The sequence below is a fragment of the Apostichopus japonicus genome, chromosome 2 (assembly GCF_037975245.1).
Source record: "Apostichopus japonicus isolate 1M-3 chromosome 2, ASM3797524v1, whole genome shotgun sequence".
In the NCBI taxonomy this organism is placed as follows: Eukaryota; Metazoa; Echinodermata; class Holothuroidea; order Aspidochirotida; family Stichopodidae; genus Apostichopus; species Apostichopus japonicus.
This window is the reverse complement of record NC_092562.1, coordinates 24,731,332-24,851,553: the sequence shown is the minus strand read 5'-3', so window position 1 is coordinate 24,851,553 and position 120,222 is coordinate 24,731,332. Positions and strand designations below refer to the sequence as shown.

Genomic DNA, 120,222 nt, shown 5'->3' with positions numbered 1-120,222 from the left:
AGTTTGGGGGGCAGAAACTTTTGTGCCCGAAAGTTCCCGTGACACTATCTAAGCGGAGCGCCACCATCGGTTGGCGCGTAGCGTACAAGAATTGTTTTGGCAAATACTACCTCTCAGATTGCCGGAAATGGCACTTCTGAGGCCTTGCAAGTTGCATCTAAACATTCTTTATTTTACAATCTCACTTTTAGAAATTTACACTTCCCCAAAAATTTGGTAAATTAGAAGAAGAAAAATGGTAACATCACTTTGAAGGGAACACTAGGACAGTATATTTTTTTAAGCTCTATTTAGTTACCGTATTTATTATTTTAACACAGTACTCAGCTACCTCCAGAAAAACACACATTGTTCAACGACACGTAGGCGGGATAATGTCGCTGTGTCGGGTGAGACTGCAACTTGTCTCACAAAAAAAGTATAAAAATAGCAAAGAATATGATAAACCTGTACTTCTAGGCACCCCCCCCCCCACCATCAATGAACAAGAGAACGTTTCTCATATACACTCATGTCGGGGATGTCCAGGCAACAGTTGACTAGTTAGAATTTTTTTGGATAGTGCAAAAAGCGCTTACGGTGGTGTTACACGGAAATATTCGGGCAACATGATGCTAAATAAAGAAAATCATTAGGCCTATATTAATATTAATGTCACAAAACAAATAACATGAAACGCTCTCCACAGAATTGTCGGGCAAAAATTTTAAAAAGATTCGGGCAAGCTACTGCATATTTATTTATATATATATATATATTTTCTCCTCTTAGGCTGCCCGAATTTTTCAGGACTTTTGCCCGAATTTCTTGTCCTCTGGAAATTGGGGGGGGGGGCATTCTGCCCCCTGCCCCCCGCCTCGTACGCCTATGTATCTATCTATCTATGTTTATGTCTGTCAGTGTGCCTTACATACACCAGAATATGGATAAAATAATAAAACATAAAGATTGTAATACCTCTTAACTTTGGAGGACCATTCCATTTAGCCACTTTAACACGTCCAATATCTGCATCATCCCAACAAATATATAATATTCCAGAAATGGTAAGAACTGTCAACAAAACATCGATGCTGAATACTTTCCTCGGGATTTGTCGAGCCGACATGGTGTAGTAGCTGATGTGGATACTATCTTAGTTTATATTATAACATGCACAGTGTGTGTGCGTGTGTGCGTGTGCAATGCTCTACCAAACTCAATTAACCTATGAACGTACCAATGATATTGACAGAAGCGTAGAGAAGACATCACAGTCCTGACCACTATAGGCGACTTGGTAAATGTTTCACACAAAAAAACTTTTCTAGTTTTCGGCACTTATTAGTTTAGTTTAGTAGAAAAAGGGATCAGGGGGGACACTTAAGTCCCCATCAAGGACCCTTTAGAGAGAGGGAAAAAACTGAAGACACAAACACTCAGACCCGATTACAATGCTTAAAGTGCTTGTCCAATGCATTCTTAAACCCATTGACACTACTTGCAAGTACAACTTTCTCAGGCAAACCGTTCCACTCATTCACAACCCTATTATAAAAAAAGTTACGCCGAATATTAATCCTACCTATTAATCCTATTGATGGAGATTTTCCCATACATTTTATCTTCTTTTCATAATGTCGATGATCGAAATATAACAGCTTTGGTGAGATGTATTCCGGTAATTTTGAAAAATTCAACTCGTGCTTCTTCAAATGCACCGTCGAATTTCTTGGTGAATTGGGTACTTACGAAAAGCCCCTGTTGTGATTATTTCAAGCATAACAAGACGCCAAGGGATAGACAAGCCTTTGTTAAGACGTATCGGCCAATTTCTCTTTGCCAAATGGGCTGGGTCGATCCTTAGTATTCATCACGCTATGAGCGATTCGTTCCTGTGATTTCGCTCGGAATAGAAAGGGGGAGGAAAAGATATCAGCAGTAGCATTTGTTTAACATTTAGCATTTTCATGTCTAGGGAGACTCATTCGCGTCGTTGAGCAGACTCAGCAGAGTCTTGGGATAGACTAGATCGAGGTATCTGTTCCAATATCAAATTTAAACTACCCAGTCGCTATTTAAACGAAAACAACTTAAGTCTATTGTGATTATTTCAAGCATAACAAGATGTCAATGGATATAGACTAAAGATATCTGTTCAATGGCATTAGGTACCGTCTCTCCTTCTTTCTCAAATCACGTGTCCGTACAGCTAGGACACGTTTGACAAATACCCTTGAGTCATAAGTTGTTCGCTGGCGGTTGAATCTATGATCGTACTGAATCCAGACAAGTAGTATAACAGCCCCCTGATACAGTCCAGCTTTATATGTTCATTGTATTTATTTCTTTATCTAGTTCTTTCGTGCATGAGGCCGTATGGAAAGCCGTTTTAACATTTAATAAGGAATTTCAGATATCTCGATAATAATTTCAGATACCTCAAATTAAATTTCAGATATCTCCAATTTATTTCAGATATCTACAAATAATTGTAGATATTTGAAAATCAATTTCAGATTTCTCGAAATACCAGAGAATTTCAGATATCTGAAATTGAATTCGAGATATCTGCAATTCTATTTCAGATATCTGAAATAGAATTTCAGATATCTCGAATTCAATTTCAGATATCTGAATTAGAATTTCAGATATCTCAAAATCTATTTTAGATATCTCGAACTCAATTTCAGATATCTGAAATTAAATTTCAGATATCTCGAATTAAATTTAAGATATCTGGAATTTAATTTAAGATATCTGAAATAAGAAACGATTTAAGATATCTTGAATTCCCGATTAAATGTTAAAATGGCTTTCCATAAGGCCGACGTATTACGGAGATGATCGACAAGGGCGTAGGAACCGGGGGGCTGGGGTGCCAGCCCCCTCAGTGAAATATATGGGGCCCCCCCCCCCGCTTCGCAAGTCAGAAAACCCCTTTTTCATTTCCAAATGAGAATAAAATCTCATTTGGAGCACCAAATTGCATCTAAGGCCAGGTGAAAATGCAAAATTATTTACAAAATGGAGTGGGTGTTGAAGTGTGCTATATTGCACCAAATTGCATCTGAGGCCACCTGGAAATGCAAACAAAATTCCAAAGGGGAGGGGGACACCCCCTCCCCTTAGACCCCTCCCCCATGCCGGCCAGTCTTCAGCCCCCCCCTACTCAAAAGTCCCTTCCTACGCCACTGATGATCGAGGTAATCGAGATAGATGGGCAGAGTACGTGTGCTGCTCTAACTGATCAGTCGGTTTGAAAGTTTTAAGTTGCTTCGGCTTCAGTCGGGAAACTGGCCATGTATAGCATTATCCCGACTGGCACTCGGCAGTGTTCGGCGGCTCACGTATAAAACTGCCCAGTCTTGATTACATATGTAACCAATTACGAGAAAGTAAGCTTGTATAGGTAACCTAAACGAGCGTCGATCGTTAACAGGAAACAATCGTTGTGTGCGCTCGTTAGTAGTTCATGCGCCGTGTAATAGTTTCCAGACGTTGATAATGCTACGTGGTCATATAATAATATGCTAATAATATACCGGCCCATTTGAATTTTATGCAGAAGATTTTAAACCATACCCGATTGGACATATAAGTGTTAGATCAGTGGGGGGGGGGGCATTATTGTGGTGTGCGTAGGGTTCCTTTAAAGAGTATAAAGGAACTATAAGTGTACGTAGTGGTGTCACCCGTCAAGATCTTGACATAACATCAAATATATCTTTACCGGTATAAATATGAGAAAGTCTTTTATTTAAGCTTTCTCAACCTGGATCATGAGAATTTAGTGTGTTATCAACAGTAATTGTTAATTTTGACATTTTTTCAAATGGTATCAAATTTACAAACGATATTGATTTTCATATTTTTCAATAACCGCCTTTACCGTTTTAAAGGCTTTTCAGGTGATAATCCACGTTTTCATCGATAATCCAAGCTAAACGATGATAATCCAGGTTTTGCGACAGATGATCCAGGTTTATCGTTGATACACCTAGATTGTCGGTCGAGAAACTAGACTATCCCAGGTTTCTCGGTCGATAGTGACCCGCTTTTTTCGACCTGGATTATCTCATTTTGGACAATTGGCTTGCCATAGATGTCAGATATCTCGCGACTTCGACAGCGTTTCCAGGGCAATACTTACGACATCACGTAAGCAAATAAAGATGGCGACTTCAGTTCTGAGTAACTAATTCACTTCGATTCCTTTGCAGCTGATTTCATAGCAAGATTTCGTATCGAGATCGCGACTAGTTCGATTAACACAATCAAATACAATTCCTTAATTCACTATCAAGCAAGGTACGGATCCAATTTTAATAACAAAGGCCTTCGAGTCTTAAAACTAACACTACTGTAGACCTACGTTACACTTACGCTACTATAGACCTACGTTACACTACAGTAGCCTAACGTAATGCCAAAGGGTAGTATTACTGGCACAGTTATTAAACGTACTGTAACCTAGGCTAGCCTAAATTAGATCTTTGCTCATGCTGTTATAATCTAACCAACGTGAAGTTACCCAAAATCCTAGTCATGTAAAATTGATGTACTGTTACCTGCTTCAGCTACCTCATCAATGACAATTAGGGCCTAGGTCCATTAATAATATTATTATTAACTGTCTAAGAAACATTATGGTTAACTTTGATCCCTCTTCAATGTTGATTGTGGGTTTCATGTACTGTATGTCATTCACCAATTAGTGAGAAGACAGTGATATTATTAGTAATTGTCACTTACTTTAGTGGCTTTCAGAGACTGCATAACAACTATAAATACAGTAGTATCTGAAGCACAATGCTTTGTCTCACACTTTCCACTCAATCTCTTGATATTTCCTGTTAGATGACAAACACTAACACCGGCACAAACGTGGAAGGCCATTAAAGCAATATGGTGGTCGTTTCTGGAGAAGACGGAGTACCCTTGCTGCCTCTGACATCCCACAACCGCCAGTTAGAGACACTTCGTAAGGTCCAACAAGCTCGGGACATTGAGGCAGGCAGGACAGATGCAGATGTCATACTGGCAGAGAGAGGTTTTGATGATGACATTGATGGGGAGTTCCTACTGCATGCCTCACCTAAGCAGAGGAGGAAGACCATACTGGTGATAGAGGATGGCTGTCTCATGGTTTTGGATTATTTGCAAATTTATGCCCTCATTATGGCCATGGCCCTTCGATGGCCTTGGCCGACAGACTGGCTTTATTCTACCAGATTTCTCTTTCTCTTCAATTTGGACATCTGGGAATTTCTGAAAGTCAACACCGCAGGTGTATTAACTGCAGCTCGAGACGGGTTCATCGACAGTTCCTTGATCCGATTCGACTACCGCATTCTTCTCTTGTTCTGGGCAGTTTTGTCTCTTGTGAGTGTCGCAACCTACGTAGGGTTCTATCTCGGCATGAACTATCAAAAGAAGTACAATTTCATGTTGCAGGTAGCCAAACTGAAAAGAGTATTTGTGATGTTGGCCGAAATTTTTGCTGTTCCTCTCGGCGTCGCATTTGCCAAGGTCTTCCATTGCAATGCAGATGGCAACATGGATGTTCACAACGAGACAGAGTGCGGTAGCATCGAGCACATTGCATATGCCTGTGTCGGAATCGTGGTCGTTTCGGGCATCTTCATCCTCCTTCCGATCTGGATGATCTTGAAGATACGTGGGCAGATCTTCAGCTATAAATCCGAACGCCATGAAGGTTACATGCAACTCAAGGAGTCGGAATATGCACATTCCCTAGATCTCATCTGGGCCTTCAATCTCTACCATCTATTTTCCTCCTTTCGTCTGTTCTGGGTGTATTACAGGCCAGTCATGTTCTTGCTCAAGTTGGCCTTTATTTTAGCTTACGGTACTCTGCTCTGGTACCCTACCTGGCAGGTAGGTTGCTTTGCCGTCCCCATTCTACTCATGTTCGTCGTCTCTCTCGTCAAATGGCCGTTCAGAGTTACCTCGTTCAACCCCCAGCTCTCCATCACCTTGTTCTGTTTACTGCTGTTGGCTTCCCTCGGAGTCGTACAGAATGCAGAGTCTTCCGATTCTGTCTTCTTCCAGCCAACGTTTCTCGTGTCCGAACTGTTGGTCGTTAACTGCTTCTGGTTGGGCTTTACGTTCCTGTGGTTGGCGTACATACTGCTGCGCTATTCCGGACTGCTGTGTAAATCCAGACCGCTCTGGCCTCAGATGGACAACAGTCGTTGTGAGAAGATGGCAGAGAATACCAGAAAGTACTTGCGGGCATTGCTCTGCGGTAGGGTCGTATTGGAACAGGCCCTGACCACCAGTAAACTGTTCAGCCCTGCTCATGAAGTGTCTCGTCAAATTCAGATCATCAACGCATACTGCAGAGAAGCCGAACTGCTCGACGATCCGATACACGATGCACTCTGGGATCTCTTAGACGAACTGCTAGAGGCACACGCTACCATCGCACCCTTCTCTCTGTTTGCCGAATCGGTGAAGCCGTCGATTAGAGTGACCGCGAAAGAACTGATGAAGCTGCTACCTTCCTTCAAAGAGAGACTGGCTCAGAGGGAGTACGATTTCATTCTGGTGTCTCCAATGAAAAAGCGCATGCTTCTTAAGATGTATGCACTAGGTAAGTAGCCATACCTTTAAATATGTTTAGCTGTATTGTATAAAATATCTGTGTTTTGAAACTCCAAAGTAAGGAGAAACCTCTTCTTACTGTATGCACAGGCTACTGCAGTCCATTGGTACAGTGGCCCAGAAAAGGCCAGAAGGGTCATCAGAGAAACGTTGGCTAGATTTCCTACGATTCTGGCCAAAATTGTGCATTTCCCCAGGATACACTCACTACAAATTTTCAACGTTTCCTCGTTGGATTCCAAGAAGAAAACGTTGCTCATTTGAGATTAATATTTTACTATTTTGAGATGAGGTAACCAACGATAACGATAAGTTTTGAACAAAATCAAACTCAAAACCCAAGCTATTATATTCATTGATAATGATTTTTTGAAAGAATGAATGTAGTACTATGGATTTGCACTAAACTGCTGAAACAACTGTCTTCAACTTTTTTTCTGCTCCTTTGTTGCTACATACTGTATCACTCAATTATCAAAGTTAGTGACGTTTTTTTTTTTTTTGCATTGCAGATAGTCGTACTTGATCTGTCATTAGTTTGGACTGATTTTAATAACTTTTCTGTCTGTTTTTGATTCCATTAGGTGTCTTCATGAATGGCAGAGATCTTGGAAGAGAAAGGCAAACTTTCCAATCAGAAACTGTGCAAAGATTATACAATCCTAAAACATCTGTTGTCCTTCAGCATAGACAAGTTCAAGGTAAAGCTTCTCTTTGTTTGCTACAGGTTACACACATTAAGCACCTTTAGGAGTCCTTTACCTTGTTAAGCCTGAATTGGCTTTTTAGAGGACTTCCCTCCACATGTATATATTTATTATCTGTGGAAAATCAAATAAATCAAATCAAATCAAACCTTTGATAGACTGTACTCTATGGCCTTTTGGCCTTTGGAAAAAATATATAAATCTAAGTAATGTGCACAGGATTTCATGGTGCGCCCACTTCTAAGTCTTCCCCGATTGAAACACGATCCTTTGATTTATGTACTGGTAGATTGTTCAGGTTGGATGTTAAACAGGTCTCTCAAATTTCAAGCCAAGTTTAAAGTGTACAGTAAGTGTATTATATGTGAACGATGGAAATAACTGACTGGGAAGCTAAAACGCAAAAAAGGAAAGTAGCAAAGAAATTTATGGCTGGAATGGTGTATAACCAGTGACCTTTGGTTTAAAACACCTGTTCTAGCTAACAACTTCTTCCCCAGGGGGGGTGGTGCCAGTCATGCAGGAGCCACACTAACTTGCATACTGGTGTCTCCAGGGATCACGCGCCAGTTACATTGGATACAGTAAAACACAGAAAGTGGCCGATAAATTCTGTAAATTAGTCAATTAACCAAAGGAGACTGATTGGGAATGTTTATAAAACTAACTTGAAAAGAGTTAAGTTGTTTAATCAATTAGTAATAACAAAGTTCAAATTACGTAGAAAAAATTGATTTAATTCTTCTCCCTGCTTCGTTAAGGTGATGATGGGAATTATGTCAATTTCAATGTGGAGGATGACGAGATACCAAACAATTACAAGAGACAGCAACAACTCCGAGAGGCGGGACTCATCCTCACAGGAATCCAAGAAGAGGAGGAGCATGATGATGATGATGCTATAGACGATGAACCCGGAAGCATCAGATACACAGATGTGAGTTTCAAGCCAATTTTAAGTTTTGTTTTCCAACTTCAAAATTATAGTCCGCATCTCCTTCAAGCAATTGTTAAATACAACATATATGGTCATCTGCTTACTGTCTAGTTCCTCTCTAGTAACGCACCGTTTTCTTAAGGCACAAAGGCAAAATATGGATGCTGAGGGCTGGCCTGGTTGGCTTCAGCATCCTGCTGCATTGGATGTTATATATTGTGTGCTGTGCAGTTGGCACCGCTGGTCTGCCGAGGTAATCTATTCTGTTTGACGTAGATGCAGCCGTGCTGCTGGAAGATAGTGCTAGAAATTTTCAAGTAATGCTCGAAACTTCAACAAGCAATTCATGGCCAACTGCGAAAGGAAATTTTCTTGTATAAGTCTAAATGAACTCTCCTCAATTTTGTGAAGGAATAGTAGAATCTGAATGGTCCAGGAAAGTAAATTTGAAGCAATTTGAGGATGTTAAAATGTGTGACCTTTACTGATGACCTTTAACTTCCTCTTTGTTACTACATAGGTTGTGTTTTTTTTTTTTTGGAAATCATATCATATCATTTACTGTTATCCTATATCTTCACTTTAACTAAGATTTTCAATTTTATAAGTTATCAAGCCTAGCCTATTTTCTATACTCAGGGTTTTTTATTTTGTTATCCCCTGAACTCAGGTTATTTATTTAGTTTTTTTTTCTGTTTTGTGTTCCTCTGCCTCTAAAGGAAATCGATGTGCTACCATTGAAATGTCTGACGAATGATGTTTTGTTGTTGTTGTCTCTGTTCCCTTTGTTTTATAGAGTGACCTAGTGTCATCCATTAATGATCAAGACATGGAAGACTTAAGAGAGATGATGGCAGGTATACCCAGCAGACCAGGGACTGGTGTCAGCTCATCTAAAAACAGGTACCTGCAAACTATTCAGTCCCCCCCCCCCACACATGTATCCAAACAGAAATATGTATACTTTCGGGAGTTAGTTAAGGGGTGTAGGGACATCTACTGATATGATGTGCCACCATTACAGATAGACAAATGTGATTGTAGAACTTTTACAACAACTTTCATTTGGCAATGTGTAATATTAAATTCCAGATTTTCAATTGCATGTGATGAAAGGTAAGTCTCCCAAGCATTTGTATATATACTGTAGCTTGAAACACACTCATTTTTTAGAAATTTAGTAAACATTTATTTTTATAAACGAATTTGTTAACAACAAAAATCCACTTTTGCCTCTCAAAACAAGTTACAAGGTAAGATATCTCTCAATAAGTAGACCTCAAGGCAAACAACCAGAGTAAATCACCCTTCCTTTCAACAGTTGAGCTTGCCCTTTTCTATATTTCAATGTGAGGAATTTCTGTCTATACACCCAGGTCTTATTTGTTGTATTGCATGTAGAAATTTTGCAAATAAATGCCAGTTATTTTGATATCTTTTTTTTCTTTATGGTCATTATAAGCATCAGTAATAATGTATTTTGAGTGACATGTGCTCAAAAAAATTGGCAGCTTAATAATGCTGAAACATGGAAACAATTAAGCTTTAATTCAGTACAGCGTGTAGAATCTATAAATTTGATATGCCGACTGTGTTAATGACGTATCAGGATATTCAACCCGCCCTTCTGCCTAATTTTTTGGTTTATTTTCTGTTACTTTCGCTTTGTTCAGTCTGGATCCTACATCTTCGGGAACTCTATCTGCCACATCAAGAAAGTCGACAGATTTGAAAGGCGCCGACAACGGAGAATCCCAAGCCTGATGATGGTCAAGTACAGTAGAAGTCTCCTCGGGTAGTCCGGATTTGTAAAAATCTCTTTCCAGAAAATCTTTCACATTTTTGGCAATATTTTGTTGAGTTTGATTTGGACAGGGGAAACAAAAAGAGGAAGATAGAGAAAGGTTTTATTCAACCTCCCGAGGACCTTTTACAAAAATGAATTATAAAAGAAAGAGGCAACAAGTATGCCCAAACTGTCCATTCTCTTAGACCCTTGTACGAAAATCTTGATTTCATCTTTACACCCAGCGCCGTTCGCCACGCTCCTTTGAGGCAGCCTCCGCAGAGACAACAGGTCGGACTCAAGCTATATTTAAGGTTACATTTTAGCTTAATCAAGAGATATACAAGAAGCAGCCACTTATACTGGAGTGCTCAATAGAATATTGTAAGGATACGAAATTCGTTTCCTTCTTAAAACTATGTGGAATTCAAAAATTTTTATTTTTTTTATATTTGTTATCATCGTGTTAGTGAAAGTCTATGAAATTGTTTAGCTTTACTGTATATATCTTGAACATTAAACATTCAATCACCTTGAAAAAAATATTCAATATTTTACAACAAGTTTGCAAAGTTCCTAAATTATGATAGTGAATCTTTTGAGTTGAGAGAAAACAGCTTTTGGTCAATAGTTAGTTAATAATTAAAACACAAACACCTGACTTGATAGAATATGGATTGTTTATATTGATTTATGGTATGGTACCATTTTAGCTTATTGTTATAACTTTTCTCTATATCTTTTTTATTTATTTATTTCATGTTCATAGATTGACTTTACATCTAGCATCTGAATCGGCTTCCCAATATATTAGACTGTTTTTATTAAAATATATTAAACAAAATTATAGGCTGTATTAATTTTATGACTATTTATAATATTGTTCAATTAACGAGGTGTCTTTCATGATCTATTTTTAAGTACATTCCATTCATTTGAATCCATATTTAGTCACTTTAAGCACAATGATCCTCTAGGAAATGAACCACCCACCCCAATCCCCATTACCCACCCCAACCCCCTTCACCCCACCTGTCAAAATTAAATAAATAAAAAAAGAAGTTTATCATGATGACTTTGTGGTGTTCCTGTAAACCTTCATCTTAACAGAATATCTTGTAACATCCTCCAGGTGTCATGTACATTTATATACCTCCTCACCAGCCCCTACGTACAATTGATCCAAAAAAGTCCATTTTTGTAGAGTGTTATAACATTAAAGTAGTGCAAATGCAAAAGCATATTAGAGAGAATCAGACTAGGTTAACTTTATGTGTACATAGGTCATAGTTCCGTCCATCTGTAGGCTACATTATGTCTTCTTATAACTTTAAATTGTGTAAAATGAATAAGATTACCAAAAGATAGTCTTCTGTTAATTTCTGAAATTGAATTTAAATTACTATTTTGTTTTTTTCTTAACTAGTTTTTGATATGGAATATATCTTTTTTAATGATCAAAACATTCCGTCCAGTATTGCAAGAACTTTGCTAAAATGATGTAGTTTGTGATAACAACAATGAAACCAGAGAATATAACAGTTTACACTGTTTTCTTGTCATTTTTTGTCTTCATGTCTGTCTGTCTGTCTGTCTACCTTCGTAATGTCTTGAGTGATATATTATGGAGATAATTTCTTGTCAATCAGAGAGAAATTATTTAGCAGCCATAAACCAAGTCAATTTATTGTTTGGTTTTCTTTGTTTGTATTGGTTATTTTGGTAGGTGGGGGTGTGGCCCAGGGGTACATTTGTCCTCATAGTTTGTGCATCTGTATTTACCACCTTTAAAATTGACAGATCTTTCTGAGTTTTATTCATCAAAGAAGTTTTCCAAGACAAGTTTTTCTACTACATGACCAAATGATGATGGTTGGTGTTACAATATGATCTCAATAAGTGTCATATACGGCTTTCCATGTAAGACAAGACAGTTCAATAAAGATGGCGACCATGCTAGTTTAGCTTCGCGTTCTATTCATTAAGAAGATCACCTATTTCCCCCCATCATGACCGAACCTGGCGATCCTCCGCCGACAACAGTTGGTTTCTCCTGTAACAGCAAAAGAAGAGTAGGTCTCTGGCATAGAATAATCTACCAGAAATGTGGCAACAATGATTGGCAAGGGAAGAGAAATGGGAGAAAAACTTCACCGTTTATGACAGGGACAGCTTTATTTAATTGGTGTTCATGATCTTGTCAAAATGCCCGAAAAAAACATCAGCAGAAAAGGTCATTAAGGAATGATATGCTGACTGAGCAGGGTCGAGTAATCGTAATAAATGAAAATCCTTTTCGTGTGATCTGTAGACCTGGAAACCGATCAGATGTTGTGAATCCAAATACTCGACGTATTGTAACCGGTCATAACTGATCCTCCTATATTAAACTGTCTGAAAAGTGTCTTCTTATTTGGAAAAAAAAAAATTGTAAGCCTATATGAGGCGCCACAGAAAAGCTCTCAAAAATAGTTTACTGTAAAGTCTATCTGACACTTTGAGATAAACTTGTAGATATTTTTAAGAAAATTTTGATTTTCCAAATGTCCCATGTGGGCCACCATAGCATGGAAAACCCCACACACTTTACCGGTTCCCCCCCCCCCCCCATTTGTCTCTGCCACTATTTGAGAGCTAAATCTGCGTAGACATGTTGCGAAAGTTTCTTGACTAATGCTAGTCAGTATCCTTGGCATTGGAAGGGGATGGCAGACAATAGTAGCAGTGGGGTGAACAGGAGTTCAAAGGGGGGAAGGGGGTTCAATATTTTTTCAAAATAAATTTATAACTATATAGGCCTAAGTAGCTGTAAATGCAAAATTGTGATCACAAATATTAATTAGCTCCCCCAACTGATTAAGGTAGGGGTCTCAACGTTTACAGGAGTGCCAGATCGAGGCAAATGACGGATTTTATAGTGGAGGTTTTTCCCAGTAGTGGGGTTTGAAGCCGTCTTCTATGAAAGGGGATTGCGGGTCCTTCCCGCGCCTCAGAGAAAGTGACGTCAATAGCATCCTTCTGAGGCATATTCATTTCAAGTTACATGATATGTTAGGGGAGGTACACCGTCCCGTAGTAGTGTTTACTCTTCAATGGCAGATGATGCAAAACTTCCTCAACTGAACCATATTCCCCCTGAATATCCGCGGTGGGGGTTTACCCTTGCGCTACCCACTGACTGACTGGTATCTGGCACGTTTCCGGCTTCTCTGATTTCCAAAATACGATTGTAGTTGTACAGCAATTGGCTGTGCAACGGAAGCGTATAAACGACATTAAGAATAATTTTCTACATATTGAGAAGTTATTTATTTTGCGGTATCATGGCACTTATACGCTCTCTTAGTAGATAAAGCACAGACTGCTAACATGACAACATGCGGTCTTTGCCGTCCGCCATTCTCAGATTGACCAGAACATTGGAACCAAGATCTTCAACCGCGCAGAAAAGTAGGTACATTTTGGGTCGTCTCACCACAGTGAACGTTCACTTGCAGTTATGTAACTTGCAAGTGTAAATATTTTGTTTATTAAGTAAGTTCTAGGTCCTAAGTTGCAAAGATAAATGTTAGGCCTAACTTAGGTTGACCCCTGTTGGTCTGCTGCAGACCTAGAAACAGTACTGTAACACACGACTCTTAGTTGGCTACGTAGGCCTTTCTGATACATGTTGGGCATATTACTATACTAATACTACTAGGCCTAGTATTACTAGTCTATTGTTCTAGTGCTGACAGTAGGGTTGGCAGGCCTAGGCTAGTTTTAATAGCCTCAGAAGTCAGAGTAACACACAACATCTTGTGTCAAATTGACTGTCAAGATTTGCTTGAAGTTGCTCGAATAGTTCTTAGATTAGAAGATGAACATTTCATCTTTAATTTATGAAAATGTAAATCACAGATTGTGTAATTTGGGTTGTGTATCTGGTACATTTGGTAGAAAACTTCTGAGAGAAAAATTGCCAAATGATGCATTTCTTGTGGTTGTAGAGTGAAGGACTACTTTGATACAGAAATAATGTTCCTTACATTACAGTAAATTGTATTTTCTGGTTCTTGGGGGAATTTGACAATTAGTAACACTTGACAGTTCATTAGGTGTGCCAAACTGGACCAACCATGTTGTGATCATAAGATGAAGCAAGTCAGTTTTATGATTTACTCATTTTATAGTTTTGCATCCCTTAATAAAATAAAAACTTTCATATCTCTGTATTTTTGTTTTTCTTTGCCATTGCAATAAAAAAAATTAGGAAAACTGTGGCTGATTGTCCTTCATGGCAAGGTTAAGTTTATTAGCACTTTGTTATCAACAGAGATTTTGACCAACGAATAAAAATGTCTTTGGCAATCAAAGAAAATTTAGCAACAAAAATGGAAAATTGCAAATAACGTTTATGTTACCACAATTAAATTTTTGCTGTGTCACTCAAATTTCAAATGGTGTCTTATTGTAATCATGGTGTACATCTGCATTTTACACGAACACTGTTTGTTTTGTATGCAATATGTACTTATGAAAAATACTGAAATATGCCATGTCATTCGAAGATGGGAATCCTGCAATATTGATATCAGTGCACACATTGTGTATGCTCTGCAGTACAGCACAGTTCTCCCGCCCTAAAGGATTAATGTGTTATTTGCCATATAATGTCTTATCTTAAATATATACATCTTGCGTGACGAAAAAGACACAAATGAACCCAAATTTCTAGTGGTTTTGTCCATGATACTTGTCATCTTTTTTAGAACTGATACTTTTTAGTGCTAGTAGATATTATGATACAGTATGAGGCCTGATATTATTATGTTATCTAGAGCTCATCTGATCCAAATGAATCATTTATTTCGTCATGTCAAGTTTATTGTTAACGGTTGAGCAGTAGTAATGAACAGGTGGGATCTCAGAGTAAGCAGACCAGCTGTTTCCTAGGGAGCAGTTACACAGCATTTTTTTTATATTTAATATATGCTCCACTGTTGTTGAGCTTGTAGAAAACAAAGTTGGGTGCACATGGCCAAAGTCTTCTGCTAGACTGCAAACAAAGGGTATATACAGTAACTAGTACTAGCTGAAACAATTGCCATCTGTATCTACTGGAGGGGGACAATATATTTATGTGTACAGTAAAAGCTGGTCTCAGTGTACAGTTTGTACATGTGTACAGTATGTCCATCATTAAGCACTACTCGTTATTCTGCTAACTATTATCGAATAAGTCATCAGTTTTTATACCGAAATGTAGATATTTCAACAACAAAAATGGAATCTGTCAGCATGGTTTGTCATCTCATGATTATTTCAGTCTACGTTTAATAGAGAAATGAAGACAATAATTACCCGAACATCTTTAACTATATATTTATTTAATATATATTGTATAATTTCAATTATAAGGTAAAACACAGCCTGAGATTATTCGTTTGTGTTATGGAAGTCTACATATAAGAGTCGAAAATTCCTTCATTCCCCCTCAGTTTCTTGTTTTGCAAAGTAGTTAAATCTATGTATGTGCGCCCAATGAAGTGATTCTATTCTATTGTAAGAAGGGAGTGGCTGCCTATTCAGGAATGCATGGTCACTATGTATATATAGCAGTAGTTGTGCATTCAGTTATATGTGGTCACTGTCTGTACTCTGTTGTGCATGCAGGTACTGTACTCTGTTGTGCATGCAGGTACTGGTCTATAACATTAGTATAGTTGTGAAGCAGTAGTGGTCAGTTAACTGTTTTAGACATGGAAGGTTTAGGTTGTGTTTTATCTGTGGCCAGGGTAGTGTTATTTGATATAGGGTGATTTTAGTTTGTTATTTGTAGTTTTCTGTATCATACATTACACTTTGTTTGATCTTCCAGTAGCTTGTAATTATAATTTCATTTGTCAATCCCCCCCCCCCCCTCTAGCGTGAGAAGTGTTGAGGTACTGTAACTGCTGGAATATTCTCTCGGACGACCTGGCCCACAATTAACCCCGCAGCCTAAATTGTCGTTGCAATATTTATGACATAGGGATGCTTGTAAAACATTAAATATTCACTTTGTAAGGAGATAGCCTGTTTCAGAAGTCATTGTTACCCTGGGTGCTGCCATTTTGTAATGTGCTACTGTAGCACGGCATTAGTGACACAAGGTGAAGGCCTTAATTTTTCTCTTTGCTCTTGTTACATATTTCTAATAATCCAGTCCATTTTCTGTTGTTCATTTACTATATTCTAGTTACAAACATATTGTTATGAACAATTTATATTAATTTGTTACTGACATCAATAATAGGTTTACTGTACTTTGGTAATGATGAAAACTACATCACTGCAGAAACAATACTGTAGTTGCAATTGCATCCTGTTCTGCCAAAAGCTTTGAAAGTCAAAAAAGGAAGAAATTAAGGATAAAAGTATGAGTGTCAGAGTGAGTGTCTCGAAGTAATTTTCACTCTTATTCAAATCTTTCATGCAATTTATATACAAAGGACTGCAATACTGTTCTTACAGTACAGCAAAGTGGAGTGAAGGGATTACAATCTTTCCCGGTAATTCCTTGTAGTGTTTTTTCACAATTAGCATTTCTCGCATCGGCCTTCGACGATGGTTGGGTTTGCTTCCGTCCCTGTAAAGAATGCTTTTAAAAAGAAGTTTCTTTCATATACACGTACAATTATTACTGTACATGCACAATATCATATATCTGCTACAGCTTGTTATATTTCATAGAGATTATGGCTGTCACTTTACCTTGCTCAATGAGAAGCTAGAAGTTTGAGATATACAGTAGTTAAACACGATTGGAACCCGGGCAGAATATTAACTGAAGGCTTTTCCTTCTTCATATCGCAACAGTCCAGTCGTTCCGTCGAATTCCCTCTTTGTGTAACATAATCCACCAGAGAATGGCTGGCAGTGACTCCTCAGGTTTCCCTGGTTTCGGTACGGATACCATCCACGTGGGCCAGGATCCCAATCAGTGGAAGTCCGGGGCAGTCATACCTCCGATTTCGTTGTCGACGACATTCAAACAGACGGGACCAGGTGAATACCCTGGGGTAAGTATTTGAGGCAGAGGTGCTTTTACTTCATTTCTTAAAGTCACATGATCATTTACAAATCTGTTTCCGGAGTTTTAACACCATTCGTAATAGGTGGTAATCTGTCACATAAACTTTGGATATCAAAATATCGTTTAAAATAGTCATCCTGTATATTACAATACAAATGCAAATTTTGTATACATAGTTTGTACACAGAACATTATTATATCCCTAGAGGCTACAGAAAAAATGTGCAGAATTTGAAATTGTCACATTTTTGTTGTTCATATTGGAAAATATGTAATTGTTTCAGCAGGAAGGATTCCCCTATGGGGTACCGTACCCTAAAAGGTGCCATTATTATCACTGGGACAGTAATACCGCTGATCAATTGTCTTATTGTCCTCATTTGTAGATCTACTGTATGTAACATACAGTATCTGTGCAATAGACCAGGTGTTACATACACACCGTACAGTACATCTGCTCGGGAGTCAATAGAGTCAATAGAACTACTGTAGGCAAAGTAGTTAAGTGTTTTTTGTTCTCTCTAAAATAGTACATTCAGTATGGTTTCATTCAATCGCACATCATCTGTGTTTACTATTGTTATTTATGCAGGTTAACTTGTAGGGAGTTCCACAATAATTAATTTGCATGTAAGGATTACGATACCAGGTTGATGTTGTTATTTGTCACTAAGTGAGTAAGAGGTACAGGCTAAATTTACCATATTTATCTCGTGATTTGGGGAATACAGTTATGCACAGTTTACTTATGTGAGTATCAGTTGAACCACATGCTTAACTTCTTGTATTGACAGACAGTAGCAATGAAAATGAACCGAACATAATCACTAGTCAAACCACTGTCAGTTTGACAGCAGGAAACTGCTGCATGTGTCAGTCAGCTCAAAGCCATAGGCAGAAGCTCTAGTTAAAGACACTGAACGTTCCTGATTTGAAAGTGTATGATGGTGTGGTTGCTCAAGGTTACTGTAAAGCAGGGGAAGCAACCATTTGTTATATACAGTGTTACATTGTCTTTTGATCTGTGTAGGGGTACGACTACAGCCGTGGTGGGAATCCCACAAGAGACTGTTTAGAAAAATGCTTTGCAGCTGTCGAAGGGGGCAAATTTGGTAAGAACCAGTGTCACTTACTTTTAAATGGCATTTTTGAAAACGTTTTATCAAAAATTCCAAAACTTAATATATTATTATTATTATGATTATTATTATTATTATTATTATGTGCAAGTGATATTTTATTCCAAAAGAGGTTTGTAGAACACAGAACTGCCAACGTTAGAAGTAATTCATTGTTTGTTCATTCAAAGAAATTACTGTAAGTATAGAAAATACCGACATCTAGCAGGAACCAGTTTGAAACTAGGTTATGACCTTTATATACCTATCTCTAATAGAAGTTTTATTGCTCAGTATTTCTCTTGCAAGAGACATGTGGTATTCCTCCTGTACATGTACAATTTAACCATATAAAAATTTTGTTCTTAAAATTAGAAGAGTTGGCTGGATAGCACCTCTATCCCTCTCCCCCTTTTATCCTTCAAGAAAACATACTGTAAATAGTAAGCTGGAATTGCTGATCAAGGAATGGATACAGTACTAGCTGATTCTTCAATTTCTGTACCAAGTTTTAATTGATTCTTGCTTCTCCCTGTAGCTCTGGCATTCAGCTCTGGTTTGGGTGCTACGATGTCTATATGCCACCTCCTGAAATCTGGCGATCACATCGTCGCCATGGACGACCTCTACGGCGGGACCAACAGGTACTTCCGAAGGATCTTGGCTAACATGGGCGTGGAAACGACATTTGCAGATGCGACGTCTATCGAGAAATTTAGCGCGGCTATGCGGCCAAACACCAAGGTATTACAGAACTTAAAAGTGAAGATATCTTCTGTGCCTGTGTTCCTTCTCTTCCCTTCATCAAGCCATATAGTGTACATTAGGAAAGACATTGTGCAAACAGTTTTAATGTTCCAGTGAAGAGTTGTGTGAACTTTGATATTGATCAAGTTGAAATAACTTACAATGATTCACAACTAAAGCATTCCTTCTGATAACATTTACATTGCAATGCTGCACAAAATATGAGGGCAAATAAGCTGAACATTGATAACTGTCATGACTAGCAAACTCAGTCACTAATCGCGACTTATTTTCAAACGGCAGAGTCGGCTAGATTTGTTTTTGTATCCGTCTTAGTCGGAACTGAGTATGCCAATAAGTTGTCTGTCATCGTTGACAGAATTTCCTTCAAAATGAGTTTTTTTTTTTTAGTTAAAACTGTTTATTCTTTCTGTTGGTTATTTTAAAGGGTCTGTGCCAGTAGGGATGCACCGGAACCGGATTTTGCCGGATAGTACATGACATCCGGCCGGATTTTATCCGGCCGGAACCGGATTTTTTCATTACACAAAAGAAAATTATTAATAACTACTATAATATATAATTGTTGACAAGCTTGATACAGTATGTAAATTTGTTTGCTGGAAAAATAGTGCATACTACCTACCTTTTTAAGGAATAATTCAGGCCAGATTTTGAAAAAGATCCGGCCGAATTTTGAAAAATATCCGGCCGGAACCGGATAATTGCTCACTATCCGGCCGGATAGTCCGGCCGGACCGGATATCCGGTGCATCCTTAGTGCCAGTGTCAAGTCATCAGCCGACTATTGAGACTGAGAGTTTACTCGATTACTATGAAGAAAAAGAAAAACAGAATGTTATAAGTACTTCATTCGAGTACTTTTACTTTATTGAGTTTTCAAGTACTAGTCAGTTGTCACTGCGTGAATGTTACTGAATACTTTGAGATCATGAATAAAGAAAAACAGTATATTGTTCTTTGGCAAATATTTTGATAGATTTTGACATAGATTAGATAAACATGATAAATTTTTAATTGGTAGATGTCATAGACTGAGTTGGACGAAGGAGAGCAGAATAAGAATAGCTATGTTTTTCTCCTCTCCCCAACTCTTGACATTTTGCTCATAACTGTCATCGATACATGTCAGAGGACAAAATATAATATTCTAAGCCGATGAATCTGCGCAGTCAACATAATAATAATAATAATAATAATAAATAAGTTCTTAATATAGCGCCAAATACTAAAGGCCTCTAGGCGCTTTACAAAACCTAAAAAAAAATTTTAAAAATCAAAAGACAGAGAAATCAGAGGAATAAAAAGCCTAGAAAACACATAAACGAAAAAAAAAAGTATGTAAAATACGAACACAAAAATCTAAAAACGCGAGGAGACTATAAAACAGACCAAAACCTATTAAAAAAATAATAATAACCAAAAAAAAAAACATGTCTTATTTTCTGTACTCTCCTGCTACCTCATTTGCAGTTGGTCTGGATCGAAACACCGACCAATCCACTACTCCGACTGGTAGACATCCCTGCCGTGGTGGCAGTCGCCAGGAAACAAAAAGACGTGTTGGTCGTCGTTGACAACACCTTCGCTACCCCTTACTTCCAGGTACGAATTGTTTTCAGCCACTGTAATGTCGGTAACCAAGTAACACTGGCAATTTCCTTGTTACATATATGTCAGAGTGAAATGTCTTCTAAATTGATGTTTAAACAGTTTTAACAGAACTTTGGTATTACGACAGTATCATATGCATTAAAAAAAAACATGGATTAACAATTGCGATTAAAAGAGAGTGCAAACTTTCACATACATGTGTGTAAATTGTTTTGTTTTTGTGTTTTGTGTTTTGTTGTGTAGACCAGCTTGATTTTAATAGTACAGTTTGCAGTTTCTAGATTTCAGAGCAAGCTACAGTATATGAGATGATATTCTGCCAATTTCTTGTACTGTTCTAGAGGCCCCTTGATTTGGGGGCAGACATCAGTATGAGCTCTGCTACCAAGTATATCAATGGCCACGGGGACGTCGTCATGGGACTGACCGCCATGAACGACGAAGCCTTGTACAAGCGACTGCATTTCACTCTCTACGGTAGGTATGCTACTACTCACAGCACACACACATGTGACGCTGCAGTGTGTACTTTTCCTACCTTTTGTTTACCAGTAGTAAGTAAGTTAGGTGAATAATACAGTCAGTTATTTCTAACCATGATGACCGAATGTGAAATTAAGCAGTCGATAAATTTTCTTTTCCTTTTTCTTTTTTTTTCTCTCTCTCTTCGACACTTAGCTGTATATTATGCAATACTTGATATATATAAAGATGATACATAATTTTTAATCACACAGCTGGGGGTGCTTGCCCTTCGGCGTTTGACTGCTACTTGGTGAATCGCGGGATGAAAACCCTCCACGTGAGGATGAAGGAACATTTCAGGAACGCCATGGCTGTAGCCAACCATCTAAAGACCCATCCAAGGGTGGAGTCTGTGATTTATCCAGGTCAGTGCCGCCGCCTCTAATTGGATTATTTATTGGTCGTTTGATGGTTTCTTCTTTGTCAACGGTAGTATTTCTGTTCGCTTTTCCTCGATAACTTCTTATGATCTTATGTCAAGGGTGTAGGAACCGGGGGGGCTGGGGGGGCGCCAGCCCCCCGTGAAAAATATGGGGGGCGGAAGTATCATTCCGCCCCCCCGCTCAGCAAGTCAGAAAACCCCTTTTTCATTTCCAAATCAGAAAAAAATCTCATTTGGAGCACGAAATTGCATCTAAGGCCAGGTGAAAATGCAAAATTATTTACAAAATGGAGTGGGTGTTGAAGTGTGCTATATTGCACCAACTTGCATCTGAGGCCACCTGGAAATGCAAAAAAAATCCAAAGGGGAGGGGGACACCCCCTCCCCTTAGACCCCTCCCCCAGGCCGGCCATCAGTCTTCAGCCCCCCCACTCAAAAGTACCTTCGTCCTTTGATCGAAGCACTGTCTGCCTAGATGAAAAAAAAGGTATTGCTAACATTGAGGGGTCCGACACACAAGCTTGTTCTTGCTATGATCACACAAGCTTTCTAATAAAGCACCAGCTGGTTACCTCCATAAAGTCCTCAATACCAATATTTTTTGTAACAACATACACCATTTCACTCTGGACTAAATTACTCCATCTCTTATTTGTCATTCGTAGGCCTTCCAGAACATCCTCACCATGAGTTGTATAAGAGACAGATGAAGGGATTCAGTGGAATGGTCACCTTTAAATTGAAAGGTAACTTAGAAAATGCCACAAAGTTTCTCCAGACCATCAAAGTGTTCACCCTCGCCGAAAGCCTGGGAGGTTTCGAAAGCCTGGTGGATCATCCGTAAGTTACAGACTTCACCCAATCGTGTTTTTGTTTTATTTCTCTTCAAAGAGACAGGAGGGGTCATCTGTCTTGGTTTTATTCTATAAACTATAACATCGATGGTACAATTTACTGTGTTGCTCTACACTTGGTTGTGACCCAGTAGAATATGTAGTTTATTCTAAATATTTAAAAAAAATGTAAATTTATGTTAAAATAATGGAGGATGGTGATGAATCAGCAGAAACCTGTTTTACTTCCTTCCCCTCAGACATGTGTACACACTTCAATTCTCTGGTAATGTTTTCTATCCTTTCCATATCTCACCCCCACTCAACAGTACTACCCCCTCCCCCTCCCAACCCCACCATCTTAATTAAGAAAAACACCTTAAGGCTATGTTGGAAGATCGGAAATATCCAATCCATTTTAATTATTAAGATATGTCTTCCATCTAAGTATTATTCAAAGGTGAAAATAGTTATTTCGTTTGTGGCTTTTATTTTCTTCTGGAAATGTTTCCAAGGATGTGTATCATGGACGAAAGATTGCAAACTTTCCAATTTTGTCCTTCCTGCAGAGCACTCATGACTCACGCATCCGTCCCGCCAGAGCAGCGCAAGGAGCTGGGCATTGATGACACCCTACTCAGGTTATCCGTGGGCCTTGAGGATACCAAAGACATCATTGAAGACCTAGATCAAGCCTTAGCAGCCGCTGTGAGTTTATCAGTCATTTATCAACACCCTCTGATACCTACCCATCTCCCCTCCCCCCCACCCCCCTCCCTCCTTCATCAACTCTCCTAAGACTTTCACTAAAGCATAGTAATGGTAAACCACTGTTATGACATAGTAATGGTAAACCACTGTTATGGCATAGTAATGGTAAACCACTGCTATGGCATAGTAATGGTAAACCACTGTTTTGGCATAGTAATGGTAAACCACTGTTTTGGCATAGTAATGGTAAACCACTGTTTTGGCATAGTAATGGTAAACCACCGTCCTCGCATAGTAATGGTAAACCACAGTCCTCGCATAGTAATGGTAAACCACTGTTATGGCATAGTAATGGTAAACCACTGTTATGGCATAGTAATGGTAAACCACTGTTATGGCTTAGTAATGGTAAACCACTGTTTTGGCATAGTAATGGTAAACCACTGTTATGGCATAGTAATGGTAAACCACTGTTATGGCATAGTAATGGTAAACCACTGTTATGGCATAGTAATGGTAAACCACTGTTATGGCATAGTAATGGTAAACCACTGTTATGGCGTAGCAATGGTAAACCACTGTTATGGCATAGTAATGGTAAACCACTGTTTTGGCATAGTAATGGTAAACCACTGTTATGGCTTAGTAATGGTAAACCACTGTTATGGCATAGTAATGGTAAACCACTGTTATGGCGTAGCAATGGTAAACCACTGTTATGGCATAGTAATGGTAAACCACTGTTATGGCATAGTAATGGTAAACCACTGTCCTGGCATAGTAATGGTAAACCACTGTTATGGCGTAGCAATGGTAAACCACTGTTATGGCGTAGTAATGGTAAACCACTGTTATGGCATAGTAATGGTAAACCACTGTCCTGGCATAGTAATGGTAAACCACTGTCCTGGCATAGTAATGGTAAACCACTGTTATGGCATAGTAATGGTAAACCACTGTTATGGCATAGTAATGGTAAACCACTGTAATGGCATATAGTAATGGTAAACCACTGTTATGGCATGGTAACATTTGGTAAACCACTGTTACGGCATATAGTAATGGTAAACCACTGTTATAGCATAGTAACATTTGGTAAACCACTGTTATGGCATTAGAGTTGACTTTGGAACTGGTTATATCATGAGAAGCCCATAATATAGTATAAGGACAGCATTGGAATTGCTCTGAATTGCTTCTATCAACAAAATACCATCCCACATTGTATACCACAGAGTCATCACAACCCTTGATTTAAGGACAACAAGATTTTGAAGTAAGGCATTTGATATAGTGAAGCTTGAATGTGATAGTACTATATGTGTGCCCTAATAATAACTGTCTGGTTAGGATATCTGTGAAGGTGTGTCCGAAGGTCTGCATACTAAAATAAACAAAACTGGTTAATGGTGTTGTCATTTGTAGATAGTCAATGTTTGCTTTACAAATAGATAAACTATAACTGTTTGCAGTGGAGAGGGGAAGGATGAGAGCTTTATCATATGGCTTGTTTGGAGAGAGATAACTCTACAGGTAAACGCTGAGTTTGCTTTATCAGGCAGTCTATTAAACTGCAAATGAGGGCCCAGCACACTGTCAGTTTTGTTGGTAAAGAAGGCTCAGGTGTATTGCAGCTTCTCCTTGAACAAGAGAATGCTTCCCACACACAAATGTAGTATTTTCAATGCTATCTTGTGATATTATTAATCTGAAATGCTTCACTGTAGTTTAGGTTTTATCTTTGTGTGACATTCGTCTACCGTTCTAAATCTTTCTCAACAATTACAAAGTTTTCATAGTATATGTATCTAAGTTGCATATAAATTTTTTTTACAGTAATGTCTAAGTAAGACACCACCCTGCAACCCTCCTTAATGATTTCTGTTCTTGTTACTAACACACATAGTAGCCAATTGGGATTGCGTGGTATGATGGATACAAATATAATCAGTATCGTTAGCAATGTGATAAAGGTGGTAAACAACATTAGTGTACAGGTTCTTTATATCAAATGTGCCTGTCGACTGCACAGGAGGACACCCATGATTGATATGTTTTTGTGTGTGTTTGTTTTGTTGTTTTTTAAAGATTACAATAGGAATGAGCGTATCTTTTGTCAGATATGCGTGAAATGTACTCAATATATTTTACTGTATACCAAATGTGACTGTTGACTGCACAGGACACCATATGATTGATTTGTTTGATTGTGAGTGCATTTATAGTTTTTAAGGATTGCAATAGAATCAGCATTGCATTGCAGCTCAAGTTGAATGACTAACTACACATTAGCACAGCAGCAGTTTTGAAGAACCGACCTCAGCCCCCATTCCCCCCCCCCCCTTTTGCTTGCTTAATGAGTTACCCACGTAATGGTAACATTCTTGAAAGGAAGACAATACATCTAGGCATACTAGAACTCTGCAATGTGCATTTTCCAAGACTAAATACATGGCTAAAATAGTGCATTAGGCTAATCTAATTAAATAGAATATTTTCTTGGTTAATATATGTGTGCTGGTTTGTTTATTGTCTTGATAAATTAATCAGTTTCCTTGTCTCTGGGCTAAATATAAAGCATTTTCCCAATACCCTGCCCCCCCCCCCGACTCCACCCATCCACCCCTCTCCAAGCCCCTTGATTGCTGCTAGAGTGTTGTTTGGTAGTGCCTTAATGTTAGGACACTAGAGGAATTGGCCGTAGGTGTTTTGCCTTTTGTTCATTGATTTCTCTTTCAATTTCAGGTACCAGACAGCCTACTTTAACTCTTCCAATGGACTAGTGTGTTCAGTGTTGCTGATTAGGATCTGGCCAGTTCTGTTGAACATTCAGCAGTTTTCATATATTTTACCATCTATAGCTACAGGTATACCTTGTAATTATCACGGACTTTCAAATACCAAACTTCACGTGAAGACAAATATGGCTTGAATCAAGTCAGGCTTCTTATGCTGTTAATTCAAAACTAATTTAATGGGACATTAAATCTAATTATATTTAACTTCAGTGTTTGTTGCTTAAAATTCTATTCAGTAGAAGCCACATTTATTGAAAAATCTTAGATTCACATTAGACTATTAATCTTGGATATATATATATATATATATATTTAACTTCAGTGTTTGTTGCTTAAAATTCTTTTCAGTAGAAGCCACATTTATTGAAAAATCTCAGATTCACATTAGACTAATTAATCTTGGATATAAAAAAACTCACTCTGTACTTAAAGTTGCAAGATTAATTTCCTGACATTATATATGGTAATGGAAACCAAGCAAATTAAGTGAGCATACAGTTTTAGAGTTACAATCCAGTTGTTTGGTTTTTTTTACAATCCAGTTGTTTGGGGTTTTTTTGGTAGGGGGAGAGGGGGTATTTCATCAACCTGAAAGCTACAACAGAGTCTGTAATGATGAATGGATGATACTTTCAAATTGTGTTTGTTATTTTAACACTATTCAGGCATATGAAAAGTTTGTCCATACAGCTTTAGATGCTTGTAGATGGAAAGATCAATTAAGCAACGTTCTTTTAACGTCAGGTTAACCAACTAACTTAGCTCTCATGCATTAGACTGAGTATCCATCCCATGAGGTCTCGTGGCTCGGTCCTTGTGGAGTGTCCTGGATCTACAAGTTTGAGGACTGCAGGCTTAGATCATTTATAGTATTTGTTATTTGTTTGATAAACAATACATTGCATATCATTCGTCAACCTTCAACCTGATCAGGTGTGTCTATTCTCTTTTCGGAGGGACTCGTGGTACTTCATTCGATGCAACACTGTCATGATCACACGGTTGGAGTCTCAGATTAAGGGAACGGGGAGGGTCCATAGTGTGGATCAGTTCCGTTGTTTTATTTTCATATGCAGATTTTTTAATCTCCAGTGACTACAGATATTTGTATCTCAGCACATGAATCAGGCTCCAAGCTCTGTATTTAAGTATTTCTTGAAACCCAGTATTTTACCTCAAAGTATGTGTTTTTTGACAATATTCAATCAATCTTCAATCAATAGAATGGTTTTCAAGGAAGGTTGAGTTATGGACCAATTTAAAAGTCTGTTAATGTGTCCTCTCTCTTTGTCGAAGCTATGAACATTTTCTGAGTCAAGGAATGAATCTTGGACATCGAAACAGACCAGAAATGTTAAAGCATGTTGGTTATTTGCCTTGAGACCTAAACAGTAGTTTAACCCAAAAGCATTTTAATCAGTATAATCTGTCCATTCAAATTTGATGTAAAACCTTTAATATTATATATAAATTAATATGCTTCATATTTTCCGCAATTGTGCATATATTAATTCATTTTATGAGAGAGCCACTTTAACAAGAGATAATATTTAAAAACTGAAACAGAATTGCAGCAATTCTAGCAACTCCTCTCATTTTTCTGTCTTCTTTCTTCTATCTTCTTACTTCTATTTGTGACCATTGTAAATCTTGCAACCATGATGGCATGCCTGTGCAGTGGCTGAACTAGGGGTATTGGTCAGGAGGGGCGAGAATGGTCTCTAGGGGCGCTTTTGACACTATCTAAGCGGAGCGCCACCACAGGTTGGCGCGTAGCGTACAGAAATGTTTTGAGTAAAGATACTCCCTAGATCGCCGGAAATGACCATATCGGGGCCTGGCTAATTTGCAGATAAACGAAAAATAAATAGGTGTCATCGCCAAATTACACCTACAAAATGTGACAAATGTCAATAGATAGATGAGAGTGCAATAAAAAAGTCAATAATTGCGAATAAGTAAAAAGTGGTAAAGAGCTGAAAAGGGCGCCAGCAGTCCATTTGAGTCCGTCAGGGGGGGGGATCCGCCCCCCTGACTGTATGGTCGCTCCGCCACTGTGCCTGTGCATGTACGTGATGCCTTACTTTGTAAACACCATGCATCAGAGAGTTGGAAATGGGTCTCATATGTGCTAGGTGGATTTCCGAATGTCCCATGTTTAATTGTAAACCTTTGTTTATTTTGGTTTGCCGTCAAGAGCGCTATTACTATGCAATATGGCTTTCCCATCGTGTACATATTCAAGGTAATACTACTAATGAGCTTCAAATAGCAGCATTTGCTTTGCAATTCAGCTAACCAACCCCATCATCTGATAATTGAGTAAAGGGTCATAGTGGTGCTCTACAACCATGCCAATGTTCCAACACAAAATCAGCTAAATATTGGATAATGTTGCCCCTCGGGCCATCCTCTCATCTCAGCCCACCCACGATATTTCCATGTCAGGGAGCACCAGACACAGAAAACATTTTTTTTGTAGGGAGCGGCGGACACTATAAATGGAGAGACAAAATCTTTAAAAATACCACAAAATTGGGAACCCTTTTATCACCAAAGTTTTATTTGATACCAAAATATATGTTATTAGACATAAATCAGAGATATATAACTCTACAATTATTAGCTATTTGAACATTAATCATTTTAACTGAATCAGGCACATTTTGTGTAATTGTGCATATTTAATTTCTACTTTAATCATAGCATTCCATTAAGAAAAACGATTCTTTATCAACCAAATAAAACCTTCGTTGCAGCACAATTTATAATTTCATAAAGCTGACATTGATGGTAATAAAATCACTGCGTCAAGAATCAGAAGATTTGACGTAAAATACCCATTTTACTGTATCATAAAAAAAAAATTTAAAATGACAAAATCATCTTTCATTAAAAATGTTTACTTTCACGATTTGTCTTCAACCGTGATAAATATTCCTCCATGAAAAACTACTATAGCGATTTGTCATTAAGAAACAATTATTTCCACGACTTGAAGATTACATGGACCACTTGTAATTTCTCCACACGGGTTAAAAGGTATTTAATAACCAAATCTTATTATAATCCTTTGGTCGTCATGTGTACTATGAAATGAGTACATTCATACAAACTTTGCATCAAGGAAATTTTGTTTATGTAATTTAAATATATTTTGAAATGTATATATTTTTTTTCACCCATATGATCAATCAAAGGTGCTCTTGATCAAAAAATGGTATTCTTGGAAAAAAAATCTTGTAAGTTGTTCACTCTTGGAACTAACCATTGGCATCCACAATAGATCCAACAATCAGAACTTAATCACATTTGTGAGGTACTGCCCAGACAATCAAATGCTATACAAAATTTTCAAAAGGTTTTATGAAACTGGCAAGATGTATTGCATTTTTTTTTTTTACACAAGAACCATAATATTTTGTAAGAGACAAAATGCCTTCAAAGCTTCACTGACTCAAAATGTCAACACTAATTTATTCCCTTATGTCTGTAAATTTGGATAGCCATTGTAACCTCTTATAAGCAAAGTTATGGTCTGTTCACTATTAAAATAACGGCCATATGTCCAAGGTTTCTCTTTTGAATCCAATTATACACTGTGAAAGTGTAACTTGCAATTGTAAGTTGCAAACTAGGACCCACCTGTATGACATACAAAGTTTGCACACTAACTAGCCCTGATGAATAATACCCCAGGTAAATTTGGATGCCATAGCAACCAAAATTCAGCACACAAAGGGGAATAGTAACATGTAAATATTGGAAAGGACATTTGCATTTACAAAATTAGCATTCCGTAGGTCCACTTATCTTCACTGAAAAAAATCACTACTTCCTTACATTTCAAAACTAGTTTACGCATAATTTTGAAAGACAGACCTGGCGAAATCTGAAGTTCAAACTTAAAGATACTTGAGAGAAACTAAACTTTATAATCTAAACCTTCCCCTTCAGTTGTTCTATATACTTAACTCAATTTCCTCAATCTGTGAATGACCAAATTCTTACTTGACCGAATGTAGGTCCCTCACAATCTGATACTAAAAATCTTGACAAAAATGGTCAGCTTTAAAATTTATTTCGTTATTCTACTAGTGATATTATTACATCATTACTTAATTGTACATTTCAGTGACGAGAGTACACATAACTTGATAATTTAAGGTTGTTGACCCAATTTTGTTCAGTCTATAAAGAGAATCATTATTTTTAAATAAATATTAATTTTTTTTGATACATGCTAATCTCAGGCAACAAATGGAATAAATCAATCATTAAAATCAAGAGTGTAACTAAATATCAAGTTACATAAAATGCCAGATCATAAATAATGAGTTTTGCACATGACCTGCCAAGCAAAACCAATGAGATGTCCCTCTGTGTTGCTGGGAGACTTTCTATGCTATGACATGCTAAGAACCTGTATAATTACACACCCATTAGAAACAAAGACATAGTTATGTGCAAATGACCTTCAACCACAAGGTCATAGCTTGTCACTCCTTGTAAGTACCTCTCAAAGTGACAGAACACTGATTTCAAAGAGACAGCACTAACGTCAAAGTGACAGAACAGTGAACACAAAAGTTCTTGGCTATTGCATATATAGCGTAAATTTGTTCTATTATCCTTGGGGGGTGTGGGGTTTCTGCGGGGCATGGTAAAGAAACAACACCATGCTTTATATATCACATAACAAATATATTTGTTATCTTCACAAATATATTTGTTGTCTTCACATCTCTATAATTTGGATGGCTGGATTTAAAATTGGAATTTGGTTAAAATGCACTCATGTTAACACTTGCCCTGTGCTAACAAAATGTCTGCTTTCACAGTCCAAGCCGTGTTGACATATGCACTGATGCACAGTCACACGACACATGGTATTGAAATTATAAAAAAACAGTTTCAAACATTTAAAATGACACCGAAGCTCTTACATGTATAACTCTCGGCAAGATATATTTCTAATTAAACTGTTTTCTAATTAAAGTAGCCAAAGAAGAATAGAAAACAAGAATCAAAGAATTGAATATGTTGTGAAAGAATTGAAAAAGATATTCATTTTCCCTGCCACATCACCCCCACCACCACATTCCCCCACTCCCAAAGAAAGAAAGAAGACAAGTTATATCTATAACGTGCGCGTGCCAAATACTGCCAGTAACAATACGGGCCATATTAAACCTTCCTCATCGAAATGCACGAGAAATTATTGCAAGTAATTGAAATAAGGCAAATCAGGGGAAACCCATAAAGAAATAATTGTGTTTCAAAATTCAAACAGTACTGTTCGTAATGGAATACTATACCGTTCCATGCAAGAGAAAAAACAAAGAAAGATGGAGAGAGAGAGAGGGAAAGGAAAAACCTATTGTTATTGTTTTTTTCCGCTGAATCCCTTTGTATTTTTCTGATACCCAGGCGGTATCTGAAAGAGGGCGACAGAGATGTTTTCGTGGTACTGAAAATCTTCAAAGGTTACTTTAGCTGAGATGGTTGGGAAAAGTGGAATATCTGGAAAATAAAAAAAAATAGGGGGTGACTGACTTTACCATAAAATGATACATTTAGAGGACATTGTGTAATTAATGCCACTAGCAAGTGTTAGATTCATGCTCGTGAAAAAGATTCGTCATTTCAAAATGTGCCATATTTTGAGATTTGAAATAACAATAAAAAATGATGGATGTAATACTCTAAAATACTCCAGGAATACAAGCAGGGTTGCCATGGTAATAAAAACCAAATTATGGGGTAGCATACTTTTAAAATACTCCAGGAATACAAGCAGGGTTGCCATGGTAGTAAGAACCAAATTATGGGGTAGCATGGTTTTAAGCTGCTTTAATATGTTGGTCTATAAATATCATGGCTTTTGTAAGGTGTAATGCATGTCTATATATGCAATATGGCTAACGGAAGACATTGTTAATTTCCAAGCAGCTCACTGGAAAGGAGGCTGAGTAAAATGAAAATAAACATTGCTCGTCAGAGTAACAACACATGTCAACATAAACAAACAAACTTATAAATGAAGGCCCGGAAGGCAGTTATTTTAACGACACTAAGCTAAGCGAATATCAATGTAGGAGGAACTAAATGGGTTGTAACTTACCATTCATGTCGGGAGGCTTTTCCTAGTTTACACTTTCAGCTCATTGTGTAATTTTTTTAAAACAATTTGGAAGACCATTTCAGATGGGAGAAACGTGGATTTCTCTTCACTGAATAAAAAATCCACTTTACTTTTGGCTGGCCAGGGACCAACCCAACCAACCTGCACCAGATTCTTACAGAATGAAAAGGACCAACAGAGTCTACCAATATCCCGAGTGGGATAAATCGGGTCACTACACTCCTGCATCATACTGTGTACTGCTAATGGTGAGAAAAGTAATTTCACATCTTCAGGAGAATTATCAAAATCAATCTAGTTATGACCTGCTTTAAAAAATGTAAATAAATAGTTAGATAAACACAAATTCCTCACCTAATTTAACTGGGAATCCAGGAGGGAGTTTCAGTTCTATAAAGTCCCTGAGTTTGCTGATGTGACGGACTGGAGCGAAAAGTTCCAGGATGGTGAGAAGATCTTCAATCTCCATCGGAAAGTCTTCGCACTAAAAAAAATAAAAATTAAGCGATTTCAAGCCTTGGACCTAACAACATCGACATTTTGCACTATTCATCCACGAAAACTAAAAAAAGATTAACCATTTTCGTAGAAAAATACATCATTTTCACCAAATAACTGTGATACTACTAATTTAGTAATTGATTGTATAGCATTGTTGTATCACAGAATACAAAATTAGACAGTTGATGAACTAGAATTTTGATTGCTATTTGGTTGTACCTAGAACACACAGAGCCCCTTTGATCCTCGATGATCCTTGAGGTAGAGTCACATCAATTCTTAAGGGAGTGATCCACTGGCAACAACAAGGGCTTGTGGGACTGGGACAAGAAGTACCAAGGAATTATTATATCAACCAAAAATTAAATCAAAAATAGTTTTATTCATCATTTTTCTTCAGTTTAGCATCTTCCAAGGAATCGCAGAGAGAGGTTGGAAGATTTCTTCCGTGTCAATGAAATGAGTTTGTCGGAGTAAGCGTTCCACTTCTCCCTACATCCGTTCTAACATTTTGTTCCCAAATCGTACACTATTTTGACAATTTTTATCTAACTTCTTATAACACAAAAAGACTTACCATTCCAACCACTGCTTTGTAGACCTTTTTGGTTTCTTTGGAAACGATTGGTCGCCCTAGACATGGATGTCTGCAATGGGAATAAAATTTTTGTCATAATGTTGTCATAATGTTGTCATAATTTTACATAATAGCTATCAATACTGGCATCAAAACACAAAAAAATATTGAGTCAAAGAGGTTTCTAAAGTGCTGGGATATATCATCCATCCAGTATCATAACGTTGAGGTCTGGAAAAAATGTTTTTCGAAAAGGCGCAGAAACTAATAACACGTAGAAAGTATTTTGATAATGCATGAATTCGACCTGCGGAAGAAGCACATAAGTGGTATTTCAGGTTATATACTTACTTGCCAGGCTCTGCATTAATGTATTCTTCCCATGTGACCGATGTCTTCTCTGGAGGTGCTAATGATTTCTTCTGTATTGTCTGTTTGAAACGATAGTTACATATATACATGGAATTAGCAAAAATGCAATAAATGAAGGATATCACAACATATAAAGGCTCTAAATAATGAAGACAATTTGAGGCTGAGTGGAGAAAAAGAGCTTTCATGGATTCAGGATTACCAATGTTAGACATAATTTTACAAAGTTGGAAGATGGCTTGTCAAATATCAGTGGTTGTTAATGTTATATTCAGTCTGTAAAAAAAAAACCTTCATATTTGAAGTAACTGGTTTCTTGAGAAATGTTCTAGGATTAAAAACAATTACAATCTCCACAAATCATATCATAGCTGGCAAAAGCAACATTCATAATAGGTTGATAATATTCATAACATATCCTTCACCAGAAAACCAGCTGGCTTAGATACAGTACTTTCTTGCACTGTTCACAAAAGAATATTTGTAACCAAAAATTCCCAATTTGTAACCAATGTTTACTTCAAGTAATTGGTAAAGTACATGCACCAATGTGGTATTCCCTCTCCCCCAACATTCAGTTATACATTTTACAATTTACTTTTGCAGTTAACCTATTTTCAAGGTGTCTGTGCTTTGACCTCGGTTGACATCAAATGACCTTCACAGGAAACAATACTACAGTTCTTCCATCAATATCACCACAAGGTGACATTGCAAATGCCTCACCTCCTGAAAACTTCCTTCTAAACAGGTTCAACCAGTTCCGCCTAATCATCATAATCATCTCTGCACCACCATCTCCATCACCGACACCAAAATCGACACCATCAATACTGCCATCATCAACACCACTTCCAACCCGATCATGATTCCCATCAACAATATGACAATACTGTGACCTTGCCAATGCTGCACCCTATTAAAATTTCATAACAAAGTTCCAGCAGCTCCACCATCCCCATTATCATCACGTCATCACCACCACCATAACCAATACCAAAATCTTCACCACCATCATCCACACCACTTCCATCCCGATCATCATTCCCATCATCAATATGACAATACCGTGACCTTGCCAATGCCTCACCTCATTTAAACTTTCTTCTAACATGGTTCCTTTACTGATGCTCTCTAGCACTGCTTTATTTTTAGCGATGTCTTCTTCTGATAAATGTTCCCTCCTGCAACAGAATCGGACAAACATCACAAATTTAAACTGGGTTATTCGTTTGTGAATGAAAGTAATCACTTCTATGAAGAATCCTGACAACTTACAAGGTACTTAGCTGTGGTAACATATTTACCAGTCGTGATATGAGTTACTGGTGACCACTGTGGGCCCACACTGCTGAAAGTAGCTGTATGTTAGGCTATATCACACAGTTGGCCCAACTGTCATAACTTTCCACTGTTTGACTTTCATATTATCATCATTATATAACATATTTACATTATGTAACATATTCCCAATTTACCACAATGAAAGGACAAAAATCTTCATATTTAACACTCTTTGAAACTACTATGCCCCTTTATAATATTTCTTAATGAACATTTAACTTTTCCTCAATTAATATGACATTCTGTAAATATGACATTTGTACATTATGTAACATATTCCCAATTGACCACAATGAAAGGACAAAAATCTTCATATTTCACAATCAGTTAAACTACCTTGCTCCATATAATATTTCTTAATGAACATGTAACTATTCTCAATTAATATGACGATCATGCACTACATTTAACATGACATGTATTCAACTTTCTGCAGCCTACCTCAGTGCAAAGTACACTTAACTATGAAGGTGTAAGAAAAAAGCCTGCATATAATGGAATGTTTCTTAATACAGCGGTTCGCAAACATTTAGGTTCCAAGACTTAAGGATCTTCTATGAGGACTGAGCCATCACCCACCAGACCCCATCAATGCTCAGACTGCATGAAAGCTCGCTTGAAATATTGATATTACAAAAATACATTATTGTATCAACGTAGGGTGGCAAGCCCTGAAACTATAGATAAATTTTCCAACTCTGAAAGAAAAGTTTTTGTGACCAACAAACTTCTGGGGTCAGTTCCCATTGTTTACAGACCATGGTCCTTATATGTATACCCCCCCCCCCCAATTGTAAGGACAAATATTTTGAAGTTTATTCAATCGTGGAAGTAGTTGAAGATTCTCTTTTCAATTTATGACATTCTGTCATACACTATGGCAATGATCCACTGTAACTTTCTTATTAACCATGATTTGTAGTTTACGACAATGTCTCCTATTACCCGAGGACAAAAATGTCAGAATGCTCAACAATTTTTAACATTCTCAAGATATCTGTCAATTTTATGACTTACATGCAATGTAAAGAGCTCTTTTTATTTAGTTAGTTTTTAAATTTTATGGACATCTTGATTATGTTCCCATTAGCACTCCCCTTTAAGGGGAGGCTCAATATCGTGACAGACACTTTTAGTGACTTCCTGTTTAGTCTCCAAGATATTGTTCATTTGAAATATTGTTCTTTTAACAAACAGCAAGGTGAAAATTGCCGTTCAAAAAGGTTAACAAATTATAACTAGACATGAGTGGATTCATCATCATTATATGATATATTTTGTTTTCCTCTTGCTCCCTAATTAAGTGCTACGGTGTTATCAAAACTTGACAACGGCACAAAGATGTATCTTCCATCGCTTTGAGTTAAAATCATCGAAGAATATGGTAAAAAAAAAATGAGGTAAAAATGGACATTTTTGTGCAATTCAAATTGACATATTTCTCAGAGGTAATAGAATCTGTGAATGCACATCTACTTAAAGGTAAGTGTAAAAGTCTGTAACTTGCGTAGACTACTGTACAACTCACTTGCTCGTGAATCTAAGCTTCTTCGTGAGGGAAGGTTTTTAATATTCAGCCTCTAAATTGAACTTATTTCAGAAAGGAGAAATGGGAGAAAAGGTACGCCCCAGCCAAAATTCGTGCTTAAAAGACCCTTTTTCGTAACCGAGAGAATTGTTCGGTAACCAACCTTTTTCTTGATTCTATTGTCACGCCTGATACTTCGTAGAATTCGGCCTGGAAGCTCCCCACGGTCTCCCGTCGGTCTTCTCGGAAGATCCAGCCGGTCTGGGCCCGGGAGAATTCTATGCCTGTGGTGGGCAGGGTGGCCGTCATGATGTCACTGCTCATCAACAGATCCACCTCTTCTTCAATTTCTGAATCTGTCCCCTAAAAGACGATCATAAAGAAAGAAAACTGATAATGGGTGATAAAGAGGCCAACCAGATTGAATGAAATATGAATATGCATAAGTTATGTTTATCACCCTCTTCCACCCTTTCATCCCTACCCCAAAGCAAATCAAGTAACATACACAAAGGACAGATTCTGATAAGGACCAAACAAAGATCGGTTTGAAGGAGCAAACAATCTAAATCCTTCTGATACGATCAAGAAATAATGACAATAATTTACTATGACGATCGATGATGATGGTGATGACCATGATGATGACGATGGTGATGACGACGACATGAAATGGGTATCGGTCATGGTGGCACACTTACCACCTTGTTTGTCATTGGGACGTCAAAAGTACCTTTCACTGCAATACACATGAAGTATTAGAATTAACTGAGGAATCTACTCTACGACTTGTATCAAAAGAAAGGTTCTTGCACAAACTTTTCACCAATCACACCAATCATTCATTATTTGTCAAAAAAATGCAAATTATGTAAAGGTAAAGAATTAGCTGCCATCATTCCACTAAAAAGGGTAACTGGTGGCACTTTATCTGGCAAACGTTGCTACAACTTCGTTTTCTGTTAAGCTTAAGACTCTTCTATAGAAAATAACCAAATTTGCGGTGAATATGTGAGACTTGTACCTCGTATTTCATCCTCTGGTACGCCATATTTTCGTTGTCCAGCACCAGGAAGGAGTTTTCTGCGAGTAAGTCTCCATCGTAGATGATGGATATATTTCCTCTCTGCCATTTTAGGTCGCTGAATTCTATTAACGTCGTGTCCACCCTTATCGAGCTTCCCTTCTTGTAGATGTGACAGACATCAGATGGTAAGACTCTAGATAAAAGTGGCACTGTGGGTTCAAAATAAAAAAAATTATGTCAGGAAAGCTTTAACAAATCACCAGTTGAGGCAATAATGACCTGTTCATTGGCCGAATGACTTAGCAAGATCCAGCCCCTTCCCTTCCCACCCCAATCCCAACCCCCCCCCATCCCCAGCTTTAACAAATCATCACTTGAAACAAAACTGACCGGTTAATTAGGAGAATGACTTAGCAAAATCCAGCCCCTTCCCCTTTCACCCCAATCCCAACCCCCCCCTCCCCAGCTTTCACAAATCATCACTTGAAGCAAAATGACCTGTTAACTAGCAGAACGAATTAGCAAGATCCAGCCCCTTCACCTTTCACCAACCCCCCCCCCCTCCCCAGCTTTAACAAACCGTCACTTGAGGCAAAATGACCTGTTAATTAGCAGAATGACTTAGCAAGATCCAGCCCCATTCCCTTTAAGTGAGGAAGGAAGTCAAATCCACATGTATCAAACAGTACTGTTCACAATTTCAAAGTGCAAGTGAAAGAGACTAAATGCTAATAACTACGTCCTGCCACATTTATTTTGTGTAACAGTATTTCCCATTAATTGTTCTTTTTTATGACAAACAGCAGTTGATTACTTTGACTGTCGTGCATTTTGTTCAGGAATGAAGTATTCCAAGGGTAACTTTGCTTTAATAGGTGCTATATCCGCATCACATTACCGTTATAAGGTTCAATAACGCTCGTATCGTAATCTTGAATCATTACAAGACAAAATCTGAGCTGAGAAGGGGAAACTTAACAAGCTCAACTTTGTGCTCATCATTTATAAACAAGAGGAAAACCTGCCAAGTCAGTGGAGAACACTTTCATAAATTTATAGATTGATAGATCCTTTTTATCTTTTTCTTTTGACATACCCCAACTCTGAAAGTCCCATCTGATAATCATAGAGAAATCTCTCAGTTTCTTTAAAGCCTCTACCAGCATCGGCCTTCTTTCGTTCATGGATTCTCGAGACTGGATCTTCAGTTTCTTGAGGAGGTGGCTGACTGTACACAGAGAGGAACCAATAGGATTTATTGAACAACTGATAAACAACGATAAACTTGATAACAAAGGTGTGCCCTGGTAGATGAGAGTGCACCACTAGAGAGGAGATGCAAGTGAGGAGTAATGTCGACACACTGTTGAAAATATGACTTCCAATGAGAATGAAAAATGAATAAAAAATTGACAAATAATATGGAGTAATGTGTGTCTGTGGCAGGAGGGAGAAGGGAGTTAACAATTTCACACAATTGGTAATAATCAACTGTCACATTTCAGTAGCTGCAAAGATGTACAGTAATAATAATAATGATAATAACAGTAGGCAGTAGTTTTCATTATGAATAGGAAAAAACCTTCCACTAGGTCTTTACACCAATTGTTTTTGTTTTTTTCTAACGATGAACACAAAAAAGGTTTTATTTTACCAAATTAAGACTATGTAGTACATTCTGGAGGCCATCATGAAGTTCACATTCAGTTGAAAAGTATTCTAGTTAAAAAAATGATCTTACAAGTTGAAACCTAACATACGGATGTGCCATAAAATTACATGAAAAGGGACTTTTAACGTAACAAGATATCCATTCAATCAATTTCATACATTGCATGGATCGTACATGTGGTTGACTCATATTACGATTATGGGAATTAATCTCCTTTCCCCCTAAGTAAAGTCACATGCTAATTAATCCACATGGGCTCAATTTCTAAAAAAATGCCAGATGGCAATGCCATCAGCCATTGAAATAACATTTTAATATGGTAAACTACAGTATTATGACATGAATTCAATACGCATGTACTCTCTGTGAAAGGTTTCACAAGAAATGTAATTTCATGAGACACGCCTTTGACAGCCTTCGAATAACATTTCAATATGGTAACTGTTGTAACTGTCTGTGAAAGGTCTCGCAGAAAACTGAATTTTTCATGAGACATATCTTTGACTGTGACAGCTCTACAGTCATAGGAGCCTAATTTGATTTGGGGGGGCTGTAACGACTTGCCTGAAAAATATAACCAAAATTTTTCGCGCGCTCTGTGCGCATTCAACATGTTAATGTGCATATCATACAAGCATTCATCGGTTATTACATCACATGCCAATAACGTACAATCAGTTTCTCTGTTATAACTCTTCCATATCAATTGGTTAGAATTATTGGGGAAGTCGTTACAATAATGATGATGATAATAATATCAGTTTCACCATTGAAAAACACATTGCAAATTATTTTTCTTTCAGCAGGTGCCCGACAAATTCTCAGCATGTTGCCCGAATTTTCACAAAAATGTTTGGTTGGGGGGGCCTGCAGCTCCCCCCCAGACCCTCCCCCGCCTCCTACGCCTTTGTCTACAGTAGTTTCTACCACATTTTGGACCACATCGACAAATAATACCATAATGGTATATAATGACAGGAAAATGAATGCAGCGATTGTACGAGGGTACTGTACGTTAATGAGAGACAGGAATTAATACTCACTTATGAGACGATCTCCGTAACTGACAGCTTCTGCCAAGGCTGTCCACCCTTGAAGATTCCTGGCTTTGACTGGGGCACCATGGGCAAGTAATAAATGTAAACATTCTGCGAAGGAATTTACAGCAAAATAAAAACAACAAAGAAAAGAAAATGTATTATAATTTATCTCAGTCAATAGCTCACAGAAATGATATAAATGATCCATGATATTGGGAAGAAAAAAACGATTTCTGGTTTCGTTTTATAACAGAGAATAAAGTGAGATGCAAAACATTATTTAAAGATATATACTGTTTATCCTCTCTCTTCTGGCACACCACAAGCTAATAAATAGCTTCAAAGGTGATCAATCACCAGCACATCCCCCCCCCCCCCACCGAAAGAAATGGCTTCCATAGGTGATCACCACCAACTAATTGGTATTTTGATGCCATACAGTACCATACTGTTGTTATACATATCAACATACTGTAAGATTGCCGTTTAAATAACCTTATGAATATGCATTAAGCAGATTGCCATTCTTAACTTTGCTTTTGTTGATTTCTAGATGAGAAATGGTGCATTCTGAAGTGTAATTAGGATAAAAAGTAGACCTATATATAGGTCTGCACAAGGTTGTGCAGAAAAATTATTTTACTCTTTTTGCACTTGATTGAAAGGGCAATTACACCTCCCCCCCCACCCACCCCTCCCTACAATACTGTTGTACTACATATCAACCTACTGTAAGATTGCCATTTATAACCTTATGATTATGCATTAAGCAGATTGCCATTCTTAACTTTGCTACACCCCCTACAACCCCCATCCACGCCTATATACTAAACCAAAATTTGTAGATTTTTATCATATTACGATACAACCACATTGAAGGCTAGCATGCAAATCAGACCTGAGATCAATTAAAATCAATCTATCCTAATACGTCAATATTTCTATTCTAACACAGAGATTTGGCCATAACGCAAATACTATTTAAGCCAACCTAGCAAGTCTACACATGTACATGTTTCACTGATGGGATGATAATGCACACACTCAGACACACACTCATCTCAATTGTCAAATTTACATTAATAACATGCATTTTGAGGATGATGCTGAATTGAAAATATATTTATTTACTATTTAAACAGGCAATGATGTGAACATAATGACAAAACCAGCAACTAATTTGACAAACAAGATGAGCGCATGGTCGTCCCACAGACTTTTATTAATATCTAGCAAATAGGTCATCTCATTGCCATCAGTCATAACTGTTAGCATGTTAAAATTACTATCGACTTTTCCATTTAATAAGCACTTTTTGCTGTAAAAGTTGAATTTTTTTTTTCTTCAAATTATTTGTACCAGGCATTGATGAGAGTGCAAGTTTTTTTTTCCAATGATTAAAATGTCTTAAGACTGAAGGAGGAAAAATTCAACTAAGTTTGGTGGTAAATTAGTGTAAGCGAACAGTGAACTGAAGGGATGGATTGGTTAATCTTGACTCATCCAGCAGGGTGAGGAGTAATAATTCTAAGGATGATCTCAAAATATAGGCAGTTCTAATGAGAAATATTTGAAACACCCGGAATCTGATGATAACAGATATCACAGTGGCAACAAAATGGATAAAGGTAAATGGACAAAGACAACAAGGACAAAGATAAATGATATCTGATATATGAACAAAACTGTTTCGGGTATAGCAGGAGAGGGGAGGGGAGGGACCAAGGCACATTATTCATTACAATTCACTTATTCATTCCAATTAACATATATAAAGCACTGCTTAATTAACACAAATAAACATAGAACAAAATGTCTGGGGCCAAGTGTGCATGTCATTATACTTGAATTCCATGGTGGGCAGATGAATGGAGGGGGGGGGCTGAAGGACTTGAACACTGTCATGCATTTTTCGCTGTCCCCCATTCTCCCATCCCCTACTTCCCTCCCTCCCCCACTGCAGTACTAGCTGGTAGAGATCACAGGAGATGGTTGATGTTCAATTAAGCTTCGAGCAAACAATCCCAAACTACCAGCAAAAACAATGATTACAACACGCACAAATGTGATGTGAATTTGAGAAGGTCCCGAGGTCAATCAAAAGTGTCAACACAATGCATGATGGAAACCAAAGGAACCGAACAATAGGCTATCGATATTCAATAGACAATAGACTGTACTACAACTAAAGCTGTTAAGCCTGAATAATTGCAAAATAGATATCAAACATCAAGGCAGATTAAATTCACCTTTATGGCCAGTCATAACTGCTAAGTGTAAGGCTGTATTTCCTGCAGGGAAAGAAAAAAAAAACATATCAAATTGACGGAGGAAAAGTGAAACATTACAAAGTATACAAAAGACCTAAACTGACTATGTGAACTTGTAAGCGTTATTATGACATATGTTGTATTCTGTTGTTTTAAGACAGAAACATCTGGACTGTAACGATTATATCTGCATAATTATACGGACGCAAGTGTGTGATTTCACAGATAATAATAATAACAGATTGTTATTAGCAGGATGCAGAACATTGTTTGCTTTTTACTGTAACTTTCAGTCAATTATTGATTCTGATGTTGAAGGTTAACCGAGGTATCTGATGATTTCAAAAGGAACACTTGCATCTTGGCTTTCTAGTATTTATGGCGTAAAACGTTACCAGTCGACTCCATAATAGAGTAGCACAGCTCCGGTGAAATTATGAAATATAAAATGAGGATCCTGGTTTATATTTAAGTAAGAGTGTGAGGCACTGCAGATATTCAGAGGTGATGTCAACAGACAGTGTATAGTGTAGTAGGATGCTATGGTGTATATACTTCGGTTTAATACAATTGGTTCAAAATGGCAAATGATGAAAAAAGACCTCTCCAGATTGGGAAATTGAATCTGGCATGACACACACACTGTACTGTACAGCATTTAACTGCCTGTGTAAGAGAATAAATCTCAAATTGAAAGATATAATTCAAGATCAGGGGAAATATAATTTATATTCCCCAAAAATGATATGCAAAAAATGTCCTAACTGGTACATGTGTGCACACAGTGCTTAACCATAGTATTTGATGTGAGAAAAAGTTGAGATTCAAAACTGCTACACAAACTATGTTTCTAGTGTCTCTTTTATGGTCTCTGCTTACATGGTGTACACAAGAATGGTATTGGTGGTCACACCTATAGATTGAAGTACTGACCTTGACACTCAGAAGTAAACTTTCTTTAACTGTTTGTACTTCCTTGATTCTTTCCTCCTCCCCTCCCCTCCCCCAACCCACCTTTTGACTCGCTTTCTTCAAAATAAATGATTTCTACGTTTTCGACTAGCTACAGTACGTCCCCCTTATTAATCTCTTCAATACTATTTTGTATAGTGCAGAATATTTTTGTTTCTAATATTAAGAGTTCTAACTTACAGTACGTACGGTACAGGTAAGCTTCTTTCTGGAAATTTCTCAGCAATTAACACAAATACACATGTATGTAAAATGAACTAATTTTACATGCACTAGAGAACAGTGGATCTGTGACTTACAGTTATCATCCGTAAATTCATCACATTGGTACAGAAGTTATGTTTTCTTTTCATGCTGCATGGCAGATCTATATCTCATTAGATTTATTGCCACTGTAGGCAACTCATGTTTTTCTGATTTTCCATGAATTGAAAGTAATGTGCATGTACAGTACCGTCGAGTAAATCTGTGTCACACGCAAGTCGTTATGGGTGTTTCGGAATTTGTTTAATTACTACTTAAGACTTAATTAATGATTGTTTGTATGAAACTGTGCAAATGTTTTAGTTTATGTTACAAAATAAAGAGAATACCAATTTATTTACAGCTTAGCTCAGTTTACTAGTTGACAGCTTTAAAGGGTGTGGAGACTCACGCAAAATGAAACGTCTGATGCCAATATTCTGACCTAGTTTCGAATGAGGTGTAACAGAAGTGTTAGACACCACCATCAATCCCAGAAAATACACACACAGTTTGCATTTTACCGTCGGTAATTAGACACTAGTGTACAGTCAGTACATACCGTACTGCTGCGGTCAATACCCTAAGCACAGTGTACAAACGATACAGCGATGGACATCTCAGGTCCAGCTAAAGATAACAAGGTATCACGTTTCATTACTGACCTGCATTATGTAGCGACAAGCAGAAAACTTCACTTGCAAGCAACAGAAAGTTAACTTTTTCAGAGCGCGGCATGCGGTTTGGGGCCAGTCTAACATTTGCTGAATAACAATATCATCTGTAAGAATGTAATATATCACATGTGAGGCAAACTATTAACCAAATTATGCATCAAAATAAATAAACAATAATACATATATATGACATGATAACAGAATTATCTTTCACCTTTATATTTTCTATACACTGGCTGGTTATATACAGTATATATTATATATATATATAGCTTACAGCTCAGTAATCCTGATTTCCTGGAAACAGTTTTATCAATTGATGTTTACCAGTATCATGTACAGAAACAGTAGCCTGCATATGTAATTTTATTCTTTTTCTTATTTTTTCGTCATAAACATAAAAAATTTGCAATATTTATGATCTTTTATATATATTTGTTTGGTCCAAATACAATATATGCACAGTATTGCTATTTGCTGAACCTGAAGAAATTTGCCAGACAAATTTGCAATGTTTACTGTTTGGTCATTTATTATTTGTATGCTACAAATATATGAAAATTGCTATTTAACAGTTCGCATGGCCGGCACTGTAAATTATATAGTACTACAGGTACTGGGGTGAAACAGAATATAGAGCAAAATTTGCATATAGTTTGACAATACAACTGCTTAGAGAACTGCTTTCATTACAGGAGTACAAGCACTACACCAATTCTGTCTAGAGATACTAAATGAGTTTTTACTGGATGGGGGGGGGGGGGCAGTGGGAGGTGTGGGTGTTCTTAGTTTACTTTCTTTGTAATGCAATGCATACAGAGTGTCAATTGCCTTTCTTTATAAGTACTGTCCATTATATGAATGTGAATATCAAACACCAGGTACAGTATATAGATCTCAAGTTAATGTAACGAATGGCTTTACTTCACTGTATCCCCAAGACTATAGCCAGCCCCAGTGTTAACAACCCTATTTCTTCTCTCCTCCTTAGAACTGAAGGTTTACAACTATAATTCCAAGAGAGAAAACAAACTGTTGTTCCTCTCATCATTCTTGCCTATCACGTTACCTCTCCTTTGTTGAGTCTACTGTATTTACGCTCTACTAATTGCTACGAAAACATATTCTTGCAACTGATCAACAAGCTCCAGAGATACTCTATTATACCATGGAGGTCTGTTTTTACCTCTATGATTATACCGATACTTCTTATTCCAGGAATAGCTGCACTTTATACAAGGTTTACCATGGAGATACCACGGATAATCTAGGCCTGGTAGAGTGGGGAATGCAGTCTTTATGAGGAGGCCTGTAGCCTGTAGATTAAGGAGGAGTGATGTAAATTGTATACATTATTAGAAGAACAAAAAAATATATATGTTGCTAAAACCTCATGAGAAGTGCAGGAATAGTACCAAATACATCTAACTACTTAGGAAAAATTAGGCATGCATGCCACAGATAATGAGCCTAAGTTACAGTACTGTATATTATATGCAGAGCAACAACTACACATTTAGTATGTACACTGTATAAACAACTTTTTTGTAGATCAATAATCTCCAAATTAAATATCTGAACTATATAATATCCATATTCACCTGAGCTACTAGCAGATTGCATACAGAAGGCATTGACTTGCACTACTGTACGGTACTGTATAGGTTTAATCGTTCAATCACATAGTAAGAATTTATACAGAAATTGAGGTACTGTACTACTGACTACTGTCATCTACAGTACGTACTATCATGATGGTAGTCTGTTTACATACTTTCCTACCATCTGAGTTAGATGGAAGCAAGTTCTACACACAGCATGACAGCTGTTGACAACGTACACTACAGTAGGCCTACATGGATGGTATTGGCACATACAGTACGTTTATCATACAACTGTTTTCTATCTTTATCCTACATTTTAGTTTGTGGCCTACTACAGAAAAGAAAGGTTCTCAAAACCCTTCTGATGTGGCCTGTAGAAATGTACTATTCAAAACCTTATTCATGTTAATTTTGAACAGAGCCTAACAGTACAATAAATATATAAATAATAGCCAATTGATGTCTTCATCCAATCCCTACAGTCAATCAACTGAAACAATGAATTTCATTGAATTATGTGCAAAGAAAATCACAAAAAGTTATCTAGATCAGAAGTTATATGTACAGTACATACTGTAGGAACAGGCTGTAGTCCAAATGCCATATTTACACAGACAGTATGTTGGAAAAACTATGTACCACCTTTCTCAAGTAGGGCTTATTGTACTGCAAGTGAAGTACTGAACAAACTCCCAATTTCATGATGTCCTTGACTCCTTATACTTTATACTATGATATTTTAACCAACACATCGTAGGGTTGAAAACTCCATAGGCCACAGAACCTTTCTTCTATGGGTTGCACCCTGCCCATCTGTGGTCTGCACTCACCTCTTTCATTGCTGACAGGTGGTAATATTTCAATCTCATAATCTGTATCATTCATAATGTCAAACATCGAGGGCCTACTGTAATTCTTCCCCAGGCTGGATATTTACAGTACTTTCTTTTGCAAACAATGGGAAAATTATTAACAAAATCAAACAAATAACTGCCAAGCAATTTTCTGTCACCTATTCACCTATTGTACTGTATACTGATTCTAGATCTCTAGCCTTCAAGGAGGGTTTGACATACAATGACCTTAAGTTAACATACTGGAAATTGCCTAAAATCTCCTGGTAAATTGCCAAAATTTGACTTACATGGGCCATAAAATTCAAAGACTATCTGAATGTATCAGACAACAGTACCTGTACATAATCAAAGGCACCTGCACATTATAATGTGCATGTTCTCTACTTTACAGTAAACTATTCATGATTACACAACAACCACTCCAACCTATTTTTAAGCCAAAATATGTGACCAAAATTCTGTCGCTAAATTCTATGGTTAGTCTCAGCAGTTGCAGACCACATGTACAGAACTCCAGTACAAAGGCCCTCATTGGTTAGAGGCTCAAATGAAGCTACAATAGGCTATTGTGGCCTGGTAGTTTCTTTCTTTCACAGAGGTCAAGATAGCTGGATGGTTAGGAGCCTCTTTATAAAGCAAACTGCGGTTAATTTCACACCAGTTTTTTTTTTATAGTAGATGTCAAAATGCACTGAGTACAAGCATGGAGCTATAATCTGTTTATAGCTCCATGGTACAAGTACACAAATTTATCCAAAAGGGGTGAATAGCACTTGTAACAGGTCTTTATCTATTGTACAGTACAGACTCACTACAAATCTACAGTACAGTATCTAAGTTTAACAGTTTCAATGGAAGGTACTTAAATCGTTTGAGGCAACCAATAAATATGAGAGAGCTTTCGTAATGAGACACACAGAGATACTGTACATACACTGTTACATACATACATGTATAAAATACCCATAAATTTTCCACAAAAAAAAAACACACACAACCTTTTCAGAACTTCTTTCACAGTTTTAGAATTATTTTCATGGTTTGTTTTAATTTCATATTGACATAAATTAAGCAGCAAGGCAGTCTTCACTGAAGTTTGGTGCTATGCATCAAGCGATGCTTCTTACTTTTAAGTTAAAAATATTAAACGAAACAGGACAGAGTTCAATCTTGTTCTTCATGTCTTTGCGTTTTAACTGCAGATGTGTAACTACTGTACCCAGCTCGAATTTAGTTGGAAACGGAACAAGCTTTTAAAGTGCATGTATATTGACTAATGACTAGCATATAAGAATGGTGTACATTAATGAAGTGTGTGTGCAGCTTAGTACATATTCTGTCGACGGCACTCCCACGCATGAAATAAGAATAAAAACTTGCACTTTTTTATGAGCATCTGAAACCCTGATGGAAAGAGATTTTAACACGAATCATACATCATACATGTATATAGAGATCTGATAATTCAATTACATGCTTATGAAGGTCAGTTGCCAATCAGCCAACCATATTATTTAACTATGATGGTCTTTGAATCATGCATCTACTGCAACTGTATCATTCCTTTCCATTTCTTTTGTTATTATTTTTCAGAGCAATTAACCTGGTGCTCAAAGCGAAAAATCATGCATCCCATTGAGGGTGGGAGGAGGGGATTTGAAGTCTGAAAGTGGGGGACAAATGTGGGAGAGGGGTCTAAGGGGAGGGGGTGAGAAATGTTTGGATATTATAAAGCCCCGTGATGTAATATGGTGCAATATTTATAGGTTATTTTCCCACTACTCCTTTCTGCTATCTGCATAAAAGTGTTGCCAGATTTATTATGCGACATGAAAAAATAACAAATGACGGTGCCCGTTGATATTGCTCACAGGTTGCGAACCGACTAACAACTTTCTCCATGTCTATTTCAGTGTTTCTCTCAATGTTTATGCAATTTATGAACTCAACCAAAAACAACTTCTCTCAATGTGATTAATTCAAGAAACGATTGAGTGGTATTTAACTGAGCTACTGAGAATGTGAGTGAGGATATGAAAAGGTCTGTGTGATCTAATGGAACTTGGAAGTGACTAATCAACAGGTGACCAAGACTCCATCACTGAGAGAGATGTATGAGTCATCAGTATTTAGCAACAATTCTGGAGGAAGGTTCACATGTGTCATGTGTGGCATGTTGCTTAAAGGGCACTGTTGCATTGGTCTAGTACTAGTAGTACAGTAACATTTTTGCAGAGTTGTCAATATTACTGTGGCATAACCAACCAAATTACCCACCGAATCGGATAAAAAAATGCCAACTCGAGGTCTGGGAAAAAGTGAGGCGGGTAAGTTTTGCCCCCCCTCCCTTGCCCCTGTAATCCTGCCCCTGACCCGATTGCTTGGTGAAAATGATTATAAACCACAGCCTTTGGCATACAGTAGTTTGTTTCTTGTACTGTGCTGTGTTACTGTACCTTCCCATCATATACTGTACGTTGCAGTTATCTACACTTAAGTCAAAAATTGCTTTAAAAAAAAGTTAGAAATCTTGTAACTGCTGTTCCACTTACCACCACAGATACATTTAAATTTATACATTTCTATTAATTATAGTCTTTTCTGTTTGAAAATTGACCATTCATTTTTAATAACGACCTCACACAGGTTGATAAAATTAATCTAGCCAGTGGTTCCATTTTGGAGGCATGATAAATTGATAATCAGATGGGGGGGTTTTTGTGGATAATTTATGCAATATTCTTAGAGCAAGCAAGTCTAAATAAGGAATAACAAACTCCATCAGTACATGGTAAGTTCAGAATGCTTGCCAGTCATCTAACTGACCAAACCTACTATCAACTTTGTAAACCTTGTTGCAAGGTTCCAATTTGTCTGTAACGTTTAACACTGACTGGTTTGTAGTGTTGCGCCGATAATCGTTTTCAATATCGGTATCGGCCGATATTTGCAATATCGGCAGCATATCGGTATCGGTAAAATTTTGCCTAATTGCCGATAACAGCAAGCCGATATTGAACTTTTTTTTTCACAGCAGAGCTACTTATTTATACTTGCAATGATTTTTTAATCTGCCCAAGACGATCCATTTCTTTAGCGTCAGTTAAACTCTTATTCATTTTCGATTAATATCCATGGAAACCTGACCCTCCGTAACCTCTAAAACACGTCTACGGCGCGCGAATATAACCAATGACCTTCGTGAACCTTGGCCTACACACAACATTAGTGCAGCATATATACACTGTACTAACCATTCATTTTCTCGTAGGCCTCCGTGAAAACCTTGAACATGATGCAAAACTGCACAGTTCAGTACAGTTAGCTAGCTCTTCGGATCGTGTATGCATGGGGCGCGCGAAGCGGTGACTGTCAGTCACAATCTGAATATTCATTTTGAAGTTGCTTGTTACATTATCTCTGATTGGTTAGCCTTGTAAGTTGTTTGTAAATAAGCCAAGAATCTTGAATGAAGCGGATGACATATTTGAGGGAGGAGCGAGCACTGCAGCTACTGCAAGTTGTGTTATTTCAGCAGTAATAATTTTTGTCCCCCACGTAATACCAGTATCAGAGATGCGGACTGGGTAGGTCAGGGTCGACTACGGAGTTTTACTATCACAGGCGGTATACTACGGTTGCATGGCATGCGCGACATTGGGGATTGGGAAATATTTGCTTTAGAAATGGAATCACCCAGGTCCGTTCAAATCATCAATAGGCAAAAAAGAAAGAAATAACAAGAAAAGTTTTAGGAGAAGGGTGCTACAAATCGTGATTTACTTGAAAACTAGTGAAAAGATAAGAACAGTTGGAAATGGCTCAGAGGTATTTACATTTTTTCTCTAAAAAAAAAATTAAAAAAAAAAGAATGGAAAGATCGAACAATTTAAAAGCAGGTGAGACAAAACGATATTTACAACAAAACTGTTATATCTCCACATACGTGCGGGCGCGAGATATTTTTTTTTCTTTTTTTTTTTCAAATCATTTTCAAGTTCTCTGCCTAAAAGTCTTACAGGTGAAATATCTTTCTTACCAATTGAGTTGCAAATATAAACAAATGGTGAAGATAAAATATTAATCGTGAATTCTTCCAAAATGAAAAATAAAACAACAAAGCAGGAAGGAATAATTGGAATATGAACAAGGATCAGAAGAAAGTTTTCCAGTGTCAAGAAGTTTTTTAATGTCCTTCACTTGCAAACAAACTGTTTCAAATTCTCTCAAGACAAAAACAAATATCAATTTGTTACACAAATTGCTCCGGCAAATTAAGATAAAATATCGAAAATGATTAAGCTCATGCTTGAATCCAACATTATGCACAAAATAGCGGCAATTAAGTTGAAGCGTATTGTCTGCATTTGGATGGAAAAGAAGTTCGAGGGCATACTTAGTTAATATTTAAAGTCCAATCTAGGTAGATTACCTCTGATAAACAGAATCATTTCTGCCTTAGCTGGGTCAAGCCTGTTTCGCTTTTCTTCATACAAATCACCTGCTTCACTGAAAAGCCGCTCACTAGGTACACTTGAAGGAGGGACGCAAAGGTATTTCCTAGCTAACTTTGCCAGCAAGGGAAATCTATGGCAATTGAATTTCCACCATTGCAATGGATTGCCAGAACGTTCCTGCAAAGGGTCTGCAAGGAAAAGTCCAATCTCTTGCCCAATGTGTTGGCCCTGAGCAGCTTGGGGAGCCATTGCTCCTTTCTCCTGCAGAAATTGATCAAATTCATCGTCGAATGTGTCGACCGCTCTCGGGTGAGGCTGTTCTTCCTGTGTCTCTATGACATCTACTTTTGTGGTTAGCAATGACGATTCCTCACGTAGCCAATCGCTTGCTTTCGCTCGCGTGTCTGCTACTTTAAAAAAAACGCACTTGTAATGTGGATCGAGGAATGTGGCTAAAACAAGGATTTTGTTATTTTCCATGTCATCAAATCGACGATTTAGGGAAGCATACATAGCTGTTGTCAGAGTTTTTATTCCCTGATCATCTGTATGTTTAGCTAGGGAACGCTGTAGCATAGTAACTGATGGTATTACCATTGAAGACGAGGAAGCTGATTCTGACGCTTTTCTGGTTAGCTCTTCAAAGCGCCGCAATGATACAACAAGTGCTCGGGCCAGGTTCCACTGGCTTGTCGTCATCACAGGGATATCATACAAACTAGCGTACTCCGCTATAGCAGTTTTTTGTTCTAAAAGCCTTTCCAACATAAGAAATGAACTGTTCCACCTGGTTGGAACATCTTGAGTAATGTGGTGTTGTGGCAGTTCGTGTTTTACTTGCAACTCTTGCAATCTGTGATGGGCTAGTGGGGAGTGGTTAAAATGTCCAGCAATTCTCCTTCCAATGGCCAACATGTCATTTACCGATCGTTGAGTTGAAAGTCCATCGTGAACAACTAATTGTAAAGTATGGATAAAACAACCCTGGTGGTTGATCCCAGTACGAGTAAGTCCATTAATGACATTGGCTGCATTATCACGTAAAATGGCAACAACTTTTCCATGCTCCAGTTCCCATGTAGCCAACATTCGTTCAATTTCTGCACAAATTGCTTCACCGGTGTGGCGTCCGACAAACGATGAAGCGTTTAGAACACAATGCTTCCGTTCAAAGTCTTCACTTATCCAATGGCCGGTCAGGCTCATCAACGAATTTGCCCCAACAGTTGAGGACCAGATATCAGTACTTAAGCTGATGTAACTCATGTCCTTCAGTTCTTCGCTCACTTTGGCTTTCACTCTTTCAAAAATGTTTGGAATAAGTTTACTGCTTATGTGTTGTCGAGATGGCAGCTGGTACCTTGGCTCTAAAACAGAGCAAAGTCTTTGAAAGCCAACATTATTCACGATGTTAAATGGCTGTAGGTCTAGAGAAATCATCTCGGCTAAACGGGCGTTCGCTCGCAGCGTACGGGGATCTGTGACCGTCCAAAGGGTTACTTTGTCCACCATCTGTTTCAGTTGCATTTGGTGCGCCTGCTTTGCCTGCTTCGATGTTGATGGCCCGGCTCGATCCCTATCTTCCTTAGCTTGGCGTTTTTGGGCTTCTGCCGTCCTCTGTGCTTCTTCAAATTCCTTGTATATGGCACCATGGTTGCATCTCAGATGACTTTTTAAGTTGGTGGTTGTGAATTGTTTTGAGTAAGTGCCACCACGAGAAATAGATGTGCTACATAGTGTACACCTAGCTTTCCTTGTGTCCTCTGCGTTTACAACAAAATAATCCCAAATTTTGCTAACTCGAGGCATCTTAATTTTTTAAGATGATGAACACGGCAAACGATTAGAGAGAGATGTTAACTGGTTGAATTTTTGCAAGCAAATGGTGAGACCAACATTGCAGCTTGTAAAGTTATGAAGCTAGGAAGGAAAAGTATCATAAAAATGGGTTCTAAAAGTTGAAGGACACAGGACCTGGAAATTGCCCTTCCCCACCCCCGGTTAGAACCCCATTTGTCAGTCAATATCGTCATTAGGGTTCGGGGTTCCAGTCATTCGACGTTGAACATGTAAACTTCCAAGCATGTATTTTTTCCTCTTTTATTTTGTAGGTGTATGAACTTTTCAACTTTCATCCACTTTTGCTTGCACCCCGCCCATGCTTCTTATTAAATACTTCTTTCAGTTGAGCCCCTAAATTTTAAGATTTGTAAAAATAATTGCTGGTTTTGTCGCTCGCTCATCATCATTTTTATTTCATCAAGTTCATTACATTAGTGACAATCTGTGTCAATGTCAGTTCCCTTGACCTTCTTGGTAGCGTATGGCAATTGTTGGAAGAAACATTTCTCGGAAAGAAAAACGAGAAAACCCAACGTCATGTGCTGCGGCCCTGTGTTTATAGACAGTCAAACGTTGTTACCCCAGTCTAAATGAAACGTTCCAACAGATTGTACTGACCAATCGCCATTCATCTTGCGTTGAAGTAGACTACGTCACACAACAGTATTTCTATACGTTTCGGGCTCGACTTTTCCACTAACCATTGTTTACCTCTGTTTGAGGTGTGTTGAAAAATGTGAGCTGTCACGTGTCCCCGAATGGCGGGTTTTCCCAGGGGCTCGCTAATAAATTCACCTGTTGTTCCAGGAATGTGCGCAATTGGTATTCCGTTGTAGAAGCGTTAATACATTACATAAAGTGTTTAGAAGAAGGATGTTGTACTTATTCTTTGAACTTGTGTGGTAGGTAGTTTCACGGTTGAATACGATGCTTCACGTAGTCTTGCTGAATGTTCCAGTTTGATATTTGAAACGTAGCCTGCAACTGTCATTTTAAATTTATAATAAATATTACATTGTGATCGACAGTTCGTAAACTAATTAATATGCAATTTGGCAAGCATACGTTAACACTGTAGCTTCTTGTAAGTCTACGATGTTAAGGCTCACATTTACTGCGTCCATTTTATTATCGTGTGCAGCGCTGTTGTGAAAAAGATTCCGGTTGGGTTTCAATTACCATTCTCTTTTTCAAAACCAGGAAAAAAGTCATTCTTTTCAACTTAGGACAAAAGGAAAACAAAACACCATATTTTGTTGTTTACTTGAAGATTTATTTGTGAATGTATGCATGACTAAAAGTACGATTTTGCCTTTATTTTGTCTGTTAAAAAATATCGGTATCGGTATCGGGCCGATATTGGGATGATAATATCGGATATCGGCCAAAACCGATATTGGTAATATCGGCGCAACACTACTGGTTTGTATGTTTGCAGATTTATACATCCCTGGAATTAAGATTCAGAGTACAAGATATCAAGGCTATTCATGGCTCGGTTTGCTTTCTTATCCTCTTCATTATTTCCTACTAAAAGACACCATTTTGTCAAAGAAGTACAGTGTTCTTCAATTCACAATGACAAAACCCTAAGTTTGCCATCGATTGATAACAAATACAAAATAGTCATTGTGCAGCTTACCATGCTTATCTTTTGTTCCAACTTGACATCCATTTCTCAGTCTCGCTGAAAGACTCTTTATGTTCTTCTGGAAAACTGCCTCATGCAGAGGATAGTCAGGGTAGCTTGCTATAGTTGTCATGGTAACAGAGTATGGCTCTGTGATGAGATGATCATTTGGTGTAACCTGGTGTGTTGAGACCTACAGTAGTAGAGTACAGCAGAGACTAAATTAAAAGCATCCTCCGAATAGCCTAGAACAGGACTGATCTGCATCCAGGTCCTCTATTCGTCGTCTCAATAAACAAATGCTGAAAGACACAAAGTTTAAAAGGATTTTGAAAAAGTATGCTCAATTTGGCATTTAATTGTCATGAAGACCTCAGTATCATCTTGGAATGCAAATATGTATACTGTAACTGTATCCTTTACGATACAGAGTAAGAAACATACGCATTGGACACTACTGGTGTCATGCTAATCCAAGGAGTGACAGGAAATCAAATAGTTTATTTAAAATTATATTTTAGAGATTACCACACATTACACAATTGCTCTTAATTTTTATCATTGTAATCATTGCATGCCATGTACAGTGCAATCGATGTGTGAAGCAGTTTGAAAGTTTTGAACGAAAAAGTTAAACTATAATTTAACCGTTTATTGACTCTGCTTCAATCATAGACTCGCTAGATCTTAAAAAGCCTTCTTACGCATTCCAAATTATTAGCACAAACTAACCATTCCTGACCACTACAATCAGCTTTGGTATTTAAAGGTCTACGAACACCTACAGCAGGGAAAACATGAACCTCACTACTCTAACAGGCATAGAAATCATTGAAATAGCTACAAATCCCATCAAAGATTGACCATTTTACAAGTCTTTTCTTAATTCTAGTTTTATTTAAATGAATAAACATTCGCTACAGTAGTTATGCACATGCATGATATAAAGGGACTGACTGCCTACTTTTCTGTCATGTTATTCCTTTGTTTTCACAACCTTTGTTTCACCGACACTGAACACAGGTTTGTGGTCTAATGCGATTTATTTTTAAATCTTTAATTGTCTTCTATGAAGAACATCACATTATAAACCAAATTTTAATTAATTTCACTCTTGGCAAATGAGAAAACTTAACATTAATCAAGTTTCATCTCCCACTGGTCAGATTCTTCCATTATTTTTATGGCTTCTTGTTTTAGAGTGATTAAGTTGTTTTGTTATTCTCAAATTATCTTGACAACAACATTTCAAATCCCTTTAACTTACTTCATTTAATAAATCAATGTCACTAAGGGATTTTGACACAAGTTTGGTATATTTTTTTATTTCTCACATTACACTGACAACCACGTGTCAGACACCTTAGTTACAGTGAAAATAAATGGAATAATCTGACTAGAGAAAGAAGGGACTTGATCCATTAAGAGGATGAATATACAAATCTGCACTGAGCTTATATATGGAGTACAGTAACACAAATTTATTTCTATTGACAAATAAAGGCAAGATGAAAGCTGAAAATATATATTGAACTTAAATTAAGGTTTCTGTTAACATATTTCCAGGTCCCATCAAGTCATCGCTAAGTTAGGCCTAGCCTATGTCTACTTTTGCTTTGGGAGGTATTATTTTGCCTTCATGTAAACCGCCTTTATACTTTTACTGAGCAAAATCTCAACAGCCAAGGTAGGCTTTCACGGTAAACCGGTTTTAGTACCGAAACCGGTTTTTTCCGACCGAATTTCGGTACTAATTTTTATTTTAAGAAAACCGTACTACCGAAAAAAACGGAAAAACCAAAATGTGAATTGCAAATATTGGAAAAAACAAAGTTAAAGCTTCCATCCATCATTTGTTGACTTTTGTTTCTCCTATTTACTGTTCTTTTGCAATATGAAAGTAAATTGCAACAAGAGAAAGCTTTTCTGATAGACGACATTGTCAGCTATACGATCGGCACACACCAGTGCTTGAGGGTGGATAGCTAGGCCTAACATTAGGCTATGCAGCCCTTATATGCGTGAATCAGTTAGGTGACCTTGTAGTATTGAACTGACCTTGGTGGCCAACGTTAGTAGTTGTGAGAAGTACACACTCAAATGACGAGATGCAGTTCAAAATAAATTGTTATATCCATGTTTGGCTTCTTTGTGTTGTTCTTATTATTTAACTTCAATTTAACAGTAGAGGATATGGAGAAAATCTTTTCAAACACATTGAGCACAGTTCGTGTTCAAAAAATGATCGTTAAAACTTGAAAGGTACATTGCGCAATCCACAATACCATACGACATGTAGAGTCGCAGACCTTGGTGGCCAACGTTAGTAGTTGTGAGAAGTACACACTCAAATGACGAGATGCAGTTCAAAATAAATTGTTATATCCATGTTTGGCTTCTTTGTGTTGTTCTTATTATTTAACTTCAATTTAACAATAGAGGATATGGAGAAAATCTTTTCAAACACATTGAGCACAGTTCGTGTTCAAAAAATGATCGTTAAAACTTGAAAGGTACATTGCGCAATCCACAATACCATACGACATGTAGAGTCGCAGGGGGGGGGGGGCTCTGTGAGTTTAACAACTAAGATTCAACAAGTAACATTAGACCAATCACAAGGGGGGGGGGGGGCTCTGAGTTTAACAACTAAGATGCAACAAGTAACATTAGAACAATCACAGTCCATTATTAACAAGATGGCGTCAGGCTTGAGTCAAGGAATATTAAAGGAGTAAAAATGTTGCATACATGGCTGGAAATTACAGATGTTGCTGTTGGACAATTCTTCTTTGTATGCTAATAAATTTTAGTTTCCTTTCCTTTCAACATTTCTTCTTATCAGTTATCAGGCAAGGCGTCTCTCAGTTGGTTTTCGTTTACGTTGATGAACACACGTTTCCAACTTTAACGTTAACAATTTATATTCTTTGCCGACCTAATCCCCGCTTTTGCCAGCGATATTTTTCAACTTCTACTTGAAAGTGTAGACGGTAAATTCTCTTCACTCCTTGAAGAGAAATTTATTTTACCGCCAAGACACCACCCGCGAACATGGCTAGAGCCTCGTGCAATTTGGTACCTTTGAACACTCTGTCAGCCACTACTGAATATATTGGACCAATCATATTGTAAAGCAATTTGTTTTTACGATCTCCAATTGGTCATAATGGGGTTTATGCTCGGCCCTAATCTCCGAAAATATAACATATAATATAACATGACAGTGATTTTTTTTTGGAACACGAATTTGAACTTCGTGAAGTATAGTAAACACAAGACAAACAATACGTGTACGTGATGTTAAAACTTTAAGAAAACATTTCACTAACACATTTCTTTTTGACATTTTTACTTCAGTTTAGTTAACGTGGGTAATAAAATGTGAGTCATGAAGGCAGTAACATTTCTTGAATTTATTCTCCTTAATTTTTACCCTTCACTGCTAACGAACAGACTTGGACCCGCTGTTGGTAAGCTTCAAAAATATGCACCTTAGCGATCAAGATTTGGATGTTTTCAATGCAATTCGGGAGGGAAAAAAAACGGTTTTTGAGCCAGATTCGGTTTATTGCTAGAGAAAAACCGGTTGTAAGTTTTCACGAAACCGTGCAAGCTTAAGCCAAGGCCAGACCCCAAGCTCTAAGTCTACTCCAACATGGCGAAACAACTTCAGCTTGCTATGTAACTGTTAGATCACACAAATCATATGAAACAACAGCAACTTTTAAAGGCCTAAAGAGAACATGTGTCAGGCATAACTCAGTCACTGAGCTATAACAAGACAAGTCTATGGATCTCCAACTTAGTTACTGTCTAGCCTGTAGCACAGTAATTAGGATAGTAAAGGCTAACTTAGGTCTGGTGGTACTCCTAATTCCTATGCTTACCTACAGCTAGGATATTATATATGCACTATTGTTGGCTACAGTACAGGTTAGGCGAAAGGGTGCAAAAAAGCCCAAGTCGTTTGTGTCTAACTTAGGCTGTAGCCTATATCACACAAATACATGATGTACTTTCTGTGAGTGTGACATGAGTTACAGTATATGCACTGGTACTTGGTAGGAACGATCTCGCCTGGTTGGGTTTGTTTACATCGGTAGCCTAAGGTTAACATAATAGACGGGACAGTTATACCTACTACCAATAGGGTAGTCCCCAGGAAAACAGAAAGCTTCCACCTTGATACCGAAATCGGTGCTAGTTATAGGATTAAGAATCAAATCCAGGCACTGTTTTGGTTGACAACTAACGTTAAAGAAGCACTCCGGAAAGTTTACGTTATTTTCTGTTTACAGCTAACTAGCTGAGCGGTGGCTCTGTTTAAATATGGGACGCCAGCAAATCTTTGATAATTTTTGAAGTGTACAAGTTTAAAAAACAGTCTTCGTTGAGAGATTTATGAGGCTGGTGTCGGTGTAACATTGATATTGTCTGTCCCACTATTAGATAATATCCAACCGTACATTAGTCACCAGGCAAATATTTCTGACCGGATATTATTTACTCATAAATTATGTCCGGCAGGACAAAAGTGTTCGTCCAGCATTTTTGTTTATAATCGTGATATTCCTTCCGGTCATACCCAATATGAAGTACCGGTATGTGTTTGGGTTTCAGCGAGTCACGCAACGTAACTTCGGTGAAGTTTAGTATTCCTAACGGATATCACTTTGACCTTTTACTAAAATAAATATTTGAAAAGAGTAAGCTTTGTTGTAACATTTGCATTATAAATCAAATTTTGTTTTGACAATACTTCTTCCCCTTCCACGCACACCAGTGACACGTACCACCCCGTTCTGTTCGATGGTCTGAGACAAAGATGCACAAGGGAAGTAAAAATCTGCATCCGTTTAGGGGATGTCATTGATGTGGAGATGAAACCCCACGGCCACTATAAGGCTGGTTGTTATTTTCTTAACAATAGTTTAATTTGCATATACTTTGGCTTATTTTCTGGTGGCACTATGAAATCACACACATTTGGGCAAAATGGTAGCCCCTATACAATTATTTCTACTAACCTTCCAAGTTCGGATATGCAGCTGTTGTCATTTATTAATCACCGACCAAACGTGTCGCCACGTACCGTGGCTTATTTGGAACCTCTGACTGCCTGACGGTCCTACGGCATTTGTAACTTTCACTGGAAGTTCACCGATAGTCGGTTACATTAGCGGCTTTCCCACGCTACGAAATGAATGAAACCAGTTGAAAGTAGCTTTGTGTAATCATACTAACATCAAAAGATATTTCTCAGTTTATATACTTAAACCTACGTCCTATCGCAATAGGTAGTTTTCTGATAGTTACTATATATCGCCTCATTTGAAACAGTCCTATCAAAAAGTTCCCTTTCCTTGAGGTTTTCCCGCGGGGGACCATGTATCCTCTGGTTTCATGGGGACCAAGTTTTCAAGGAGTCCAGGCGGACATTATTTCCGTGGTATAGCGGCTATAGCCGCTATACCACGGGCGGACACTTTCTACATGCAGGAGACAACATACTACTGCTACACTGGCGGTTGCTGTGGTCAGTTATTGACACGTAGTTGATTGTACATGACAATATAGAGAGGAGAGGGATCAGATCACTGAATTAATTAAGCCTTGAAAAATATTTTCGATACTTTGCAGACCGTCAAACGTTACTGCGGTATTTATTTGATTTGATTTATTTTTAATTTTTTGGAGCAACAATCCATTCACCACCATAGTTTAACAATCAGAGTGGCTGAATTACTTAGTCTGGGTCACTTCCAAAAAAAGGCACTGTTAAAGTCAATTGTAAGGCCTAAAATGTTAAATTGAAAAATCGTCATTTATGGACATAGAGAAACCACCGACGTCAGCATCCTTTAAAGAAGCATTCCAAACAGTTGACATATCTCAAAGTTTCCTTCATCATCATCATCATCATCGTCATCAACATCGTCGTCGTCGTCGCCGTCGTCGTCGTCATCATCATCATCATCATTTGTTGAATGTACGTTAGAAGGCTTGTGCGCAAAAATGCCATTATACAGTCCACTACAAAACAATCTACAATCTATATACGCTTTGTCCTTTCTGACAAACACGCAAGTTCGGCTCACACGTGACCATGTGACTTGTGAGTATAATCGTAAAAGATCAAGTTCATAGTGTAATATTGTTCTGTCATGCATACACCAACTTCACCAAAGTCATGCGGCCTGCGTCTGTTTCATAATTCAGTTATTTATCACATGCACGGTATACGGTACTACTATGGCAACATATGCGTATGCACGCGAAAAGAGTTTGTCGATTGGTACGACATTTGTACATTACTAAATTATATAATATATCAGATTTTTGTTCAACAAAAAGTACTATAGTTTTGACTTTCAGAAACGTCTCACGCACCCATGGGATGGACGCACGCACCCCATGGGGGTTCATGCACCCCAGTTAGGGAACCCCTGGTCTAGTTGATGTGTGGGAATGGAGGCATGCACACACATGACTGACAAGCCTGGAGGGTTGGCATGATAGCCTGTGTGTCAAGGGCCCGACTACATCTCCGAGATCCCGTGCTTGTATGGAGGGGGCCGGGAAATCTATGAGATTAAAAATGATGTATTCTCATTTTTGTAATACACTTGAGGAGATATGAAGAATGCACCGATGACATGATACTTGCCGTTTATAGGATATACTCTTGAGTGACCCATTGGTCACGTATGCTGAACCTTTAAAGTTTCCTTTTCCTTTTGACATGATAGTCTGTTCTGAACTAAAGTTTTGTAAATGCTGAATATAAAATAGTGAAGCAGTGGCCCGGCCGCGAGAGCGGGTCCTTCGGGGGCCAACCTCTAGAGGGCCACGTGCGGAGGGCCCCCGCATATAAACCATAGTGGTTGCTGGACGGCCCGATGATGGCCAAAATTTCGCCAGCCTGGACCTCTAGTGGGCCGCCTACAGTAATCCAGCCACCATATTCTCAACGGTCCGCGGCGCCATCAGCGGTCCAAATGGTGGTCATGCCGGACGCGCGCTTATTTGAAGGTTCACGGAGTATAACAGAAAAAACATTTACTTAAGGTTTCATTGTTGAGCAGCATTGTACATACCACATGTTGAAAAATTAGCCTAAAGGTGCATGCAGTAACCGTGTTTTGCCATACACCATGAACCCTTCTTTTCGAGTTAGGGAAATTGCACGATACTACTACGATAATTACGATCGTAACTCACTAGTTAACACATATATTCTGTTATCACTAATGTTTTAGTTTAGTAGAGGCAATTAAGAAAGAGGACCCGGCGTTAGTGTCTTCATGAAGGACCCTCTCATAAACATAAGTTTCAAATCCTGCTGCAATTCTTCAAAGAAGATTTTATTTCTTTGGAAACTTTCAATCAATTAACCCATCAAATATTCTGAATTGTTGTGAAAAGAGTTGAAACTGAAATCGATTTGCAATTGTTTGCAACTATAGGCTTTCATTTTTACATGCAACACTAATGAAATTAGCAAGGGAAATGCATGTAGTATAGAAGGAAAACTTAACAGTGTACGTAAGCGGCGGGTAACAGTCATTTGAAGAATCGGTGAGACATTTGGTACATCTTCTTCTTGTCCCCGTTCTGCCAACGACTGTGTTTTTAACCACTTGCCTTTACCACTTGAAGTAAGTCAAATGTTTTTTTGTTTTTTACTTGATATGAATATTCATACCATTTTAAGGTCAATTATTTCCCGCCAAATTTCTCTTACACACGTTGTTTAGAACTGAAGGACAGCATGCACGATGTACAAAAACACAGACCAGTTCATTCGGTGTTACTGTTGGCATATACCAGTATACGTATGTGGTATAATTTTTCAACGTACTACTACTGAACTAACAACAAGGACCTGCACCATTGCACCTAGCCTGGAGTTGGATCGAGTATATAATGTCAGTGTGACTGTGAGTCTGCAGTACACTGATTGATATAGAAACGTTCTAAGTCTAAATCGAGTGCTTTTAGCAAAGGTGATGTTTGCCGTTTTCCATTGAAATAACGTGCAAGTTAGGCTAGGCCATACGATTTGTTATTGCCAGGCCTAGTAACGGGTCTACTGCCAAGTCTTGGCATTACCGACACCTAACTAAGGCTAGGCCTAAGTTCTGGCTAGGCCAAGACCTACCCTGAAGTTAAACTGACATAGGCTAGCCAGGGTAGCCTATGCCTATCAATGGACTTAATTATTTAGGCTCTGCAATACTATATCAAGATCACATAGGCCTATATCATTACTTACTAAGCTAGGTTAGCTAGCAAATCCAGGGTAGCCTATTGATTGTCCTTCCTGGTTGGGTGGTGAGTGATGTAGGCCTACTTTGAAAACGTCATGTACGCTTAAGATCCTGCCAGGAAAGTAGGATTGAAACATCAGGCCCTCTAAATTTTACAATTGCATTTGTGTGTTATACTTATATTTATACTAACATTCTACTTAGACCTTGGCCTAGGCTAAGTTATAACTAAAGCTAGGCAAAACTAAAAAGGTATTTATCTTAATTAATTATTGCGATATTGGCCTACGGACTAACCTACATTAGGCTTCTAAGTAAGGATCTGAAATAAGATCAGTGAAATTTACTCGATTGGTTCACTTACCTACTTAGTCCAAAGCATGGCGATTTTTTATCAAAAAATAAGTAACATAAATTCTGTGGGGAAATACCACAACATTCTCAAGTTCTCAACCACAGCTATCATTGCTCGATTTTGTCTGACCCATTTCTCTATCTGCTAATGCTATTTTTGCCGACTACATGATACACATTCCAGCGATTTTATGCTTGTACACGCCTACGCCTAGAGCTGCAATTGAAATTGATCAAGTTTAAACCATTGATTGAGGGTTGCTTTGCTCATTGCACATTTGATTAATTCAGCAGACTTGGCCATAATTAATTACTTTTGTAATTATGGTCATTGCTTACAATATTACCAATGATGTATTATCGTGTTAGATACCCTGAATTGTCCTACCTTTAAGTTCATAAAAGTGTAAAGTTTTGGTCAACTTTTATTCTGAATGTGACTATTGGCTAGTCAGCTACTCCTTATCCCTTGATCAGTCTTTTACTGTCAACCCCTTCAAAGTCCCTGGTGATAGGCTGAGTCATAGTTGTATCAAATAATTTTCACTGTTCCCTTTTTTCAGAACTTGTCCTAGGGATCTAGTAACATTAAGAACCATGTGGATCCAGGTCAGGACTTTTGACGGGAAGACGTCTAAACAGGTTGATGGACTATCGAAGCTGACGAAGATTGAAGAACTACAGACAAAACTTGTCGAACTCTTCGATGCCCCCCTCGAACATCAAAGGTTATATTTCAGAGGAAAACAGGTTTGTAACATTGTGGTATTCCTTTAAACCAAACCTTAGAAAGAAAACCTTAGAAAGAAAACCTTAACTCATATCATGGGACATTTTGTTATTTGGAAAACAATGGATCTTTTTTCTTAAATCATTCTTTAAAATCCACTCCAAAAATTAGCTTAGTTGTACAGTATGTGCCTTACTTTTTAACCCCAAAAATGACAATATAACCCTTAAATGTGTATTTTCAGTTTTGATCTAGTTAGTTCTTTTGATTGATGATGATAACGTAATATATTGTCATGGTCGGTGTCTCTGCAGATAAATACATCCTGATTCGGACAAACAATATTGGATGAATTTAAAAAAAGTCCTGTCATTGCAATCTGGACCTTTAAAGGCATTGAAGACTCGCCCCAAACCTGAGTGCCGCGCTCTGAAAAAGTTTACTTTCCGTTGCTTCCAAGTGAAGTTTTCTTCTTGTGGCTACAAAATGCAGACAGCAATGAAACGTGATGCCTTGTTATCTTTTATCTAGACCTGAGATGTCCATTGCTGCTATGTACACTGTGTTGTGGGAATTGACCGTAGCTGTATGTATTGACTGAACACTAGTGTCTAATTACCGATGGTAGCAAGCTGTGTGTGCATTTTCTGGGATCGATGGTGGTGTCTAACATTTCTGTTATACACCTCATTCGAAACTAGGTCAGATTACCGGCATGAGACGTTTCTTTGTGCGCGAGTCTTCACACCCTTTAACTTCTTCCCTACAGCTGGAAAAAAGCCATACACTGTTTGATTACGATGTTGGGCTGAACAATATCATTCAACTGATGGTGAGGAAGGCAGTTGTGGAACCAGAGACCCAATCCACTGCCACAGATGTTACAAATGGTGAGTTTTTTACCCACATTTTACTCGGTAAATTTCATGCACCAGTTAAGCACAGTTAAGCACTTTCTCCACAAGGAGTAGTAAGGGCTCCTCAGTACACCAATCACAGAATGCTGACAGTTGTAATTTTGAAATGTACAGTATGGATAAGGAATTTGCTGTAAAACATGGAAAGTTCTGATCAATGGATCAACTTCAGGGTCATTCGATATAAAAATCACCAGATTTTTGGAGAATGTTGTAGTTCGACCCCTTCTAATTCTTACCAACTTACCACTATGGTATGCTTGAAACACCATGAAATAAGTATATCCTGAAAATATCTGTTGCATTGCTTCAAAATTATAATAATAATATATCACATATCAAATATCACATATTCATGGTATTTTCTTGAGTTTTGTGGTCTCATTTCTCAGCAATTAAACATCCTACTACCTTCCTATTACAGAAGCCCATAGATTCTATCCCATATATATGGAAACATAACAAATACACTATAAGGCATTGTCTTGTGAAGTTAGGTCAAAATATTCAATTTTGGTATTTTTCCCTATAAAATGTGCTCTTTTTGGTGATGAATTGCTCCTAAACTATTGCTTCAGGATACTTGATTCTTGCAGAGATTATTAAATCCAGTAATACAAAATAATGATTACAATGCTTTCCTGTATTAAATATATATTGGTAAGTTCTGCAACACTTAAGTTGCTATTTCATGCTGCAATTCAGCATTAGGGAGGGTCTTTGTTGCCAAGTTTTTACACACGCAACCATGTGAGAGCTCTGAGGGTTTTTCAATTTTATTATAATGTGTAAAGTTCTTACATCTTAACAAATTTCAGGGTACTAGCTATTCTCAATATTAATTTTATGAGGTTGTATTGTAAAGTAGATCCGATGTACAAAAGAGGTCTTTGAAAGCCAATAATTCAAAATGAGTCACATTGCAAAAATCTGATTATTTTTTCTAGAAGAGATATATAGTACCACCCTGTTTGTACAAAATAAATTCAGGAGGGTATTTTGCTCTGTTTTTAAATGAAAAATCCTCAAAGCTTGGAATTTTTACAAAAAAATGGTTTTGCCTGTTTTGCTATTCCATATGTTTTTTAGCCTAGGTATTGTACTTCAAAGTCATTCAATTCAATAATGTGCAGAATTCAATGTCCTATAAACAATTCATATTTGCAATATACAATTTTAAAGCAATGCAACAGAAATTTTCAAAATACTGTATGCACATGTCATGAGGGTGGTAATTTTTGGAGAGGGTCCAGCAACAGCCATCCTTGATTTGACACCGAATGATCCTCTCTCTCTTATCTGAGTCTTCTGTGTATACACACTCCATATTAACATACCTACAACTTGGTAACATTCTTGCACTGCCCCCACCCCCCTCTCCCCCTCCCCCACCCCCTCTCCAAGATTCTAGTGTGAGCTTTTTATCCACCAGAATTCTGCTCATTTTTTCATTCTTTTTGGAAGTCTTCATTTTGTGTTTGTCCTACTACATCTACAACGAATTCTGCACATGAATTTCCTTGAAATTTTCATGTATTTTTAAGTTTTTTTTTTACTCCGAAAGGATCACCCCTGATTTTTGTATACATATGATTTTCCGGTTTTATTATTAGTATGGGGTCTTTATCATGATATGACAAAGATTTGGCTACAAAAGTTTCCTTTACTTTAGTGTAGTTTACAAGTTTGCTATTGTCCAAATAAATATATGTTTTGTAAAGTTATTAACTGCAGTAACTAAATAACTGTCCAAAACATGCTTTGGCAGTTATAATTGTAACAAAACATGCTGTTATCAGATGGGAATTTGAAAATATTGGAGTATTGTAGAAAAATGTGCACTCTTTTTGAACAGGCTTAAAATTTCACAATTTTGGTCATTATGCTGCAAAAAAATATCCTTCATAGTTGTTGAAAAAATCTACTGATTAAAATTAAGTTCCCATTGGGATATTTCCTGAATTACAACAAACTTTGGTTTATACTGTATAGGCAATTAGGGGTGCAGCCAATTAATATTTGCTGATAATTAACAGTCAATATTTCGCTCATGTTAGGGGTTCAAATATCCTGTGATTTCTTGATTAATGGCTGTTAGGTCTGAAGCAATTATGAACAGAGGAATGGGTGAAGGAGTTTTGGATCCCCATAATCCAGGAACTGTGTAAAAGAGGGCCTGGATAATTAAGGCTGTTTAGTTGTTGTTAAGTTAACTTGGAGTTTTGAACCAATATGTAGATGATTACTCTTTGTCATTCAGAGATGTATTCTTTATTGCCTTTTTTAAATGGAAAGATGAGATGATATTTAGTTAAGACAGATCAAAGTTTGAAGAAGATTATCATTTTCCCCTTGATCGCTGAGACATTCAGCTTCCCAGAATTTCATTTTTTTTTTTGTATAAATATGAATTATGAATCATTTATTTCTATTATGTAGCCGGGCGGAATGATTGCAGCTAGTGAAAATGAATTGGTCTGTATTGTTCAATGAAAAACGTGATGTGATCAGTTGGATTGCTAATGCCTGGTTTCATTCTCTTGCCAGGGCATGGAATTATAAACAGATACTTAAGGGAAAAAAATTCTTGGGGATTCCCAGATTGCTATAAGTTGAATGTTTTCTTTATAACAACATTACTCAGAAGGGTACAAGGATGTACCTTTCATTTTTTGACAAATTGCTTGGCAGGTGCCTGTGGCATTTTTCAAGAGAGAAACTTGATGTGGTTGTTATTTGGACTATTTTTCTTGCTTTCTGAATTCATGTATAGAAGTAGCCAATCTGAACAGCAATTATTTTAATGCCAAGAAAGTACTGTACATACTGTAGATACATGTTGAAAGTGTGGAGTTACTTTGTATTACATGTTTACTCAAGTTTAATGTCTTTAACAGCCTTGTACAATAACTACAACAGCAGCGTCATCAGCCGGAGTACAAATGGAAATTTGCCTCGTCAAAGCTCCCAAGTGCAAATTTGGTAGTAACCTTTTGCACACTAGTGTCTGTACTAGTACCAGAATGTCCCGAGGTGCAAGTTCAAACCCAGAGAACCCAATTACAAACATAACCCTTAAAATTTCAATCAATTATAAACTACGGTACGTCCTGCATGTAGGCTTACAGTAGGGTTCCAGGCTTGCCTGGTATACCTCTGAATGACCAAGAACTAGGTTGCTTGCATCCAAGGCAAGTTCTCTGTACAGTCGGATTATCCTATGTATCTTTCTTTTCTTTTCTAACATTTCTTTTTTAACATGAAAAAGAAATGCTGCTTTAATCCTGTTCTCAATAGAATTACATTCGATCCACAAATGTCGGGATTACACTTTTCGATTCTGTCTGAATGCAGTGTTTATTGTTGTAGGGTGAACTGATGGCTATAATCTTCTCTGGCTGAATAGAAGTGTGATAAACCACAACTTCTGTCTGTTGGCAGTATCAGGGCTTGTTTGGGGGGGGGGGATGCTGTAGCACCGTAGGAGTGTGTTCCACAATGCTACTGTAGAATGAGGAAAGTATGGTAGTCCAATTAAGTGTTTCAGGCTTTGCTTAAATTTTTTTTCTTTTTCTTTTTTCAATTGAAATTTAGAACTACTAGCATATTCCCTAAACTTAAAATGAGTGTATCCTGGTACTGTAAGAGTGACCAATCTGAATTATCCTTTTTTTTTGCCAAAGGATTTCACAAAATTAGGAAACAGTCTAGTAGGATTCAGTATAGAGTAGGATCCAGTATAGTAGCATACAGTTCAAGAGTGAGTTGAAGCAAGTTGTTTTTTGTAGCTATTACTAGGTACTCAGAAATGTTCTGAACTTGTGATTCTTCAATGTTATGAATTACCTTTTGAAGATATTCCTTATACTTAAAATATTTCGTTTCGTAGTAACATTGCAAATGATACCCCCAGATTCACATGATGATTTGTTGATTGGTAACATCCTGAAAACTTGGATGTCGAAATAGGTATGGGCAAAGAGTCGGAATTTTGAGGTTACCAAATTTAGAAGCAAGGAAGGTCAACACAAGTCACTTTTATCAAATGTGATCAAGATATTATCAAATTCTATTACAGATGACAGAATGATAAAAAACTATTTGCTAGATAGCTTAGGGATTACATAATTATTACTTAAGAAAAAGTCACACAATATTTGTTCACTACTGTACTGTGAGTACTGTCTGCAATCACGTTATGATGGCAGTCGTTTCATTTCTATGGTTGCTTAACAGTATGAAATTTGTGAAAAATTTTTCCCCTCGTTGAATACATTTGATGTTTCATTAATGGGGGAAATCAATTTTTATCCAAAAGTCACAACATCAGTTGTTGTCAATTGTTTCTTCAAGACCTGATTGAGCAACCAGGATGGTAAGTATTTATCACATGGCTCTGAGATTTCATTGTGAGGGTGGTGCAGAACATGAAATAACAAGTGTTTGAAGGGTCATTGGCATTGCCACTTGGTTGTGCTGCAAAATTGCTAAAAGTTCCAGAGAACTTATGAGATCCTACTAATTATGGCCAAATATTCGTAAGTGTTAAGTAAGACAAGATGCAATGCTCTAAGAAAGATTAAGTGCTGAGAAAGCTTTAAATTAACTGTGTTAAAGTCTCGGTACAGTACATGTTTGCCAAATTTAACCTTCAACCTTTGCAGCTTACTGCACTAAAAGCTCAGTGAAAATGACACCGTTCCATGCAATTTCCATATCAATATTCATTATATTTTTTATTGAGTTACCTGTCGTTAAACATTTTGAGCCTGAATAAAATACGCCAGATTTATTAACGGGTCCGTAGATTCTACAAACTTCAATCAAAAGTCCCGCCCAACAGATCATGGGCCAATCAAATTTCTATACTTTCACTTTCGTGGCTAGCCTGTGTTAGGTCCCTTCTCTTGAATAGTATCTTTTTTTTGGCCTTACCGATGTACAGTAGCTTGCAATACTTGTCATTTCCTTCCATCGCATGGATTAAACAGGTGTTTTCAGACGTTTCCTCTGTGAAATTGGGTAAAAAAGTGGACGATCCGAGTATATGTACAGTAGGTTACATTTGTGTAATGAACATGTTGATATGGTTGGTTGCAGTGATTTTACGGTAATCCGTGCCATAAGGGCAACAGAAAATAAGTTTCTTTCTTGCAATTGCGACAGCTTTTCTCCATTAAACCCACCTGGTCAGAGCGCATTTAGAATAAGACACATTGAATCTGCTTTGGAATTTTGTTTTCCAAAATTCCGAAGCAAACGCGCAAATTGAGACTTTAAGTGTTTACGATATCATGGGGTGCTCCGGCTCAATAAGGTTAGCTCAGTCAGTAGAGCATAAGACTCGTAATCTGAGGGTCATGGGTTCAAGCCCCTCGTTGGGCGCTGTGTTACTGTGTATTGGGGTGTTCTGATTCAATAAGTTCAGGGCTCCATTATTAAATGAGTAGAATTAACAGCAGTTAAAGAGAACTCCAGACGTAGATATCATTGTAGAACCTAAACTTTATATTCTTCTGAGATAAGATTGTTGCTGGAGTGCAGATCCAGAATAGTGTATCTGAACTGCACTCTCTGTAGTCTGGAATGCTACTGTACAGTAGTTCTTCTTCATACTAAAAAAAACTACAGTATTTAAGTCAATAAAACTTCCTGAAAATGGGCAATAACCTCTGTGAAATTTAGACTCTTTGTCTTAACTATTTAATTAAATATATGCTAAGGCACATAGGAGAGGACTATGACTAACCACATTTTAATAAACATGAGATGCAACAGGTTGTCATCTGTGGTAAAGCATGAGGATTTCATGGAAATTAAGACAAAGGGGGCTTGTACGACTATGATGTGGGTGAGAGGTGAATAAACTCGGAAACAGGAAGTATAGTAGTTACTCTTTACACAAAGAGGCATTAAAGCACAAGCTTAAAGTGATATGATGGGGATATACTGTAAAGTACTACATTACATAAGTTTGAGCATTGGTGGCCATTATTTGACTTTCTAGCAGATTTGAGGCCCTTGAAATATGACAGTTGAGACCTTTTTGTTGCTAGTTTGCTGTTTATCTAGCAAATATATATTTACCATCTGGTTACTCCATATGTTTTTCAATTAACATCATTAGAGTCATGTGAATTGGACATAACCTTGCCATTATGAAAGATTACAATATTTGTTATGAAAGTGAGAAGAAACTGTAAAGCAAACTGCTTATATCTACTGCAACAAGCCTGGTGTAGGTAAATATGTAAAAGTCAGATGGTCTGACGATTCTTCATCCAGAGAGCAGGATCTTCAGGGCAAAAGTTGGAGTGAATGTTCATTTGTTTCCTTCCGTTGTTCAAGTACAGGCACTGTTTATTTTTCAAGTTTTCTTTATAAATTATTTTTTTATCATATATACAGTAATCTAATCAGAATGAGTTTGTCTTGATTTAGAAATCAATTGTTTGGTGATATCAAGTGGAGAGTCAGTCATTCATTGTATCCTACTATAAGGCTACCTAACATAAATTCATTGCGATCTGTTTCTCGTTACCAGGCAAAGCAGACAGCGGCTTCGCATCAGATGGCAGCGACACGGAACAAACGTTACCTGCAACGGTTGCTAAGGAGGAGGAAGAGGAAACAGAGAGAAAGGATGCGCCATCAACAAGTGGTCCACAAGGAGCATATAAGGTATGTCAGCCTGAGGTTATGGAAAGAAAATTTATGGTCACATGTACTAGAAACCTAAATTAACAATGGTCCAAAAATTGTACGAACGATATTGCAGGAGAGTAAATGACAGACATTGGTTCCACTTGTTTTGAAAGATGCTTGTTAGCCTTTTTTGCTTTCTTGGGAAAAAATGGCAGTCTGAAGAACTTGAATAATTTACAATAATGGGGATAAATTCACAGCATTGTTGGCAAACACATCTAGTTAGTCTTTTTGGTATCAGGGTTACCCTGATATCACAAACATGTGCCAGACGCTGCTGAGCTACTTTCTCGTTCAAAATGGCCAGACTTTCTTCCAGCCCTGATGGTAAAGCTCACACTACATATGTTTGTATGCGGGCTTAATACAGCACTGGAGGGTATAGACTCAATGCCATATTTATGTTTCAAGCCTGAACGAAAAACGTTTAGCATATAAGAGTAAGTTTTCATATTTGTGATAGATCTCACAAGATCAATGGAAAAATGTCTGAAGCTTAACAGTGCCGTAAGATTTGTTCATCGCAAGTTAATCTGTTCAAGTCCCTAATGTTTGTTTGTTTTGATGACCGTGTTAATGTTAATTTCCAATTAATTGTAATTGAAAAAAAATTGATTTCAATTTAGATTGGAGATGTGATAGATGCAATGGATCTCAGCGTCGGTGCTTGGTTTGAGGCTGAAATTGTGAAAGTTACGGATAAAGAGGAAATAAACAATAACCAGGAGGATGGAGAGACCGCAAGTGGTCTAAATGGCACAGAGGGCGGTATTTCAACATCTAATACTGTAGATGGCAAAGAGGAACCAATGGAAGTAACAGAAACTAAAACCAAAGAAACTGACTGCGTTATATACCACGTGAGGTTTGAAGAGTGAGTATAGCAACCCTCCTCAGTATTTCTATACCATTTGTAATTGTTGGCGAGTGACACAGTTTTCAACATCTGTGGCACAGCAGTTAAAAAGTGGCTGGACTGCTAAGTCTAACACACAAAGCATTTTTAAGGTCTGTTCCTCGGAACTCAAAATATGATAGGCAAACAAGACCTATACTGTATGACTGTTAATAACATTTTATAACATAAGTATTTCAAATGGGTCAACAAACAAGTGCAAGTTGAATGTCCTCATAGTGTGCTTTGATGTTTTATGAAGTTAAATGAGCACATTTTGGAGGAGTTATTTAAAAAAAAATTGTGAAATGCTGGAAAAAAACATTGACATCTATGTGTCTACAGTACATTTCACATTAGGAATTGGCATAAAAGTTCTATTCTGTAAAATCCTTACCAGTGAATTAAATGGTTGGATGCTTTGTCAACATGATAACTGATTCCTTATACCTTTCTTGATATGGCCACCACATTAGTCAATAGATAATCTTCTTCATTTTGGTGTGCACAAAGTGTGCATATGAACATGTATGGCTTACTACCACACCGTGAATATGGTTAGGCATCGTAACCACCTTACGTTTTCCTTTTCTGGTCTGTCGTAGTTATGATGAACAGGGTATCGTGCAACTCACTAGCAACTACCTCAGACCAAGGGCTAGGACACTCATTGCGTTCGAAGATGTCTCGATTGGCGATGTGGTGATGGCGAATTATAACTGCGATGAACCAACGGAGAGGGGGTTCTGGTACGATGTTGAAGTAACAGATCTTGTAAGTACCCTTGGAAAAGCACAGTGTGGAACTGTAGAAGTAAGGAATCTTGTAAGTACCCTTGTAACCTGCTGGGAGAGCGCACAGTGGCACTGTAGAAGTAAGGAATCTTGTAAGTACCCTTGTAACCTGCTGGGAGAGTACAGTGTGGAACTGTAGAAGTAAGGAATCTTGTAAGTACTCTTGTAACCTGCTGGGAGGGTACAGTGTGGCACTGTAGAATAAGGAATCTTGAAAGTACTCTTGTAACCTGCTGGGAGGGTACAGTGTGGCACTGTGGAAGTAAGGAATCTTGTAAGTACCCTTGTAACCTGCTGGGAGAGCGCAGTGTGGAATTGTAGAAGTAAAGAATCTTGTAAGTACCCATGCAACCTGCTGGGAGAGCGCACAGTGGCACTGTAGAACTAAGGAATCTTGAAAGTACTCTTGTAACCTGCTGGGAGGGTAAAGTGTGGCACTGTGGAAGTAAGGAATCTTGTAAGTACCCTTGTAACCTGCTGGAAGAGCGAATGGTGGCACTGTAACTAAAGGATATGAGAATTGGATGGGGATTCAGGCACTGCTGTGACCAGTCTTAAAAAGATGGAAGTTAAACTGCAAATGAAGGATGCATGGTGTCTGAAAGGACAGCTGTTTTTTCAGTCTCCAAGTCTCTGCATAGTTTGACATATTCCAATTAACATAAAGTTTACTCACAACTAGCTTATTTTAACAACCAAATGTTGCCACCGTTCGTTTGGCTACCTTATACATGTCTGGCCATCAACCAGTCAGAGAGCTTCTTTTGAGGTATTTTCAGTCACGTCCGCTAAACTGAGTTGAAGCTTCGAGCATCAGTAAAGTTTAATCCAGGTCCCCGAAATGGAATTTTCTGGATTTACCCCTGCGATTCTTCTTGTGCTTACTGAAGACAAGATATTTAAATCGTATTTTCACAACGCATATAAATTGAGATATGTTATGGCACTTTACAAAGTCGTTGTAGTTCTGTGAACATGATAGATTATGTGCATAAATTAGAACCCAGAGCAGTATCTATGGCACCATTAAGACCAAAATGACAACATGCTCTACAGGAGTGCTGAAGATCCCAATTGTAATGTGTTTGGTGATGTCCTCTTAGTGTTCTATACTTAGCTTAATGAGACAGCAGGGAGAAATTCAAAATTCTTATATGTCAATATTTTTTCCGCACAATTCCATCAAATTTGGTACATAAAATGGTTTACTGTGAAAACTCACATTCATGGTACATATCTGTTATTTATGTGTGGTTGGTCGCTTTCGTCGTATCATTATTGATTCATAAGAGAAGATATGTGGGCTATCATTGCTTTCCTGTCCTTGATGATACTGAAATACAAACCTTTCTGAAAGTAAAAGTGTCCTTCTATCACACTTTCTACAAGCAACGTTTAAAAAACAAATTGTTCACATTCCTCAACATTGTAGGCAGTATATGAGATATTTTTTTCTATTTTATTCATTTGTTTCTTCTTTTTTTTATTGCAGAAAAATGGCAGAACCGTGAAAGAGGTGATAGGTAATATAAGACTAGGACCGGCAGTGGAGCCGCTACGAGATTGTAGAGTTAGATTTACAGATGAAATATTTAAAATAGAGAGAGCAGGAGACGTTACTTGTGACCCAAAGGAACTGAGTGCCTCTGGATCACCCATTAAGAGTAAGTATATCATATGTGTGATGTTGGTTGAGAGGAGTGATCCATAGGAATTGACTGGATCACCCATTAAGAGTAAGTATGTGATATGTGTGATGTTGGTTGAGAGGAGTGATCCACAGGAGCTGAGTGCGACTGGATCACCCATTAAGAGTAAGTATGTGATATGTGTGACGTTGGTTGAGAGGAGTGATCCACAGGAACTGACTGCCTCTGGATCACCCATTAAGAGTAAGTATGTGATATGTGTGATGTTGGTTGAGAGGAGTGATCCACAGGAACTGACTGCCTCTGGATCACCCATTAAGAGTAAGTATGAGATATGTGTGACGTTGGTTGAGAGGAGTGATCCACGGGAACTGACTGCCTCTGGATCACCCATTAAGAGTAAGTATGCGATATGTGTGACATTGGTTGAGAGGAGGGATCCACAGGTATCAATCTCGGCTCTTAGTGCTCAAAGCAATATCATTATAACTCGGTGATATCAATGAGCAGGATCGGGCTGGTGATGGTAGCTGGAAATGGTATGACGGGCGAAGGTTACCTATTGTAGAGGGGCTAGACACGCTAAACATCATCATAAAAGAACGCTGATTGTTTTAAAAAATACCTTGTCCAAGATGCCAGATTTATACCAACACTAAACCTATTTGGAATCTTTTGTACAATTTTTGACTGTCAATAGGAACTACCCAGCCAGAGTGTGACCACTGTAAAGACAAGCCGTCCAGAAAGTGTAAATATTGCTCTTGTCATCAATGCGGTGGTAAAGAAGAACCGGAGAAACAGATCATGTGTGACGAATGCGACATGGCCTACCACATCTACTGCTTGGACCCTCCGTTAGCAGACATACCCGACGTCGATGAATGGTAGGTCTTTGTTTTCATTGACAGAATCATCAATATCGCTGACTACTAGCTGTGGATATGTCAGCCCGACCGTTTGTGTCTGGGTAACTGCAATTTCACTCGATCTGTTAGCTTGTAACATAGGTGATGCTGTGGTGTTATGATTTATTGGTGCCTAAGTGGGCAGAACATTAATGGTAAAGCCAAAGTTCATTTTTGTCATTTTCAAAAAGGACATTTTCCTGAGTGAGTTGAATCGCTCAAAACCCGAATCATGAATTGTCATTTCACATTTTGTAGCAGACAGTGAAACTTCATAATATGTGTTCTAATGGGGGTATTCTTTTAAAGGTAAGGGTAAATATTTGATGTGAAAGTTAAAATCTGGTTACAGTATGGAATTACCATGTCAACCTACATCATCACTTTCAGTGCACATGCATGTCAAGATGTTTGATCCTTACTTTCCCAATGTAACAAAATGATTACAGCAGACCAACCCAGTCACTGGCCAATCTTTGTTAACATTCATATCTGTTGCTAAGGGAAAATGTCATGATGTGGCGTAGAACCTGTGACACAAACTGGCCCATAAATATATATATATCTATATCTATTTATATATATATATATATATATGTATATATAAATAGATATAGATATATATATATATATATATATATATAAAAACACAGCTGGTTTCAGCACTTATCTTTCCAATAGCCATTTATGGATGTGAAATCTGACCAAAGGAGGATCAATTCATTTGAAATGTGGTGTTGGCGTAGGATGCTCCGCATATCCTGGATCATGAAGAGAACTAATGATAGTGTTCTGCAGGAGGTCCAGCCAAAAAACCCTCTTTTGTGCATCATCCAGAGCCAAATGTTAAGCTACTTTGGTCACATTGCAAGAAGAGAAGGAGACTGTATTGAGAAAGTCATCATGCAAGGTCGAGTTGGAGGGAGCAGAAAACCTGGTAGACCCAGAACCAGATGGTTTGACCAATTAAAATCTTTGGTCGGATCAAGTTCTCTTCAAGATCTTTATTCTCTTGCCAAGGATCGTCAGAAATGGCGTGCCATTGTTGACGTCACGAGCTGTCAGTCATGACGGGATCGAACCAACCAACCAACCAATATATATATATATATATTGAGCAGTTTGGAAACAAGAAGACCAGTGAACAACATCATTATTACCTCAAATTCATTAAGTGATTGTACATTTGAATCAAACTTTCTAGTGAATAGTTTGCTGTTATGACCTTTCACCATTTAGGTACTGCCCAATATGCAAGAATGACACATCCAAAGTCGTCCACGCTGGAGAGAAACTGAAAGGCAGTAAAAAGAAAGCAAAGATGGCCTCAGCGAAATCAACGTCTAACCGAGATTGGGGAAAGGTAACAAAGTCGAGGGTTTGCCTATTTTTGTTTTTTAAATGAACAAAGATTTAGATCTAATTTTATTTCCAGAAAAACCTTTAAATCAATTGATTGAATTTGCACCGTTCATAGAAAGTATCAGCACTTCATTGGGTCTTAAAACACCAGATATGTAGGCCTAGCCTTCTTTAGATGGTGGAACTTGGCCAGGTAATGCCAAGTAACTACTAATAATACTTTCATCTATGGCGGGAAACGAATTGCCATAGTGTATCAACTTGGGGGAAGGGGAATGTTGTAAATATAGTTTTAGAAATGTAATGTACGAAGCCGTCTGACATTTCCGCAATTTTTTCCCCCTGAAATATGACAGTGCTAACTGCAGTGTATGCAAGACACCATTGTTATCATTTGTACGATATGTGGGCATTCCGTTAAGACTGTCTCAAGAAGTGACATGTATAGTAGGGTGGGGGGGGGAGATGTAGTCAACTAATTATTCTGACTTAAGTTTTCCTTAAGCTGTATTAATTAGGAATTGTTTCTTTTATTCTTTATGTCTGTTTCTTATTGTATGAGTGACATTGCACCAAAGCTTAGCATCGGTCAGTTTTCTTAAGTAATGATAGTATCTCAAAAGCGGTTGAGTAAAACGATTTATGTTTTTCGTTTATATTGGGTCTTTTTCTTCTGCAGGGAATGGCATGCCAGGGTAGGACGAAAGTCTGCACGATTGTGCCGCCGAACCATTTTGGAACCATTCCAGGCATTCATGTTGGCCAAATGTGGAAATTCAGGGTCCAAGTAAGTTCATGTTTCTTAATATTGATTCTATCTTCCTGTTAAGATATATGCAGCATATTATATGAAGTCTTATATGTAATTGTTACCAGTTAAAGCTTGTTTCTAAAAGATGAATTTCAACAAGTACAGTGAAGGTAAATTCAGTTCATCACAGCATTTAACGTCTTCATGAAGTATTGCTTTGCTACACATGAAACATGCATGTGATCAGTATGTGTTGATCCAGCAGATTTCAAGTGGAAGTCTCATCGGTTATTGGTTTAGAATATATACCGCAAAGACTTTTTTATAGATAGTTTGGCAATAAGGAGTTTTATTTTTAACTTGTGTTGTATAGCACATGTACAACGTGCTCATAGTGGCATAACTCTCATTTTGTAGTTGAACTGAACTTGCCTTCAGTATCATAACATGGCAAGCCACGATTGTATAGCCGTGGTAACCATGCTAAACTTTTTAATTGTCCAAACAGTAAAATTTGGTTGTCTGAAAGAAGGTAGCAATATAAGAAAGATTGACCAATATGTACACACTCTAGGAGAGATGTGTAGGTTTGTTAAACAGAACATCAATATGTACACACTGTAGGAGAGATGTGTAGGCTTATTAAATAGAACATCAGCTTTGGGCCAGTAAAACTCCCTCTTGGGTGGATTATAAAGTAGGCATTACACTAAATTATTGCTTCATTTAAGTATCTCCAAAGTGATATCAATTTATCATGTTACCTATTTTGGGGGTATTTAGATGCAATGCAATCTGAATTTGATGTGAACATCTTGTTGCTAATGGATGACCCTCCCTTAAGCTGATTTTGGTCGTCCAAATAGAAATGTGAACATCTCGGACCACCATTAAAAATTTGACCTGAATGGATTATAGAATTATGGCGCCCTTTGAAAGGGTAGCTTTTACTCCTCATCAAATGAAAATCAGATTATTACCAACTTTTGAAACGTGTTAAGCTAAGTAATACATCTATATTTTACATATTTTAGATGAAACTTTGTTGAATCGCTGGGAAATTTCTGTAGAAGTACCATGGTCAGTATCGACTTCGTTGTGTTACCCATCACGACGCAGTTTGCCTTAAAATAATGAGTAATCTGCAGTTCACACGAGGAAAGTTGCAAATAGTCTCCCGTGTCGATGAACAATTATGACCGACACGTAGGAACGTTTAGAGAGAATAATAAGATATGTTCATTCTTCATTATTGGCCAATAAAACAAAATAACCATTGAGCTGATCAATCTAAAATTGCAAGTTACAAGTCTTCTTAAGCTGCCTTAGTATGGACACCCCCCTTGAAAGTTTTTACCTTTACTCGGGTTGGAGAGTGGCTAGGGAGATGATAATTACCCAATAGTTTTTCTAACAAATGTCTTGTTTGTTCAAATGTTAAGTGTGATCCATATGCTAAACTTCGTGCCAGTAATGTGTTTTGATGAAAACATTCTATGCCCCGAAAACATGGTATCTACTAAACCCTAATTTTGTTGTGACTTTGTTGTCTTCAAGTCTTAGAGCTGCTGAAAAGTATACCCCTGTGTTACATACAGGTATGTTCTTTTCCCCCTGTCTCCTGTGTGATCTATGTGCTAACATCATGCCATTAGTGTGTATTGATGAAAACATTCAACGCCCCACAAAAATGGTATTTACTAAAACCATAATTTTGTTGTGACTTTGTTGTTTTTTCGTAGCTGCTCAAAAGTATACCCCTCCCTGTGTTACATACAGGTATGTTCTTTTACTGTAACTTGACTGGCCTCTTTGTCAGCTCAGTAGCGATAAATAAAGTCGTCTCTTCTCTGATAATAGGTGAGTGAAGCAGGTGTACACAGGCCTCATGTAGCTGGCATCCATGGTCGGGAGACAGAGGGCGCCTATTCCATTGTTTTGGCCGGAGGGTACGAGGACGACGAGGTTAGATCCAGTATCACTGGCGCTTTTTTTTAATTTTTCTTCCCTAAAAAAATTTTTTGTTTCACATTTTCTACCCTGACTCTGTAGGTAAGTGAGGTCGGCGTGCATAGGCCGCAAGTCGGCGGGATTCACGGCCGAGAAAACGAAGGAGCCTTTTCAATAGTCCTGTCGGGCGCCTTTGCTGACGAGCAGGTCAGAGGTGACTCGTAACTAAGTTGCATGCCCTCACAAACCTGCTAACCCCTCGCTTGTAGTCCTCTTTTCATCTTTTACACGTAACACTCGACAATAAGCCGTTTCATGAACGAAAGAGAGGGTTCCGAAAGTTGGGCACTGTGGGGATTACTCAAAGCTCTTTTACCCTCTGGTGAGTAGAGAGTCACAAGAGGGTGAACAATTAAAATCTCTTCCAAAATCACAACATTCTTGTCAACTGAGTCATTCGTGGTGTAATCTGTCATAACTGAGTTGGAACTGAGTTTTTGTAGATATCGAAAAAGGCTTTGGTTTACATCAGCATCAGTGCCAGTCATTTGCTTTCAAATGACCTTTGACTTTGTGTCCTTGTTTATCTTTATTTACCCGAGTTCATGAAAGGGTTTATTACTTCCTCATGCTCTTTTATACACAGATGGGATTCAGCTTTTCTGCTCTTTGTAAGGATTTAATTAAATTCATTCTCATCTCTTTGCCAGATGGGATCCCAAAGTTTGGACTTTCTGAGGAATTTGATAATTCAGTTCTTCACTTTTGGTTGCTAAGGAGATTTTTTTTGTTCTTTTTTTAGCAAAGTAATGTGCCTCCCTAGTGCTAACCTTTGGCAGGCTATGCAAAATTATCCTAATGCATTCATATTTCATACTGGGTTTGAGCTTAGGCTCACAAATTGAGGTATCCTAACATTATCTGGCTCAGGTATTCTCACAAGAACTTAATTTCTGTCAAGGTTTTCAAATGCAAGAGTTGATAGCCTTAATGAATAACCATCTTGCAGAAAGGCGTCTTTCAGCATAGAGTTTTGAGCTTAGGCTCACAAATTGATGTATCCTAACATACTATCTTGTGTTATCTCACAGAAACGCATCTGTCAGCATAGTGCTTATTTTACAGCGTAGTACATCAGTGCAAAATCTTTAGATAGTGTGGCATTCATTTCTCCATGGTTGTTATGTTTTCTAGATTTGTTAATTAGTCTTTCATATAAACATCAGTTGCTGCATGCTCATTCTATTGTTGTTATATTTGATTTGCAGAGATTATTCAAAATGATAGTTTTCCACAGGGTGCATTTAAACCAACACAAACATGGAATTTCCATGGAATTTTTTAATAGTGAAATTTAAATTGATAGATTGATTCTATGATTGGTTCACTTCCAATCCCATATCTTTGAAAATCTTAAAAACGATCCAATTGGAACTGAGCATTTGATCCAACAAACAAGAATTTGGATGTTGTCTGTCATGATTCGCTGCTTCGATCAGTATCCAAGGTTCTAATTCTGAGCACCTGGCAAATATGAACCAAAACAAAGAAATTTTCTCTGAAGGTTTCTTCATATTACTAGTGTACCTATGCATGCTCTTTTTGGTATTCTTGGTCCTATTTTGTTGAGATATTTATTAAAATGAAATATTTCTAGGTGTGAAGTGGTAAATTTTTGTTTTAGTGTTTCTATTGTCCATAATCTTGTTTAGTGGATCATTGCACCATGGTAGAGAGTAACTTGTAACATACCCATTACACATGTTAAACAAGTTTGACTTGGAAAAAAAAGAAAAAAACAGTTAATAATTTGTTTAAGTTTAAGCTAATTGCATAATGAATAATTCCATTCAAATGCACAATAGCAACAAAAGACAGGAAAGAATGCATAGTTTGAGAAGTTTCGATTATAGCTCCTACTCATGATAAGATCTTTCAATATCACAAATGGGCAACATGTACGTAGAAGTTTCATATCCCTTTGAAATGCCCATTTTTTCCATTTCATGGGAGAAGGTACATCTGTACTGTACGTGTTGCGAGACGCACGTTGGGTAAAACACTTCACCACGGCCCTGCCGTGACAGTATCGTACCCACCCCGTCTTGCTATAGCAGTTATGCAGTCCGAGCTTCAGTTGGGTTTGCTAACCGGGTTGATCCACCCTGCGCACAGACGGATGTAATCATTCTAATTCTTATTATTATCATCGTACACTGGTGAAGGGTTAATCTGTAGACTTGCTTTCCATGGGTGCATTCTATAAATCTGTCTTTTGTAGAGAGAGTAACCACTTCTCTGTAGAGCTGCCCTCTATCCTTGGCTTTGAAAAAAATATGCAGAGCTTTAAAAAACTTTCAATGTTGCTGCTGGCGTGACTCAGATTGATACCGTACAGTTTTTACTTGAGACTGTAGTTTAAATTTGTTTGAATTTTAGAGTACATGTCGTGTGTTAAGTAAATCCAAGGTCACCTAAAGGTCAACGTTGTGATAATACCTTGTAAAGCTGAGATGAGTTACGGCTGTTGGAAGTTAAACACTTGATATGAATATCGTCCTTGATGAGATACCAGAAACCTGACATTTAAATTCTGACAGTTAACATCTGATAAAAGTTCAAAACACATCAGGCCCCCAAAGAATTTATTGTGAAATATCTTTCAGTCAAATTTCATTAGGAGACAAATATCACCCTCAAACATCAGTGGACAGTTGAATTTTCCTTGTTCGTCATTAAGGACGAGAAAATGTGAGTTCAGAACTACAATGGTTGTGTATGTTTCAGAAAGAAACGTTGATGCTTTTGACCTCGGTAATTAATATGTTGGTTGATTAATTACTTGATTGTTGACAATGATTGAGAAAGAAACATTGTTGTTGATGCTTTGACCTATGTGTTAATCTGTTTGTTGATTACTTGATTGTTGACAATGATTATGTATGTTTCAGAAAGAAACATTGTTGTTGATGCTTTGACCTCAGTTAGTATTAATATGTTGTTGACAATTTTAAATTTTCTTTCATAACAGGATAATGGTGATGACTTCACTTACACAGGAAGTGGAGGTCGTGACCTTTCGGGAAACAAGAGAACTGCTGAGCAGTCTTGTGATCAAAAGTTGGCGAAAATGAATCTGTAAGCAGTAACAGATTTTGTTTGACTTGGGGAGTTGGGGTGGAATGGGTATCGTGAAGGGTAGGATGAGAGAGAGGTTGAGTGGGAATTGATAGGGTAGGTTGAGGGGGAGGGGCAGTGGAGGTCAAGGTAAATAGGTGTGTGGAGGGAAGGGGTTTTAGGTGATTCTTAATGTTTCACTTCTTCAGACTTGATTCAGATTCTGTTAAGAATAAGTTTGTAACATTTCTTAAGTTATGTTATTATGAGAAATAGAATCTTTCAAAACAATGACACATATATTAATAAGTGTGAGATGTCACCTGAGAGTATTATAGTGTGTTGTCCGTTATGTAATGACACTATGTTTTAAATAGTCGATTGCGACTTGTGACTTGTGTAAAATATGGGAACAAAATGTTAATGTTGCTGTTTAATTTGTTGCATCTAATGTCACACCAGATTTTACAATTCTATTAACGATCAAATTACAATAGTTTTCTAGAGTATGTGCAACAGTTTCTAAAAGACTTTCTGAGATTTTTAAAGAAAAAATTTGTACCTTTTTTTCTATTTTTTGGTTTCTCTTTGTCATTTTTCAGAGCATTGGCTAGAAATTGCAATGCATCACTGGATAAGGTGAACGGCAATGAAGCCAAAGACTGGAGAGGGGGTAAACCGGTCCGTGTGGTCCGAAACTGCAAAGGTAGAAAGCACTCCAAGTACGCCCCCGAGGAGGGTAACAGATATGATGGGATATTTAAGGTAAGACATGACAATAATATACAAAGTGACAATTAAAAGCAGTGAGGTTTGTCCACAGAGGGAGGGGGGGGGGAATTCTCAATAGGCAGCCTCTCGGCCAAATTCTGGCTCGAAAAATAAAAAATAAACTTTACACACCTTCTTGCAACGAACAGGAAATGCTGACCCTTAAAAGGCTTAGATTAAATTTTGGATTTAACATGATAAGGTTGACAGATTTTATTTTTGGCATATAATATAAAAAGTCAGAAATTGTGAAATGAATGCAATTTCTTGTATTTTTTCTCTGGGAAAGGGGAGGGGGCATGGGTGATTTTGGTTGGGCTGTTTTTCTTTCTGAGATGTCAGTCGGAGCTATTGTGTAACAGTTAACTATTCTATCTTAAAGGTCGTGAAATATTGGCCGGAGAGAGGGAAGAGTGGATTCTTAGTTTGGCGATATCTCCTGAGGAGGGATGACCCCGAAGCAGCTCCCTGGAGCAGAGCAGGGAAAGAAAGAGTCAAGAAACTGGGGCTTACCGTTGAGGTATGTAGTACAGGTGATTCCATTATATTATACAGGGGAGCAGATAGGTTTAAATCTGCAAGCATTTGCAGTTTTAATTTTGCATTTATAGTAAAAGGGAGGGAACTATTCAGACATTCTGTGAAAATATTTAGCTAGGGTTCCATAATCACCATAACTGGTGATGTAGTGACCTAGCATATAGTAGTTTTATGTAGCTAAGTTGAATTCAGATTTTTATGAGAGCTGTTTAATCCGACAGAAATACATCTCTAAATGTTATTATTTTAGCAAAAGTGGTTTATTCTGCTGCATGGGTGAGAAGTATATGTATTAAGCAACTAAGATCAACCAATTTATAGTAAAGCTGAGCTGAGAAATACTGACGCTCTTACCACCCCCCTCCCACCCCCTTTCATCCCACCCCATCATCAATCTAACCTAAGTATTTCTATCTGTAAATCCTAAACATGTTCATCTAGGTTATGGAACTGACTTAGTACTAAAGAAGTTCCTAAAAGGACATGTGTGGTTTTGTATTGTAGCAAATGCCTCACAATTTGCCATTGCTTCCATTTGTCCTAGTTACAACTTATTAAATTATCCACCCATATTTGTTAAGTTTTGATGAAATTCCAGACTCTATGACCTGCCATCCTATTTTCTTTTTCTGTCAAGTTTCTATATTTTGTTCTATTCTCAGTATCCAGAGGGTTACCTGGAGGCCATGGCTGCCAAAGAGAAGGAGAAAGAGAAAAACAACAACAATTCAGAGTCCGATGAAATAACAGAGAAAAATGCAAAAGGCAAGAGGAAATTGAGCAAAGGTATGTTTGGTTGTTTCACACAGATATGATTGATTGATTGATTGACTTTCAAACAATTAGTTTTTGTCTCTGTAAGTTTTGTGAGATGAACAATTGGCTTTAGTCAGCCAATTTCCCTTTTTAGAAAGAAACTAATAAATTTTGGAAAATTTGTTACCGATAGAATACAGTACAGTGACTTATCATTTAATTTGGCTTGAGTCAAGAAAAAACGGGAATTTATCCATGATCGCATTGCAAAATGTTATACAAATTGTTCAAGTTGCTGTACAAGTGTAAAGATGTATTCAAGGAGAGGAAGAATTCCGTACCTTTGAAAATGCCACACAAAAGTGTGAACGCTAATTTTTTTCCTACATAATTACTGGACTTGTACATCCATGTATGTGTTCTCACATATTCATAACGTGATACCGAGTAAAGTCGCACATAGGCTCATGTGTGGCAACTGAGAACACACTAAGGAGAGGTAATGCTGCACACAGATTGTTCATACATGGTACGGAGTAGATCGAACATAGGCTCATTTGTGGCAACTGAGAACACACTAAAGGCCCGGTCACACTATACCGATATTTTATCGGAATACTATCCGATTTTCCCAGAGGAATCGAAACAGACAGTTTTTCGTTCGGGTCTTCTAGCCACAGTGATAAAGGACCTGATTTGCTATCTGTTGAGCCATTCCGATGTGGAATAGCCCTCTCCTAACTTTTGATATTGACTCCGTTTCCTTTTATCGGTTAGCTATCCGATTTCTCTTCCGATTTTTATCGCTTTTCTATGTGACGTCACTTCAGAATGTAGTCAGTTCTAGAACCCCTCAGATTTGAAGTAGGTATTCGAATATTCTACTGCATTCATTACATTCACTACCACAAACCTCACTCTTCGGCCTTAAATCGGAAAAATCGGACCGTATTTCGATAAAATATCGCTGTAGTGTGACCGGGCCTTAAGAAGAGATAATGCTGCACACAGGTTGTTCATACATGGTACGGAGTAGTCGGACATGGCTCATTTTGTGGCAAGTAAGAAGAGATAATGCTGCTCACAGGTTGTTCATACATGGTATGGAGTAGATCGAACATAGGCTCATTTGTGGCAACTGAGAACACACTAAGAAGAGATAATGCTGCACACAGGTTGTTCATACATGGTACGGAGTAGATCGAACATAGGCTCATTTGTGGCAACTAAGAACACACTAAGAAGAGATATTGCTGCACACAAGTTGTTCATACATGGTACGGAGTAGAGTCGGACATAGGCTCATGTGTGGCAACTAAGAACACACTTAGAAGAGATATTGCTGCACACAGGTTGTTCATACATGGTACGGAGTAGAGTCGATCATAGGCTCATTTGTGGCAACTAAGAACAGGTAATGCTGCACACAAGTTCAAACATGGCACGGGAGTACAGCCATATGATACTGCCACTCACAGATTCTTTTATCGATTCGTATCGCAACAGCCGTATATATGCCCATACATAAGTGGCCTACGTTTCTGCTAATTTATACCTAGTCAATATTGGCATCTCAAAGTGACATTTTCCTGTAAGCTTTTTTGTCATAGTTTTCCTTTGAGAATGGAATGATTATCATTCCTGTAATTTGGATGGATTTAACTCCCAATTGAAATGATCATTGGTGAATTGAAAATCATGATTTTACAATCGCCTGACTTATGAATTTGTTTTGCTCTTATAATAAGGTACCCCAGAAAGGGGTTCGCCGTCTTCCAAGAAAGTGAAGCATGAAATCTCATCGGAATTTAAGAAACAAGTGAAGGAGGATGAAGAGAATGCCAAGTTATGGAAGGATGTCCTTGATGCCATCAAAAAAGGAGAGGTGAATTAAATGGGAAATAAATGTTCATGTCTTTTAATTTAAACTGTTGTGATTGCAACTTCATAAGTCTGTTAGTAGTCTCTTATTCTTCATAAATCTGTAAGGATTCATAAGTCTGTTCATTCAATCTGTTGTTCATAATTCTGTCCTTTTCTCTAACCATCATTGCTCAAACTAATACAATGCAAGGGGTTTTTTTTTCTTGTACACACAATAGACATTTCTGAGAAGCAAAACTGATCAGTTTGTCTAGGTCAAGAACATGATTCCAGAAATCCAGATCAAATTAACCAATCGAAGGTGGACATGTTGTAATTGGTTTTGTTGATTAAGAAGCACTTTGTTCATTAATATTTTTCATCATTATTCTAATCAAATGACACTAAAGCATTCTGTGTATTTAAGAACAAGTTGGTTTTTTGCTGTTTAGTTTGTAATGGTTATAGAAATAAGTTTTTACTTTCTTTTCTTTTTGTCTGTGAAGAAATTGTTAACTGCCGTGGAGGAGGCGTTCACCTGTATCTGTTGTCAAGAGGTTGCGTATAAACCAGTTACAACTCCATGTAAACATAACGTCTGCAAGGTAAGTGAAAATCTCGAAATAACTTTACCTTTCATCATCGACATGAAATATGTATTAAGAAGAAGATAATTCACTCAAGAACAAATTATTATTGTTGTTAAAGATAAAGGAGATATTATATCCAACTGTCATCTATGTATCATAAAGATGCTGACTATGAACTAAACTCAAGATCAAAAGTTAGGATAGTATTTTGGCAAAATGCGACATTGAAGTGCTACATGGTTCATGCACAATGCATTATGGGTAAATTTTCATCCATTCCTTGGTTCTTTTGATGGGAATTTTTAGAGAATGTAGTTCCTGTAAATAAATGTACTTTGTTAACAGTTCTATGAACAACATTTGCTAATATTTACCAAATAAGGGAAAGTACTTAACAGGAGACAAAACCATTGAAAAATTCAAAGTTTCTCTGTGGTCTGATGTTGCTCATACATATAAAAACATAGCCTTGATCAATCACAGGGCTGGGGGCAGGGGAGGGGGAGGGGTAAGGGATATCGATCAGGGTAATGATGACGGTGAGACAGTTGTTTTAAGTGGACCCAACGTAAGTGTGCGATGGCTGTAAAAGTCGCCTTGCCAATTTGAGGGGGGATAATATTTCGGGAGATTGTTTCAAGTGTGGTAATTGGTAGAATTAAAGCACACTTGTTTTTTTGTTAATTAGCAAATTGCTTCATAGAGTCAATTCACAAGTGAAGATGAAAACTTTTCGCATAACCCTCCTCTCACTCTGCCCACCACCACATATGTGCCAGCATGGACATAACATCATGCAAAAAATCTGAAATCTTATTGTTCATGTAGGTCATGTTTAGATTCTTAATTTGTTCTTTATGATGGATTGTGAGAAAATGGGAAGTAAACTCCCTCCTAAATGTTGCCTTGTATAATCTGAGGAATATCCGCAGGGCAAGCTCTATGAGCTTAATGACACTGAAGTAAAGATACATGGCAATAGCAATGGTGAATGTGTAGGAAGGAATTTTATTTCGCAAAAATCTATCAAGTGATAGGCCCACAGTACGATGAAGTGCAAAGTCAGTTGTTTTGCTAATGATCGATTCACGATATCAGCTGATTGGAATGTTGTATAAACAGCTAATATATCCATGAACTTGTGACAACAGATTTGATTCAGGTGTTATACTTTTCATGCACCGGGGGTGTGAACCATTACACAACTGTCTTGTATGTGTGACAGAAACTTCTTGCAGGTGTTTATTAAAGATTCATAGAATTTCCTCGTGTTTTACGAAAGTGGTCGTAATCTTAAGTATGATGCAGAGGTGATCAAGTTATACATATATCCTGTAATGGTAACAGAGAGACGAGATACAAATTTTTTTTCATTTCGTGCAAAGTGGGACATATTTTTTTTCGGTACCGATATTCGATGTGGCAGTCACAAATCTTTGAATCGTGAGGTACAGTAGCTTGATGGGAAGAGATGTACGAGTATGCACCTTTCGTCTTTCTTTGAATCATCACAGATTTCTTTTTCTCTCTCCGCACCGACAGTCCTGTTTGCAGCGGTCCTTCAAAGCCGATGTCCATTCCTGCCCGTACTGTCGCCACGAACTTGGCAAAGGTTACAGCATGACCGTGAATACTTGCCTCTCCAAGATCCTCTGCGAGTTATTCCCCGGTTATGAGGCCGGACGTTAGTCCAAATAGTTCTGAAGTCGTTTGAACGGCGGTCAGTTTACCTCACAGAGGGCAGTGTTCTTTCCTTATGCATTACAACTTTGTTACGTACTTCTCTGCTCTTGTTTCTTGTGGAGAGAATTTTACAACCTTGTTATTATAAAAATTAGTACCAGCAGATAGTTTTTTTGCTATCCAGGTATCAGCTAGTTTAGATTTGATATTTGCTCTTCTTTTGTCAAGAGAAGTTTACAACCTTGTTATTATATAAATTAGTTACCAGCAGATACCTTTTTTGCTATCCAGGTATCGGCTAGTTTAGATTTGATATTCGTTTCAGTAAGTAAGTAAGTTAAACTTTATTGCTCCATAAGATCGGAAAATCGATACTCGCACTTTATCAGAAATACAAAAAAATATATAAAACTATATTAATATTACAATTAATAACTAAAGAAGGTAAGATCAAGTTAAATAGTAAACGAGAGAGAGCCTACCCATCCTAGGACTAGGCAACCACCTAACGACTCAAATTGCTATTGTAAAGTTTTATTGCACGAGGGATAAATGAATTGCGGTGCCGGTTAATCTTAAGTTGAGGAAGTCTTAGTCTCAGGCATGAGCTTTATCCGTGAATTCGCGGAATATCCGTGATTTCTTTTCTACCTCGGGGACAAAAACTATTATCCTAACACACTGTAGCATATGAAAACTGGAGCCTATACCGTAATTTTTGCCAAGTTCCGTTTTTTTTTTTTACCCCAGGCTCATCCCTGTAGTCTGCCAATGCCCCTATCTATTAATCTATCATGGGTTTTCATTTCATAGTAATGTAGAGGTAGCTTTAAACAGATAAAACTTGATTTAGTAAATGTTGGTATTAGAATGTTCAAACAAATGACATGGATTTACAAAAATCTTCATCAGTAAGTTCTACAAAAAGATAAAGAAAAAATAGATAAATTAGTAGATTAATCATATTAGAAAAATGTTAACTTGCGTCAGGACAGATGCACTGTCCACAGATTCAGAAACTCTCTCTGGAAAATTGATGGAATATGCAATTGAGTCTCTGCCAAATTATAACCATTTTACTTGTGGTTCCATGAATACTTTGGTACAAAGTTGATAGTAAACTCTTAGGGGGGTTTATTTGTGGTGCTACAAATATTGGATTTATGAATAATAAATAAACTGCAACCATTCACGCTTTATTGGCAGGTTACTCAAAAAACAGCACGAAACAAGTGTTCTACAGTAGGGTTATTTTGGTGGTGTTATATAGTGCCGCCATCTTGCATTGGAATTGTAGGTTACTAGGAAGTCAATATCCAATACTATTAATAATGGGGTATGATTAGCCAATGGTACAAACCCCACACTAGAATTGTGGGGGTCTACAGTTGTAAATATCCCAGAGTTTTAATAATGGGGTACTGGTTAGCTAATTGTACAACACCCCACACTGGAATTGTGGGTTATGCGGTTGTATATATCACAGACTTTGAAATAATGGGGTTCTGGTCAGCTAATAGTACAACTATCCCACACTGGAATTGTGGGGGTCTACAGTTGTAAATATCCCATAATTTTAATAATGGGGTGCTGGTTAGCTGATAGTACAACCATCCCACACTGGAATTGTGGGGTCGTAAATATCCCAGAGTTTTAATAAAGGGGTACTGGTTGGCTAATAGCGCAACCATCCTACACTGGAATCGTGGGGGTCTACAGTCGTAAATATCCCAGACTTTTAATAATGGGGTACTGGTTAGCTAATTGTACAACACCCCACACTGGAATTGTGGGTTATACAGTTGTAAATATCCCAGACTTCTAATAATGGGGTATTGGTTAGCAAATAGTACAACCATCCTACACTGGAATTGTGGGGGTCTACAGTTGTAAATATCCCAGACTTTTAATAATGGGGTACTGGTTAGCTAATAGTGCAACCATCCCACACTGGAATTGTGGGTTATACAGTTGTAAATATCCCAGACATTTAATAATGGGGTACTGGTTAGCTAATAGTACAACCATCCTACACTGGAATTGCTACAGTTGTAAATATTCCAGACTTTTAATAATGGGGTATTGGTTAACTATAGTACAACCATCCTACCCTGGAGTTGTGGGGTCTACAGTTGTAAATATCCCATACTTTTAATAATGGGGTACTGGTTAGCTAATAGTGCAGCCATCCCACTTTGGAATTGTGGGTTATGCGGTTGTAAATATCCCAGACTTTTAATAATGGGGTTCTGGTTAGCCAAATAGTGCAACCATCATTCACTGGAATTGTGGGTTATGCAGTTGTAAATATCCCAGACTTTGAAATAATCAGGTACTGGTTAGCCAATATTGCAGCCATCCCACTTTGGAACTGGGTTATAAAGTTGTAAATGTCCCAGACTTTAATAATGGAGTACTGGTTAGCCAATAGTGCAACCATCCAACACTGGAATTGTGGGTTATACAGTTGTAAATATCCCAGATTTTTAATAATGGGGTACTGGTTAGCCAAATAGTGCAACCATCCAACACTGGAATTGTGGGGGTCTACAGAACTTTGTAAATATCCCAGACTTCTAATACTGGGGTACTGGTTAGCTGATAGTACAACCATCCCACACTGGAATTGTGGGGTCGTAAATATCCCAGAGTTTTAATAAAGGGGTACTGGTTGGCTAATAGCGCAACCATCCTACACTGGAATCGTGGGGGTCTACAGTCGTAAATATCCCAGACTTTTAATAATGGGGTACTGGTTAGCTAATTGTACAACACCCCACACTGGAATTGTGGGTTATACAGTTGTAAATATCCCAGACTTCTAATAATGGGGTATTGGTTAGCAAATAGTACAACCATCCTACACTGGAATTGTGGGGGTCTACAGTTGTAAATATCCCAGACTTTTAATAATGGGGTACTGGTTAGCTAATAGTGCAACCATCCCACACTGGAATTGTGGGTTATACAGTTGTAAATATCCCAGACATTTAATAATGGGGTACTGGTTAGCTAATAGTACAACCATCCTACACTGGAATTGCTACAGTTGTAAATATTCCAGACTTTTAATAATGGGGTATTGGTTAACTATAGTACAACCATCCTACCCTGGAGTTGTGGGGTCTACAGTTGTAAATATCCCATACTTTTAATAATGGGGTACTGGTTAGCTAATAGTGCAGCCATCCCACTTTGGAATTGTGGGTTATGCGGTTGTAAATATCCCAGACTTTTAATAATGGGGTTCTGGTTAGCCAAATAGTGCAACCATCATTCACTGGAATTGTGGGTTATGCAGTTGTAAATATCCCAGACTTTGAAATAATCAGGTACTGGTTAGCCAATATTGCAGCCATCCCACTTTGGAACTGGGTTATAAAGTTGTAAATGTCCCAGACTTTAATAATGGAGTACTGGTTAGCCAATAGTGCAACCATCCAACACTGGAATTGTGGGTTATACAGTTGTAAATATCCCAGATTTTTAATAATGGGGTACTGGTTAGCCAAATAGTGCAACCATCCAACACTGGAATTGTGGGGGTCTACAGAACTTTGTAAATATCCCAGACTTCTAATACTGGGGTACTGGTTAGCTAATAGTGCAACCATTCCAACACTAGAATTGTGGGTTATTCAGTTGTAAATATCCCAGACTTTGAAATAATCAGGTGCTGGTTAGCCAATAGTACAACCACCCTACACTGGAATTATGGGGGTCTACAGTTGTAAATATTCTAGACTTGAATACTTGATTAATAGGTCACCGGGTAGCAAAGAGTGCATCAGTATAGTAGGTAGCCAATATTTCTACTACCCTTAACAATGGGTCATGGGGTTATATTTTAGAGTGTAACCATACCATGTGTGAATTGTATGTAACTGGGTATCAGATATTTCAATCATTTTTTTTTTACTTAAATCATGGGTTTGTGGGTGAGCAAAACAGTGCAACAGATCCAACACTTCATTAGTGGGTAACTGGGGAAGTGGGCTTGCTAAGTGGGTCATCCTGCACTTGATTTTGTGGGGTTGTTGGAATAACCGAATAAAGCATAGCCTTGGTATAGTTGATCAGTGGGTCACGGGGGGGGGGGAATAATTTTGTACCAAAAAAATAATAAATAAATAAATTTAAAAAAAAAGAATATGGAAGGGCAGGAAGAATGAAGGGTAAAGGAAGAGGGAATCATAAGTGTCATAAGTACCAATCATAACTCTTCATTGGTAAAAATTTGAAGAGAAAATTTGAATATTGTTGATAGATTATTCCATGAGGGGTCTATCATTGTGTGTATATACAAGCGTTCCGGGCGTGAATCTGAGAAGATTTAGAAAACAATTTTTTTTTTACACTTTTTTCATATTACTCATGCAAGATTTTCATTAATAACAAAAGACTGTTTTACATGGATTTAAAAGTGATGCTGCAAAGTTTGCATGAGAATAGTTTAGAGAATATTTTCAAAAAGTTTTTTGATTACAAGAAAGTTATAAACAGCTATGCAAATTTGCATTAAGTTCATTATCATCATCATTATCATCATCATCGTCGTTATTGTCGTCATCATAAAACGGATAAGATAGTTGGAAGGATTATCAGATTTGCTATTCATCATGATTTTAGAAAAGAGAAATATATTTGTACGATTAAAAGGCAACAAGGAATTTTTAAAAGTAAGTCATTTAATTCACAAATGATTTTTTTTTTTTTTTTTTGAATTAAAAATCTTTTTGGGGAAAAGCACAAGTAATTTAATTTAACGCAGGTTTTGTTATTTAATTACCATTATTGCATTGAAGAGAGTCGAATGGGTGAAACAGAGAGATGGAAGGCAGGTTAAGAGAACTGTATTATTGTAAGCTAGGGGGTTGTATGAAATGTTACATTTTAAGTTTTGTTGGTTAGAAATGAGTGATAAGCCAAAGAGATAGAGAGTGGTTTGTGGCATGGTATTATGTTATGATAGGTGGGGTATTATAGCCTCGATTCCCAGTATTCTTTCATAACTGAAAAACTGGCAGATAGGTACCAACCGGTTCTGGTCTTGCTTTGAATTCCACGTTGACTTTCATACATTTGCTATTAAACAGCTTCTAAGTATCCCTTTGTACAAATTTTTTTACATTTGATAAAACTTCTTTCCTCACTGCCGCATCCATGAATTATCGCTCAAAGTTGTATCCGTCGATCAACCAAATTTGGTCCAAGGTGGGAGGGGTGGTTGGTGGGAGGGTTGGTGGGTGGGTGGGTGTATTACCCATTGTAAATTATTATTTTTGCTCCGCTTCTCATCTTTTATGGACCAAACAATTTGTATATCACGATTCTCTATTTTTTACCAGTATTTCATTTACCTCTCAGGAGTGACCAAATTTAGCACTATCCTCTTTGCCATTTTACGGTTACCTCAACCCACCGAGTTGTCATATATATATTTTTTTTTAAACAGTCGTGGTAGTCTAGCTGGCCGTTCAACGAATTATTAGAATTTGCTTGTCTTTTGTGGGCAATATTTGCTTCTTTTGCACTCTTTTGGGGCCTTCTTTCTATTGGTAGTGAAACTTACAAGGTATTGATGGGTGAGGAAGAATATCAAACGTTGTGACTAGGAACTTTTTCCAGGAAATTTTCAGGAAAATTTTACTCGGTACTGAAGTCATGTATTGTAAAATCAGAAAGATTTGCAAAATTACGGACCGAGGCCTTGGATTAGGATGAGAGAGAAGAATAGTACGTCTAGGTGAGGATGGGGTCCACATAAGGGGGGTGGGGGAGGGAGGTTAGGGAAGGGAAGATCGTGAGAAATATATGGAAAGTAATGAGTCAGATATGCATGAAGAAACTGCTCTATACAGAGCAGATGAATAATAGATCCAAATGAATTGATGGCGTACTATCTGGAAACTATCCGGATACTATCCGGAAGGAGTTGGTAGCTCAATGAGTGGATACGAGAGGTAAAAATAAGGGATAAAGGAGTGAAAAAGAGGGAATGGGTGCATTGGGGGTTGTAAGAACACTTGTGAAGCACGATTGGGGTATTAAGGAGTTTGTTATTGAAAGATTGGGCATAGTTGATACAGTGGTGTTGGATTGTGTCTCAGTTTAGTCAAGAAAGTCTTCCAATAGTGTGTAGCGGGGAGGAGTGTGTGTAAGTGGTTGGCAAGTTATAAACTAGCATCGTACTATGCACAGTTCTATGTACAGCTGTGTCGCTCTCTGTGTACATGAGGGATTGTAATATGATTGTGTGTATTAGAATGCCTCTTGCAAGCATGGATGCTGGGAGGGCGCTCACAATTGGACTTTATCGATATTTCAAACTTTATTGTTGTTTTCGTTAACAAGGTTGGAAAGCAGTTGGGGTGGGTTGATTGCAGTTAGACTTACCTTGCCAGCAAATCTGCTTTAAACTGGGACTGCAGTGTTCGCTTGTCCGTCTAGGTCACAGGAGATGTGTGAAATATTTGTGTTACTCGGCTTACCGCACTTTTCTAGGGGATTTACATATTCATAGCCTAATCTGCATATGAGAATCCTGAAAGAAAGGGTTTCATCATCATTACATACTGACTGTCAAACCTGTAGCCTGAGCTTGCATTTTTTTGAGAGGGGGGGGGGCAGATGGGGTGCAAATGTTGGCTCCTGTTTGCCATGGGGAGGGATCTAAGGGGTGTCCATGTCTATTGAGAAACTTTGTTTGGGGCTTTGGTGCAAAAAATGGTGCTATGATTTCATCTGCATTTGTGTAGTACAAAGCATAAATATTGCCAGTGTGTGCAACTCTTGTGTATGTGTGATATCAAAAAGTGGTGAAATGGTGTCGGGAGGGGGGACACGTATGCGCCTCACCACTCCCCTTAGACTATGAACCCTACAGAGCGTAACAGTCACTTGTAATTGTCTGTTTTATGGCCCAAACAATCGGTCTATTGTGACTTTGCACAGGCCCTTGTTTTAGCATCTTCAGTGAATTTTGGGGGACTTAGGATACGATTATGACCTAACCTGCTGATGGTGTATCTTCAGCTTCTTGTCTTGATATGAGAGTTGAATTCATTGAAAAAAAAGTGACCAAATTTCTTCCAAAATGTAGTATTATCTCAAAGATATGGAGAAAAAAAACAGTTATCTGCAAGACAGAAGATTTTTGTTTGTTTTTGGTTTTAAGTCTTCACCAACTTTGTTGTATTAACGAGAGCCCCTGATTGGTTCTCGTGTTATCTAATTCTATGAATATTCAGTACCTTCATCTTTTTTCTCTTTCTTTGTTCTGCTACCTCTTCTTCCAATCATTATCGTTTATCATTCAAATCCCGAGACTTTGTTTGTTGCTTACTTATTTTCTTCTTTTTTCCTTCTATGCGTTTATTAAACATGTGCCTTTAATTGTAACAGTGAATCTCATCCAATTGTAATTATTACATTTTTTGAAATGAGGTCCAAAAAAATTGAATGTATTTTTGTAGACAAAAAACGTCTCTCTTTGTAATGTTTGTTGTCGATCGTGTTACTTTTTCTTTGATGGAGTGTGTTGCCCTTTTCACGCAGCCCCCCCACTCCATATCCCCCCCCCCCCGTCCTCGCCAGGGTCCCATTTCACGGAATAGAAGAAAGTCATATTAGTTATGCAAGAAATTGTAAAGTTTTCAAGAACATCCTGCCTCTCCCCCCTACCCATTCCTCACCTATTATTATGTCCTTGGTCTGTTGTTGCAAGACCCTGGGACAACTATGCCACTTTGGCCCCCATTTTGAAACTCGTCTTTTTACATTAAGTATATTGTGATAATACGTTATTCCTTGTGCTTCAAATCCCGGATCCTCTACATTTTCCTGAGCCCCCTAAATTAACTTCGGGTCCTGGGATCTAACCCCCTTGACCCATCCTCACTTTAGGCCTGGGATAACTCAAGTTTCAGATTATGAACATTTACGAAGTTGTGTACATCCATCATCCATCGTCGCCCTGGAAACTATCATTTCTGATACATGTGAAAAAAAGTATGACGTCAGTAGATGGTCCTTAAGGGGATAGTCCAGAGGAACAGTTATGTTTGACCTATGAAAGCGGAACACATTCTAACCATCCTGGTGAAATTTGCATTCAATTCCTACTGTACCAACCGTTTTTGAGATATTGAAATTGGCGCGTTTTGTACCAACAGTAAAGCACAGAGTTGTTTAGGATAATTTCCGCTTCCATTTGCCAAAAACATATTTCCCTCTAAAGTATCCTATTAATTATCTTCTATTGGAAGTGAAAATAGCCAATTTGTGACAAGCTCGCCCCCCCCCCCCTTATCAGAAGTTGCAAAGCATGTACTGATGATAGTGGAGGTAAATACCAGACCCCATCTTTCCCCAAACTGTTCTCATTCTGAGAGAGAATATGAATTCTCAATTTCTCTTTACCAAATTTCGCCACCATTGTTTAAATGAAACATGCCGGAGGATTCCTGTATCAAATATTCTCTCGTAATTTTAACACTACATGTTCATGTTTTTTATTTAAATAACACTTCTCTCCCCTTACATTCCCCTCCCCTTCCCCTCCTCTGAAGGCTCTCTATATATGCCCACGTGGACTTTTTAACCTGAAACGACTTATTGTTATGATAAACGGAGGAAATTATTACTTACTTTCACAAATGCTCACTTAAACTATTCACTGTGAAGTTGTTGACGTCAGGGGAAACCCCTTGTGAGAGTATCATCTGATATTTCCTACAAGGCCCCATTAAGACACTTATGTTTCGGAGGGGGAAACTAGAGTAGGCCATATTTACCCTCGTAAATGTATCAGTCTTGTTTATTGTATCCACAAAATCGGATATTTCCTGACAATAAGCGAGTCAGATTCTGGCCATTCTGGACATTGTTACCCGAGGAGTGTCGTCACAAGAGAAATACTGCCCTCACTTTAATTCCATTACGTTACCACACTTCACTCAAGCGATCCCCGTGTTTTTGTTATATATGTTGAATAATGAAGCAAATGTTTACATATCAGAAATAACATCTATATCAAAACATTGTGGATTTGCCACTCCATACAATCCTTCCTCCGCCAAAGTACAGCAACATATAACAATCATTTACGGTTGCCGAACTTTGGGGGAAATTTATTTCAATTTTGAATGATATAAATACGGATCCCAGGTAACCTAGTATAACCATTTAAGTTAGAACCCCCCCCCCCCTTCCCTTTTGTTTTGTCATGAGAGCATCCAAGCATATCTTTCTTGTCGCTAACAAGTTTGCAATCAGCTATAGTAACTTTTTGACAAACAAAATTTGACGCACAATGGTTTATTTTAAAATTATATTAGACAATTTATCATTGTTTTAGATATCGTTATTTTGTGAAGATACATACGAGGTAATTAACATATATTGTGACCATGTCTGGCTTGTTGGTCGGGAGGAGGGGGAGGGAAGGGGTTCAAGGGGTTGAACCCCTTTTGCCATGAGTATGGGTAAAGAAGGATGGATGGATGGATGAATTTGGTCTGGGTTTCTGCCTTTCAGAAAAGTCCTTCATATATACATCCCCACCAATGTACATCATGAATTTATGATGATTCTAAAAGTCCACTCAGTGATATAATAATGTCCTATGCCGGTGGCTTGAACAGACATCTTATATTTTGTAGGAGTCATGTTTTGCTCGTGGTGGGGAAATATAATGCAAACATTTACTTTAAATATACGAAAAGAAATCAATTCCCCATATTTGACATAACGTCGAATTTAGTATAAATGTAATTGATGCGTCCAATTGATATACTTACAAAGATACAGAAAATACCGTTGCGGCTTTTTCTTGTCTTATGATAGTAACGAAAGGAATGGAAATTTAAGGGTCAATGGCATTATAACGATTGCTGAAATATTATCGATTTCAATCCTTAATTATGAGCATCGCCATAAAAACACACGTTAACATTTGTTATGACATTTCGAAACATCAAAACGGAACAGACATAGCCCTTAGTCATAAGCATAAAAGCCTTTCGTAGTTATTTTCGATTAAAAAAAATTGTTGCTTCATTGAGTGGGATATGAAAAATGATAGTAAATTTAATGACTAGTTTATGATTTACCTTATGAAAAATCTAACAAAATTCTGAAAGTGAAAATAGATATACAAAATTTATTAAAAAAGGTATTTATTTGCATAATGATGTGAAATGAGCAATTATAACATGATATATGGGGAATATATATATATATATATATATATATATTGCTATGCTGCAAAGAAGCGCAAACATCGATTAAGATTCTACCATACATGCTTTCAACTCGTTATGGTTATTATCCGACGGATATTAAAATGTAGGAATAATATTGCTTGCCATTTTTCACCATTAGTAACGTAATGAATGTGTTTTATCTGCATGCTTATAATTAATATATATATATATATATATATATATATATATATATATATATATATATATATATATATATATATATATATATATATATATATATATATATATATATAAACCATCATTTATTTTAAATTACGTAGGTGTTGATTGTTCGCGCTCTTATAGGTCTACTACATTAAAGTATAAGTGAAGAGATTGACAGTCAAGGAACAAATTTTAAACTATCACAAAATAGACCCAGTGTTCTTTACATAATGTAAGCTGAAAATTTGACATTTTGTTTTATAGGCGATTAAAAGTTTTCATGTAAATTCTCTTCAGGTAATAATGATGTCTGTATTAGTAATAATAAAGGGCAAAAGTTTGAATTATTCACTAAAAGAGTTTGAAGTAATAGCTGTCTCCCACTCCATTAGGAATAACAGCATCGATTTTTATTGTTCTGCTCATTGGTATTGTATAAAGGAAAAGCAAACACCAATTCATCATGCCCTCCCTGACTGTGATGGGTAAAACAAAATAATACATTATCTAAGTTGACAACCCCCCCCCCCTCCCACCTTCCCTGTCGGCCTGTCCCCTGAAATGACAGAAAATATGTTTTGATTTGGTTTCACATCACGATCAGACGGGTGGGAGAACCATAACATTGATGGAATTGTGTGAAGGAAACATTTTCTTAGAGTCATTACTATGGCGGACTATAGCTTTGCTATGACAAACGAATTGGTATTCTGTGTCCTGAAAAGATAATATCCACGATACATCATACAAAGTCTCAATTTCGACGGGAGACAGAGAAAGGAAAAGAGATTGTGTGAAAGGTGGAGGAAGCGGGAGGGTATGGGAGAGGAGGGACGGAAAGGTGGCGGGATAAGAAGGGTACAAGTTTCAATCAGGGATAATCGTTTTTTTCTCGTATCTACGCAACATAATTTCCTGCATCGGATTGCTGCTTGTATATATGCAAATTCCCTGCGGATAAATATTACCTTGGCAACTATAATCAAGATGTGTTGACTTTAAGAATGCAATTTAAGGGATAAATGTATGCCGATAACTATGTTTAAAATCTAATATGATACGAGAAAGAAGAAACAAGCTGCTTACATTATCATAAAACGTATAAACAAGTAATAAGAAAAGATAATAAACTATTCTGAGATGGGAAGTTCACTATAAGTTTATATAAGTTTAATAATGACACGCAACCGGCCGGCTTTAGTGGCTTGGAACGAATTGTTTTCTGAAGTCATTGTTATAAAAGATGAGTCATAGAGATTTCAATCTTAATATACCTCCTATAGCGGGCTCTAATGTATCTACAGATGCTATTAAATGATAGGATATTATTGTTATGATCCATACAATTTCGGTATATTGACATTATGTTCATAGATAACCATATTATCCGCTCATGGGAAATTGATAATGACGTTGAATAAGTTGTCAAGATCAAATCGACTGAGTCTCGTTTCGAAATGTAAACACTTCCGACTTTTTTTTGGTAACCCAAGTTTGTTTCTTGGTTTAACGGTCTCATATAGGTTATTATTATCGTAAATATGATATACAAAGTCCGATAATGGCCACTGATATAATTATATATTAACCTTGTCTGGGATAATCTTACCATCTAAACTTAAAGATATACTGAAGTTGATTGCCAAATTAACGCAAGTTTTGAGAGAGTTGAGGTTAAACCATATCTTCATAGCATTTCAATATTGTGAAAAATATGATTTTTTTTTTATCTGAAGATATTTCGTAAAGGAGTCTGGTATCTTTAACTGTAAATGTCTTTTTTCCCCAATTAATAACATTTACACCGTTTCTCCTCATAAATTAAACATATAGCATTTCTAAAGGAAAGTTGCATTAAATATGAAAGTCCAAATACACAATACACTGACAATTAAGGAAAAAAAAGAACATTTCAAATGTATTACATAATCAAAAATAATTCAACAAGTATGATTATTCTAGAAAAAAACTACTTTGATGACGTCACAGACCGGCAGCTGTGACGCACTTCCTGTAGAAACAGGGAGGATTTGGACGTCAACATCAACCGCATCTTGAGTTGGGAACACGACTTTGAAATGGGGTTTCCACCGAACAGGAAGATGATTATATTAAAGATAACTGCTTTTTTGTCTGTCATCAGATTATCAGCTGAAACAATGAGCAATGTTCAAGAACCAAATGAGAAACGTCTGGAAGTTATTCTCAAAAAGTATAAGCATTTGTTTTCATCTCGGCTAAACTTGGGGATGCCAAAATCCTCACTATATGCTTTGCTGTGTATATTACAAACTCGGCGACTGCCTAACAGTCGGTCTCAAGTTATACTTCCTACACTTATGATAATTACCTCGAAATGGACCTAATCTCAGGAAAACAGATGGGTAGCAGCTAACTTTTTTTGTTTACAGAGAGAAATTGTCTTCGTTCTGTCTCCTTTGAATTAACATGATTTCCTGTATTGTCATAGCTATAACAAGGTCACTGAAGTTTGGGGTGAAAGAGACGCAAATTGAACCCAATTAAAATGAACTTGTTTACCGTGTAGGTTCTCCTCCCTGTTTTCTCTCCCGGTCCCCCGATCCTAATATGTCCTTCCTTCCATCCTTCCTTTCTTCTACCATCCTCCTGTGATCTCGAGGTCCTGCTCCCACCCCCCATCAACCACCCCACCCCACCCGCACTCCATTTAAATTCAATTTCATAAGCTCCTTCAAATTTCTTGGAGTTCAGAATCTCTGAAAACTGGTGTCTAGATCTGGAAAGTGTTACCCAACTAAAGTATAACTTGTAGGCAGAATCTTCCTCTTGAGATATCATTAATCTAGGAAAAAAGAAAAGGTGTTTAGTGCCACTAATGTGTCTATAGCTATTCCGGTTTTCAAGTTATTCACCTTTATAAAAAAAAGTTAAATCTTTGGACTGCTCCTTTAAGGCTAAATCTGTGTTGACATCAGGTCATCAGTGCAGGCCTAAATGTTAATGTTAAAACTTTGCTTATAAATCGTAATAACTCAACTTAACATTTGAAAAGTATGTCCTTAAATATGATACGTTTGGAATGTTTGTTCAAGTTGCCAATGATCCCTGTATTTAGAATTTCACGAATGAAAGTGTTTTGTATAAAGATATATTTACTTAGTGGAAAAATGAATTACATCATATTAAGACACACAAAAACATTTTCAGCCGTATTACCAGGCGGTATCAATCATGCTGCTCTCGCTAGATGCATTCACAAAATATATCAAATTTGAAACGATTCATATCTTCGCAATACAAAATGATGGAGATGGGTATCACCAAAATTAGCTACAGAACATTTTGCAGCAAGTTTGTTAAGCAATCAATTTTAATTTCAGTGAATATTCCTTTAAGCGATTCGTAGTCCTAATTAATGTGTCAGTGCAGAGACGGCAATGGAATCATATACAGGGCTGTCAATTAATATGTGTGATGTAAAAAGTTATAGTAGGCAAAGATTATTTCGACCAATCAAATCGTATCGTTTTGTCGTCTGCGCATTTGCTTTTGATGTAAAGACAACTTTAGGAGAGCAAGGTATGATTGATAGCATCCTATTACATTGCCGCTGGTTACCGGAGGAATCTATTCATTAACAGTTAACGGTTATTCATTATGTCAGAAATGGAACATATTTCAACATAGGAAGTTTGACAGGAAGGTAAATTTCTATGAATATGCATAGCTGTATCACGACCAATGTGGTGACGTAATTTTAGTCACGTGGCACTATCAGGGCTTTTTTATCACTCCCTCACCCCCTTGTTTTACTTCTTGCCTGTTGCATAATGACAAAGCTGAGAAAATGATTCAAATGAGTTTAATTCGAATCACAGTTCCATTTTTATCCAATCTCCGAGACGGAAAAAACATCTTTGTTATATCGTTTTTCTAGACGAACTTGAAATATTCATTTTAATACAACAAACAGAATTTAGCAATTAGCCTGCCAAATATTTCAGAGCACTTAGGTTTCATAACCGTTTGTTATATAAGGAAGAACTAAGGATACAACGACTTGGACTTTACGGTTGCAACTTGAATGGTAAACAACGAAAAGAAACTTGACGAAATCAATCACCGAAGAAAACGCTGTTTTACTGCCAAAAGAATCGAAGCGAAAGAAATCTTCACCCCTTTGTCAAACACACGGTGAGTTATTCTAACTTTTCCTCATATTATAAGAAGATTTGTTCGTCCACCTGTATTGCACCATAAGGGTCTTTTGTGACCTTTCGAATTTTACCAGGAGACGAGCAGATTAGGGCATATGTGCCTGTCCTTAAAGTTTGCTCAAAATCTTGAAGTTGATTGAAGTGATTTTTGGGGAGTGGTGGGGGAGGGAGCAGGGGGGGGGTGGAATTGGCTTAATGTAGTAATTTAAATATTTAACTTATAGTAACGCAGCATGACTATTGGTCAGGGTACGTGGATTCTTGAAGTATTTCGGGAGCCATCTTAGATACTTGAAGAGCTAATATGTACTTTATTAAGGTCATTTGTTGCATATTCGGGGGATTAGGCTGTGTTGGATAATCCCTACTGGGTTTATAAGCAGAATAAATAGTCTTCGTATCAGATTAGGCTATATCCCTATAGGGTTGCCTCTGTAGTTCATTGTACACCCACATTGATGACCTCTCATGAGTTGTATGGTAAATCAAAGCTATGCGCTATGTAAAATATATGTATATGTATGTAGTTTTTGATCTTTTCCGAAGTACATTAATCCGGATCTTTTGTTCTATATGTTCCCTTTCCAAGGGGTTCGTGAGACTCACTTGAGGTCGCAACGCCATGATCACGCGGTAATAGTCCCGATGTAAGGGGATTGGGGTTGAGAGCGGATTAGTTTAGTTGTTCGGTTTTTTGTGCCTAGGATCTATGTTGTGTGACTTTTCTAAAACAAAAAGTATCTGTTCCCTTTCCAATAGAATAGTGATACTTACTTAAGGTAACATTTTCATGATCATACGGTAACAGTCGCGATGTAAGGGGAATTGGGGCTAAGAGTGGCCAATTCCAATTACAATGTAATTTGTGTTGTGTCCCACAAAGTTAATGTAAATTTGTACTAATTTTATGCAAACCATAAGTATAAGTTGTGTTTTTTTTTGTTTTTTTTTTGGGGGGGGGGTGTTGTCAGTGTACGCTAAAGTAAAAATATGCTATGTTTACCTGATCATTTCTTTAACGATCATGATTTGATAACAACAGATTGTGTCGCACTCAGAACTAAACACTTTAAGCTTTCATTCTGTCATTTAAAGTCATCAAGCAAACTGATTAATGTCACATTAAGAGAACTATTCAATACAGGGGCGTCAATCAATGGCGGAGGGCGGAGGACAGAATATCAACCCCCCCCCCATCCCCTGTAAGGTTTCGTGACTGACTCGTGTAGGCGTTAGGCCTATCAGGCCCATAACGAGTCGTATATCTCATAATGGGAGCCCAAACATTGTGCTATGAGATTAGTAGTGTTAATGCGCCCCCTCCCCGCCACCCCCAGATGAAGAATAGAACTTTTCAACTGGGTTGAATTAACAATTACGAATTTCATTTATGTTAAATGAGGTTATCTGCTAAGCATTTTGAGTTAAGATTAAGACGACTGAATGTTAAATATATTGTGGTCTACTTCAGACAAAGGTGAAAGAGCTGTACAAGATCCTTGGCAAGATATATTTCATGTAGGCCACTGCCTACTCCATTTAACATCTGTAACGTTTGTAGAAAAGCTTCACTCTTTATTATAATTAGATGGCAGACGTGATACATCAAGTTCCACAAGCTTTATAAATGCTGTATTGAACGTATACAAGCAATATAAAACTATATGTACATTATATTATGCATTCAGTCTAGTTAGCAATGCCACTCATGATAGTTAATTTTTTGAGATAATTATATATTTCATAGAAGTTTTGAGATACATTTAGGATGTTAAGTCTGGGGTGCTGAGCTGCTAGTTATGTTGTTGTTATAACAATGTTACTCATTATACCTCAAGTTCTAGTTAACCAGTTACGTACATATGTTCACAAAATATTTTATTTATGATAAAGTTAGCTGATGCCAAGTATCTTTATTTTATAGGTTTTTTATGTTTCCGATAAAGTGAATGTGCTCAGATATCCAACAGTGTACTTATGATACCATGTGTACATGTTGTAGACATCTGTATAACAACATAGATTAATTATTGTGTGCAAAGTTTAAGAATCTTTCCGTGTTTAGGTTCAGTTTCAAGTTCATTAACCATCATAAAGGCCCTAACTAACACCCGGATTTTAAATAGATAAGTCTTTCTTAATTTAAGTCTAATCACTTGTCACATGTGACCTTTGTTAGAAATATTTATGACCAGGGACCAAAACAGAAGCAAACTTGACGATTTCTAGATGTGAGTCTTTCACCCCCCCCCCCCTCCCCTTCACACTTTTCAATCGGGATTGATGCCCCTGTATACAACGATAACATACTGTAAGCATATAGGCTAACATGGAAGTGAAATCAAATTCTTTTGGATTGAGAAAAATCTCTTTGTTTCTTTTCGGCATTTAACTATGAAATTAGAAAGAATAGTAAAATATCAATAAATAAGTAACAACAGAAAAAGGACCGGGAACAAAGCAAAATATTTAAAGATTTGATATTCTTTGCGACGCTATCAGATTAGATTGAAAAGTCCCCCTTCCGCTCCTCCCCCTCCCCTTCCCCGTCCGCCTCCTCCCCTCCTCCCCCTTCTAATGTATCACGATTCAGGTCATAACCATATTGTCACGTGCACTTTTTTTAACATTTATAACTGACAATTAACACTTTTTATGTATACATAAGATTTAAATAAAATTAAATATGAAGAAAATCAACTTTATGCTAGATTGTTTAATTTACAAATGACAAAGGAAATCATTTTGTTCTCTGTATACAGTCGTCGTGGACTATAACGGGCAACGATACCAGTGAAGGATACCAGTCAACGGTCCACGTGCAGTTGTACATGCCACGACCATCCCTGTACAGTCGTGATACGGCCATACATATTACTATAGCTGGCATATAAGAACACATCCATAGCTACACCGCTTGGTCATACCTATTACCCGTTGCACAGATATAAACACAATTTAACGTGTGAAGATAAGTTGCTGCAACAAGACGTGTTCCGAACTTCCGAGAAGGAGCTCTCGACAGCTGTGTCACGTGACTGTGGAAAATAAAACAAATTTTTACGAACGATAATTATATGCTTAAAATCATCCTAAAATGAGGGTATCCGTCGTCGTTACGTCACTCGTCATTATACTGAGTTCACACGCCTTCGGTAAGTACGAAATGAAAGACATGGGTACTGCATGCAAATAAATTTTAATTTTCCGGATTTCCTATATATTCCTCGCACGCCCACGCCCACGCCGACGCCCAAAACCCTACCCCCCCCCCCCCATGTCTCCTTCATGTGAATTAGGTATTTTGTTCTTATCATTCTTGTCATTATGATTTCTATTCTGAACAAGCCATTTATTATTCAAACAGGATTAATGTAACACTTTAACATTTTATTTTTGTAAAACTATTTAGTATTTGTATTTCATCTCTCCTACAGCGATATTTTTGAACCACAGGTTAATTGATGATGTTTCAGCATTCTATCTATATTTCACATTTAACAGTAGAAATGGTAAACATTAGACATTCATAAATGTTAACGCAAGAATATAACTTCTTATTATTATTGGTCTAAATATGTTCTTACACAAAGTTTGCGTTTGATACTTAATCACTGACGGTAGTATTAACATTGTAAACCGTCAAATGTTTATCTTGACCAGAATATTATTGTTCAGCCCTGCCCGCAGGAGAATCTCCACGTTATGGGACAGAAACAAACTGGGAGGGGCAGGGAGAGGGAAAGTAAAGGGTTAAGCTGAAGTCATATAATGGAATTGCTATTTTAAAATGAAACCTATATACACATACTTTTATGGTGATCAGGGAATTGCAATTTGGAAACTGGAGGTGTTAAAAGCAAGGAGGAAAAGAATAAATTCTAGATTCTTCGGAGCCGCGCTTTTCAAGAGAAACGAAATATTTTAATTTAGTGGTCTTCCGGTGAATAAGTAGGATAGGAGCACTGCCATGACTCGAGATGCAACCCCACCCCACCCACCCCACCCCACCCACCCACCCACCCACCCACCCCACCAGCTGAAGAAAATTTCTTTATCGTTCAAACATATTTGAAATGTTGAAATTAGGTGAAAGACATAAACTTTAAAAGTTCACTGTTTCTGGAGAGAGGAGGAAAACTTTGATCTTTTTATTGTATATTCTGGAATATTACGTATAGCCTTTATATATAACTTGTTTAAACATTACGTAAATTTCAAATTGTCTGAATTGTTTTGTTTGTTTTTGTGTTTGTTTTATATTTATTTATTTTTCGGGTGGGGGTGGGGGTGGGGTGGGGGTGGGGGTGGGGGTGGTGATGTTTCTTTGTACTTACTCCACCTAGTTGTGCCACGTTCAGGGTAGAAACAAAAGAGGTTTTTACGGGGGGGGGGGGGGTGGGTTACATTTGTTAAAGAATGAGCACAAAATCGAGAAACATGGAATTGTTTTGGGTGGTAATGTAGATGTAATTCAGCCGTTTGAACCAATGTTTCCTACTTATTTTCAGACAACGTATCTGCTGGATCTACCGGCTGGTTTCACTTTGGAGACTGGGGCCTTTCGCACTGGACCAAAGAGATCTGTCATTGGATTGGTGAGTAGAAGTATATATAAACATCCATTTTGTCCTAAGTTATGGCTGTGATTTCAACACGGATATCGACCGATGTATCGGTTCTAGCGGCGTTATAACCACTGTGTTCTTGAAACGGCATTCATTTTGAAAGTTCTGGAAGATAAGTCTTTGTTTCTGTACGTGTTTACGGTTGAAGTTTCGCAACTCTTTATTACACATAATCATATCTGTGAGATGCGTCGAATACTTCCGTACCATGCATATATGTGCAGTTGTGCTCCTTCCACATCTGTATCGTGGTACATTATATTCGATATTTGATTGATCATCGAACGATGCAAACGAAGGATGCAATAGCGTCATTGCATGGTTAGAAATTACTTCCGACGATATGACATAACAAACAAATTCTTCCCTAAAGATAAACTGATCTCATGATAGGTAGGCCTAATTTCTAGTATCAGTCCAGACTTAGTGTTCACGGCTATGCATTATATTTATCGTATTAGATTTGATCGGGTTACTATCTTTTAACGATCAACCGATGGATTGGTGCTAATAAAAAATAGTTGGGGATTCAAAGGAGTGCACACGGTTTTGCAACGTTACGCACGAACGTGGACAATGTCAAAGAGCAAACCTGAGTAGGCCGCATGTACATCATTTATCGATAAAGCTCGTATTCAGTTAGATCTTAATTGTATGACGTGACTTCACGTAGTATGACGTGACTTCACGTACGGGTATGAGGGTTCGGGGTCGGGGTGGGGACGGGGAGGTGGGTTATAGGATATGGGTGACGGAATGGGACAGAAGGCTTTACCGTAAATATCGTAACTGCTTCCCAACCAATTACACATCACTACATGCATGTTACGTAATGCATGAGAAGAAACATATTCCTGCATATAGCAAACGGCCAGCTCTGTCTCAGTCCAAATGTATCCTCCATCGGGTTGGATGCAGTTCCAGAACGAGCACGAAAAACTTGTGATATTCGCAAGTGAAGGTTAGGGGTGGAGGGAGCCGTTAAGGTAAAGAGAAGGGGAAGAGATGAAACGGAAGTGGGTACGAAAATGAAACGAATCAACAACTTTAATATTCTTTATCTTTTAATTATTCCGTGGTACTGAAAGTTCCCATCTTACCAACTGGCCGGCCCTACTCCACATTCTGAAGTATAGCGTGCACTACGGCATCTTTTGATCACGGCTAACATAGCAATAGTAAACGGATATCCCGTTATTCCCAAATATTATTACATTTTTACTCGTATTCATGTTTGATTCACAGGGTGGTGCAGTGAAGTGTGCTACGATGAACTCGGCTGTTTTGAAAATACATTGGAGTGCCACCAAGCGTTCTTCCCGCCAATGCAACCAGAAGAAATCATGACGACATTCTACGTCACTTCCAGGTATCATCCAGCGTCAATCATTATTCAAAGAAATGAAACAGACAAGTTGTCACCAATTGGGATCAATGAAACAGACGGAATTGTAATAATCATACACGGTTGGGGAGAAAGTTGTCAGAAACAATGGATACAGGAGCTTTCCAAGGCTATATTGACAAATGTAAGTTAGTTTTATGAACATGAAGTTATTTTCATTTTTTTACCTGTTACTTCACCACTTATTAAACGGGAAATATGGCAACAAGAAACAAAAAGAAGATATATATGTGTCATTTTGTGGAATCGAATACATCAGGCATGGTTTTGTTACATATAGAAACTTGTTGAGGCCGGTATAAGTTAGTTACGAAATGTCGCCATGTTATGCAAAACACTATTGTCGGCCTATATTGCTTATATAATCTTACCATATCTAACACAGGTATTTCTATTGTAAACATCCACACTAATCGACATGGCCTGCGCAGCACTTTCGTTTGGCGCATAATGTATATAATTGGCTAACTTACTTTGCTGATATATGAATCGGGCGGATGTCAATATTGTAATGTATTATAATTAACAGGTAATTTATATGAATATTTTGTTAGTGTGTTTTTGTGAGCAACTTCTTGTTACATTTGTGCGGATATCCTACCGACTTCTAATTACTTAAAGGCATTGAAGACTCGCCCCAAAGCGCGTGCCGCCCTCGGAAAAAAAAGTTAACTTTCCGTTGCTTGAAAGTGAGGTTTTCTACTTTTCGCTACAAAATGCAGACATTAATGAAACGTGATACCTTGTTATCTTTTATCTGGACCTGAGATCAGGGAGTTCCATAACAACTCCCTGCTGAGATGTCCAATCCTGCTATATGTACACTGTGTTGTGGGTATTGACCGTAGCGGCATGTATTGACTGTACACTAGTGTCTAATTACCGACGGTAGCAAGCTGTGCGTGTGTTTCCTGGGATCGCCGATGGCGGTGTCTAACACTTCTGTTACACCTCATTCGAAACTAGGTCAGATTACCGGCATCAGACGTTTCTTTGTGCGCAAGTCTTCACTCCCTTTAGGTTAGCCTGTTCTTGCGCAGATGTGGAAGAATCATGAGATTGTATTTTTTTTTTTTTTGACTATAACAAATAAATAAGTTTAGTGCTTTGTTCTCTTTGGATTGTTTCCTAAAGTAGCAAAATGTTCCTTTTATTCTCGAAATATGAAATAACTCGCAAATTCGTAAGGATTTCGAACGATTGACTTTTGGATATACTACCATCAAACAAAATGATGAGGAAAGAATCAAGCTTTATTTTTTACTCTTCTTTCCTTCCCAAACAGGTCAATAAGACGATGGTTTTGGTCGATTGGTATGAGGGCGCTGATGAACTTAACTATATGAAAGCAGTACAGAACATTCGAGTAGTCGGTCGAGAGGTGGCGCTACTCATTAACAGTCTAACAGAAGAAAATGGCTGCAATTTGTCCGATGTTCATATTATTGGACACAGTTTGGGGGCACATGTTGCCGGCTACGCTGGAGAATTCTTGCAAGGGATCGGGCGAATAACAGGTATAAGTTACCAGTACTTTTGATCATTGAGTAAAGATTAATAAGGGGTAATATGATGTGCGGGAGGTGGCCGCCTTTCGCCCGAACAAGAAAAACAGCAGCGATGCCTATATGACATGATATATATATAGGACCTATATGATATCACCATGGAATTATGATATCACCATGTAATTATGGGGTAATACTTTCACTCCTCACACAATGTAACAGTATACGTATTTCACCTCCATAGCCCTAGACGCTGCAGGACCAGCTTTCGAAGGAACTGAACCGAAGTGTAGACTTGATGAATCAGACGCTTTGTTTGTGGACGCTATTCATACAGATTCATCTACTGCTGAAAGCAATGGGATTGGAATCGCTCAAAGGGTAACGAAACTTGTTTTTATGGGTTACTTTACTGATCTGCGGCTTAAACAAGTTAAAGCAACTTTATTTTCAACGCTAGAGTTTTACATTGCCATTCCAATTTAAGTTCTTGATAAAAAAAAGTTTCTTTGCACATCGTAGAATCATCAATCAAAATGACCGAAATAAGTGAGTTTAACACAAAGACGTTTAAGTCAGTTCCTAAGCAACTCAATTGGGACCCAGGAATGCTTCTGTTTATTAGAGGGCGATGTTTACAGAAGAAAAATAATGACGAAATCAGCGAGCTGTATATGATTATTAAAAGAGGATAAAAGCTCATTTCAAACTTGAGAAATATCACAGGCTTCCCTTTCTCTGTCGCTTTTTTTTTTGTCAGGATGCCGATAGGTGACATTTTGCGAACCGACTATCTTCATTTCTTTATTTAATGTTCTACTTTAACTTCTACCTGAGCGAGAGCTTTTTTTCTACCTGAAACTAACTAATATGTCCCCTTTAAGCCATCGTCGCTCATCGTGTTCACATTACGACATTGTAACTTTAATTTGTTACCATCTATTCTAGATTGGTGATTGCGATTTCTATCCCAACGGAGGCCACGACCAGCCTGGCTGTCGGTTTTGGCAGATTGGTTGTAACCATGCTCGATCCTACACTTACTTCATCGAAAGCTTGATGAATCCATCGTGTCACTTCGACAGCGTCATCTGTTCGAACGAGACCAGTTATCGCCATGGCGACTGCACTCCCTGCGAGGAGGGCGCGTGTCCATCTATGGGTTACTACTTACATAACACATCGTACGCTGGCAGTTTCTTTCTCAGTACACATCGAAAGAGTCCATTCTGTGTTCGAAGGTACTGAGGGAATCGAACGAGTTAGAATTTGAACACCTATAGCGACTTCGATCGATCGAGGTTAAAAAAACTCTGGAAAGGAACGTGTGTATGAATTTTACCAACATGCTGTCTTCGTGAACCAATCACAGTGGTATTCTTCAGTAGCATAGTCCCTAATCACGTACAACATGTCGTCTGTTACGTGGTTACCCGCGGGAACGGTTTTCAACGTCTGATCGATAACTGATGCAATATACATTTGCTGCACACCCTGTTGTACATGTAAACAACGTCTTTGTTGCTCAAACTTCGAACCTTAGCTTTTATGCGGCTGTGTGGCCTTGGTGGAAGGTAAATCCAATCTTCCATGGAACTCCATTATATATTCATGGTTGGGGTGGGGGGGGGGGAGTAAATCGTATCAGGTTAAGACTGAGTTGAAATATGTTTTCTACTCACACCCCGTTACCCTCTTGTGTAGTCCTAAGTTAGTCTGAGAGTATAGCGTTATGCAAGCAGATTTCACGTGGCACATACAGTATGACATTCGAACAGTTACAACACAACTAAAATTGAAGTAACTTGGCAAGTAAGAGGATTATTAAATTCATTTGATATCAAGCTTTTAAAAACAACTTCAATCAACAGCAAGGGCCGTAGCGAAGATGGTGCGCAATGGGCATGTGGGAGGGGCTTCGATAAATTCAGACATTCTTCCAAATGGCTTACATTTGATAACACACTCCACAAAAAAATGAACGCTTGTACTACAAAAATGTAATTAAATTAATGGAAATGATAGCACCATTTTGCATCTAAATCCCTCTCACCCAAATATCAACCCCTCAGAGAACCAACTATACCATTCCCTGGGACGGAAATCATATAGGTGCCCCCCCCCCCACCTTTATAAAATGAATAAAAAAAATATAAATATAATAAAATAATAACCGAACCTTGGCAAAGGGCCAGGTAAAGTTGAAATTTCAATTATTCTATTATGTATGTATTGTGAAATTTGCCTTTAAAAAAAATGGAAATGGACGTGGTTCCTCGATCGCTTGTTATAACATTTGAGTAAAACATTTGTTTAAAATTAGTGTGATTATTGACTGGCAAAACATTATTCCGGACAATGGTAGGACAAGCTTTTATAATCTTTTAAACTTGGAGATTTTCGTAGCTGCTTTTGTTATTGTTGTTGCATTAACTTTCTTATTCGTTATTTTGGTGAAATGTTAACATAATTATCAATATTATTACTGTACATAAACTAGGTCTATTGAGTCAATTATTCTTTGGTGATTAATTTTGAAATGTTTTACTGTTGTCTTTCAAATTAATTTTTTTTTTTCATTTGCTTTTAACTTTGTCATCTTTTCTTGAAGTTGTTTGATATTCTATGATATAATATGAAATGCTTTTATCATATCCGGATGCAGCTTTGATCAAGCCTTTGTACATATAACATCAAGAGAGAGAATAAAATAATAAGCAAAATAATTTTGTATTTTGTAGTTTTTGCACTTGAATTTTTTGCACTTGAAGTCATGTGTTTATAACACACCTGAGAGCTATACATGTTTTCCAGGGTAAATATTATATAGTACAAATATATGTCTGATGTATCCATGGAAGCGTTACTTTTAAAATTTTCATTGACATCAAAATGTTGAAGTTTGGGTCAGTTTCCAAAAAATGATGTGCACCACCTCTGTATATGGATCGATCCGAGCCTGGTTATATATACTTACTATAATGCAAGCCGATGAATTATGTGATAAGAAACAATATTAAGATAGTGATACATTAATACGCTACCTATCTCATTACCGAAACTCACAAGAGTTTCTAAGATGGAACATTTATTGTATCTAGGCTATATCAACATTTTTATCTCCCCCAGAATTATCCGTGACGGACATATTGTATTCATGTTGATCTTGATTACGGTCGTTCATTTTCGAGCCTCCAGTTTTCGGCCAGCAACAACTGAATACACTCAAAACGACTGGACTTAATAGTTTAGGGTCGAGGGTGGCAGGATCCGTCGCACCGCTCAAGTAGCTGACTATTAAGCCGACCACCATGGTCACTAACCAATCAATAGTATTGTAGTGTAGGTAGCTGACGGAGAATATCTCGGTAACCGGGTGGCGCTGTTTCTCTATTGACAGTGTCGGGCTGATTCCGTCATTGATCGCAGTAGTATGCGATGTATTTGACCATGAATACGCAAGTGCAGAAGTTGGCATAGTGATGACGTCACATTCTGACTCTGAAAGTGGTGGGGCTGAATATGACTGAGGGAAATATCCAGAGCCTACTTTCAAAGTGATACCAACTGCCACCCCCAATAAGAGACCGACGAACGCCCCCTTGGAGTTAGCTCTTGGACAAAACAGACCCAGAGAAAACACCCCTAAGACAGGTGCACCAAATATCGCTCCAAAACTCAGGATTGCCTGGATGACGTCACCTAATGTAGCAGCGATAAAGGCAACACCAATTGCCGATAGACCGTAAACGGCCGACAATATTTTCACGACCAATGTGTATCTTTCTTCTGAAATGTCTTTCCAGATGGTCTTGACAATATCTTGCCCAGTTATCGCGGCCAAAGCGTTAACGAGTGAAGATACCGATGATAACGATCCGCTGAATGCACCGACAATAAGCAACCCCGGTAAACCGGGAACCGTGTGGAATAAATCGACTATTAGAAGGGGAATTAATTGATCCGGGCGAGACACTCTCTTCGTTGTTATTGGATCACAACCGGCGTAATATGCATACATAGTGACACCTGTAAATGTAGCAGCTAACGTAACCACACCGACAAAGAGAAAACCAATGAATGCGGCCATCTTTGCTTGGAATTCGCTTTTACAGGAGTTGTATCGCTGTACTAAGTTCTGCTTTGCACCGGCAAATGATAAGATATTTATCGTTCCACCCACTATAACCGTCCAGAAGGAATACCGTAAAGTTGGATCTAGGTTGAATTCTGTCAACTGACTCCTCTGCCCTTCCTTTGATCTTCGCCAAACTTCTGCGATTCCACCTTCCATATCCAAACAAACCGTGACGGAAATTATCAGTAAACCGGAGAACATAAGCGCCGCCTGTCCCAAAGATAAAAGAGAGAGAAAATTGAAGTCACTGAAAGGGGTTAATTAAAGGCATTGAAGACTCGCCCCAAACCGCATGCGGCCATCTGAAAAAGTTAACTTTCTGTTGCTTGCAAGTGACATTTTGCTCGTGTCGCTTCAAAATGCAGACAGTAATGAAACGTGATACCTTGTTAACTTAAGCTGGACCTGAGATGTCCATCCCTGTATCGTTTGTACACTGTACTGTGGGTATTGGCCGCAGCTGTATGTACTGAATGTACAATTATAGTGTCTAATTACCTACGGTAGCAAGTAGTGTGTATATTTTCTGGGATCGATGGTGGAGTCTAACACTTCTGCTACACCTCATTCGAAACTAGGTCAGATAACCGGCATTAGACGTTTCTTTTTGCGCGAGTCTTCACACCCTTTAAATAAATATGCACTTCTCTTTGCATCTTCATATGGTATGATCTCACATCTGTGACACGTTGAAACCGGTCGTAAAGTGCATTTTCTTTTCTGGTGGGTTGTCTTACTTCACACACACACACACACACAGGTGTGTTTTACATTCAGACTGACGATCCCATTGTTTTTTCCATTGTTCAAATTCATGTACCCTAACCTTAATGATACCCCTTAACAATAGAATTCTTCTGAGGACGTACTGATTCTTGAGAAATAATAAAGATCTCGTCGGTTTACGGCATTTACATTAAAGGATTGGTTCAGGTGTTTGACATGTCTTTTTGGTATGAAAGGACACAAAAAGACAAAAAGAACAGTGAAGAAACTACCATGATAGCATGCTCTGTTAAGGAGATATGACACTTTGAAGATATCAAAATTTCTTTGAAAATGACTAGCTGAAACTGGTAGAAAGACTGGTAGAAAGACTTACTGTGAGGGTGTGATGTCACATCCTCACTTCCTTAACATTTGTTATTATATTTCTTTAAAAATTATTTACATTTTTTAACACATTTGAAAATAATATAATCAAAAATTCTTCAGATGTTTAATCTCAAATACTTCCTTTGACAAATATGAGATCTCCTGACATATCTTTTGGTTGAAAGTCATGAAATCTCACAAAATATTTAGAAGAAAAAAAACAAAGACTTTTCAGGAATGTGAGGATGTGACATCACAGCTAGTCAGATTTCAGCATTTTCTACACAATCTGATAAAACTTTACACTTGAATATCTCTTTAATTTAACCGAAAAAAGATATTTGAACAGTTTTTTTCCACCATTGTGTTTCTTTTATTGTCCTCTTTCATATAACATAAACATGTATGACAACTGAACCAACTCTTTAAATATGGTCACCATATATAAACATACACACCCCACACCCAAACAGAAATAACCCCATCGATCAAACTACCATGTTTCTTAAGTGCTGAATAAGCAAATAGTTTTGAAGTAAAGTCAGGGCAGAAACTTGGTTTTAATTACTGGGCAATAAATCACGGGTTATAACACATGTACACTCTTCACATATATAGATGGACCTTGTTCTATATAAAATGCTTTATATGAAGAGAGAGGTTCTCGATATGAATAAAATATATTCGTATAGACTATAGCTATGCACATTAGCATATAATATCATATAAGGTGATATACTGTACATATATACGTACGTGCAGCACGTCAGTCCATATGACAGCTTTGATGCCACCAATCGTAGTGTAGAAGGTACAAACTAGCCCGAGGGCTAAGATGGATCCGGTTGGACTTAATCCTGTCATCGTGCTTAACGCTAGCGCAGGCGCATAAATAACTATCCCCATGTAAATAAATATGTTAGAACATTCAACAAAAATGACCATATAGCGGACATGCTTATTAAAGCGAATGTCTAAGTACTCGTACACACTTGTAACATCGAGATTGTAAAACACCGGTACAAAACCGGTCGCGATCATATTGGCTCCAATGATGTAAGATAAAGACATTAACCAAAACATGGGACCGTGACTATAGACTTCAGACGGTACGCCGATGTATGTAATAGCCGACAACGTACTAACGACAATAGACAAAGACACCGGTATGATGCTCATGTTTCGGTTACCGAGAAAATAGCCTCTGGACGTCTGCTGCTTTCTATCTCGAAATGCATAATACAATCCAACCGTTGAGGAAAAGACGAACAGGCCTGCTATGATTAGGTAATCCCAAACGTTTAGCACGAACGTGTTCAGAGCCATGATGAATCTCTCTGACCGATTTGATCACATCTAAATTTCCATTGGGATTGTTCAATGTTCCTTCAACGGTTTCTGAAAGAGGCCCTGAACTTTTTGCCTACATATCTTGTGATTACAACTGTTTATGCTAAAGGTCATCTCGCTATAAATCAACTGGCAATGGAGCGTCATTCGAGGCATAATTCTATGGAACGCGGAAAGGGTCAACGTGAGGCGCCGTCCACTCAGAAATGGTCGTTCACCCAGAAACCGTTCACTTAGAGATCGCCGCTCTAATGCAAGCAGCCGCCCACTTAGAAATTGCCGTTTAACGTGAGGCGCCGTCCACTTAGAGATGGTCGTTCACTCAGAGACTGTCCACTCAGAGATCGTTGCTCAAATGCAACAGCCGCCCATTTTGAAATCGCCGTTGAAGTACCGAAACCGTTCATTCAGAAATAGCCGTTGACAAAGAAATCGTCAATTTACAAATCGCCGGTCGATGCTGAGCCACGCCTACTTAGCATTCGTCCTCCCTGTACAATATTTCCTTATATATATATATATATATATATATATATATATATATATATATATATATATATGTATATATATATATATATATATATGTATATATATATATATGTATATATATATATATATATATATATATATATATGTATATATATATATATATATATATATATATATATATATATATATATATATATATGTATATATATATATATATTGACTTTACAACCATGCCGACAATCTTCTCTATAAAATAGTTTCAATTCCTGCTACTCCTTGTCACTTTCGGTGATCATGCACTGAAGAAGAGCTAGTTTTGCTCGAAAGCTCTGCAAAAACCAAACATTGGCTGTTTTACTTCCAATCACTTACATAATTTAATTATTGTATCTCACTCGAGATCCAGCCTTTCTCTAAAACATTTTAAACATTTATTTTCCGTTATTCCTATATATATATATATATATATATATATATATATATATATATATATATATATATATATATATAAATATATATATATATATATATATAATATATATATAAGGAAAATAAATGTTTTAAATATCCCAACATTTTATGTTATCTGTTTTGTTTTGTTTTGTTTGCATTTGTTTTGTTTTAACAATCATGAAGTTTCATAAGCTATTATTATTATTATATTATTTTTTAATACTTAAATAGGATAAAGCAAAGTTAAAAATAATAATTATATTAAATGCAATGAGTGCATATTGTTCGCACCTCTCATAGGGCTGTCAGCACCGAACCCTACATGAAGGACGCCCCCAAATTTTCCACCTCATCCAGCCTTCGCCTCCAAAGGGGTGCGAAAAGAGCATACTATACTACTGGGTTGTATATCATCGTTTTGATCTATTTTAATTTGTGATTGAAAATTCAATGAACGAGTACGAGTGCGAACGGTCGACGCACCTCGACTCTGTGATTGACACGTTCACGCCCCGCCCACGATATAAATATGCAAGTTTGGCTGTCACTCAAATGGACGATGTCTGAGACGACGATCTCTGAGTGAACGATCTCTGAATGGACGATTTCTGAATCACGACCATTTCTCAGTCGCGACGGTTTCTAAGTCAACGGCCATTTCTGAATGGACGGGTCCCGAAAAGTTGGGTGTGTTTGCGCGGCAATCTCTGATTAGACGGTCTGTGTATCAACGGCCATCTCTAAGTGGACGGCGCCTCACGTTAAACGGCGATTTCAAAATGGACGGTTGCTGTATTTGAGCGGCGTTCTCTAAGTGGACGGTTTCTGAGCGAACGACCATTTCTGAGTGGACGGCGCCTCATGTTGACCCTTTCCGCGTTCCATATAATTTATGGTGCCGATTGTCGGCCATAGTAGTATGCCTCTTGGTAGTATACGAAGGATTCTGATTGGTTCTAATTGAGGGTACATCATCGTGTGCTTGTATATATACTATAATTCCAAAATGCCCAGACTACGGAAAACAGATCCACGAGGTCCTGTAAGGGAACAAGTAGGTATATATAGTAACCTTATATGATAGAATACACGTTGCTAAGGAACCACAACATAATCAGCGTATCCAATATTGTCTTTCGCATGTAATATCCACCTGTATTATTCAACAGAAACAAGTTACCGCCTTTCAAAGGAATGAAACAACTGTAACTTTTTTTTTCTTTTTGAACATAACGATCTGGAGCAATTGCGTTTTCAGTAATAGGCTACCTGCGAATCGCTTATATACAACAGGAAACAGATCCACTACTAGGTCA

The 120,222-nt window shown here is 37.7% G+C and overlaps 7 protein-coding genes across 15 annotated transcripts; 4 read left to right on the top strand and 3 right to left on the bottom strand.

Moving 5' to 3' along the window:
* The first annotated feature begins 4,108 nt into the window (after positions 1-4,108).
* Positions 4,109-11,580, top strand: LOC139983376 (uncharacterized). The gene is made up of 6 exons (XM_071996898.1): positions 4,109-4,290; positions 4,840-6,598; positions 7,194-7,310; positions 8,078-8,253; positions 9,050-9,156; positions 9,927-11,580. Exons 2-6 carry the CDS (start codon positions 4,888-4,890, stop codon positions 10,015-10,017), a joined length of 2,202 nt encoding a protein of 733 aa, XP_071852999.1. The 5' UTR covers positions 4,109-4,290; positions 4,840-4,887; the 3' UTR covers positions 10,018-11,580.
* Positions 11,581-13,334: 1,754 nt separating this feature from the next.
* On the top strand, positions 13,335-26,390 carry LOC139983471 (cystathionine gamma-lyase-like). Of its 3 annotated transcripts, none has more exons than XM_071997028.1 (10): positions 13,335-13,489; positions 16,880-17,082; positions 18,127-18,208; positions 18,753-18,958; positions 20,456-20,587; positions 20,938-21,073; positions 21,334-21,486; positions 22,169-22,343; positions 22,906-23,044; positions 25,793-26,390. In XM_071997028.1, exons 1-10 carry the CDS (start codon positions 13,417-13,419, stop codon positions 25,811-25,813), a joined length of 1,320 nt encoding a protein of 439 aa, XP_071853129.1. In that variant the 5' UTR covers positions 13,335-13,416; the 3' UTR covers positions 25,814-26,390. The 3 variants fall into 3 exon arrangements, with proteins under 3 accessions (XP_071853129.1, XP_071853145.1, XP_071853135.1); XM_071997044.1 differs by having other exon boundaries at positions 13,379-13,493; XM_071997034.1 differs by lacking the exon at positions 13,335-13,489 and adding an exon at positions 16,125-16,173.
* Positions 26,391-28,387: 1,997 nt separating this feature from the next.
* LOC139983457 (ankyrin repeat domain-containing protein 13C-B-like) lies at positions 28,388-58,998 on the bottom strand. Of its 2 annotated transcripts, none has more exons than XM_071997012.1 (12): positions 58,744-58,998; positions 54,616-54,905; positions 42,301-42,342; positions 40,055-40,159; positions 38,436-38,567; positions 37,337-37,548; positions 36,476-36,675; positions 34,531-34,624; positions 33,420-33,499; positions 33,069-33,138; positions 32,345-32,474; positions 28,388-31,368 (listed from the first exon to the last, which is right to left on the bottom strand). In XM_071997012.1, the coding sequence occupies exons 2-12, from the start codon at positions 54,734-54,736 to the stop codon at positions 31,229-31,231; spliced, it is 1,326 nt and encodes a 441-aa protein (XP_071853113.1). In that variant the 5' UTR covers positions 54,737-54,905; positions 58,744-58,998; the 3' UTR covers positions 28,388-31,228. The 2 variants fall into 2 exon arrangements, with proteins under 2 accessions (XP_071853113.1, XP_071853122.1); XM_071997021.1 differs by having other exon boundaries at positions 58,748-58,998.
* Positions 49,095-54,578, bottom strand: LOC139983365 (zinc finger BED domain-containing protein 4-like). Its single transcript, XM_071996886.1, has one exon. The coding sequence runs from the start codon at positions 52,938-52,940 to the stop codon at positions 51,075-51,077; it is 1,866 nt and encodes a 621-aa protein (XP_071852987.1). The 5' UTR covers positions 52,941-54,578; the 3' UTR covers positions 49,095-51,074.
* Positions 58,999-62,131: 3,133 nt separating the features above from the next.
* LOC139983337 (E3 ubiquitin-protein ligase UHRF1-like) lies at positions 62,132-93,947 on the top strand. Of its 5 annotated transcripts, XR_011798613.1 has the most exons (19): positions 62,386-62,612; positions 63,794-63,980; positions 64,730-64,850; positions 71,422-71,558; positions 72,209-72,456; positions 73,083-73,251; positions 74,764-74,935; positions 75,621-75,807; positions 77,068-77,191; positions 77,870-77,977; positions 79,802-79,906; positions 82,923-83,029; positions 83,611-83,773; positions 84,162-84,299; positions 84,982-85,105; positions 86,824-86,960; positions 87,445-87,543; positions 89,071-89,395; positions 89,503-93,947. XR_011798613.1 is itself a non-coding variant. In XM_071996880.1 (18 exons), the coding sequence occupies exons 2-18, from the start codon at positions 63,828-63,830 to the stop codon at positions 89,215-89,217; spliced, it is 2,439 nt and encodes an 812-aa protein (XP_071852981.1). In that variant the 5' UTR covers positions 62,132-62,264; positions 63,794-63,827; the 3' UTR covers positions 89,218-93,947. The 5 variants fall into 5 exon arrangements, 4 of the variants coding, with proteins under 4 accessions (XP_071852981.1, XP_071852986.1, XP_071852960.1 ...); XM_071996880.1 differs by lacking the exon at positions 62,386-62,612 and adding an exon at positions 62,132-62,264 and having other exon boundaries at positions 89,071-93,947; XM_071996885.1 differs by lacking the exon at positions 79,802-79,906 and adding an exon at positions 79,994-80,098 and having other exon boundaries at positions 62,384-62,612; positions 89,071-93,947.
* A 9,484-nt stretch (positions 93,948-103,431) lies between these two features.
* Positions 103,432-114,001, top strand: LOC139983293 (pancreatic triacylglycerol lipase-like). 2 transcript variants are annotated; one of them, XM_071996762.1, is made up of 8 exons: positions 103,432-103,817; positions 106,603-106,995; positions 108,352-108,438; positions 109,714-109,997; positions 111,159-111,390; positions 111,626-111,762; positions 112,330-112,652; positions 113,782-114,001. In XM_071996762.1, exons 2-7 carry the CDS (start codon positions 106,938-106,940, stop codon positions 112,627-112,629), a joined length of 1,098 nt encoding a protein of 365 aa, XP_071852863.1. In that variant the 5' UTR covers positions 103,432-103,817; positions 106,603-106,937; the 3' UTR covers positions 112,630-112,652; positions 113,782-114,001. The 2 variants fall into 2 exon arrangements, with proteins under 2 accessions (XP_071852863.1, XP_071852859.1); XM_071996758.1 differs by lacking the exon at positions 113,782-114,001 and having other exon boundaries at positions 112,330-112,974.
* On the bottom strand, positions 112,995-118,122 carry LOC139983284 (sodium-coupled monocarboxylate transporter 1-like). Its single transcript, XM_071996746.1, has 2 exons — positions 117,371-118,122; positions 112,995-115,729 (listed from the first exon to the last, which is right to left on the bottom strand). Exons 1-2 carry the CDS (start codon positions 117,938-117,940, stop codon positions 114,479-114,481), a joined length of 1,821 nt encoding a protein of 606 aa, XP_071852847.1. The 5' UTR covers positions 117,941-118,122; the 3' UTR covers positions 112,995-114,478.
* Positions 118,123-120,222: the final 2,100 nt, after the last annotated feature.

Excerpts from the sequence above, each read along its gene's own strand:
- LOC139983457 (XM_071997012.1), bottom strand. The coding sequence starts at position 54,736 with ATGACAACTATAGCAAGCTACCCTGACTATCCTCTGCATGAGGCAGTT. Across the intron at positions 40,160-42,300 it reads AGTTATGACTGGCCATAAAG|AATGTTTACATTTATTACTT; the intron begins GTGAATTTAATC and ends ATTCCTTCGCAG. Across the intron at positions 34,625-36,475 it reads ACAATAGAATCAAGAAAAAG|GAGGGAACATTTATCAGAAG; the intron begins GTTGGTTACCGA and ends ATTCTGTTGCAG.
- LOC139983284 (XM_071996746.1), bottom strand. The coding sequence starts at position 117,940 with ATGGCTCTGAACACGTTCGTGCTAAACGTTTGGGATTACCTAATCATA. Across the intron at positions 115,730-117,370 it reads TATGGACTGACGTGCTGCAC|GCGGCGCTTATGTTCTCCGG; the intron begins GTACGTATATAT and ends TCTTTGGGACAG.
- LOC139983471 (XM_071997028.1), top strand. The coding sequence starts at position 13,417 with ATGCGGTCTTTGCCGTCCGCCATTCTCAGATTGACCAGAACATTGGAA. Across the intron at positions 20,588-20,937 it reads TCGCTACCCCTTACTTCCAG|AGGCCCCTTGATTTGGGGGC; the intron begins GTACGAATTGTT and ends GTACTGTTCTAG. Across the intron at positions 23,045-25,792 it reads ATCAAGCCTTAGCAGCCGCT|GTACCAGACAGCCTACTTTA; the intron begins GTGAGTTTATCA and ends TTTCAATTTCAG.
- LOC139983376 (XM_071996898.1), top strand. The coding sequence starts at position 4,888 with ATGGTGGTCGTTTCTGGAGAAGACGGAGTACCCTTGCTGCCTCTGACA. Across the intron at positions 7,311-8,077 it reads TCAGCATAGACAAGTTCAAG|GTGATGATGGGAATTATGTC; the intron begins GTAAAGCTTCTC and ends TGCTTCGTTAAG. Across the intron at positions 8,254-9,049 it reads GAAGCATCAGATACACAGAT|AGTGACCTAGTGTCATCCAT; the intron begins GTGAGTTTCAAG and ends TTTGTTTTATAG.
- LOC139983337 (XM_071996880.1), top strand. The coding sequence starts at position 63,828 with ATGTGGATCCAGGTCAGGACTTTTGACGGGAAGACGTCTAAACAGGTT. Across the intron at positions 75,808-77,067 it reads ATACCCGACGTCGATGAATG|GTACTGCCCAATATGCAAGA; the intron begins GTAGGTCTTTGT and ends TTCACCATTTAG. Across the intron at positions 84,300-84,981 it reads AACTGGGGCTTACCGTTGAG|TATCCAGAGGGTTACCTGGA; the intron begins GTATGTAGTACA and ends TTCTATTCTCAG.
- LOC139983365 (XM_071996886.1), bottom strand. The coding sequence starts at position 52,940 with ATGCCTCGAGTTAGCAAAATTTGGGATTATTTTGTTGTAAACGCAGAG.
- LOC139983293 (XM_071996762.1), top strand. The coding sequence starts at position 106,938 with ATGAGGGTATCCGTCGTCGTTACGTCACTCGTCATTATACTGAGTTCA. Across the intron at positions 109,998-111,158 it reads CCAAGGCTATATTGACAAAT|GTCAATAAGACGATGGTTTT; the intron begins GTAAGTTAGTTT and ends CTTCCCAAACAG. Across the intron at positions 111,391-111,625 it reads AGGGATCGGGCGAATAACAG|CCCTAGACGCTGCAGGACCA; the intron begins GTATAAGTTACC and ends TCACCTCCATAG.